Genomic DNA, 104,475 nt, shown 5'->3' on the forward strand with positions numbered 1-104,475 from the left:
AGAAGTTCATCTGGAGCATTTCTGAGAAAGAATGGTCTAGTGGGTTTTCCAGATAGAGTCCGTAGATTCGGCGAGCCAGGGCTTCGGCGAAGTACGTGGCAACCTTTCGCATCGCACCGGCCTGCGACGCCGCCAAGTACCCAATCTGCTTGACAAGAGCTTCGGCCAGATTGAGATTGTTCTCTTGAACGGCTTCGGCGCAGGCCAATAGAGCGTGGACGAGTCGAATTCCATTTTCTTGCGAGTCAACTAGGACTATAGGACGGGTTGACTCGGAAGGGACAGAATATGAACCCACAGAAGGTGTTTGAAGCATTTCCGAGCTGGACCCAGAAGAGGTTTTCAAGCGTTTGTGGTCTCTAGACGAAGATTCGAACTGAGTTTGTGCTTGTGTTTGAGTATAGATGGCCTTACCCGGAATTGCCTGAAGATCGTAATCAGAAGATGAAGACTCTTCAAACACTCGATTCTGCTGTTGTTGATGAATAGGAGGATCCGTAAAATCCATGGAAGTTATGGGCGAAGATTCAGCCGGAGCGAGAAAAGATACATCTAGAGAAGAAGAAGGGGGCAGTGGCGGCCGGGCGGCCATGACCGGATAAAAACTAGTCGGAGGGTTCAGCTCCGAGAGCATACTCTCAAGCCAAGTCGACAAATCCGCGGGATTATAGTGCACAGTATCCGTCGCCAGATGCGAAAGCCCATCTTCCTGAACAGTACCCATAGCTTCCTCAAGCTGTTCAAGCTTCTGCGCCACATCCGCCATGTCCGACGACCGTACCTTGTAACCCAAAACCGCCAACAGCTCATCCATACCAGCATCCTCCTCCCACATCTTGGCTTTACCGGAGCCGCCACACGAAGCAGCACCCGCAGAAGAAGGGTCGGCAAGTTGTGGATCCAGATTCTGATGCTCCCTTTTCATGGCTTCTTTCCTCTCTTATTTGGGGCTTCTGGGTTTGGATTGGGGATTGAGAAATTTAGGTTTCACTGCTCAAGAACCAAACAAGGCTGCAAATGGGTTAAGAAACCTGGAGACATTGGAGATTGGGGAGAGCTTTTTGCTTGGTTTTTCACTACTACTGCCACTTCCATGATCAGAGAAATCAAAAAATCAAATTATATTTTTTTGGGTAGAATAACAAATTCATCAGAAAAAGAGAAGTGGAGATGACATGATCGGAGAAATCAAAAAAGTAAATTATATTTAATTTGTGAAGAATATCAAATTCATCAGAGAAAGAGAAGGGAGAGAGAGAGTGAGGCTTCTTCTGACGGGCACAAGGTCCAAGGAATCACTCCAGGCTTGGCCTTAAACAACAACCTACAGCTCAAAGCGTCAAACAGATAAAGATGAAACATTTTCTTTTTTATTTTTTCTCTTGACATTGGAGAAGGCTATCACCTCACCACTTGCTTTTCCTAGTTATGGTAATGTGTCATTTTGAGGATTTTACTTATTTGATTTCATCATTTTCATGGGACACTTTCATTATTTTCTTTTTGGCAAAGATTGTATTCATAAATAATACTGCTAAATAAACATGGTAATCTAATTCCAGAATTGATGGAAAACATAGGGTTAGGTTATTAATGGTGGGCATTGAATAAATTCTGTTTAATAAATGCAACACAATACTGTATTACTCACTTAAACTTTTCTTGGTTTTTTTTTTTTTTTGAAGACTTGAAGATTAACCGTCTATATTAGGTAGTGAGTTTGGAACATTATAATTTGAAACCAAAAGCCATAATTTCAATATTTATTGGGATTTTTTTATGATTGGTAATTTTATTGCATTTCAATATATATATAACAAATTAACTACCATTCCTATGTTTTTTTAAAATTGGAAAAAAAATAAAAAAAAATATCTAAACCTAGAAAAAAAATTCAATCTTGCATTCTTGGTCCCTACCCTATTGTATTATTAAATACTACAATTTGACCACACGAGGAAGATTAATAAGCTGATCCTATTGCTCAACATAATCAAAGGTCGTCTACATTTAATGCAACCAATTTAGATTGTTTGAAAAAAAAATTAAGTTATTAAATTTTGCGTGTTAAATAAATATTGAGTTCGAAATTACCATAATAACCTCAAAGAAGGGTCACAAACCTATTTGTGTTGTGTAGGACAGTAGGTGTTGGAAAAGTGCCCCTATTAAGGGCGTGAAGAAGGAACATACCCTTAGCAGCCCCTCACTGATTAAGATCAACCATCAGGTCTGCCCTACACCAGGGACCAAATGACTAACAAAACGGCTCCGCCGTGAATGTCTAAACCTCCTCCTCCTCCTCCGTATAAATTAAACGGCGTCAGTAACGGCCTCCCTCTCATCTCATAAAGCCTGCTTTGCTGCTTCTGGTTTTTTTTTTTTTTTGGTCAGAATTTCAAAAAAAAATTGATGACGTGACAAATAAGAGAGAGGGGGCAGGAACCCCTGGAAAATAGGGGCAAAATGGGCAAGTTCCGAAACTGAACTGACCCACCACCCACCGGGTCTTCACGTGATTCTTACACGTGTAAGCTTCTCAGGCTCTCTATACGTACTGGACCTGCTGCTGTTAATATGTCCTACTCACCATGTGATTCTTATACGTGTCCTAAGATTCCATCTGATGCGGGGCCCATTTGTCCCCACCTTGAAAGTCCTTTTGTTTGATCCCTGTTATTTATTATTTGATCAAGATCAATGGCTGTCCTTTCCTCCACAATGGTTTTGATATAAAATCTCAAGTGAGCCCATGCACACATTAAAAAAGTCCACTTTTTTTTTTTGTATTTGTAAAAAAAAATAACACTAGAACCTATATAGTCAAATTTGATTCAAAAATATATTTATTAAAATCAAGCATTACCCTATTTAAATTTAATTTCAAATAACTTTTTCAGGTTTAATACTTATGTGTTTTAATTTAATCAACAATTAATTACAATCAAATGAAGCTTAATTGAAATATTTAATAAATATAAATGAATTAATAAGCATTTTTCCCTCTTAAAAGGAGTGCAAGGAATCTTCTCACATGTTGTTTCATTTGATTTTAAGTTTCATGATTTTAGTAAACCCTTCTTCTTATTGTTTTTAAGCAAAATGATTGAATAAGAACGACTAAGAAATTATTGAAAAAGTCAATTACATCAACAATGCCAGCTTTTAATTCTTCCATCAAATTAATTATATTGTTCCATTTGGTTTTTAGTCTCATGATTTTAGTTAATAACATTTCTTTATTGTTTGGACTAATTAAGCTCTTATTATTGTTGTTGTTAAGCAAAATGATTGAACGGAAACAGCTAAACATATAGAAAAGTCTATTCCATCAACATGACCACTTTTAAATACCTCAAACATACCTCATGAAATTTCAAAACATAATATATTTTCTCGTCTCGGAGAAAGTCCCTCACTATGGCTACATACAAATCAAACGCTTATCAAGCAGTTCAGGCTACAACTCGCTTGAGCTGACTCGAGTTTGAGTTTAAACAAGTTCAAATAGAATGTGAGTTTTCAGTTAAGTTCGATTAGCCTTCAATCTTGAACTTCAATGCATTAAATATTCGGATGGACAGCTTGCACACCGAGTTTCGATTACATTTTCGTTCACTTATATATTAGCATATTTAGCTAATTTAACTCGTAATATTTTCATTTATTTGGTGTAAGTACAACCCTCATGCGTGAATGGTGTTAATTTAGCTGAACTAAAACTTGATTGTGATATACTTTTTCTTTTGATCAAGTATCAAATATTTCAATATCATATTTGCTTGCAATATATATTATACTATTACTTCAACGTCAAATGATGTATTTTAAAATTTGTATTACCAATCTGGTTCATGAATGGTCACATATATGGACCAATATTAAAATAATTGTCATGTATAATAATTAATATATTTACTTTCCAAGACCAGCTGCGCCGGCATAAAGATGCGATCATTTCATGAAAATGAAAGCAATTAAAAAAAATTAATCATATTAACAAATACTATGATGTTAGCTTAACTACAAACATTGATGTATACATATTAATAATTTAATTGTTAACCGAACTATTTATTAATTAATTAGCATTATTTATCTTTCACGTTAAATATATAAGCTGTTAGTTAACAATAATTCAGTTTGTTCAATCATTATAGTGGTTTATAATAGAATAATGAAAGGGTAAAAGAAAAATTCAAAGATATATGAACAAATGGTTGGAGCCAAATATAAATTCCTAAAATTGATTAAATCAACTCAAATCGTCCGAATGATTGGCCTGACGAATGTCTTTTTGCACTCTGAATTACAGTATGCCTTTTCATTTTCTTTAAAAATAATCTCAGGATAAATGTAATTAATTTAATTTGCCATTGTAAAGACAGTCATTCTAAAGATGAAAAAAAATATTTATTTATTTTTTTTAATAAATTAACTGAAAAAACATTAAAGAGTCAAAGAAAAAAAATTAATTCGAACTATTCTCAATTATAAATTTTCCAAAATAAATAAGAATCTTGATAACGAGTATCCTAATGACAATGATCAAGGATTTATCAAAGTATATATGAACACTCTTTTAACTAATTTATCTACTACTCTAAGAGCATTGAATAGAATTTCCCGATAAATAAACCACGGTTTGAATGGTTATTTTTAATTCATTTTTGATATTTAGGATGAATTTTTTTTAGCCTTTTTCTATTTATCAAACCAAAAAAAAAAAGGTAAACCAGCCAAAAATCAATGCTAGCTTACTCATTTTGTCCTATTTGGCAGTCTCTCTTTTTTATAGCAAAACCCCCTGGTAAAAATGAAAAATCATCCACTATAAATTAATTAATGTCGGCCAGTACAAACACCAAGTACAATCACAGCCAAGGACATGACATGACATGACATAGAGATATAAATATATATGCACTATATAACACTTAAGTGTTTTTTCTTTTCTTCTTTCATTATTGGCCTTGCCATTCATTGCCGATTGATTGTTTATCCTTATCGTCTATGATATTATTAGTGGTGGAGGAATAAGGATGTCGATGTTGGCAAATTAAAGTGCAAGCCAACAATACTCATGACTTCATAATTTCTCCTCCCACAACATGCATGTTATTTCTTATATATATATATATATGTTTGGGATTCGAGTTTAAACTCATATATATCAAAAATTATAAATGGAGAATTTTATATAATATCGTTTTCGATTCAAAAAAGTGTGAGTTTTCTTACATCTCTTGTATAATTCATATGATATAGATTAAGAAAAATATGTAGTTTGTAAGAGGAAAATGAAAAGCTGGCTTAGCTTGCACATGAAACTTAATTAGATTGGACAACATTAAGAAGATCAAAACAATTACATGCCACCAAACCTGATTGATAGAGATGAAATTAATCCTTATCCATTTGGACGGTGTGATTAAAGTATAATCCTTCTTCTTTATGTTACATCATAACTTTTAGGATGAAATTAATTATTACTTGACTAATCATGATTCGGATAACAATTAATGACCTCTTCATGATTTTTTTTTTATTTTTTCATTGAAGAGCTAATGTGGGTCAAAATGAATGACTACAGGTTCAAATAATTCTTAAAAAAATCTATTTATATTTTCATTGTTTTTATAAGTATTTTTTTCCTAAAAAAAATTCAAATTCATTGCAAAAAAATGAACTTAAAATGTTCTCTGTCTTTTTCATGATGAATTTGATTTATGTTTCGGGAAAAAAAATTATATCATTGAATTTGTGAGACTAAATACTACACACTTATTATTTATTTTTTTTTTAAAAATAAGCCTAAAATTGAGCTACAATGGAAACTATAGTAGCTCCGGGCACCCCTAAATTAGTCGGATTATATATTTTTTTCATTGGAGTGCACTTGAACTTTGCTCTTAGTAACTAGTGCGAACCCTACTACCAAACTTAGGTTTAATATAATAGGATATTAATGTAGAAAATCAAACTTAGATCTTTGATGATTATACTTTGCTTTTAAAGTGGTGTCTTGAGTTTTGCAATCCAAACATTTTAGAATATTGAATATTTTTTTTGAGAAGGGAAATTCATTAAATATTGTGTACTTAATTTTTACATTTTCCATATTATTAAATCATTTGTTTTGTGTTCTCAACAAGAATAATTACCTTTAATTAAAACTTTATCCAAAAGGTTTTGACTGAACATTATTAAAAAAAGCATAAAGAGGTAATTAATTTTGGCGTGAATATTACAAATTACAAAGTCCCCACGTGCAAATACCTTGGATTGAGGTCCATTCCATTCCATGTGTCTCTCTCTCATGGACATATTATAGCTCATCGCTGCCCTTCCCACTTGTTTTCTGTTTCAATTTGCACGTGAGCTTCGACCCCCCACCCACGTGCATGTTGTTCCCGATTGGATCATGCCCTTATTTTATATCATACACCGCCTCCCTTCTCTGGTGCTTATTAGGGACCCCGTGCCATGTTCATTTGGGTTGCACCGACTAATCTTTTAGACACTTACAATTATTTTTTGTCTTAGACTCACGTGATTCTTAACGTCTTATCTCACTTCGAATTGACATAATCCAATTAGGTCACATATCAACGAAAGTTCTATATCTCTCACACAACCAGCATATTTTCTTGAGCCTAAGAATCAATTATCAGAAATTCAAACCCACTCAAATCAACAAATATTATTCAATTTAGGATTTATTGGTTCACTATAGATACATTGGTCCCGTACGACTTTGTTTCTCTGAACTATCTCACTTAATAGTAATTGAGCCCACAAAGATCTTTTGTTGATTGATTTAAGTCTAAAATCAATGACGACGACCTTAGAAGAATAAAGCCTACGGATCTTTGACCCAATGCGGACAATATTAATTCATAGTGTTTGAATTGAATTTTCAAACAAGATATATCGAAGAGGGACTGTAATTCTTGTTGTAAATACTAAATAATATTTCACAAAGAGATTTAAGAGATAACTTTTAACCATTAAATTGAGATGTTACAAGTTTATGACCAACATTCAAATATTTCTTAATGGTTATTCAGTGGCTCAATGGTTACGTTTGTTATAAAAGTGTCATTTATGCTCTTACTAAATTGAATTTAAAAACAATGTTAAAAGTTAAAACCTTCTTTTTTTACTCGCCATAAAGGGTGATACATTTGATATTTTTTAAAGTGTCAAATAGCTAAAGCTTTTTAACATTTTCTCTCAACCATTCTTATTTACATATTTTATTTAGTTTGGTCTAAATAAAGATAGAATTCAGTTGATTTTTGTCTCCCTATAAAAATAGGAATAGTCCGTTAAATATCGGAGAATAGTCGATTATGCCGGAATTATTATTGAGGATAGTGCTTAAATGTCTTGTGCTATCATCTATTGTTCATTATTTTCCAACACATCTGTGTACGTACAAGTTAGCATACACTTCTGTTATTATTTTTTTACTTATATTATTATTATTATTTTTTTATGTTTTGTGTTGAATAAGGATTTTGTAGGGTTTTTGTTCTCCGACTCTAGATCTTATTCATTCATCGCGGATTTTTGATCGTCGACGTTTTTGATATGATCTGAAGACATATACTTGTTTTATAGTGATGAGATTTCCGGATCTGAGAGAGATCAACTTGTCTTGTTGAAGGAAAAACCAAGATCCTTGATGTAAATCCAAAGTGTAATCTGTTTATGTATCTCATCGAACTTCCTGATGCATTGATCTAGTCATCAAAATTTTTATCTATCAAGAAAAGGTAAGCCATTACTCCTTTTCACCTAAGAAAATTTACTTAATTGACTCTTACTATGAGCACTATAGTAAAAAATGCAAAGGTCATTGATTAAAAAGGTAATAAAATCTTGAGAAGCACGAGTAGCTCATATGACATTTATGTATTTCATAAAGGTCTCGAGTTCGAGCCTCCCCTCCCCACTCCCCTGTATTCAAAAAGGATAATAAAATCCTAAAGAAAAAAGTAGAAAATAAAATGAGTCTTTAATATAATAAATTTGCCCATAACATAATTTTTTGAAGTTAGTTTGATCTCTCCCCCTCCTTTATAGTTTTTGAAAATGTGAGAATTAATGAATCCAGCGGCCCAAATTATTCAACAAGGAAGCAATGCCAAGAAAGGCCCAATAAGGCCCAAGAAACCTCCACAACAAAACAAAGCAGACATTACGGGCTTTTCCTTCCTAATGTTTATTCGAAACAAAGCCCACTTACTTTTCTCTTGTTCCCAGTTGATAAACCTAGAGCCCTTTTTATATATTTTATTTTAAAAAGTACATACTTGTTATATTTAATCAATTATTTTTTAAAAATGAAAAAATGACATGTAATCTAGCAGTTTGGTAACCCACGAGAGCCCAACAAGTTTATTCAATTGATTTAATCAATGGAATATCTTTATTCCACTCTTTTATCTCATAATTCATTATCCAAAATTTATTGTTTTAATATAAATTCCATTGTTTTTTAAAACACAGTCTAAAATTCATTATTTTAGTTCTGAATCCATTGTTTTTGAAATTTCATTGAAAAAAATAATGGAATTAAGATCTACCCGATATCGACAATGGATCTTGTTAATAAAAAAGAGTTTTATGCGCTGATTTTGAATATGTAATTTAAAAAAAAAAAAATCTACCATGTATTTTGAGAGCTAAAACATTTTAAAATTTTGTTTAAGAGATTTGAACTCCCATAGGCTATCACTATATGAGTTACCTAATACTACTATTTTTTAAATGTGTAAAACTTGACAAGTGTGCATTTTTGGGTATTATATGATTTAAATGTATCAATGAATTAAAAAATAATTGATTAAATATAACAAGTTAGATTTATGAAAAGAGTTAGAATGCCAATATAATTGAAGTATAATTATTAATACTCAGAATATATAAACAATTTATTTTTTTATTATTGTGTTTTTTTCTCTTTTGAAAAATAAAAAATTGTAAATTTAGTATATGAAACTAGAATCCCAATTTAAATGAAATATAAAGTTTAAAATACATATTCTAAACCAATCGGTTCTAATTCGTATTGATATTCTTCAAGTATTCATTTATTTTTTCATGTACCTAGCTATATATCATAAAAATAATATAAAATGTTAACACTAGATATATAATTAGAGAAATTTTGTGTATTTTAAATAAAATCATATTTAAAATATCTTTTTAAAGGATGTACAAAAAAAATAAAATTAATAGTTTGTAAATATATTTTTTAAAGGCTATTAATTTGTTATAACCAATTATAAATTTATTCATAAATACATGATGTATTGGTTAATTGTTTTTAAAAATTTAACAAATAGTAAAACCCAAAATTAATAATAAAAAATTTTGAAATGTGCTGTGAGGTGTTTGGTGAACTAAAAATTGATGTTAGTGAAAATGTTATTGAATTAAAGTATTATAATATTAGATTTTATAATTTTTATATTAAATTTAATCTAATAAATATAATTTTTATTAAAATTTATTTTAAGCATAATTATTTTTATTAATAAAACTCATAAAATAATATTTTATTAAACATAATGATTTTATAATGATTTTTTATTTTTATTAACCTTACATTTAGTTTAATAAATAAAATTTACTAATAAAATTAATGTTAAGTATATTTTATTTGTATTTTTAAATTTTAATTATTTCATTTCATTATTAAATTTACTGTTATAATAATTATAAATGCATAAATATAATTAATTTATAATTTTATTAAAATATAATTATATTTAAATAATAATACTTTGGATCACATTAAAAAAATTTTAAAAAATAAAAACTGCAGACTGCTGCATTAGGGAGCTTCTGTTCCTCTAACGGATCCGATTGTTCTGCTACACCGTTTGGTGTAGGCAGTAAATATGATCACTTACAAATTTACATACGGCATTATATCAGTCATTATCTTAAATAGAATTAAAAAAAAAATTACCTTAACAGTTAAATTTAAATCAAAATACACACACATACAACAACCCGTACAACACTAGTTTTATATAGTTAAGTGACTTTTGGAGGCCGGTACACTAGATTATACTTAATTGTAAAAAAGTGCAATCACTAAAACATCCTTTTAAAAAAGTACACTGGGGATTATCTTTTACCAAAATAACCTCAATTTTGATTTTCTCTCTCCACGAATTGTGATACAATAGTGATACTTTTAAATAGAAGATCCAATTTAGTGTTCAATTTATATTTTTGGCTCATAAAATGATGATATAAATGTTAGAATGTAAATTTGATAGCATTACATGTCTTTCTGGTTCAATTATGTCATTTTAGTGGATTTTTGATGTTCGTGATACTATAGTGATACATCTCTGCACTTGTAAATGTTTTTTCAAAACGAACAAGAGAGGTAACCAAGAAAAGAAAATCAAGAAAGGAAAAGTAGTTAGGAAGATGAAGTATGCATACTAGTTTCATCATTTTAGTGGTTTTTTGGTATTGGTGATACTATAGTGATACTATAGCGATACATCTCTGCAAAAAACGAACCAGAGTCCAGATCTGTAAAAAAACAAAGCACAACCCAGATTGAACAACGAAGCATAGTCCAGATCTGTCAAAAACGAAGCAGAGCAACTCGACGCAGTCTAGATTGAGCAACGACGAAGAAGGAGATGAAGAGAGGAGAAACTCGGCCAAAAACGGAGAAGAAGACAACGAAGAACCAGATCAGAACCAGAAGAAGAAGAAGAAGAAGAAGAAGAAGAAGAAGAAGGAGAGAAAGAAGGAGATAACTTTTAGTAGAGAAGAATGAGAGAAAGAGAGGACGCACTAGAGTTGGATAGTTGGAGGGAGAAGAAGAAGAAGAAGAAGAAGAAAGAGGAGGGTATTATAGGTATAAAGTAAAAAATATCTTAAGTCAGATGACCAAATTACCCTTAAATTGCACTTTTTTACAATTTTAAAAATGTCCATGACCTTTTTACAATTAAGTTGTCTAAAGTGCTCTTACTGCCAATTGTCCGTATAGTTAATGGCCATAAAGGCCCATCTAAATCTACACACTTGCAGCCACCTGCACAACACACACAAATAAGCATGTCACGAATTGAATCCTACCGGCTGAGCTAGGCTCTGAGTGTTTTTTTATATGGAAAAAACTCTTGTACTTCCATAAAAAATCTAAACAACTATTTATATAATTTTTCGGGATAAACAAGACAATTTACTTTATCTTTTCGGCCTCTTAGTCATTATAACACATTCATGTTAGAATTCGTTGATGTGGCAAAAAAAAAAAATTACATAACTTTTATTTTAAGAAAATACAAATGATTATAAAAACCGTAGCATATATCAAAAATCACTAAAATCAAAGCTCATTCAAAATGCAAAGAGGGGTAAAAGCTTTTATTTTTCTCCTCTCCGCTTCTTCTCTTCTTTCAGCCGCACCCAATCTATCCTCTACTTTAGCAACCCTAGTTCTTCCTCTCGCGCCTACCCCCCTCTTCCAAACTAGCAAGCTCAAGGTATGACTTTTACGTCTTTCGTTAGGGAACACCAATGAATTCTTTTGTCCAAACTTAATTATTATTGCAATTTATTTGTCAATTTTCTAAGTTCAAGTCCATTCCGAATGCATTTTAGCAAGTTAAGGAAATTGATCAACTTATAACTCGCTGATTAGAAGTTGTACGTGATTTTGTTTGGACTTCTTAGAAATTTACATAATTTTTTCAATACTCATCCTTAAAAATAAAATAAAATCTAGGGTTGTTGGAGCTTTGACTGAAAAACACATATTTAAAACAATTACGGATAGCGATGGATCTGACACTCTCTGTACGACCATAACCAAATCACTTAGCTGCTTTTTATTGACTCTTAAGATTTCCTGTTCACCGCAGACAGCACACTCAATAATGCCAATGGTATCCCATTTTACTCTCGGGCTTTGTCTCTGGATCATACAATTACCAACTATCTATTACTTCTCTCTTTGCCTAAATCAAATGCTCCATGAAAAATAACTGATTTTAAAATCTGTTTTTTTTGTGTCCAACAAATAAATGGAAAAGAGGTGAACCATCAACGGAAGATGATTCGGTTTATAATTGATTAGATTAAATATATGTGTGCTTAAGATCCGTGGTTCGATTCAAATGAAAAATGTGTTTTTTAATGATATTTTTTTTAAAAAAAGGAAAATAATAGGTGAGAGAGACTGACAGAGTAGATATCTCAATTATCACCAATAATGCGGTTGTTGGCAATCCTGTAATTGCCCACTGATACAGAGGTCAATTTTCTCTACGTCAACGCTTTAAATTCCCCTTCCACCTCCTCTTTCCTTTCTTTCTTTCCTCTCCTCCTTCATTCTCCCCGATCTCTTATCAATACCAATGGCAGCCTTCGCAGAGCAGCCCGAGACGAACACCTCCGCCATAAGCAACACCGACCATGGCTGGCAGAAGGTCACCTACGCTAAGCGCCAACGAAAGACCAAGCAAAATGACTCCAGCAAGATCAATGGCGGCCCGATCCCTAACGGAAACAACGACAAAGCCAGCGTTTTCACCTCCCTCGAGCTGCACTCCGAGGATCGCCGTCGCCGGATCCTAGAGGCTCAGAGGGCGTCCACTGATGCTGTGCCGGTGAGATCCAAGGACAGGTCAGAATTCGACGATGATAGCGAAGGTTCTGACGCTGAGGAAGGTGAAAATGGGAAGGCCCTGGAGGTGAAGAAAGTCAAGCCGAAGAAGCCTAAGAAGCTCAAGGTTACCGTTGCCGAAGCCGCTGCCAAGATCGATCCCGCCAATCTCGCTGCGTTTCTTGCTGATATATCCGTGAGTGTTTTTTTCCGTATGATTTGGTTTTGACCTGGCTGTGGTTTTAAATTATTTGCTAACTGATGATTGTTGGGGTTAAGTAGGGATCTTACGAGGGACAGCAGGAGATACAGCTGATGCGGTTCGCGGATTATTTCGGGCGCGCTTTCTCGGCTGTTGGTGGGGCACAGTTTCCGTGGGTGAAGATGTTTCGAGAAACCACGGTGGCCAAGATGACCGATGTGAGTCCCTGCTATTGATATCTTCTTTGAATTATGACTTGAAATGGAACGTTAAAAATGCTTTAATTCTATTTGACCACATCTATTTAATTATTTATGAGATTGTGTTGGATGCGTCTGCATTATTGTGAACTATTGACAGGATTATCGAGTTTATTTGGGATTGATTGGAGAAGTTTTATACTTTTATTGCTGCATGGAGTAATGAGACACGATTAAAGTTTTAATGTGATTGAGCTTTAGTTAGATGTCTGAATTGGCCATGCTCTGTTTGGGTTTTCAAACATTATAGCATGGACATATCTATTGCATCCTGGGTTTGATTTCTGTTTCTGTGAAAGTAAGTGCCTCATTTATTCTTGTCGATCGAGGGTCTTCATCCTACCTCATATATTGGAGTCACACACCTTACACAAAGCTCCATTAGTGCTGGGGGGGGGGGGGGGGTTGGTCTGGGAGGGTAGTTGTGTGTTGTCTTATCCTGCAATGTGGATGTGATATTTGACAATTTAGAATTTATTTCTTCAAGTGTATAAGTATTTCATTGATTGGCGGTGATGAAACTTTTATGTTACAAAGTTGATTTACCATTGAGAACATATTGCCATTTTTATTTTGCATCAGTTATCGGTGCTTAAAAATCTCGTTATAGAATGCCATTAGCTTGAGTGGACAATACTTAGGTAAATTGGCTTTGGCATTGCATGGACAAATTCAACAATTGTATGTTTACAATGTGTTCTCTCAAAGCTGTCATACTTACGGGTTTAAGGCAAATGCAACATCGAATCCTGTTATGTTACTTCGAATGCAATCGTAGCTACATCACTTTCTTTAGGTTCATGTTATCTGGACACTTCTGGAATTAACAGATAAACAGGATTTTTGAGAAGCTTGTGAGGCTTTTATTAGCACATACACTTAACCAGAAAAAGAGTGGCAAGGTAGGGATTGGGAACTATCAGACCAGCCATAAACTTGGTGGACTTGAGATCAGTAGTTTTTTGTTTTCTCAATTGTTCTCTCTATGTTCTCTTATTCTTTGGGTTGCACTTTCTTGATGCCTCTTGGTTTAAATGAGAGTGTTGCAAGTGATTTGCACTATTCAATCTTTACTTTGTAGGGGTTGGACTTGGCGTTCTCAAAAGAATGAGAAATTATCTAAATTAATGGCTTCATCTTCATAGGTTTTGGCCAAGTCTTACGGTAGCTGCCAGTTTTCCAAAAACTTGATTGTTTACCCCAAGTCCCAACTTAGGACTGACTGGGCTACTAGGCATAGTGCTTTGGCCGTGGATGAAATGAATATGTGCATCTTAGTTCTGATGCAACCGAAAATTGTATTGGATGTGTGGTAAAACAATAAATGATAGGATAATGAATATAACTTTCTGAACTAGGATGAGGGTAGCACATATCAAAGATAAGTTGGTTTGGACTTTTACAATGTAGACATAGTGGTGCGCTGGTGGAAAGAGTTGTGAAAATTAGAGTAGAAGATGGTACTAGAAAGAGAAGTGGGAGACAAGAAAAATATGGATGACACTTAGAAGGGATATACATGGTTATGAGCTCCATAGGATTAGTGGCGAGTCTGGCTCTAAATAGGAGGAGCAGATGATGAAAGATAATCCATGTAGTCATTTCAATTGATTTCTCTTAGCTGAGCCTAACTATTGGGACAAGGCATTGAGGACAATGATGAATCTGTATTAGTGGATCCCTAAAGTCTCTAGGGATAGCATTGCCCCCATAGGAGTTGGGTAGATCACTGCTATGACTGATTAAGTTGCCTGACTGGGATGAACATAGTGGTAGAAAGTGGAAGATATCAAATATATAGTGTTAATATCAAGATAGTTTTGAACTTGTCTTTTAAACTAAAGTTAACTATTTCAAATGATCATTATTATTGATTGTAATAATCTCTGTTTTTCTTGGTTTCTCTTATCAGCTGTGTGTAGCTGTAATGACACCATAATTTTTGACTTATTTGTCCATAAACTTTACTCCAATCTTTTTTTTTGCTGAGTACCACTGTGTCTATTATTAGTCGTTATGCTGTCGGCATCTTATTTTTGTTATTGGATATCTATATAGTTTTACCTTTTTCCGGCTCTTGGATTCGGGAGAGTTGGTAAAGTCTTTTTTTTCCTTAGTTTTATAGACCTAATCAGTTTTTATTCTCCAACAGATTCCTCTTTCTCATATATCTGATGCTGTTTATAAGACATCCATTGACTGGATCAACCAACGTTCTCCCGAGGCACTTGCTTCCTTTGTATTGTGGGCCTTGGAGAGCATCCTAACTGACCTAGCAAGCCAGCAAACTAGTTCTAAGGGCTCTAAGAAGGGTGTGCAACATGCATCTTCAAAGTCTCAGGTAACTTCTTGTTCAAAAGTTTGTGTGATTATGTGGGGATGCCTCTATTCTGAATCTTATATTCTGTACATCATCTGTCTATGACCATTTTTATGCATTTGATTTTTTGATCTCTCGCTTTTCATTTTTTTCTGCTGAAGCATTTCCAATAATATTCTAGCATGTGCGAGAATTCGAACCTTCAACATGTTCCCATAATATGCATAAATTAATTATTCTATTTTTTCCTTTAGTAACCCCTAAACAAAATGGCAGGTTGCAATATTTCTGGTTTTGGCAATGGTACTACGGCGAAAACCTGATGTTTTAATTGCTGTATTGCCAACGCTGAGGGAAAGTTCAAAGTATCAGGGACAAGATAAACTCCCTGTTATTGTATGGATGATGGCTCAGGTAATATGTAACACCATCAACATCAATGTTCTGGAGAAAATTTTCTAGTGTGCATTTCTCTTTGTAGATAAGCTTGTTATGCCAGCAAACAAAATTTTGTGTAGGCCTCTCAGGGAGATCTTGCCGTGGGCTTGTACTCATGGGCACATAACCTTTTGCCTATGGTGAGTGGAAAGGGTTCCAATCCACAGTCCAGGGATTTGATTTTGCAGCTAGTTGAGAGGTACAGAAACTTCATAGGCCCTATTGTTATCGGCTTATTGTCTCTTTCAAAATTATTCAATCCTAAAAAACCTTGTCTTTTTTTTTTTGTTTTGGTTGAAGAATTTTATCTGCACCAAAGGCTCGACCAATTTTGGTAAATGGTGCTGTCAGAAAGGGGGAACGTTTGATGCCACCTTCTGCTCTGGAGATCGCTTTGCGGGCTACATTTCCTATGTCTGCAGCAAGAGTGAAGGTTGGTATTATTAGGAGGCATATACAGTATTTGTAACTGAATATTTGATAGGTGAATTGCTCTTAGTTCTCCTTCGTTGTGGCATGCAGGCTACTGAGAGGTTTGAGATTATATATCCCACTCTCAAAGAGGTGGCTCTTGCTGGTTCCCCTGGAAGCAAAGCAATGAAACAAGTTGCTCAGCAGGTTATGAGTCTTGCACTGAAAGCAGCTGGAGAAAGTAAGCAAGCCCTTGAATTTATTTCACCTTTCTGGATCTTTTCATGTATTGGAGAATTCAGGTTTCATAGTTGAGATATGACTGTTTTTTTCTCAGGCATTCCTGAGTTATCCAAAGAAGCAGCTGGCATTTTCATCTGGAGTTTGGGTCAAAATGCTGACTGTTACAAGCACTGGGTAAGCCACTCTAATTTATTATTGTTCACTTTAGTGCTCATCAAATCATTACGTGTCATTTTTATTTTCCTTGAGTTACTATTTTAGTTATCTTGCTATGCTCTCTGGATGTAAACAGGATAAGGTGTACGAGGACAATCTTGAAGCTAGTGTTGCTGTTCTGAAGAAGCTTTCTGACGAGTGGAAGGAGCTGTCTGTAAAACTGTTTCCTTTAGATCCTCTCAGGGAAACTCTCAAGAATTTTTCACACAAGGTTCTTCCCTTCTATTTTCAGTTTGCCTTATGCAGTTATGCATATTCTTATTTCTTGTTGACATGCTTTATGGTTAGAATATGAATCCAAACAGGCATGTTGCAATTGAATTAAGTATCATGCCAAATGAAATAATGTAGGTAATTGAACTTTTGCCTAATTCTGGACATTTGCATGTAGAATGAGAATGCTATGTCTGGTAGACCAGAGGCTACTCGCCTAGCGCTCGTCAAGGAATCCGACAAGTGCTGTAAGGTATTACTGGGAAAACTGTCTCGTGGTCATGGGTGCATGAAAAGCATGGCGTTTGCGGTGATTGCATTGGCTGTAGGAGCTGCCTTCTTGTCCCCAAATATGGAGAATTGGGATATGCAGAAACTATCAGTAATTTTCAGCCCGCAGTGATCTTTCTGAAGAGGAGGTTTCATGCGGAATGGCAACAGTTGGTGCAAGGCACGACTTTGTTCTCCCAATACTAGTCTTTTTCCGATTTTGTAATGTTGATTCTGACCGAGAGGAATTGTGTAGAATTATTTTGTACGTTTTAAAACATGGGAGTGGATCAGTGGAGTTTTAACTTTTATAAACAGCCCAGTAACAGCAACATTGACCATTGGATTCTTTGAAAAGGAATATGAAATAGCTGTTGGCGAATAAAGATTAGTCTTTCCTTCACAGAGAGTATCGTTGGATTATCAATTTCAATTTTTCAACATTGACGAATTGGATACTATTATGATACAAAGCAAAGCATAAAACTTGTGCTATTTCACGGGATCATTGGGATATCAACTATTGAGTTGGACACACAGGGCACGAGTGAATTTATGGGATTCAGCAGATGAGAGATACAAATGAGACTCGACAGTTGAGATAATTGAGTTTTCAACGGATGGGATCATAATCTTCAGGTTCTGCGAAGGGGTACTTATAAAATGTATTCTCAACTTTAGAAGGATCTTGAGGAGTAGACCAGGGATACTTGAGTGATGGATCTCTAGGGAACTTCCTGAAGTTGAGAAATGGTGCCCAAAGCATCACACTGCAAATGAAACACACAAGATCCCAAATTTTTGATCAATCTTTCTTTGGCTTCATGACATTACAAAAGAAGATAAGAATGAAGAGTGGTGTTTCAGTCAGAGCTTACCCAGGAAAGAACAAGAAGACACACATGAACTGCAAATACATTTCCAATAGTTTTCTTCTGTACCACCTTATCCTAAGCCAGTTCATAATGATTGGCTGCAATTCAAACCCAAAAAACAGTTCTAACAAAACAAAAATTTCCATAATTTCATAGAACAATCATAGGGACTGAACATAGTTAAGAAAATTGATTTTACTCACTGGCATAATGAGGAAGTACCAGACAGCAACAATTCCCCCTTGAATCAAAATTGTTATCAAATCTTCCTGGTCATTTACTCCGGTAACCGCTAAAGCCGGTTGCTCAGCCTGATGAAGCCATTGTATTGACATTCATTACAAAAAGAAAATTGGTTAAAAGTAATAGAACATGTAATTCAAACCCAAAACAAAGTTTGTTCAGCATCTCACAATGGCCAAAAATGCCCCAAACTGAATACCCAATCTGGAAATCCTCTTCACAACATCAGAGCAGTCATCAGTTTGATTTTGGCTGGAACCTGTGAGTTTCTGCCATGGAAGAGAAGTGAATTATCAATAACAATACTCGAATATTAAAAATACTAGGATTCTTGATAAGATGTACCATGTAAATACTAGGATTCTTGACTGCTTTGAGTCTTGATTTGGATTGGTGATGGAGAGAAGGGGAGGAGGGTTTGGGAAAGAAGAGTTGTAAGCTGAAAGAGCAGCTCATCTTTAGGATCTCCTTAGCTTTGTGCTCTTTCTATCCTTGTTATGTGCTTACCACATAGGATTAGGATGATGCATGAGAATCCCAGAAATGAAAGGCCTCACAAATAATAAGAAACAAAAATGAAAAAATATATATATATATATATATTTGTAAGTTAATCCAAACATTTTGGGTGCATGCCACGTGTCAATTGAGAATAATATCTGGTGTATAGAATAGAAATATCCCTAATCTTTGCTGTATTCATCTTTAAACTAAAAAAAAAAATTCTTAATTGCTTATAAGGAAAAAAAAAACCCTCCTTGTTTTGTTATGTTTTTGTAAATTCTATTCACCTTTTTTTTCTCTCCATTTACCAAACACTGGGACTAAAAAATGTTTTGAAAAATTTAATCTTAATTGCTGTAACAATTGGCTTTTATAAATGACAGCATTTTCTTTAAATATCCAACCATATGTACTTTTTAAAAAATGCAAAAAATTGTAGCATTTTTTGCTCAATTAAAAAGTTATGCTTTTTTATTATAAAAATTTTATTTATATGTTAATAAAATTTCAGAAAAAAACTTTCTGATTTCATTTTGTGCATCAAAACTATTTTATGCTTTATTTTTCTGCTAATATTCCAGCAAATTCACGCCCCAAATACTCTGGAGTCTGGACTTCCTCTGAAGGAGGAGGAAGATAATACTCGAAACCCTCGAAAGACTTCATTCTCTGGGTTGATATTTTTCATTGGTAGAAAAATGCTAAACCTCAAAGCTTAGACCGCTTAAATCTCTCTTTTTCGAAAAAACCCAGAATTCTCAGCCTTGAATTTCCTCTTTTGAATTCTTTTTTGCACATTGACGACCAGTGATGGGTTCGACAACAATACTCCCTATTCATTTTAATCACAAGCTCTTATTTCTACAGCACACAGCGGAACCGAAAACCCACTTCAAGTTTATCAATTGTAAACCCTCAAAACTACCCAGAAGAAGAAAACCACCGGCAACAGCACTGTGTTCGTACTCTTCAAAATACCACCATAGCTATTTTTCTAATGGAACTTTCTTCAAACTTGAATCACCCACTTTGCGTGGTACAGCACTCACAAGAGTCAGTGGTGGTGATAGTGGTGCCGCCCCACAACAGTCTGTAGGTTCTGTAAGTATTAAAGCCGCTCCCTTTTCTAGTTAATTGCTATGATATGTAGGTTTGGGTTAGAGGATTTTGGTTCTTTTGCATTGACAATGTTGTCTTCTGTATTTAAACTAAGTTATGAATTTGTGAAAAAAAACCAATGTGATGCGGTAAGCAGAGATATAGTGCTTGGATGGTTTTTCTTTTGGTGAAACGTGCTTAAAATTGACATTCTTTTGATTTTCCAGATGGGTGATTATGAGATTAGATTGGGGGTTTGGCATGCTAATGATGGATGAATCATGAATGCATATGCATAAGTGCTAGTGATTCTGAATTATCGAGATACTTCCACTGAATTTAGGGCTGATATTAATGTAGAGAAATATAGCCAGAAGCTATTCTGAATGGCAAACGGCTAAAAAGAGTATGAATTCGGAGTGGCCATGCATGAAGTATGGCGAATCCATGGTTTTTCAAGAATTTGCAATTCTTCTGTTTCTTTCTCAGATTTTTGTGCTTCTTACAATGTTGAGGTATTTATGTATTATTTGAATTATTGTGTTTCATGTTTCTTTTACGAGGGCACTAAAACTCGTCAGTTTTAATGCCTTAAGCTAATAAGCTTTGTTCTGATGCATGATCACTTAAATCTCAGGATGTTGAGAAAGTGAACCAGAGTTCTTCAAGTTTGGGTGACAGTTATGTGCCCTTGTTCATTCGGATGCTCGGGCTAGACCATGATCCTCTTGACAGAGAGCAGGCAGTTGTGGCACTTTGGAAATATTCACTTGGAGGAAAGCAGTGCATTGATAACATCATGCAGTTTAGTGGATGCATAAATCTCATTATAAACCTTCTAAAGTCAGAATCTAATTCTGCATGTGAAGCAGCTGCTGGCCTGCTACGATCAATATCTTCGGTCAACCTGTATAGAGAGGTGGTAGCTGAAAGTGGAGCCATAGAAGAGATTAATGGTTTGCTTCGTCGATCATCCTTGGCTTCTGAGGTACTGCACCATTGATATTCTCCTGCCTAATTCTTGGTAGTACTGTATGAAGGTCTGGTATGCATTGACTTCTGCAGGTAAAGGAACAAAGTATATGTACACTGTGGAATTTATCTGTGGATGAGAACCTTAGAGTTAAGATTGCCAACAGTGATCTCCTGTCATTACTAGTTATGTCCCTGGATGATGAGGATACAAATGTTCTGGAAGCAGCTGGGGGGGTTCTGGCAAATTTGGCATTGACCACCTCTACTCACAATATCATGGTTGAAGCCGCTGCTATTCCGAAATTGGTTAGAATTCCTGCCCACTAAATTTAAGAGGATTACATTTTAGAATTAAACTTACTAGAAAATGCCATTGTCATTTGACTTGTGGTTATTTATTTAGTAAAATCAAAATGAATTAATTTGTGGAAGAGTAAAAATAAAAAATTCACAAGAGCAGAAGTGTGGTGCGATCTTGGCACAGTTATTGATCATAGAGGATGGGTCTAATGTATTTTTTCACGTTGAAAGTTTCTGTCATATGTCTCGGCTTGAGGAACTTCTTTTCTTCCTTTTCTGGCATACCTCATTAAAGTTGTTAGTGTCTCACTTTACTGGTAAAGCAAATCTGTTGTAGGTTTTAGGGCCTAGGGAATTGGTAGCATTGTTCAATTTTACATGATTACCTATCTAAAGAGTCTCTAGTCTTTTTGAATATGTGTAGTGTGAATTGGCTACATGAGTTTTTTTGGTGCCAAAAGGTAGGAAAGTTTGAACATGAAATGCATCATCATGAAACTATGTGTGATTTCATCCCGAAACTGTCAAAGTAGAATTTGCTTGTATGACACTGTTTTATTCTCTCATATGAACGTTCTTTTAAGAATGTTTTATGCTTTTGTCACTGTAACTGATGTAGATAATTGTCCTCTCCTGTAGCATTATGCGTTATGATTTCCCATCTTTTTCCATCATTTGGATAATTTTCTAGAAAAGTTGACGAGAAACGGAAGTCGATCTGCTTAACCCAAAAGACGTCCTATGATGTCTTACTTTGGTGCTTGCGACATTCATGTTTTCTGACCAACTGCAATACTGGCCGCAGGCAAAGTTTTTGAAACCTGATTTTGAAGGATCCAAAGTCATTAGAAAGGTAGCAAGAAATGCGCTCTTGGAACTTGCTAAGGATGAGTATTACAGAATCCTTATCATAGAGGAAGGTCTAGTTCCAGTCCCCATGATTGGAACAGCTGCCTATAGGTCATTCAAACCAGGTTTGCATACATGGCCTAGCTTGCCTGATGGTTCAGAGATTGAACGGACTTCGAAGATTCCTTCAAAATTTGGTGCCTCTGAGGTGCTTCTTGGATTAAATATTGATGAGAAGAACACAAATTTAGAGGAAGCCAAGGTGAATGCAATTCTTGGACGAACACGTCAACAATTTCTTGCACGAATTGGAGCTATAGAATTGGAAGATGGAAAAAAACCCGAAAGTGAACCCCCTTCTGATCGCCAATTCACTCTTTTGCCATGGATGGATGGTGTGGCTCGACTGGTTTTAATTCTCGAACTTGAAGATGAGTCAGCAATATCAAGGGCTGCGGAGGCAATTGCTGATTCATCTATCAATGAGCATATGCGGATTTCATTTAAGGAAGCCGGTGCTATCAAGCATTTAATTCGGCTCTTACATCTCAACAATGACACCGTCAGATTGGCTGTAATTCATGCTTTGGACAGTTTATCTGTCAGGTGATATATTATTTTCCTTAGTGTATCTGCATCTCTACACATCCCAACTGTTTTGCAAGATTACTTCTTCCAATTTAGACAATATATTAAGACAGCAGTTCCTGCATTTTTTTCTGTCGCCCCATACAATTAAGGGTCATAGTTTGTAGTGCCTGGTCAGGTTAAAGCCTATCTGCATATTTATATGCTTGTAGCAATGCATGCAGGTATACATATACATATATGTTTAAAGCAAATGCATTTCGTAATATGCATAATGATGCTTATTTGTTTCACTTTTGTTTTGGTCCTTCATTTAGTTCACTATAAATTCTCAGTTTCAATGAAAATAAAATGGAGGGTAGCCATTCTGGTTGTACTGAACTTCTATTCTTCAGCAGTTCAATGAGAAGGCCGTTGAAAGAAGTTTGGAGGAGAGGAGTATATTGGACTAGGACAAGGACTGACAGGTTGATTCACCTAGTCGAGTCTGAGATTTTTTCTCATTGGTATTTCCACAACAATTCCTATAAAAACCTAAGAACATCAGAATGTTACTATGATGTGGCAGGAAGTGAATGAGATTGGATTTGGTAGTTGGTGCTTCTCACGTGATTTGTTGTCTCATAATAGGGAAGCTACCTTTTGTCTTCACTATGCTGGCTGGATATGTACCTTATATATTATTTTGATAATTATTGGTTAAGATTTCTTTAGCCATGCTTTTATTTCTAATTTTTAAATTTGTGACCTTTTTGAGGCATAGTGCATCCTCTTAAGACAAATGCATGCATCCTAAAGACTTTATTGTATTTTCTGTGGAAGATCGCCAGGCTACGCCACTGGCTTCATGAATATACTCTCATATAGGCAGTTGTGCACATGGATGACCTCTTTCCCCTTTCTTTTTACATTGGATGCCAATATCAGTGGTGATACTCTTGTCTTGTTGTCCCTCTCAAGTTTGTTTTGGGGTTGAATTCTGACCATGTTCCACTCAAGTTTGTTGTCCCAGTGTCTGTCATGAATCCTTGAACTACCTTCTTTTCTTTTTTAACTTCTAATTAAGCTTGTTTCCAATTTTTATATTATTGAAATAGCACATGCTAGGTGTTTACATCACAATATTACCTATTTCACATAGAAACATTTTAATTTTTATGTGCAGCAATGTTGTTTGCCACATAATCGAAGCTGAAGATGTTATGCATCCTTTGATTAACATTCTAAAGCAGTCAGAGGCCTCCGAAATTTTTATGGAAAAGGTCTGTGCTTTTATCTTGCTTCTGTTTTCATGCCAATCTTCTGAGTGGTGATTCTGATTTCGTATTTATTAAACCATGTTGGGTGGCAGACCTTGAATATTCTAAGTCGGATCTTAGACCCTGGTAAAGAAATGAAAGCGAAGGTTAGTAGTTGTTGTTTCTGGTAGAATATTGTCAATTTTTTTCTTGTTGTATGTGCTTACCAAGTGTGGTGATGCATTCCAGTTTTATGATGGTCCAGTTAATGGATCACAAAAGATGCTGGATGCAGCCGGAGGCTGGAATACTTCAATAGATTCAACTGATCGGATGGCAGAAAGGCAACTGGCTAGAACAAGTACCCGGTATTCTTTTATTTTATTCTATTTTCTTTTGCTCCTTTCTCCGATTGATATGTGGTTGTCAACTGAATTATTGTTTTTAATAATCAATTCACCTCTGATTACTCTCCATGAGAAACAAGTGAATTAACACTATATATATGCTGTTTGCTCCTTTTCTTCATCCATAGATTTCTTCATGTTGATTATACCATCCCTGGAAGTTATATAGTGAAGAGAGGCAAAAATGCAAGCTTGATTGCAAAGTTTATGAGACAGGATGACTTCTCCAGATACCCAGTACAAGTGATTTTGACTGGGCCTAATTATTACCTTAATGTTTCTCTTGCTTGCAAAGATAGCTGAGGGAAAATAAGGAAGATCTGGAATACTAGAACTTTTGTGTGCAACCCTATATGGTTGATAATAAATTATTTTTATTCTCACCATTGTCATGGCTTACAAATACACATTACAGACCCTTAGCATGTTCTTTGGTTTGTGTTCTTTTTTGACAGTCAATCAATTTTCTGCCAATTTCTAGCTTCCCAGTACCAGTATGCTTGGGATATTACATTGTTTTCTCAGAGCATGAGTGGTGGCATGACCTTTTATATGAATTAATCTAATTGATACTGCATGTTAAGATTCATTTTGATTATCACCGTTGTCATGATTTACATATAAACAATATTTAAGTATCTTAGGATGTTCTGCAGTCCATGGTCGTTATTGACGTAGTCTCTCAGTTTTCAGCCAATTTCCAGCTTCTCAGAGTGTTTGAGAAATTACTTAGTTTTCTCAGAGCATGAGGTGATGGCATGGGTTTTTAACTTTTTATAGGAATTAACCAACTGAGGCTGTCTGGCTTAGATCGTCTCCTCCATTCCTTTAATGTCATGCTGTCTTCTTCTTTTACTAATGGGGTGTCACACCTTCATTTGTTGAAAAGCTTGGACTAAATGGCATATGCCAAAATGGATAACATGGAAAATACTACTTCCCTTCCTCTTCTAACGAACTCAGCTATTGGTTTATGATTGCACAGATAGTTGAATAAAATTGTACACCTCACAATAAATCTTAAACATAGATAATTATTTAGCTTATTTGAGGATGGTTTAACATGGATAAACCATTTTATGTTTCTTTCTCGAATGCTCCACCATAAACTGTTTACTATGAATTCCATCTGGGTTTCTAGTTCCTATAAATGGAGGGCACATCTAAATCAATGTCTATGACAAACCAGTTTACTTGCAGACGTTGAATCCCTATCATGTAATTGGTAATAATAGCTTACTTTTATAGTTAATGTATTTTCTATGAAGCTTTTATTGACTTTTGTTGCTGTAATATGACTTCTTATGTTATGAAGATTTTCCGTGAAGCTAATGTGTACTAACATCGATCTTCAAATCTCGTAAACCAATTGTAGGGAAAAAGTGCTGGACTCGGGTGTTATTGCACGCCTTGTTGAGACACTGAAAGGGTCTTCCCCAAATTTACAAAGAAAAGCAGGTTCTATCCTTGAGTTTGTGACAATTATTGATCCAACCATGGAAACAATCATTTCAACGGACATTGGATCTGCTCTACATGCTGTTTTCCAACCGAAAATTTTGAATGGTATGAAAACATAAAAAAGATTTTTTTTTTTAAGACTTGAAAGCTGTAGAGTCTAAAAGGGAAAAAAAAAACACATTTTTTCTGTCGAACTTATTTGAAGGAACAGTTGTAAATACTAAAGTAAATTGAATCTTGAAACTATTTATTATGCTCCTCAATTTGGTAAGAATCAGGTCAACACATGTGAAAGATGAAGAAGATTGGAGATGACAAGTGACAACTGAAGTATCCTTCAACTTCCAGTTGTTGCCATAGTGACACATAAATAATGACATTCCAGCTATACTTGTTACCCTTACTGTTAGATGTTAGCTTTTTTTATTTATTTATTTTGCATATGTATTATATTTGGCAGATATGGAATTCGATGTTGAAGAGAAGCAACAAGAATTATATGTCCTGGAAGAAGCTGGTCTTGCAATTTCTGCTGCCTCCCGGTTACTGGCAAAGCTTCTTGATTCTGACAAGTTCCGCCGCACTATAGAATCCACCCATTTTACTAAGTCTCTCCGAAAAATCCTCAAGTCGAATATCCCTCTTCACAACAAAGATTGGGTTGCTGCCTGCCTAGTTAAACTCAGTTCTCTATCATGTCTTGGCCTAGATGTTGAAAATCCGATTAACATAGAAGTAACTCTTTATGAGACAATCCCACGGCTAATAGAGCAGATCAAATCCCCTCTTGATCCAGAAGCACAGGAAGCTGCAGTTGTTGAACTCAATAGAATAATTTCTGAGGATGTGGTAGATTCCACTCGAGCTGTTGCTTCTCAGGGCGGCATTTTTCCACTGGTGAAGCTGATAGAGGGAGGGAGGGAGAGAGCTGTCGAAGCAGGCTTGTCAATACTGTATAATCTGAGCATGGACATTGAGAATCATCCAGCAATTATAGCTGCAGGAGCAGTGCCGGCTTTGAGAAGAATCGTTCTGTCACAGAGGCCTCAGTGGACCCGAGCTCTTCGGTTGTTGAGAACTTTGCCCACTTGACGGTGAAAGATGTGAAATGCAGAAAATCATGCCATGACAGTGCATAAATGTGCCCATTTTCTACAATTTTGCTCTACTGTAAAACTACTTGCTGAGAATCATAAGCTTTTGATATATTCCAGTGATTATGTTTACTTTTATGCGAGGATTTCTTGGTCTTTTGATGGTGTGTGATGCACCTTGTTTTAATTTGTTTCTCTCATGATCCCTGAGGAGGAGATTCAGGCTTGGAGGAAATCATCAAAATAGAGAGGAGAGTTTCTTCAAGTGTCAAGGAACAATGACTGAGATTTAGTGAGTGTACCAAAAGATATATTTAATGGGTGGATGATCCTTTATATGCAACGTGATTATCGTTCAATCAACGAGTCACTTGCATAAAAGCAATATTGGTTTGTCCTTTTTCCTTTGTTGTTTTTGTTTTAGGCATCACATACATTTCAAAAATCAATTCAGTGAACTACATCAGCATGCCATGGACCTCCAGCATCACAGGCACCTCCATCAATAACTCAACATTGCCCAAGCAACGGAACATATGGAGGATTGATAAATTAAATGTTACCAGATGTTTTGCTCACACCACCATTATTTTTAATGCCAATTTATTTTGCCAACTCTCTCATTTCCTACAAAAATATGTTAAGGAGAAAACCAGTAGCAAGACCAGCACAATTACCAACAAATGTAGCTGCAAAGCAAGAACTCCAACAAAAGCTGCAAGAGCATCCCCACCAAAGCTACAAGCAATTAACAACAAATGTAGCTGCAAAGCAAGAACTCCAACAAAAGCTGCAAAAGCATCCCTACCAAAGCTACAAGAGAAGCACCATGTGCTATGTGGGTGTGATGAATACCTGCCATATGAGACAAACTCATCATCTTCCAATGTGAGATTCTCATCAACCCTCTCACTTAGGAGAATGCACATTCTCATGTATGGTTAACCAAACTCGACAAGGGATGGGCTCAAGCACATGCAACTCTCAATAAAAGCACTAACGATGACAAATGATGAATACTCATCACACTGGATGGGGCGCAAGTTTAACTTCACGAGTTTGGATTCACTCTCTATTGAAAACTCAGGTTGACAATAAGAAGTTTGTCATTCCTTATAAATTATACTCCAAACCCAACATTTTCCGATTTGAGATTGTCATCGGTAGAGGCTACTCCAGAAAGACTACACTAGCTACTCATCATTTTTCGTTATGAGATTCTCATCATCAAGGTGGGTGTGAGTACATCTTAATATTTATTAATTATTTAATTTCCATTTTGTCTTCTTTTAAATTCAGAAAAAAAAATTAAGGAAAAAAAAACACAAAGAATTGATATTTTGCGACGCCTTTTTTTGATCGAATCAAAACTCTCCATCTCTCCAGAGGGACTGAGAGAGAAGCCAGGACCGATCACCACGTAAGAGTAATCACCGAGAGAGAGAGAGAGGGCGATCTGAGCGGGTAGAGCGTACAAATGGGCACGCTTCAGACGTGGAGAAAGGCCTATGGCGCCCTCAAAGACTCGACCAAAGTTGGTCTCGCCCATGTCAACAGTGATTACGCGGTACTTCTTCGCACCATCTTTAATCTCTCTCCATCTCCGTGTCTTTCACAATTTGATTTGTTTGTTTTTTGTGCGTTTTGATTGGGTTATGCGATTAGGAGTTGGATGTTGCCATAGTCAAAGCAACGAATCATGTCGAGTGTCCGCCCAAGGAACGACACCTTCGAAGTCTGTTTTCTATTCCTTTTCTTTTTAGCGTTTGAATTTTTATGATAATCGAGGGATCCAATTTTGAATATGCGGATCTGTAATTGTTTGATTCTTCCGCAGAAATCTTGCTGGCAACATCGGCGGTTCGACCTCGAGCAGATGTTGCTTATTGTATTCATGCTCTTTCCCGTCGATTGGCCAAGACTCACAATTGGACGGTATGTTTAGAATTCTGCGTATATTTTATTGTGTTTGTGATGGTGATTTTTGTTTGAAATGGATTGGGATTTGGGATTATTATGTGTTCATAGACCTGCTTTTGATTATTATAGTGGTTCATTTTATTTAGTTCTGGATGTTTGAACTTTGAACTTTGTTGTACTCCCTTCTGATATATGTATGGATTGCTGAATGCAATCACAATTTTTTAGTATTCATTGGTGTAAATTTATCATGCTTTCCTGCTTAACTAATAACTAGATCTTTGTTGTGATCGAAGACTCAGAATGGTTATTCTTGAAGACTAATTTTAGTATTGCTTGCAACACCCTTCTTGAACAAGGGAAAATGTTGGCGCAGGTTGCTTCAATGCAACCTAGACATAACAAGTTTAAACCACAGAAACAACCTCTATCACCATAGTGGGAGCCATTTGCTCGGGTCGTATTTCCTTTTTAACACCCTTTTGGACCACTACGGCATTAAAAGTTGCTTTAATCTTTTTTATCCTACTTCCAATTTTATAACATTGCTCCTAACTTCGCATTGGAATTTTTCGGTTAGTAGCCCATGGCCAATTCTGAAATAGAATGTGTCCAAGAAAATCACATTTAATTTGCATTAAGATATTAGATATTAGATGAGTTAATAAACGTAAGAAAGGACTTGTAGAATTATTGTTACTGCAGCATGCATTTTTGATTTATTCTTTATGAAATTTCCTTTGTTGAAAGTTTCTTTCGATATGATGTAATCCCCTAAGGAATGTCTCATGATATCATCTTAAAGTTGTAAACTCTACCTAAGACTATGCATATAGAGTGTTGTGTTGTGCCATTGAACAGAGCTTGTGCCAGTTGATGTGCAATTATAATATCCTCTAATTGAGCCTTTGGTAGTGTGCCTGTTTATTTGTTGACTCTGATGGTACCAGCTCACATGAACTCACTAGGGAGACTCTGAATAAAGAAAAAGGGAATTTCTATCAGTGCTTGACTGTGATCACAACAATGAATACAAAGGGAAGCCATTCAAACTACTAAATTAGCTTTAGATATAAGGAGAACGCAACTGGACTATGAATCGTTACAACAGCAATAAGTCCTAGTGTTATAATATGTTATAGGGTTATTGGCCTGAATGCTTAGCAAGATTACTTGGATCCACCCTCTAAATGCTCATGCACCCTCCATCACATCTAATTATACTTTCTTAATTAATTTAATAATTTATCACAACGTTATCCTTTCTTATTACTTTCATCCATGTCTTTTATTTTTGGGGCATAGCTCCCGTCATTTAAAATCTTCTACTTGAATTTCTGACCTTTTCCGAACTATGGTATTCGCATCCTTACATTATGCACCTATATCATCTTGGGCAATTTTTTCTCTTGTGCTATCTTCACTCGGAGCTTTTTATAGCTTAGGTCAAATATCTTTTCCTTTTGTTTTCAAGCATCGACGTCAACATTCAGCTTTCAATAAATTAATTTTAAGCATGGTCTGTCTTGACAATATAGTATTTCTTTTAGAGCATAAGCATAGGTAGGTATTTAACTAGCCTAGGAAAGAAAAAATATTTAGTTTCAAGTATACACTTTGGTTGATCAAAAGCCAGTTGTACTTTTTCATTTTGCCCAATAAACCTTAACTCAATGAGGTATAACATATCAACTCATTGTTATTTTGATGAATTCAATTAATGTGAATAATCGACCTAACTTAAATAGCCTATAACATCATCTCTTGTCCTACCATTTCATAATTTATAGTTTATTTCTTTTGCAGTCCTCCTTAGTCTCACAACATGTAGCTTCTGGGTGTATCTTTATGTCGCATAGATTTTGGCAAATTGGCTTTCAACATACTACCGCCTTACTACTTTATCCATCCTTGGGACCATATAATGCAGTAAAAATGGTTGATATAAAGTTATTATGTGTTACTATTCTAACCCTACAAGTTAACTTGTTGGGTTGGGGCACTTCACATCATTTATACATATTCTAACACTCCCCCTCACGTGTGGGCTATGCAAACCGACTGCCCAACATGTGCACAACAAACAAGGCCCAATATTAGAGCTACTCTCACACAAGGCCCTCACTAGGGGCAACAACATGCACACACAAAGGCCTGCACTTGGGGCAACAACAAATCTCCCGCCACCCAAAAAGTTGACTTATTTTGTCGAATGTCAGCGGAACTAATCTTAACATGGCATTGGAGCTAAGGTTTGAACCAAAGACCTCTTGCTCCGATACCATGTTAAGATTAGTTACTTTGCCATTCAACCTGATAAGTTAACTTGTTTGGTTGGGGTATTTCATATCATTTATACATATTCTAACATTATGTATCATTGATAGTATAGATTAAGAGTTGATGTTTCCATCGTTGCATTTTGTGCATTACATCCTCAATTTTCTGTCAGGGGAGTGTTGAAGTAAGCTGTAGTTGTACATGGTGTGCTTTATATAAATATGCAATTGATACTTTTAATGAGGATACGCGGTTTTCTATTGTGTGTGTGGCAGGTGGCATTAAAAACACTCATTGCAATCCATAGATTGTTAAGGGAGGGTGATCCTACTTTTAGAGAGGAGCTACTTAATTTCTCCCAGCGAGGACGCATTCTCCAACTTTCTAATTTCAAGGATGATTCTAGCCCTATAGGTCTCACTCCCTCTCCCTCTCCCTCTCCCTCTCCCTCTCCCTTTTATCACCCTTTTCCTTGTAGTTGAGATAATTGTATCATTGTGTGAGCTTTTTGCATTTAAAAGAGGAGGGAACTTTCTGCGATCCTGAACATCTATTTTGTGTGCTTTTGCCTTCCAGCATGGGATTGCTCTTGCTGGGTACGTACATATGCATTGTTCTTGGAGGAAAGACTTGAGTGCTTCAAGATCTTGAAGTATGACATTGAATCGGAACGACTTCCGAGACCTGCTCAAGGACAGGATAAGGTAGTTTACAAAATTGTGGACTCTACATTTACTTTGATTTAAAAGAAAATGAAGAGATGTGATACTAAAGAGAACAGGTTCTAAGAATGGTTAAATATATCCCTAGATTATGAAACTTGTAAAGAAAAACTACAAAGATGATTTTTTTTTCGGTTTTCTGGGTTTAGTTTTGGAACCAGTTTATATTTCGGAGTTGCAGCTTCCAAAGTTGTTTTTTGAAATAATTGCTTATTCTTTCTAAAAAGACAGAAGCAAGAAAACCAAATAATTATGATGTCAAAGTTAGATCTGTTTGCTGGCAGTTCCGGAGTAGCAGATTCTGTGCTTATCTTCTATATATAATGCTCATGTAATTGATAAATTTGTATTTTTCATTCCGAGAGCTTAGAATCTTTGATCTGTTTTCTTACTTTTCAAGAATATACTCGGTTGTTCTGACGTTAGAGTTTGTGTGAATTTATTTTATTATCTTTTTGGGTACAGCGCGCCAATGTCATATGGAGACTTTATAAATGATGTTGGATTTGGATTATTGATTTTTGTGGTTTCCCAGCACTATTATTGTCAGGAACTCCTCGACTTGTTTGGTTCATTCAGTTGGCTGGGCTAGGGTTATCGCCTCTTGAACTTGTATGGAATGTGATGGGAGTAAAATGATTTTTCCTTTCTGCTTCTCTCCTTGTATCAGCCTGTAAACTTGGTTAAGGAAGCCTTTTTATTTGTGAATTCTTTCTATTTATGTCGTTGGTGCTATAATTTTTTCGGAATCATGGGACTGTATATTTTATTGTAAATCTAGTTGTTTTCATTATTTCTTAGCAGCAAATAAATGAAAAGGCATATGATCATAGTGGCTATGATATATGCTTCAGATTATATGATTGAAGGGTCACACCACTAGGTGAAGGCTTTACCCTTCTTACCTGGAACTTTGCAACTTACTTTGTTTCCACAAAAATTTTGACGGCCACTGACCAGGGTCTCGAGTCTTTATAATCTCGCAATGGTTTATATTTAACAGTTCAGCCTTTCTGAAAACTGAGGAGTCCTGTGACTGCTAATGTTGGGAAGATGCTTATCATAGTCTTTTAACTCGTCTTAAGAAGTGCAAGAGCTATTTAGAATGCGGAGGTTGGGACTTGGGATTTGTTATGTTAGGTATCATGTCTTTGACGGTTGCAACTCATGAATTTGAAGTGTTGGCAAGTGTCCTCTTTTAACTTAGAAAACAAAGTTGCAAATGTTCTTCCTTGTATCTTTTAGTTATCTGAATGGTTATTGTAATGTGAGGATTACTTATGCTCAAGTTCTGAGAATTATTTTAAGGCCTTCTCTTGAGCTTTTGAAATCTTATGGAGGTCTCCTATTGGTTTAGACTTTAGAGGACACTTTTCAACAATCAATGATTATCGTGTTCTTGGTTCAATAATTTTTATCAGGCTGAAATATTTCGTAGATATGATGCATTCTTTTGATGTGACAAATAGTATATGAATATTATTAGTACTTCGTTAGTTTAATGCCAATGATGTACTACTTGAAATATATTTTCCTTCTTATTTCTTCAGTTTCACTTGAAGGTGCCCTGGATAATTATTACTGGTTGTGTACACTAAAAGTTGCTATTAATATTGAAGATTGCATTGGGCACGATGAAGTTTTTGGTAATTTATTTATGTGATAGGTATTATTGATCATTGCTCGTTTTGAACTTGCAGGGCTACAGTAAAACACGAGAATTAGACAGTGAAGATCTGTTGGAGCAGTTGCCTGCTTTGCAGCAGTTGCTGTATCGTCTTATTAGTTGCCGGGTACTTTCCTTGTTACTTATAAGTTATAATAAAGCCTGACTTTAATGTGCACTCTTATTTTGTTCGACTCCTTTATTTGTTGTTAGTGCATGGAAATTTGGAAGAACCAAAGACATTGATACTTCTCTTTAACTTAACAGCCTGAAGGTGCAGCTGTTGCCAACTATGTTATACAGTATGCTCTGGCACTGGTATGTTCAGGATCTCTCCTGCACACATTGATGCACAATCTCTTTTCTTTTTTGTACTGAAATCTTTTTTTTTTCTATATTCTATTGAGGTTCTGTTTATTTCTTCTAACATTTAAATTATTCACCGTTTTTCTTTTATTGTTAAGAATTTGCAAGAATAGGCTGTAATTTATTAGTAAAGATTGGATCCAGTGGTGTTAGTAATGCAGATGTTATTGGCAAGAAGTTCAACAAAAATTCATTCGAGTGTTTTTTGATATTGGAGGCAGCAACAATCTACTAATATACTTCTCTTTGGTGTCATCTTAAAATATTCTTCTTGAACCTCTTGTTTCTTTTTGATTTATGTGTGTAGCAGCGATGCGATCGTCAACTGATTGAAGATAGGAAGTTATGAATAAAAAATTAATCTAACTTAGAAGACCACGTGCCATTATTGATTTAGTGATAAAATAACCAGTCTTTACATGAAATAATTAAGGTGGTTGTTGTCTGCTCTGTGCACTCTTATAACTTGCATCAGTAGAATAGGCTCTTAGTGGAAATGAAGCTATGTCCTCCTCTCTGTGGGCCAGGGGAAGGAGGTAATATTGGTTAATTACCTATAATTGAGTAGCCTATTGCTACATTGTTTCGATAAACTTCATCATGACTTCCTTGCTTTTAAATATTACCCATGCCTGCATGCAAATGTGTGGCTTGTGTCCATGGATGTCGCATTACTAAGTACTATATTTTATCAGAAGAGTTTATGCCATTGTTTTCCTCTGGTTCTCTTCCCTGTTTCCCCAAAGTGGTCAGACTTGCATGAGTTGTCGGGAAAATAGTAGCAGAAAATATTATTTCCATTCACCCACCTTCCGGTAAAGAAACATCAATTAAAATGCAAACTTTAAGATTTACACTGCTAGGTGCTTAGTAACACAGCTGGTCCTGAGCACGAACAAATGAGGGTAGTTGTGAGCTGGCAGACAGCATAAAACTTTGTCGAAATATATGAACATGAATCCGAAGTATGATGATGATGATTTCTGTTGACCTATTTTGAACCCTGCACTTGACAGGTACTGAAGGAGAGCTTTAAAATCTATTGTGCTATTAATGATGGAATAATCAATCTTGTTGATAAGGTGACTTGGCCTTTTAATTTTTGGTTTCTAGCCATGCTTAATTTTTGTTTCATTATTGAATAACTTGGTGTAATTGCAGTTTTTTGAGATGCCAAGACATGAAGCTATGAAAGCTCTTGATATCTACAAACGAGCTGGCCAGCAGGTGAATTGATTTATTTTGTTTTGTTTTTTTATGATGTGCAACCTCTTTGAGGTTGTGCCTCATTGAACCCATCGTGCACTTGGTAAACCACAGATATATCAACCCATCTACTGTCATAGCATATTTGAGTTTTGGTGTTCTATTGAGCAAATTTGGCTTTCTTGTCTAGGCTGGGAGCCTTTCTGATTTCTATGAGGTTTGCAGAGGATTGGAACTTGCAAGGAATTTCCAATTTCCTGTTCTGAGAGAGGTATTGACTGGGACTCTATGCTTCATTTATTTAAATGGTGTCCTTGTTGCAGTGATCTCATCTATGTTAACATTATGTTGACCTTTCTTCAGCCGCCGCAATCCTTTCTTACTACCATGGAAGAGTACATAAGGGAGGCCCCTCGCGTGGTTACTGTTCCAAGTGAGCCATTGGTCAGTAGTGTGCAAAATTATCTCTTTCAAGTTTCTTTCCTTTGCTATGCGGTGTTTATCTATTTATGAATTGATACAACCTACAAATTAGACCTGTGAAGAAAGATAAAGTGTCCAGGGGTTATAACTTATAAGACAACTTGGATGGTGTCAAACTGTGGACTCTGCTATGCTAGCGAGTAGAAAGAATGTAATTACTAATTAGCAAATTAATAAGAGATTCTCAAGAATTATACTTTTGAAGTACCTAAGCTTGATTTTGAAGAAGCCTTTTTATTGTGGTGACAACACAGTACACGCCAATTGTTTTGATTGCGGGTTTGATCTGTAATTGTCAACTTGTATCTTTTGAAATTGAACATTGTACTTGTAGATATTGTGATATGATTTAATTTTTTGTCATTTTGAACAGCTTCTGACATATAGGCCAGAAGAAGGTCCATCTGAAGACACAAAATCAGACACTGATGAACCTGAACCTCCACCTTCTGATGAGGTTGCTGTGTCTAATGTTGATGTCACTCCTGCTAACCCAACTCAGATTAACATGGAGACAGGAGATCTACTGGTAATCTGTCAGTTCTGAGTTTTGTCAAGTTGCTCAATGTTCATGGGGAACTTACGTTGTTTCTTCCTTTATTTTTTTTCTTTTGTTTCTCATTTTTTGGTGGTTCAGGGATTGGATTATGGTGCACCAAATGCATCCATGATTGAGGAACAAAATGCCTTGGCTTTGGCCATAGTACCTACAGAATCTGGTGAATCTCAGTTGTCCTTCTGACCTTACCTGGTTATGTTAGTTTACTATTTTCACTTACTTGGATGCTCACCTAAAGGATCTTATTTTGCAGATGATGGGCCAACATTTAACTCAAGCGCTACTCAGGCAAAAGATTATGATCCCACTGGTTGGGAACTTGCTCTGGTCACTGCCCCAAGTAGCAACTTATCCTCGGCCAATGAACGGCAACTGGTAAGCTATGCCTTTACTTTTTTGATCGTGTTCTTATTATTTAATTTTATTGATTTATATGTCATGTACAGCCATTCTAATGTGAGATTAGTAAACTGTTGAAGGTGCTGGCTGTTATTGCTTGCTTGAGCCATTGTAGAATCATAGTGTTGTATATTGAAGATATGCGAATAAGAAATACTTTGTCTATGCATGTTAATAAGATCCACGAAACTATTAAAAAATTAAGGTTAAAAAACAGGGATTATGGTTAAGACTGAAATGAGAGAAGCATGTAGTGGAATATTATGCTGGAGAAAGAGGGTTTCCACCAAACACATTTTTTTGGTAACCGAAAATTCCCCAGCCCAACATGCCCAATGGACAGCTGAGCTGACATTTCCTCCAAACACTCATGTCCGTAGGACTGATATCTGTTGTTTTCTGCAATTGTGTTCTGGTTTAGATTTATGTGCCCATAGATTAGTTAAGCCGTTATGCTCCTTGTACTTTAGATGTGTGGTTTTTGATGACCACCAAACAGAACAATAGGACCTAAACAGAAGAATAATAATTGGTAGTTAAGGCGTATTTTGTGGACTAATGGTGCAATGTTGTTGATGTAGTTTTTAAACTAATGATGTAAATTTTGTTTAGCATTGAATGATCCGGAAACTCTTAACCCCAAATTAATCCCAAAATCAAGAACCTTAGGACAGAAATTCACAATTCTTGGTTTTGATGACCACCAAACAGAACAATAGCACCTAAACAGAAGAATAATAATTGGTAGTTAAGGCGTATTTTGTGGACTAGCGGTGCAATGTTGCTGATGTAGTTTTTAAACTACTGATGTAAACTTTGTTTATCATTGAACGAACCAGAAACCCTAACCCCAAGTTAATCCCAAAATCAAGAACCTTAGGACAGAAATTCTCAATTCCTGGTTTTGATGACCACCAAACAGAACAATAGGACCTAAACAGAAGAATAATAATTGGCAGTTAAGGCGTATTTTGTGGACTAGCGGTGCAATGTTGCTGATGTAGTTTTTAAACTACTGATGTAAATTTTGTTTAGCATTGAAAGAACCAGACCCCTAACCCCAAATTAATCCCAAAATCAAGAACCTTAGGACAAAAATTCGCAATTCCTGGATTTCTAAAATTGAGATAAAGCATCCAGAAAACAAGAGTATAGTGGCTGAATCTTTAAATTAGAATAGTATTGCCCTAAATCTCTCAGGTAGGTAGGGTCGGATAGGCTCACCTTCCCCTCTCAGCCTCTCACTGAGCTTGTAAAGCAATCTCTCATATTGCAAATTATTGCTGTGCAAATTCAGTCTCTGATTACTGAGGCAAGCAAGCCTTTAAATATGCAACGAAAGACTAGCAATATTAGAAAACCTAGAAGCACGTAGGCTTCATGGGTTAAGGTGTAAGGCCTGCCTTTATTTGGAAAAGTAATTAAAAGGGAATCCTCCTGACCCTTGACTAAAATATTTTTTTAAAAAAAAACATAATACTGGCTGCTGCCCTGCAACAGTTGTTCATTGGTCAACACAAGTTCTTTTCGTAAGTGGAATCTATGGTTGCCTATGGCAACAATGATACAAAGTAAAAACCTGATCTTGGGGACTTTTTTTCTAAAAACCTGATGTTGACGACTTTTTTATTTCCTTCTCAAACTTGAGACCCTGGGACTTGATGATGGCACTTGAAAGTGAAACCCATAATATCTCATGAACATGTAGAAAAAATTGTGATAAACTCCTTAGGATTTCGAACACTTTGAAGATACGCTAAAAACAACTAATTAAAATCAATTTATTCATAATAAACAAAAGAAAGAAAAAAAAAACCTGTGATATTTTCTAGATGGTGAAACAACCAACAGCTTTTCTTATTTCAAAGGCAGGACTTGTATGGTGAAAGGGGGGAGGTGTACTTCCCTTTTGGTGGATTTAACTGATCTTGGTGTGTGTTGTCAATGAATTGTAGGCTGGTGGATTGGACTCGCTCACGCTCAATAGTCTGTATGATGAAGCAGCATATAGAGCTGTCCGGCAGCCAGCATATGGAGTAGCAGCTCCAAATCCGTTTGAGACACAGGATCCTTTTGCTGTGTCTAATAGCATTGCACCCCCGCCCACTGTTCAAATGGCCGCAATGGGTCAACAGCCGCCCAATCCCTTCACGCAATACCCGCCTACTTACCAGCAGCCATTTCAGCAGCAAAATGTGATGATGACCCCAACAAATCCTTTCGGTGACCCAGGCTTTGGGACATTTGCTGGAAATCCCGTTCCTCATCAACAAACTACCAATCCATTTGGGAGCTCAGGTCTTTTGTGATAATTTATGTGAATACTTGATAATGTAATCTAGGTTTTTCTTGCACACCATTCTGTTTTTGTTTGTTCGTCTGTCTTGTCAGGTTTGCGTTTATTTTTCCATCAAAGTTTAAATTGGTGCTTCTCAAAATTGATCAATTATTTGTGTAGCATAATACAAATTTTTTTGTAGTTGCTCTGATATGAGGCATCGCCATGTACTCGCGTACGGTACCGGAGACGATTGTTATGGTTGGTACCTTGTAAATGATTTGGTTCATTGTATTCACTTGGACTTGTATGTACTAATAAAGTTCGATTATTTCACAATCTACATCAATTATAGTATGGTCAATTTAGTTCAACTTTAATTAAGTGAGAGATGATGGAAAGTAAGAGAGGAAAAAAGAGAGTGGAGTGTTTGCTCAAGTGTGTCCATTGTGGGTGTATTGAAATGTAGTACTTGTTAAATTGATAGTTGCAGAAGAATTGATGTGTTTGGAGTGTGGGCACATTGTGGATGCTCTAATAACAACAATAAAGGAATAAGCTTCTACCCTATTTTTATAAGAGAGTGTCATCTCTAAAAGTTCGGGGTTCCATTTCTACTTTGAGCTCGTACATGAAAATTTCACATAATTTTAAAGGTATTTCGTTGACACAGTTTGTAAGTTATTGCTCATCCAGTACACACCTAAATATTACTATTTGTGAGACTTGCATAAAAGCTAAGGGTGTACATTAGGTATTGAAACCCGACCTGGTGATCCAGTCCGGCCCGGTTCTTATTGAACTGGTTCGAATAAAGATCCACAATGCTATCTTTATGGATTTTTGGGTTATTGGATCACCCGATAATCATGTTAATGGTTACCGGTAGGGTGAATTCCATCTTGTAAAACACTGGATCGGGTCGGACCCGATCGATAACTTAGGATCCGACCCGATGTATACCCCTTTGAAAACCATGGAGTAGTCCGTCAAAGAGCTCAAATGGTTTTCATGGCCGCTAAGCCCAAAAGACCAAGTCAATTGTTTTCCACTTTTAACCAGGTGACGCGCGCGCAGCTTGGCAGCCAAAGCCTTAAAAACTTCTCTTTCCCTTCAACGAAGGAGGATGATCTGTTTCGCCAATATGTGTTGAAGGAGTTGCCCATGACATGATGTTGGATTGTTCTTGGGAGAAAGGTGCAAAAGCTCTCCTATCTTGGCTTAATGGTTTGAAGGTTTTATAACCTATTTGCATCTTGGAGCAACTTTTACTCAATAATGACATAGATTTGCCATCTCTAGTTGTTTTGTTTTTTTGCATCCTCAAAGCAACAAAGATTCAGGTTTTACTTCGAACAAATAACTAAAACAACGATATAGTTACATAAAACTTGATATAAATCTTTTCCAACAATTTTTCACACAGAAACAGCAATCCATTTCATCATAGAACCAACAGAGCTAGTCTACCAACATCAAACAGCAAAAAGCTTGCTGAGTTTTTTGTTCTCTTTTAATACAAATCAAAAGCTGCTGACAAGCGATCGGACAGCGTTTTTTCCATATCTGGAATCCGCAAGATGATTCTGATATTGCTCCAGCTCCATTTCAAGTTTTCTGTGTAAGGGAGGCTCTGCAACCTGAAAATAAAATTTTCTCCTGTTGGCATATTTTCAAAGGAAAAAAAAAACAACAAACTTTCAAGAACATCAAAGTTCAAGGACTTACCTTTGTGACTTCTAATGCTGTTTGGATCACATATTTCCCATATTGATCTCCGGCAAGTTGTTGGAGATGACGGCCACTCTGAAGCAGATCCTTAACGACAAAATTCATAACCGGAGACGGCCTTAAACATTTTTCTACCACAAAGCTACCACCTTTCAGCATTGAGAGCCTCACATAGTGACCTTTAAGGTTCCTACATATCTTTGCAGTATAAACAGGGTGCTTCAAGTCTAAAACGCGCTGCACGGCATGGTTCCTGAGACAATTTCGATAAATTTCAGCGAGAAAAGAAGACAGAATAGGGTTTTGACAGCAATCTGTATCATATATATGTTGCTGAAATTAGGATAGGAAGTGAAACTTACCCGAAAGAGTCCTGTGACAGAGACACTGCATGATCAGACACTATATCTAAGAGTTTATCTTTATACGAGCCTTTCGTTTGCTCCATGAAAATCTGGAAGCTTTTACATCCATGCTGATGCGTGGTTAGTCGAAGACAGTTCTCTGTAGCAGCTATGAATAATAACTGAAATCAAAGAAAGAGAGAACAAACTTAATAAAAAGGTATAGAAGAAGAATACCCTATTACAGAAGAAAAGATTGTAAAAAGAAAAAAATTACCTTATTCTTCTTGGGGGTGAGGATCTCCAAACACTGGAATATAACACTAGCTCCATGTCTATTAGTCATTAAGTTAAAAAATCCGATGGACAGACCACGCACAATGATCGATATCAATGGTGATTTCTTATGCACTTGAATCAGCTTGTTCATTGAGATTGATCTGTTCAAAAGAATTAGTGTGTGTATTAGTCTTTTAGGTGATTGATTATCAGCATAAACAGAATAAACCCACATAACAAAAAGTTCTACATTACCCGTATTCGCCACATAATGCATCAAGAAACCATCGATAGTTCTTACTGATTCTGAGTACAATCTGCAACAACTGATCTTCTTCACAAGATTCAATCAGTTTCACAAACATTCTATGTCCATCTTGGTCAGTCATCAACATGAGGATTGTGTCGATAAGACTGTCGAACACCCCTGATATCAGTTTTCGGTCCTTCTTCTCCAAAGTCTTCAAAATATCCTCAAACAGTTTTCTGTTATAATCTATGTACCATTGATGGAAATAGTTGAAATCCCAATCACATTTGTAGCAACTCTCACCATTTATAAGACAACAAATTTCTTCGACGGGATCGTTAACCATTCTACGCTTATTTTCTGCAAAAAAATTTATCACAGGACTCACTTTGAAAGTTAAAAACAAAGACAGTGTACTAGTACCAGAACATGTAGAGATGAAGTAGCTAGGAGTAGGAGGATGACAAACCTTTGAGAATCGCCTTAACGCAACGCAGCATGTCATGAATCAATGAACCGAAGTCACCCATTGAAGGAAGTGAGCCAAGAATCAATTAAACAGTGAAGATTACAGTTATATACATAGAGGATCAATGGTGGTACTAATCAGGATTACTTGTTCTATTTAGAGTCGGATTAAAGAAGATTAAGAAGCTTAAGTTTTTTAATTGATTTTCAAAATTATAATGTCTTGGGCTTGGGCTTGGTCCTGGTCCTGGCCCTATGTGATCCATGTAAAAAGTCGGCTAACATTGGCCCAGTTACTCAATTATTCTCCACCGTCCAATTAAACCCTAACGAGACTTACTATTAAACCATTTTTCATCTTCGTTTCACCTCCTCCCCCAGTAGCAGCAGAGGCCAGAGTCTTCAAGTCGCAACCCTTTTGCGCTTCGCTGCTTGGTGAGCTTCACTCATGAACTGGGTCTCTCCTGTTTTTTTAGTTTCTTGAATGCTTCTCGAATTCTTCCGATTTCTATTCGTTCTTTGATGTGTTGTGTCGTCCTGTCTGTTTCATTCTCTGGATCAAATTTTCTTTTTTTTACTTTTTCTTTGCTATATGGGTTTAGCATTTGCGCATACGTATACAACCGTGAATTCTTAGACATGCTATTAGGATTGGGTAGATGCGTTTTATTGTTTTCGCTGGTTTTTGAATTATGTTACCGTTATTTTCTTCTCATTAGTTCATGATTTAAATGATTGACGTTGTTTGTGCTGAAATACTGTGAACATAGATGAATGAATATTCTCTAACCATTGGGTTTTCCGACTGCATGTCTGTGTTAGATGATTTCTCTTTGCAAGTACAGGACGAACAATTTATTGTGTCGATGATTTCTCTTTGCAAGCAGATTTGTCAAGATGTTTACCAGCCAGAAGAAAATCCAAAAAGACAAGGGCCTGGAACCCACTGAATTTGAGGTGACAGTTGCACAGGTTAGTTGCTTAAGCTGCTTTCTCATCTTTGTCCTTGCTTTTGGTCTCAAGCGAACTCAGAAGTTTTTTGTTCTTTTTTTTTATTTTTCCTCCTGTTTGAGTGAATACTTGATGTGTCTGCAGGCGCTCTTTGATTTGGAGAATACTAACCCGGAGCTAAAAAGTGACCTAAAAGATCTGTTCATCAACTCTGCTGTGTATGAATATTACTGGTTTCATCTGTTACTGTTAAAACTCCGCATGCTAATCGTTCCATTTTTACTAATCATAAGAAATCCTTGTTAATCTACAGACAGATGGACTTTGCTGGAAGTCGCAGAGCTCTTGTCGTTTATGTTCCCTACAGACTGAGGAAGGCGTATCGCAAGATTCATATCCGCCTTGTTAGAGAGCTAGAGAAAAAATTCAGTGGATCGGTAGAGATTGATCCTTATGATTTTTTAATATTGTAAAACTTGTTTCACAAGCTTGCAAAAAGTTTCATGAATCATGATGCATGTTTACTGGATTTTCTTTTCCATCATAAAGTTAATTATCATTTGGATAGAAAATAGTTACTGAACTTGAAAGCATATTATATTTATATTTCTTAGCAACAATTTCTTTAGATGGTATTTGGATGTTTCAAATTGAAAGGAATCATCATCAATTCATTATCATCATGCCTTTATCCCAAAAGTTTGGGGTCAGCTACATGGGTCTATGAGTTCTAGGAATGTTGATTTTTAGGTGGCTATTTTTGCAGGATGTCGTCCTCGTTGCTACCAGAAGGATTGTGCGGCCACCAAAAAAAGGCTCTGCTGTTCAGCGTCCCCGTTCCCGCACGCTAACATCTGTCCACGAGGCAATTCTTGAGGATGTAGTGTATCCTGCTGAAATTGTTGGGAAACGCATCAGATACAAGCTTGATGGATCCAAAATAATGAAGGTAGGAAAGAACTACAGAATATATAACCTTTGTTTTTTCTCAGTTTCAAACCCATTTCCTATATCAAAATTTTGTATTTTGTGTTGAACCTCTGTCAGATCTTCTTGGACCAAAAGGAGAAGAACAACACGGCATATAAGCTGGAGTCACTTTCTGGGGTTTACAGGAAGCTCACTGGGAAAGATGTAGTTTTTGAATATCCGGCGTCTGATGCACAAGTAGCTGCTTGAATGGGGTTTTGTTTTTTTGGCATTATTTAGTCTATCTGTTATTTTAGTTAGGTTACAGTTGAAACTCAGGAAGTTTTCCTCTAGACTTGATGTACGAATCCTTTAGCATAGGCTGGCACAATTTTTTAAGATAGAGGATCTTGTTTCTTTTTGTGTGATTTGAAAATCCTCAAAACTATTTTGAAAGAAAAATCTGTTTTTTGGTTGTTTGCTAATATCATTATCATATGCCACTGAATTGCTGATGGTGTTCCTACATTGGTCCTGAATTCAGAACTCAATTCATTGCTTGTCAATTCACTGTGAGCAGTGAATGTTATAAATGATGAAGCACTGCTTTATTCAGTAAAGATTTCATGTTACTCGTCTTCAATCTCTTGCATTGCAAGTGGAATTGCAGCAGTATGAATATTGGACTCAAGGAGCAATTCATGTGTGTTTCTTTGTGATTGCCTTTATCTGTTGGTTCAGATTACTAACTAAGCAGAATCTATCACCTTTTATCCGCTGTCTTGTAAACTAGGCCCCATATGGTTTAGACTTTAGATTACAAAAGATGCAAATTACCTTCATTGGCCTTGTGGCGTGATCAACTCTACAGAGAAACATTTAAAGCTGGTTAAATTCGAACAGTAGGTCCCTTTTTGACAGATAAATAAAGCTAATGTGGGCCAAGTGGATTCAATCCACCACCATTATACACCTATATAGAAAGCTGATAATTTAAGTGTGTTCAAGGGAAACATGAATCTAATTTATTTATTTTTTGCAAATAAAATTACAAAGAATGAGTACATTTTGGAAATGATAAAATTACTAATGCTATGCTCTTTTTACTCCATTGTGAGCTGCTCACTTAGGTGCAATTTTAGTAAATATTACATTCTTGTATAAAAAAAAGTGAAAGCAATAAATAATATATATATACTCTTCCGGTATGCTGCTGCTACATTCCGAGTCGCAATGTTTGATAGAACCTGCTATTCACTCCTGCTCTATACAGGTGCAGCTCTGAAGCAGTTGTTAAAGTAATCTCAACATTTGCAGGCAAAAATAAAATGTCTCCTTCACAGACTTCTTCTTTTGATGCTACTGCTAGCATTGTTCCTTCCCCTACTACGACCAAAATAATGGAAGGCCCAGGGATAGCAGGAAACACTGTGGATGCTCCCATGTGAAGAACACACCTATCAACCTCAAATTCATCGAAAGGTGGTAGGTATCTTGTTATGTATGGACTCAAAGGAAATCCTTTCAGTATCTCGGGGAAGCCCTGTAACAAGAAACGAATCAACTTTAAATTTGTCAAAATGCCATTCAGCGTTGCAACCATGAAATACTTATCATCATCAAGATCCTCAGATGCACACGAGAAGATGAATTTTTAATTTATAGACTGCTAATGGGACAAAAGATTGTAAACGCCTTAGTTGAGTTTTGCCAATATAATGTCTAGCAACACCATACCAGCATATGTATCAACAAACAATCAACTGTTCACAACAAAAAACCAACAAGGCAACAATCACTCACTCAGTGCGTTTCTCCAGTAAAGCACACAACCCCCACTTATGGAGAGGATGCATCGCACTCCTCTATAGACTTATCGTAAGGGTGTGAGAACATAGGATGATAAAGAGAAACAATGTTGACGGCGAAGAAAATTACAATGCTGGAACATGTTTACATATCTTTTAAACAACATTGTCATGAGCAGACACACATAAATATATGACGCATACACATGAGAAAGAATACCTAGAAGCAAATATTTAACTTCCATTAATTAATCAACTTAGGAAAACAACGAGCATGTCAAAGAGCGAATAATCATAGACATCAATAAATCTCCTATTTTTTCACTCAATAAGCAATTGCCCATGTGAACTGACTCTGCTTTAATGCATTCACCAACCAAAACTGCACCATCGTAATAAATATTATTCTTTGGCGTTACCTACAATAATAAGGCATCATCTGATGAAGTTGGTATTTTAAATTCTGAATTACTTTCGTGTACTTAAGATATGACAATCACCAAGAACCCAACGGAGTTCATTTAATGCCTCACTTAAAAATCTTAAAGGTTAATATAAAATCAAAAACTCAATCAGATATCTGAGTTCATTTCGTTTACCTGTTTATATGTAAGCATGGAACAAAGGGTTTGGATATCCCGCTGCTTGGGAGTGAGGCCAGCTCTCACTACATTGTCTGATGTTGCCATGCATTCAATACACTCTCCACGTATATAAGCATGCAGTTCGTTCGCCCCAAGATACAATGCTTCGCCAGGATTAAGCTTCACATAATTGAAAAAGAAGGCTGATATGACACCAATATCAGCAGGATACTGCTTTTCTAATTTCAGCACCAACTGTTCCTTATCAGTTAACTGCCTTAACTGAAGGGAGGAAAAAATGGGAAATCCACATGGGTAAGCCATTATATTCTAATCATGCTACGTTCTAACAGAAAATATAATTATTAAAAGATAGATAATGCGTAAAACAGTTCAGCTGACCTGATTTTCCCCGTGCAGACGAAGTTTCATCTTGGATATTGCTTTTGTTGTCATCTCTTTATTAGCTGACATGAGTTGGGTAAAAGCTGATCGCAAAACAGATTTAACTTTCTCAACATCTTGCTCATTCATATTCAAGAGTTGGGTAGCATCTGCACTACCAACCAACTCTACAATCTCAGGAACATTGCGAAGCACACCCTTAAGCTCCTGAAAGACAAATAACAATTTTCTCATATAAAGGAATATAAGTTTGACAAGAGTGCACCCTCATAATGAATAACTGTTAGAATACTTACACCAGAGGACCAAAAACCAAATCAACAATTATTTTCTCATTGCAACCAATCACAGTTGAAATCCAATGGAACCAAATTGAGCATGGAAAAATGGGACCCAAACCTAGGCAGAGAACTCTCTCATCCATTTTCTCTTGTGCTTAACATATTATTATATGGAATAAGTTCATAAAAATCAGATCTGCTTTGGTGCTCTGTCTTGAGGAATTCAAATGAGCGTCAAAAAAGGTTCATAAAAACCATACTGATATGCTTTAAAGAGCAATATACAATCATATATTCCATACTTTATCTGAGCTCTCTCATGTATTAGAAGATAAACTTATTCATTGTTTTAGAGCATTAAAATATTCAGACCCGGTTGCTCATTGACAGCCAGACCATCAATTTGACAAGTATCACAGTCATCCCATCCAAAATCATTCGCAGGGATCTAAACAAAGTATTCATGCCGAAAATAGAAAATAAATAGATGTGATATTAAATACCTCAAGACTTATGAAACCACAAAGGGCCTCAAACTCTGTTATTGCCAAAGCCATTTCTGGCTTGTGATTGTCATCCTTATAAACATTTGGCAGCAACTTGTGCAAAGTCTGTGCCGATTCCTTATCTGGGTGAGCCTGTATCGACAATGCTTTCTCCACTGAAAGAACCTAGCATGACACCAAATCAAACTCATTCAAACCTCCATAAACCAAATAAAACCGAATGTTTTGGTACTCCTTTGCACTTCAAAAGAAATTAATCTTTCAAATTGCGGCCAAAGTATCCCCATCCACATCTAACTAGACCTATTAACCTGTAGAGAATAGTCTATCAAACTCAAAATTCACCAACACTCGTGAAGCTTTGTCATACGTATGGAGGGTTTACATCTAAATATAAGTAGTTTTTAATAAGAATAATAACAACCAAAACAACACCACCACCAACAACTATTATCATCATCATCATCATTGTTACTATTATTATTAAACATCCCAAAAAAGACAGGGGATTAAATATGAATTCAATATACATGAATTTAACACGTGCATTCCCAGTTCGCAAAAGATTTACCAGAAATCAATCGCTGAGAAGCAATTTAAACTGTAAAATATAACACAAACTGAGCAATCAATTTCATATATAAATGCAGAGTTCATGGAGAAGAAAACTACCATACCTTGAACAAGAAAGGGAGATCGGACCCCCACTTGTCCAGAACTCTCGCACCAAGCACATTCGGATTCTTCAAAATCCAGGACTTGAGAGACACGCTCTCTCCACCGCCGTGCCGCGGCACGAGATAAGACGGCCCAGACTCGTGGGTCCCCATCCAAAGCTCCGCGTAAGGCTTATCCGGGTCAATCTCTGACCCAGAATTCCACGCGTACAGCCTGGCGACCTGCGAATCCTCGCCAATTTTTCCCCAATCGTAGTTCTGAACGGAACATCTGAGCCTCTGCACCCTCTTTTGCTTCAATGAGGACGACCCATCATCATTGTTGACAACCTCCATTGATAACCACTCCTTCGTCATGACGATTCCGACTCAAGCAAGCGAAAATGGGGAGAGAATATGCCGTGTGTATTGGGTTGGCATAGACTGGTCGAAGCGGTTATTTAAAGAGGGAAATAAGCCCAAGAGAGAAGAGGGAAGTTACTTAAAGAAGAGAAAAAGAGACAAAGAAGAGAAATGTGAGTGTCCCTGAAACCGATGAGATGGTGGGAAATGACGGAATTTGGAGAGAGAAAAAAAAAAAAAACGGACTCTTTGAGATGGTGAGGGGGGGGGGGGGGGGGAGAGAGTCCTTTCTTTCAAGAGTCAAGAAGGAACTCATATATAATGCATTTTAATTTTCTATAATTAGAACATTTTAATTTCTCTAGCCATCCTTCTCTCATTCAAGCCTGGCAAATTTATTTTAATTTTGGTAGTTTTACTCGATAATTTTTTATTTTTTTTAAATATTGTTAAAAAATCAATTTTCTCCTATTAGCATTAGATTTGATTTTCTCAGATATCATATATTCTGATTTTAAAGTCTTATATTTAATTATTTAAATTTTAAGAATATATATATGTATTTTTCTTTTTTTTCCAACTAAAAGGTTATTCAAAGACATTGAAATCCTAACTTAGTCAAAGAAATCCAATGACACCCCAACCCAACTTCCCCTAAAATTGGTTTTCCTTTTCTTTCGTGTACTTTCGATGAAAACTTGAGGGATGACGTGATGACGGAGGAAAGTCACGGCGTTTACAGTTGGAGACAGAGAGGGGAAGTTCCGGAAGGAGTGGTGGTCGGTCAGATGCTTCGTTTTACAGGTATTTTCCCATGCGGTTGTACGGGAACTTGTAACCGACGTTTCTGTTTCTGTTTATTTTTAGTGGGCCTTGGGCCTACCATTTTCTGTTTTTTTTTTTTTTTTCTGTCAACGATGATTTGAATTTTTTAAAATTTTACTAAATTTAGGAAAAGAAGAAATGTGTTTTTTTTCGTGTACTTTCGATGAAAGGAATTGATTGGAGATTAGGATTTAAAAACAAATAAACAGAAAAGGGAAATTGTTTTTTTATATGAATAAATAAAAATAACTAAATTGAGAGTCGAACCGACACTTTTAGCTACTTTTTTAAAAGAAAAGGGGCAGATGTAATTGTGAAAATCCCAAACTTTCTCTAAATAGGGTTTTGGGTTTTATTAGCATCTCCACTCCAAATCTATCTTAGCTTCATCAATAATGGCGGAATCTATTAGCAGAGCGCTTCGAGATGGCGCTCTAGAAGGCGGGTACGCGCCACCACCAACGGTTGAGGACTCCATTTCTTCGCCGTTTGCGTTCGATGTGTTCACTCACTTTCTCGCCCAACTATCCTCTAACATTTTGACGGGAAAGTCCCAGCCCCGGTCAGTTCACTGGCATCGGAACGCAGTTTGAGCGCAACTTTCGAAATGTAGAGTACTTCAATAATTTTATGTGAATCGTTGGCATTTTGCTTACAGAGGTATTGTGGCTGTTGCGTTTTATGTGGACCTGTTGAAGAGAAGAGGATCCGATCCTGCTTCGTCTAAAAAATGGTGAATGTTCTTTGCTGTATATGTGCATATGCTTTGGTCTGTAATTGTTTACTGAGAAAATGACTGAAAGAAACCACATGGTTGTAGAATGAAAGGGAACTTTTAGTTGATTAGCTTGGAAATTGAATTGTTCTTTGTCCCTACTTTTCTGGAAGATAAGGTCGTTTGACGGTGATTTGACCTTTTCCTTTATTTCTTGATTAGTGGGGGTTGATTGCTACAAGATTCGAATTTTGGATTGTTATGCTGATCCTCTGGGTTGGAAGGATTAGATAATGGATTCTGCAAATACTAGGGATATTTCCCAGGAAGTTTCATCAGAAGTGGCTTGTCTTTGTAAGGATTTGCGGGATTTGGATAAGTTGTACTCTTCAATTATTGAACAGGGGACAGGTAATGTTTTGTCTTTAAATCTGTAGGTCAGTTTTACACGCAAATAATTAATAGTGAAGATAAATTGTGTTCTGTCGAATATGTAATGGTTGGATTCTTGTTCCATTGTTATGTAAGATTTGGATTTTTCTTTACTTGCAGGATTAAGTGGACGTGGAAAAGAACATTTCTCTGTTGCCATAGATTCGGTAATCCTGCTTCCTGCAAATTGCAATCGTGACTATGTGGATAGTTTTGAATATATTCTCTTTTAATAGAAAATATCGAATTGATGTTTCTGTGAGTGCTCTTACAAGATCAATTGGGTGTGCTTGTATCTTGAAGAGTACAGTGTCCACATATTGCTTTGGTATCTTGTTAACCCTATTTATCTGATCTTTTTCCATTTTCTTTTCTGGGCAATATGCTCAAGAATTATGGTTGTAGTGTTGCCTTTTTGTGTGGAGAGTTTTCTGATGTGAATCATCTATGTGAAGAACCTTATCTTTTCCCTAGATTAGTGCATGCAAGTAAACTTCCTGCCTGGTGGCAATGACGTACCTGTAATTTTCATGGGTTTTAGGTTGAGCACAATAGAGTAAAGGCATTATTAGTGCTGGCATGCCTCTTGTAATTTTCAATCACAATTGTCTATGTGAAGAATATTATATTTTTTTCCTAGCTGGTTTATAGTAGGAAACTTCCTGCATAAGGGCCCTGATAGTACTGATCATTTTTATGGGTGAGCAGAAGGAAAAAATGGATTTATATAATTATGATCTTGTACTCAAGATTTGGCCAATTATAAGTTGTTACGAACTGATACAGTTTATTGTCTCATTTTGGACAAGGCGAGCTTCCTTTTCATAATCTTAAAATCCAAAAAACCAAATTCTTTGATATTGATTAGATCTCTTTCTAGGGAACTAAAATCTAATTCATCATTCAAATTGGTAGATTTAGTGGAATGAAAACATTATACTAGGATATGGGAATGAAGTTTGCTATCACTTCTAATGTGTTGTGCCTTCTATCAGTAGAAAAGTGCATACTTGTAAAACTGGTGGAATTATTTTCCATTTATTAAATTGGGAAAATGTAAAATACATATATCAAACCATTCAAATGGTCTATTTGACTTATTTAGGCCATTAACAATTGATGGTTGCACCACATGCGTATGAGTCGGTAATTATATGCTAATATGATCTAATTAATTATGGTTGCACCACATGTATGAGCCTTTTTCAAGTGAGGTTTCAGCCACAAGTTGGATTGGCAAGGATGGTCTATTTCCATCCTGACAACCGTGGTTCGAGTCCCTCCCTCCCCCGCCTTGTACATCCTGGGAACCATGGTTTGAGTATTGGTGATCTCCCTTCCTGTCTGCCTTACCTATCCCTTTGTCTCTCTGGATCGTTGATACTGATTATGAAGTGAACTGATAATATGTTTACTCCTGTCATTAGTGTGAAGAATTCCATATTGAAGTATTGAACAAGCAAGGATCAGCTTTAAATCTGTTTCATCTGGGGATAGAGTAGTTAATCAAAGCCTTGTGCCAAAGGTTGGTTGTGCAACTCCATTTTGGTTGGTGGAATCTACCATCCCCTACACAATTGGCATGCCTACATGAATGAGTAAAGTAGAACTTTAGGATGTACTTTTGTTCAGTATTACTTATCCAGTTATCCTGCATGGGATTGATTTTTTTTTAATAGATGCTAGTCAGTTTACAGCTGTCTGAGAAAGAGCGTATTGAGAGGGCAAATGTTGTACTTCCTTTTGGGAAATTACAAACAAGTGAGAACACTAGTGAGGGGGAGATAATATATTTTCGTGATTCAGATGATGAAATGCCAGAATTCAGACTAGGATCCAGATGTTGATGTGGATATATAGTTGCATTTGCCCCTATTTGTAGTTGCTGACTGAAAGTGCTGCAAATTGGTAATTTGTTGTTTCGATGTTTATTTAGCATCCATGAGCAGTTGTTTAAACACACACATTCCACTTAAAAATAGATTTCTATAGCCATGAAACATTCAATCTGAAATAAATAGTATCATTGAAATATGCTGGGCTTCTGAGTAACTGAGAGCAGAGTTTTAGGTGAAGATGAAATTTGGCTAGTGCTCAACATATTTCCTTCCTTCCACTTTTATGCTACATGTACTTTTTATTCTTCTCCCTTATAAACTTATGATATGATTTTCCTTGGATTATCTCATTTGCTTTTGTTGACACGATTCCATGGTTATGTAGCTTAATTGCAGCCATGGGATGAAATGCAATATGATCTGCTTGACGATGTTCCTACTGGATTTCAAACTATCTTAATATTTGCATCTCCTATGGTGTTCCAAAATTATTTTCACTGAATTTTGGTTGGGAGAAAGAAAAAGCTCTTTAACCATCATTTCTATCTTTTGAATGTGTCTGCAGATTTGTTGCGGAAGGCAGGCCGATTGCTCAATGTTTGGCTGAAATTTGACCATAAAGTTTCTGCAACTTGAACTTTACCTTACTGAAAGCCTGCTGAAAATGAGAGAATGGCCTGACAGGATTAAAGAGCAAGTTATGTAGTGTATATTTCGTGTATGGTCAGCATTTTGTACGATTGAAACAACGTGGTTAAAACATATAGGATTAGCATTTCCGCGATTGTTATGGAAGCAAATTAATCTCTCTGAGTTGTGTACAGCAATAGGTAAACTGTAAGTTGTAAATACTACTTAGATCATTGCTGGAAGAGTCAACAATTTTCCCCACCAAGTACTGCCGCACTAGTGCTTAAGAATAAACTATAGGATAGAAGGTGAATGTCCCCTTTGATTCCATGCTTCTGGCTATATGAATAGAAGGTGATTGTCCTTTGATTTCATCCTTTGAAACCACTACGCTTTGGGTGTGCACCAGATTAAGACATTGCAAATGGACCATTCATATAAATCAGCTGAACCCAACTAAAATTTAATTGAATCAGTGTACATTTCAAAATAGAGATCAAAGCACATTGGCGTCACATTTTTTTTACACCCTGATCATATAGAAATTTAAACCCAACCAAAAGGGGCTAAAAGAATGAAGTTGTGAACAATACAGTATTCTAATCTCTGGGTATCTGGCCAACTGACAATATTTTGGATCGGTGTGCACAAACCATCATCAGCAGAAAACGGGAAGCAAGTGTAAAATGAAGCGAGGAATATGAACCACCATCTCTCAACCTGAAAATATGGACAATGGGGGGTTGTTTAAGCAACTTCTAATACACACTTCAAGAAATTTCGCATCAACAATACTAAAAAAATTAGACTATCACATTTAATCACGGTGATTGAAGTGCATAACGATGATTTAAATCAACAATAAAGGAAAGTATTCACATAGGAAATTTCCCTATTACGTAATCTTTAAAATTTCAGACAGAATGAATACTCCATCTCCTGCAGCTTTGTCATCGTGTTACTTATCTTCTGCACAAAGGAACATCTATAACAAACAAAGTCTTTCCAAAAGCCAATACCAGATAACACTAATCGCCATCGTTTCCTCGTAAACCCGATAATAAACGGTCCTTCTTGTTTAGATATTTCAGGCAAGTATTACTCAAGTTTCCACGACAATAACTCCAAATCCGAACAATCAAATTACGAAGATGATTCAAAACAAAACACTTTCAATCAAATTGTCCTCTGTAGAAAATGTCCAAGCACTTGACTGACTCATGTGAAACCAGTACGTTAATAAATTTGAAAGAACTAATCATGGGTATTTCAGGTCTTGAGTGAATACTCCTAGTTAGACTGACTAGATTGCCATTAATTCCACCAGATTTCTAACCTTGAAATTCATTATCCCGAAAAATGACCATTTGGTCAAAGTTAGCAACACTACTACAAAAAGAGAAGAAAAAGAAGAAACTACATCTTGCTATTGGATAATTACATTTTAAAAATAAAAAATAAAAAAACACTTCATCATTCTTCTCCTCCTTTTTGTCTAAGGGAACTAAACATCTATCAGAAAACAAAATTCTGGGCTGAATTAGCATGCCTTGGCCGTCCAAATAGTCAAGCTGGTCTAAGATTGGGTACCAGACATTTGGTCGTTCTAACATAGCCCAGGCAGGACATTGCCTTCCAAACCCGATTACTTGTATTCCTATTGGCTCAACGACCTATCACACTTTGTGACCTTTTCAAATTACTGTAACCTAAATTATTCTGATGGCATCATAGGGGTCGATTGGTCGTTCAAGCATACTAAAGTTACTAAAACAACTATCTTCCCTAGAGAAATGATCAGAACGTCTTGTTTCTAAGGAATCAACAATATAACAATCATGCTTTTAAGTAATACAGTTGCGTTTTTGCTAAGAGCATTTCAAAACACTCTGCTTAGCAATTTCTGTAAGCAGTTCGCATTATGGATATTCAAACCTTAGATATGTCCCACATTTCTTCCAATCATCACGTTCTAAATAAAAAGGCTTATTACCCATATGCAAATGCAAGAATACCAAATAACACATTCCACTCAAAAAGATAATGCCATGAGAAACATCAAAATGCATTGGCAAACTACAAACTTACCTCAAGATAAGATAACAAGTCCAAGGTACACGGATCCACATAGACATAAAAACGATATCATTCCCCTGTAAGAAAAGGTCAAAACATTGAGCAAGAGGCACCAGAACTTAAGTTGAATCATAAGAGGGGAAAAAAAATCTACATCTGACAAAGCCAAAAAATTACACCCTTATATTGTAATTATGTGTGCACATCCAAGCAAAGAATGCTCACCAAATTACTCCCCATCCAACACCGGTACAACAAGGGCATATTTCAGCGAACTTCTCAGCGTCACTAGAGTTGACTCTTCGAGATATCAAATCATCATAGATATCTGCACCAATTAAATTTCAATCATGTAAATTTGACTATTTGCAATCATGAAAGAAGCAAAATGATTGTATTTGAAGGAAAGAGCACCAAAGAAGAGTGTGTTGTACCATATACAGAGAACAAACTGTTCATAACACCTGCAGTTTTGCCAGAGAAGACATAGTTAAACTTTATTTTCCATGTAACAGAAGTAAATGAAAATAGTTTTGGGACACAAATCATTTAGCAAAAAAGGAAGAAAAAAAAAAAAGAGGAAATCATATACCAATGAAGAGAATGACATATCGGAGAATTCGGACTGTAGTGGTTTCTTGAAGAACCCAAACTATAGCAAGGAATATGATGAATCCTGAGAGATTTATGGTGAACAAAGATTGAGAATAAAAGCCTAGGAATTTACAGTAAATAAAAAGATCATGGAAAGAACAAAAAATACTCACCGATACAAAGTCCTCGAAGTGTCCACTGTTTGAAGGCAATATAGGAAATAAGTTAATTATAATTGAAGCTCACTTCTAGAGAAATAGAAATAAAACAATTAACTGCAAAAATCTGAAGATGGTTACGTTAGATAAACAAGAAATCTATCTAACTATCTTACATTTTTAGCAATAAACAGAACAATAAATAGAGCCAGAACAAGACAGCCAGCAGCAACTCTGGCGGCAACAAGATCTGTGGATGCAAGTATCAAAGCCAATCCCCAGAACGATGAACCAAGATCTATGATACAAAAAGCAAACATACAGATGTCAATAACATAAGATTGAATAAAATGAAAGATCCTGAGTCAATAAAACAAGTTGAACTCGCACAAAAATTAGCCAACTCTTTATGGTTTGTTCAACCATGCTTTCAAGAATTTAAATAATGGCCTTAGAGCATGATAGCATCACCTTACAGAATAAAATTATATATTTTAAAATAACAAAAAGGGGATAGAGTGTGAGGTCATGGGTTCAATCACCCTTGCAGGCATAATGAAATCACCTAGCAAAAAAGTAAGAATGGCATTGTAAAGAATTACCTTCTTGGAAAACAAATTCATTGAGAAATGCTTGACAAATGCTTGACCGTGTCTATAGAACTGATTACATGATAAAATAGAATGACAAGAAATAGAGATGAGGATGCACTTAGGTAGCAATACAATAGACATAATAAGGTGCCTTTTTATTTATAATTTTCTGAAATTCTTACTCCCATGACACACCATATTAATGCCCTTTATCATGTTGTCAACATCGCATGAAACGACAATGCACTGTAATAAGAAGGTGGAATTTACAAGGAGAAAGGTGTATTACATCCTGCAGGCAAGATCAACCAATAGACACCACCACGTGTTTGTGTCACCCCACCTTCATTGGCATGAACCTGAATCCCCTCCACCTGCATATCAAAATATATAGAAAATCGTATGGGTGAGGATAACCCAGAACAATAGAACAACTAGCCTGTGGTGATACCATAAGCTTTAATGAGAATTTAGTCCAGAAAACAGGATGAATTAAGTATTATACCGCCGCCAGCATGGCCTGCTAGCAAAATATGACCTGTGGTTTACACTGTATGGCTTTTACATCCTACCATACGGTGAAGTGCTTTCCCTCAACATTAATGAAAATCACATGTGAGATGCACATGTGGATAAAATACTTTCTGTACCAAGTTTCAATTAATGAAAATCACATGTGAGATGCATACAAGGATAAAATACTAATATTCCAGAGATATTCTGTACAAAGTTTCGAGGCTTGATAGTGCTATCAGAAAGTAAAAATGCCACAACAAGTATTATTTTGATAACTACATGTATCTATATAATGCAATTTTCCATACAGTGAAATGCAACATAGCAACCCACGGTATACTGAACTACATTTTAAAAAACCAGTCTAGCAATGTACAAACCCGTCATATCCCAAGGATGAAAAGTGAAGTTTATAAAAGATTTAACATCTCTCACTAGAATTTAAGAAATATTCAGCAAGAGAAGGCACATATGTAAGGTTAAACTTAAATGTTCCTATTAAATTTTGAAATGAATCATTCTCAGAGAAATCTGGCAGTATCCGCAATGTAGATGAACAAACTATTGATCATAATATGCAGGCAGGTTGAATGATGAAGCAATTGGTGTCGTAAACCTCCAAAATTTAAATACAATGAGTTCTCAAATCAAGGAAGTGTATACATAAAATGGACATCAAGGAACAGACAGAAAAGCTTCTTACCTGACCACATGTTAGCTTACAAGCAATTGCATGACTTGCCTCATGCAAAAACACAGTGATGAGCTTAAATGGTGTCAGTAGCACTGTCCTCCATAGCTGGAGCAAAAACCAATAACATTTGGATCAAATATGACAAGTTAAGCAAACGTGCTAACATTTTGTATCATAAAATATGGGGGAAAAAGGGTCAGCTATAGATCACTAGGTTTTATTTTTCATTCAGTTGTTTTTACTGATTTGGAATCTAGGCCATCTAGCAAATCCTTGTTGGACTCTTCCCTGCAGGAAAAAACCTTATATGCTAACATCAGTCGCAAACCAACAGTACCACTTAAATCCAAGTTATTTACCATGCTAAACACCATCCATCCTAAAAGCTTTAGCTGTTATGTTGGGCGAATTATTTTCTTCTATATGTAGATTAAAATATTTCAAGTTTGGCAAAGCCCTTGGTTCCATTCCACAGAGTTCCAAAATTTTATGGAATTATAATGAAACAGTAATTGAATCTGCTGATAGTTGAATCAAGTTAATAAACATTTTGTCCATTTAAAGCCCCCAAACAAGTACCACAGTCACTTATTTCTCTACCTTAAATCTTGACATGAGCCTTTGCCTTTCCCTTACATAGTATGGCTTCCATATAAAGCATACCATTCGTGTTATCAGTAGAATCACCTCTCTCCCAAGCTGACATCTCGTAATTACATTCTTTATCATTACAATGTCATTAAATACTTCAAATGGTATGTGTAGGCGTGCATGAATAACAGTGGTTATGTTAGGAAGCTATCACCATCCTACTTAAGACTATGAACTCATGCATCTTTTGGTGCAGCAAAAATTTAATTTGCTCCTTTCTTGATAAATTGTGGGATTATATTGATAATTTTCAGCAAGAGGGGGAATCGGACCCTGCATTTAGTGCAAGATATAAGGAGCAGGCTGCCACTAGGTCGACTGTTGCTTATGAAAAATTTCATTTGTTGATCCCAAAAATTGCTTGTTTCTCTACTTCCCTAGCAATCTTTTCCATCTGATGAAATGCACAGCGTGATTCTTGAACACACAACTCGATAGAATCTTAACGGAACTGAAACACCTATAATGCTCAAAAGTTTTTTCAGTCCAAAATCTTGGAGTCCTGGATGGACTATATTGGACCTAATCTAATTGCTGTATAACTTATCCGTGCACAAATCTAAGAAAATTAGTGAAAATTAACTACCATATAACCATGGAACTCCCAATACGGTTCAAAGGGATCATTAGGACTAGGCTAATTCAACAACTCCAGAAGAAAACCCTCCAACAACTGTAAGTAGACATGTATGTATGTAAGTGAGTTTTCCCAAATTGATCTAGCATGGAACCTCCAACTCAACTCCATGAAGAAAACCCTTTGACTAAAATAACTAAAATATTCTCACCATTTTTCAAAGCAAAGCAACTTTTCTCTACCTCTGCTACGTTCTCAAGAAACAAAGAGGCTAACAGAGTTTGAGAGAAGGGTGTTCAACGTACCGCGAGAATAACGACGGTGAAGACACCAACTGTGACCAAGAACGTGACCTGGTCTCGGTTGCAGCAGTTATGCAGTTCCCAATTCGGCATTTAACCTCCTCTTATCTCTATCAAACAAAGCCAAGATCAAACGATTTCCAGAGTCGATTTCCCCGGAAACTGAGAAGAAATGAAAGGTAGTTCGGCTGTTTGAGAAATCGAGAGAGAATTAGAGCGAGAGCAAAAAGGCGGATTCCCGTTTAAGGAGAGAATTTTGAAACTTCTCTGCAGGTCTCGCCTTAGTAATTGACTGGGTAAATCTGTTAGGAACGACCGGACGAAGACCTGTGTGTGTCCTTTACAGCTGGAACCGCACAGTTCTTTGTTTATTGGTTTCTATACTGACCAATGGGGTTTTGCCACGCGGCAAGAACCGTTGCTTTCTTTGTTGACTCTCTCGTAAAGCCTAGCCGCTGCTGCTTGAGTTGTTGAGTTGCCACTGCTGGGTTGGTGATGATAACCACACCGACCCACAGCCACAGACCAACCCTCTTGTCAACCAAAGCCCAACCGATGTCTTTACGGGCCGATTGTAACCAAGGCCCATGGGTTGAATCCCATGAAAACCTTGGCTTGGCTGGTAGGTTGAGAAGACCCTGCGCTTATAAACTAGGTTTGGTCCTCCTATTTTAACGATATGGGATCTCATCAGTTGGTCACGACTCACGATCTTCCACATAAACTTGGGCTTTCAAATGTAGCGTGGATGGACCGACAGCTCAAAGGGCTTGGGCTTCTGAGAGTCCAAAAGTGAACATTCAAGTCCACTCACATGTTCTCTAGGCCCAACCACTATCCAAGTGTTTAATGCTAATCAATAGAAAGTGTAAACACAAGCTTTAATAAAATAAAATGAATTTAAATAAAATAAATTAACTTTTTTAGTTGACTCATGTTTCTTGTAATCAACTACAGGTGGCTCGGTTGGCAATCGACTGAATTAGGGGATATATGTGCTTAAGATTCGATTTTAATGAGAAACATATTTCTCAACGGTATTTCAAAAAAAAAAATGTTACTTGTGCATAATTATTTTTTAACAAATTGCTTTCAGCACATGAGCACAAGCAGTAACTCCAAATGGGATCTTTGTAATATCATGATTTTTGTGTTTTTTTTTTTTTTTGAAAAGTGTCATGGATATTCATTAACCCAAAAGATCAATAAGGCACTCCAAGTTGCCATTAAAGATGGAATTACAATCAATAAGACTAAAAAGAAATATAGAAAAACACAAATACAAAAATAGTTTTCGCTGGATATTTTCAAACGACACTATATTCTATCGAATATTGTCAAAAATCGAACGATACCTTATTACACCAAACTACTAGGATTGTTGTGTTTAAAATCAAGCAATGTTGGTGTTGTATTATTTTCTTGGTTAAAGGGATTCAAACACAAACAAAAGGGTCATGGGGCTCGACTCAAAATAAGGTTTAGATAGAAGAGAAACTAGACAACACTTTTAAGCCACTACACATCTTTCAATTCTCTTTTTAATCTTTATATATGCTTTTGTCTTCTTCTTTCTTTTTTTTGCATAACTCAATTGTCCGTTCATGGTTGCCCTAATTTAACTATGGAAAAGTTCAATGGTTAATCCTTATATTTTCTCACAATCTCTCATCATAGACTAACCATACTTCAACTTGCTTCGACAGTTGAAGTGAAGTTAAACAGGAATAATCTTTCTAGTTCAATATTTAAATTTAAGTTGTCAACATGTAGTACGAAAACGGTAGATTAGCCCAGTCTATTAGAAGTCCCACATCGGAAAAGATGTGGGACATTTCCTTCTTTATAAAACAAACTGACATATCAATTGAGCATTTTCCCTGGTTAAGTGAGTTGGGCATTGGTCCACTTGCTAGCTAGGGAGAAGCAAATTCATACGCCCGATGTATTAGCGAGAACCGGACAATCTAAAACGGACAATATAGTTAATATGAATAGGGGTGTGGATTTTCAACACAGTCAGGCTCGTTGCTAGAGTGGATTGGTGACCCAAGGTTTGGATCTGACCCAACTATCACAAAATGGCACGCTGAGCAGGAGATTCCCTTGGATGTAAAAAAAAAAAACTACTGCGTGATTTGTCAATGAACTATGTTTTTTATTGATTGGTTGATTATGTTTATCATTGAGTTGCAATCCAACAATCAACTTACAGATCTCGCTAACTGTGTAGCCAAATCCTATCTAAGTTGGTGTTGTTCCCCCTCAATCGCCGTTGACATAGCATCTAACCTACGAAACATCGTTATAGTTTCCTCTATCCTGATTGTTAATCATCACAATAGGTAAATGTTATTCTGATACCACATGATGCGGTGCATAAATAACATCGATTGACTAGTTCACAACTTCTTTTTTCCCTAAAATCTCTCCTCACATGCGATTTTCAATCACACATGATACACTCTCATTTGTTTCAAGTGTTCTTGCAATATGGTCTTTATTATTTGTTAATTATTAATTCTCAAAATTCATTGTATTTTATTAAAAAATATATATAACATATATTAAATTATCTGGTCATAAAGGACACAGCATATCCAACAACATCACCAGACAAAATAGAGCTGTTCATAGGAGCACTGCCACTATTGCAGCTTTTAATAAGTGTCACAAGATTCCTAAAAAAAATTATTTGACTTGTTTCTTCCTTCCTGTTTCCCTCACATGGGTAGTGGCCACAAAGATGGATTTTATTTACCTTATTCTTTTTAAAAAAAAAAATAAAAGCAAAAAAGTTAAAACTTATGCCATTCATTGGGCCATACTTTGTTGTTGGACCATCAGCCATCAAACCCACAATAAATTTTTAAAAAAAGCCTTTGAAAAAGGATAAAAATGTGGAGAGCATGGAAAGAGCATAGAAAGAGGTGGGAAAAAGAAGCATGTATACATGTTCTTGGGGGCCCATTATTTAATGTATTAAGTTTCATAAGTCATATTAATGCATACTTAACTTATTTAATCATTTAAGAAAAAAGGAGCAAATCTTTGAAAATAATCAAAGTTTCCTATTCCATGAACCTATTATTATGGCAAAAGTTCTACTATATGTTTCATATAATCATGATTTTTTTTTATAATAAAAGTGTTTAAGGTTTTTTCAAGACCGTTTCCTTGAACACGTGTAATCCTCCTATCTCATACGCACCGAACAATTTAAGTGACCAATAATAGATTGATCTATTTTCTACTTTCATTTTTGGTTATAAAATTTAGTGTTTTTTTAATTTTTATTCAAATTAGAGCAAAATCCAATCGATTTTCAATTGAAAACTCAATATCTATTATCAAATTTGTCTAATCAAGTAATCATGGGTTTGTATCCCACATAATATAATAAAAAAAACAAAAGTGGGTACAATAATCCAAAACTTAAAAAAAAAAACAGCTTTTCAAATTAGATGGATGGGGAGATAAGATTTAGATATAGAGAAACAATTAACACAAATGCACAATCATGAGAAAAAAAAAAGGCATAAAAAATCACATCTTCATAATTCTAATTGCATGATTCGTGTAGGGCAAAAATGTTAAAATGGCATCCCCATAATTGTAATTTGATTGAAAGTGCCTTAGTGGTGTCACCTCTTTCCAATCATAGATTATGATTCTAACCATGCCCCCCACACAAGATGGGAGGGACTCCAACTCTTTTTTCTCTAATTTTGGCTCCAATTCTTTATCAAAAATCATGTTAAATCATGTTTTTTTTTTAAATGACATAATAGAGTTTAGGAGTTCAGAATTAGTGACTAGGGTTTAGGGATTTAGGATTTAAGATTAGGCCTTAATTTTTAGTATTTAAGATTTAGGGTTTATGGTTTAAAATTTAGTATTTTGATTTTTTTTTCAAAATCTATTATATTCTAACATTATGAAAACCAAAAATACACAATCACACATTTTAATTTATGATTTAATATAGTTTTGATACATAATTAAAGCTAAAATTGGAGCTCTCCTAGCCCTCACACACTACTACATACATTTTTGAATCTTCATAATCTTAAACTAAAATTTAATTTGACTAACAATACCTTTTTTATAATTCTACAATACGAAAACTTAATTATATTGACTTGCATGTCAAAGCTAATTAAATTAAATTAATCTTTTGAAAAATCTTGTATGATTAAGATATAATTTATTTAATTCATTTATATACATTTATGCACAATATTTTCCAATATTACCCTTAAGACTTGAATTGCCATTAGTCTATATAGTCTCCTATGTGGCTTTTTCTCAAGGAAGTTGCAACAGAAAATGGCCATGGAGCTCTTCTCAGAAAGCCCAAGAATCTCATTCTCTCATGACCTCTCGCAATTCGAAATCGTCCCCATCGAACAACGCCACCCATATCGATCAAACTCACCATCAAACAGTATTGACTTCGATTTCCGCGTTCGAAGAAGCTCTGACCATGAATACAGTTCCTCCTCCGCAGATGAACTTTTCTCGGAAGGGAAAATACTCCCCACCCAAATCAAGAAAAAGAACAAAAATTTTCCTCCAAACCAAAAAAACCCATCTCCATCTCCTCCTGGTACTGATTCTCAAATTAAAATCGAAAACTCAGATAAGCTCGACAATGGCGAAGAAGCAGAACAGAACAAGGCAAGCAATTCGAAGTCATTTTGGAAATTCAAGAAGAGCAGAAGTGTGAACTGTGGAAGTGGCTATGGAAGGGGTTTCTGTCCACTGCCACTTCTATCGAGAAGCAATTCAACTGGGTCTGCACCGAATTCCGTGAAGAGACCTCCATTGATCTCCAAAGATGCCCAAAAACAGAGCACACAAAGAAATTCTTCATCTTCTTTTTCTTCTCCAATTATTTCATCACAGAAACCACCATTGAGGAAGAGTAGTTATGTTAGTTCTTATGGAAATAACGGTGTTCGTGTTAATCCAGTTCTGAATGTTTCTTCGGGGAATCTGTTTGGGTTAGGTTCAATGTTCTTCCATGGAAGCAAAGAGAAGAGCAAGAAGAAGTGATTCGTGTGTGTTTGGAGTAGACAAGATGACAATTGACAGGTTAGCTATTGCTTCCATGGCTGTCACATTCTGTCTTCTTTTGGGACAACAGATGCTACTTACAGTGTTTTGATCTCTAAATTGTTATATTAATCTCTACTATTGCTGAGAGTTGTTTATTGGTTTTTGTCGTTCTGTTTCGTGGATTTATTGTGCTGAAAAATAATATTTAGTTTAACGAACTTTTTTAAAAATAATATGCTGAAATGAAATTTATTTGCTTTAAAGGTACATTGAATTATTGGTTTATGAAAATTGACTACTGATAAATACTTCTTTTTTTTTTAAAAGAGAGCGATAGACAAATTGTCTTCATTTACTTAGGAATCTGAGGCTCATAGACACTCGAACCACCATAAAGATGAAATACGTTTGAGAACTTCAAATAAAGACCTGACTATACTGACAAAACACTGGATTATAAACGTACTGGGATATACCCGAGTAGACTAAACATACAAACAAGAAAAACAACTAGAGCTCATCGGACTTTGCCGGATGAAACAAAAAAAAAAAAGCAACTTGAGCGAAGCAGATATAGCCATTTGAGCAATCCACCAAACATATCTAAAAGTATATCTAGATCTAAATCCATATCCATCGAAAGCATGCCTATCGATACTTGAACTTGAAATCCAGAACGTGTTAATGATTATCCGATCATAAACCGTTCTTGAAACTAAGCTATCTCTCAAACGAAAGTCCAGTCAAGGGGAAAATCTCACCATGTGCTTTTATTATTGAAACAAACAATTAAAGAAAAGCATTAAAAAAGTGTAGGGGGAGAGAAGGAGTCGGTGAAAGAAAGCATTGTCTCCTCCTCTCCAAACTCGAAAGAAGAGACTGCGGGTGATTGTAGATAGGGGCGGATGCAGTGTTAGCCCAGACTGGGCTCAAGCCCACCCTCAAATTTGGAAAAAAAAAAAATACTAGTATACCATAAAAGACCCATATCTAAATATAAGACCATTTATTTTTAATACAACATAATGTTTAATTGGCCCAACTCTTCCCTTTTCTTTGGTAAGTGGCCCAACTTTTTCTCCCAAATCAGTAAACCTCATACGAAATATATGATTGTTTCATTTGTTTGTGTGATTTTAGGGTTTTTTTTTCTTTTCTTTGGGATCTCAGGGAGTTTAAATGGTCTGGTTTGTTTATGATAAAAGATGTAAATATATTTACCGAGTTTGATGTTTGTATGTTTTTTGAGATAATTCTTAAATATTCAAAGCTCATAAGGTTCTCATTTGTGAAGGAATTTCAGTTAAAAACGCTTATTTGTTTGAGTTTGTTGAACTTTTTATCTTTCTAAATAATTAAAAGGGTAAGATAAGCTCATATGTAGGGCATTGTCTATTTTTAATTTTATTTTTTTAAATATGTGATTTTTTTGACTACTTTTTGCTGTCATATCAATAATTAACCCTAAAAAATTTTCGGGGACATTGCCCCCGAACCCCTGCCAATTTTTTTACCTCCCTCTTATAATTTCATGGCTCTATCACTAAGCAAAGCTGTCTCCAATCATTTTCTAGATCCGCCCCTAATTGAAGAGATAAGGGAGAGAGAAAAGTTAGAGAGGTCTACTGATAAATCCTTCAAATTAGAGGATTCAAGTTTAACTCATTCCAAATATTCAAAATTTATGCCGTTGCCCCTTTACAAGAATTAAAGAAAGAAAATGAAGAAAAATGAGAGCAGTAGTGGTTAGACTATTAAATAGACGAATATCTGCAATATACTACTACTTTAATTACCATCGAATTTTATCCTCCAGTGATAAATGGGAGCATCTGACAAAATACCTATTATAGTAATAAAATGAATTGAAGGGTACAAGAGGTTTAGCCCCATACATGATGAAATGCCCCAACCAAGTAAACATAAGTAAGTTTACATCGGGTTTGGGGGTTCCGTAATTTTTACAATTCACATTTAATTATAGAAAAAAGAAAGTCAATTAAGTTTTAGAAAATAAAAAAAAAAAAAAGTTGTATGATGTGACACACTCTTAAACCATTGGATTGAAATTATAGAGCTTATAATTTTAACGAATTACAAAGCTCTTGATCCGTTTACACCAAGAGAAGAGAAGCAGAAAGTACCAAATACAAAACTTCAAAATAAACTATAATAGGTATTCGACCGGAGGAGGAGGAGCTGAAGATGATTACTGCCTCCTCCTCCCCGAATCTTGAAAAATGGTGTGGAAGAAGAGTAAGTTTATGTTTATGTTTCTGTTTTCTCAGACAAAGGTGTTGGGCCCTTTATTTTTCTGTTTTTTTGCCGATCCAGCCCATACCTACTTTAGGTTTTAAAATTTAACTGGGCCTTGTAGGAATAAACAGCCCAAAGAGTTTGAACTAAGGACCCTTGCCCTATCTCTATTATTCTACAAATTTCAATATAATATTTGGATAGGAGTCCAAGATTGGAGGGTTGGAGCCTATCACATGTCAAACTCTGTTTGACAACTTGACCTGACATGGCTTTGTTCTGCAAAATGAGACAAGACAAGGCAAGGAAATGCAGTGGGAATAGTCCATACTGCCAAGACATACGTGTTTCTCCATGTTCTTATTATATTTTTATTTTAGTTCAACTCTTTCATTTGTACTTTGTGAAAGTTCCAAGCGTTACCCATTTTGATTGTTTTGTCAAAATCTTCTGGGTTTCTACATTTTGTTATTGCCCATTGCCTTGCCTACCTTTTTGGCTGCTACTCCATTTAAGTGCTAGGGCTACTCCATTTTTGAATTGAATTTAAAAAAAAAATCCATTTAAAGGCAACAAATGTGGGTTTTTAAGGACATAAAATTACCCAATTTATCCCTAACAAATTATGCCATCAGTTTCTAATATAATTTTAGGAGAAAATATTGGTCCTAATATGTCATTTCATATGTTTATGTGGTGTACTAAGAGTTTAAGACTAATAGGATCACGACAATTCATGAGTTGTAATGTAAAATCACGGGGGGATTGATGATGAAAATAGTTATTTTATAATTCAATTTCAAATCGTTCTTATTCACCCAATAGTTGATGCTAAACGATTATAAAAATGTCCCTATGTTATTGATCATGATACACCACATCAGTGATGGCATGATAATACTAGGGCCACTTAATATTTCCTCCAATTTTAGAATTTCTCCCTTTCATTTAGTGCGTATAAAGGAAGTTTTTTGTTGTTAATTGACGATGAAAGAAGCTAAATACAAGATGTACATAACTCCTATGTAAGTATTGAAGTATCTTTCCCAAGAAAAAAACACTTTAGGGAGACTAACTCCATAGCCTACGTTTGTTCATTTTTTTAATCTAAAGATCACCACCAACCGCAACGGAATTCGCCTTATTTGAATCCATCTAAGATGTTAATAAGTTAAGCCAGATTTGTACGTCATCATAATCATTTTAAAATAATCACTCAACTGAGTTATATATAAGTAAAAGTCCAACTCGTCTCACACTATTGACGTGTTTTCAGAGACTAAATACTTCGGAGACGATCCAGAAGAATAAATCCGTGAGAGTCTTTAGCGCAAAACATATAATATTATTTTGATGCAGTTTGGGCTAACTAGATCTTCTAACATTGGTCAAAGATCAAAAGTCGCAAGAGTCCATGCAATTTGAGCATATAAAATGTTGGAAAAAGAAAAGAAAAGAAAAGATAGGGAAAATGGGTTGTAAATGTAATGTGAAAATGAATCATAAATCAAAGTCGTACTCCAATACATAATGGTACGTACCCCACTTCCCAAGAACAAGAAGAAGAAGCCGCTCCACGTCAGTCGTCCTCATCAAAAGAGACAACCATTTTAATTTGCATCGGTTTATTACCAACTTTGCTGGTCCATGCATGCAAACTCACGTGTCCACTTATGTCATACATTTATTGCTCTATTGGTAGCCGGCAGGCATACAACTACGGGTGTAAACGAGCCGAGTCGAGTCGAGTCGAGCCGAACATTGGCATGCTCAGGCTCGGCTCGACATGTAATGGTACAAGCTCGAGACGAGCTCAAAATTGTGTTCGAGCTCGGCTCGAGTCTTGTTTTACGAGCTCTAGCTCGGCTCGTTCAATTCGAAAATTTGAACGAACTCACGAGTTCGAATTCGAGCTCGAACAAGAATGATGTTATTTCAAGCATTTAACCATCCCATAAACCCTAATCAAACATAATATCACAAAAATTACATTAGAATGCTGATTTCTTGGGAATCAACAAACAAAAATATTTTATTAATATTTTAGATATATAATTAATTGATATTTAATGTATATATCTTTTAAAAATTTTAATTAATTATTATCGAGCTTCTTATGGAGCTTTCGAGCCGAACACTTGAAAACTCGAGTGCGAGCTCGAATATTAAACGAGCCTTTACCTTTGTTCGATCTCGGCTCGAGCTCGAACTTAAACGAACTCGAGCCGACCCTAATGAGCTCGAACCCGAACAGTTCGTTAAAAACTTGACTCGTTTACACCCCTACATACAACAGTATCCCAATCCCTCATCACTCTATTTTTATTACAAATATGAAGATTTAATACTCTCACGACTCACGAGGTTAATTTTGTTCTACTTATGGGAATGGTTTAGTTTGACTTTTTTTTAGATTTGAGTTCTTGATTTGGCTTAAATTAGTACTTTTCACAAAGCGGGTTTAATTAATTGAGGGGTTAATACCATTTTTGGTCACCCAAAGATTTTGGATTTTCCAATTTAGTCACCCAAAGATCAAATGTGTCATATTGGTAACCTAAAGTTTCTATTTGTTCCAATATAGTCTCTCGGGCAGAATTCTACCATTTTGGGCAGTCAACATGCCACGTGGCACATTGACCGTCACAACACCGTTATATTTTGACGATTTTGTTAGACGGTAAGTGGAGTGGATTTAGGTCAATGACGTGGCAATATTTTGCGCGGGAGTGTGGTTATCTAATACTCACAAATATCTAATAATCAAACCCTAAAATCTGAAAAAAGCTCAAAGATTTTCTCCCCACTTATCGTCTCTGGGTTCCCAAGCATCGATTCGTCTCTCGAGTTAATCAGTGTCGTCGACATCGCAGAAGAAAGTAGATTTGTTTCACAACTGCCTCTTGCATCGTCATAGTCGCATAGTCACAGGTAATGATCTTCGTTGTCTATAATTGTGACCATTGCATGGTGATCTTTTGTGATTATTTATGCCCGATCTTGTTTCTAGGTTCATTGTATAGGTATGATGTCATGGGTTGACCATATTAGGGTTAAATATATTAGGATTTATAGTACAATACACGTTGCTGTCAATTTTAGGGGGGATTTGGGTGTTTTGTTCTAATCATGTCTTGTATATTGCTTTATTTTTGTGCAATAAATGAAATCTGCACCCAGGAGAACACAAGCCCCTAATGTCCCACTCACTACTGTGAGTCAGGAGACTCAATCAATTGTTGTGAATACTGGTGGTGATGGTCTTGATGATGATTCTGATGAGGTATTAGATGCATTCATGGAGAGTTTACAACAAAATGATGTTGGCATAGATGGTGTTGATGTTATAGATGGGGTAGGGGAAGAGTTAGATGCAGAAGGCAGTGATAAGGGTGAAGGAGAAGGGGATGGATCATCTGATGATGATTCAGACTTCAAGGTGGTTTATGAATCAGATAATGAGGATATTTTGTTGTATGAGTCTGATAGTGATAATGAGGTTAGGATGCGTACGGCTGGAAATGCTAGGTATGATCCTAAGGTAGTTGCTGAGCAGTATATATTTGAGCTTGGGATGGAGTTTAAAACAATTTTCGAGTTTAAAAATGCTGTGAGGAGTTATGCTGTTGATGGAGGTTATCAAATTCATTTTGTTAGGAATGAGAAAAATAGGTGTCAAGCCAAGTGTGTTGTTGGATGTCCTTGGAATATTTGGTGCTCCAAAATAAGGGGTCAAGAGACTTTTCAGATCAAAACATACGTGAGGAGACATAAGTGTAATAGGAGGTTGCCAAATAAACAAGCCAATAGTTCATGGCTTTCTCTCAGGTTGGTGGACAAGGTCAGAGGTGATCCTAAGATTAGTGCTAGTGCATTGGTGACCTATGTGAAAGAAAAAATGTCTCTGTCCATTTCAAGAACACATGCTTATAGGAGTAAGACCAAGGCATTGGAAATTATCGATGGCAAGCACAAGGAACAATATGGAAAATTGAGAAGCTACATGGCTGAGATATTAAGGACTAACAGTGGCAGTACTTGCAACATAATTGTAGACAGGGAGAGGCCAGAAGATCCTACAGTGTTCAAGAGAGCATATATGTGTTTGGCCCCATTGAGGGATGGATTCCTTGCAGGTTGTAGACCTTTGATTGGCCTAGATGGTTGTTTTTTGAAGACAGCTTATGGTGGACAACTACTGACAGCTGTTGCACATGATGGATGTAATGGAATTTTTCCAATAGCTTGGGCTGTAGTTGAAAACGAAAATGGAGATTCTTGGGATTGGTTTCTTAGAAAGTTGTTGGTTGATATTGGAGGAATTGAAAGTAGGAGATGGTGCTTCATCTCTGATAGACAGAAGGTATATTTATATTCTTTCAAACATATATTATTACTTGCCTTCTTGTTTTTAATGTTCATATTTATGACTTGGCTTCTTGTTTTTAATAGGGCTTAGTGCAAGCCATTGAAGGTCTAGGGAGAGGTATAGAACACAGGTTCTGCGTTCGACATATCTATGCCAATTTCAGTAAGCGATGGCCAGGAGCCCATTATAGGAAGCTAGTTTTTGATTGTGCAAAGGCCACTACAATGCAAGTGTTTCATGCATAAATGGATAAAATCAAAGGACTCGATGAAGCAGCATGGAAGTACTTGAATGATATTCCTCCGTATTTATGGACAAGGGCTGCATTCTCAACATATTCCAAGAATGATACCATAGTCAATAACATGTTTGAAAGCTTCAATTCCAAGATACTACCAGTAAGGGATAGACCAATCATCACAATGCTTGAAGAGTTAAGAGGAGAGGCAATGGAAAGACATGCTAAGCTGAGGACACAGATGGAGAGAAAACATGGTAGGTTGGTCCCAGAGGTACATGACAGATTGGACAAAGAGTTCATTAAAAGCAGATCATGGACAGCAAAATGGATAGGGGACAATCAAAAGGCTATTTTCCAGGTATATTGTTAACATGCTATCTTATTATCCTTTTGAATTTGATGAAACTAATTCAAGTATATCATGTGTCAGGTGACTAAAAAGCCACACCAATATGTTGTCAATGTAGATGAAGCATCTTGCACTTGTAGGGGGTGGGACCTCTCTAGAATTCCTTGTACACATGCAGTTGCTGCGATTTGTTGGCTTCATAGGGATCCAGCAGAATTTGTGCATCAAGCATACACAAAGAAGACTTATTTAAAGGTATATGAGCACAATGTGCAGCCCACAAATGGTGAGAACTTGTGGGTTGCTGTTGGAGGTGATGCCATAGAAGCTCCCCCAATGAAGAAAGTTGTTGGAAGACCAACTAAAAAACGAAGAAGGGAGCATGATGAGGCGGCATCAAGGAGTAGGCTGAGAAGAAGGTATCCAAAAATTAGGTGCACAAAATGTGGTGGAGAGGGACACAATAGAAGAGGTTGCAAAAATCCACCAATGCCTGAGGTAAAGAATCTATCATTATACTATTAACTGTCTATTGGATAATAATATAACTCTAATTATTTTACTATTTTATACAGCAAACTATTGATAATATGAGAGGTGGTAGGAGAGGTGGTGGTAGGAGGGGGGGAACTGGGAGAGGTGTTGGTGGTAGGGGAATTGTTGCTACTATTCCAACAAATGCTACAACTAAGCTACCTGTGAGAAGATCTTGGTTGACAGAAGGTGTTGCAGGCTCTGGGAGAAGTGAACCAGGAGGTTCTAGCTTAGCAACTACAAATATAAGCCCAGGTAGAAGGACCAAATCTAGTGCCAAGAGGTTGCCAAACGTATTTTCATCCATCCAAGGTGCAACATCCAGCTCTAGGTATATGGCAATGCTAAATGCAACACAGGAGTCTGTCAACAATGCAACCAATCATGCCTAAGGTTATAGGTTCTTTTGCTATATGGATATTAATCTAGTTCTTAATTTGTGGTATTATGAAGTAAATATTTTGTGATGATATATGTTGGGATGGATGTTTTGATAAATTTAGGACAATGTTTTGTTGGCTAACATCTGCCTATTTTGGACAATGAAGAAGTATGTAAAAACTGTTAATTATGTCTATTTTGGAACACTAATATGAAATCGGTGACTATTTTGATACATTTTGTTTTTATGACTTTGGACGAATTATAACAGCTACTACAGATGTTTTCTTTAAATTTTGCCATATGTTTTTTTTTAATTTAAAAAATTAAAGTCCACGTGGCAAAATGTCAGGCCACACAAGCAAAAATAGTTGGAGATAACGGTGTTGTGACGGTCAATGTGCCACGTGGCATGTTGACTGCCCAAAATGGTAGAATTCTGCCCGAGAGACTATATTGGAACAAATAGAAACTTTCGGTGACCAATATGACACATTTAATATTTGGGTGACTAAATTGGAAAATCCAAAATCTTTGGGTGATCAAAAGTGGTATTAACCCATTAATTGAGCAAGGAAACAAATGTATTTAAGGTTTTGTCTCCATTAATCATTTTAGGCATATGAATTTTTTTTTTCCCTTTTATATGTTCAAACAAGAGTTCGTAAAATTCCTTAATAACAAACTAGGTGTACCACATAAACACATAAATTTCATTAAGAATCGAATCCACAACTTTCATTGAAAAGTTGTAGCAAAGTGAAGTGTTTAATAAGATTAGACAATCCTAAAAATGGTAAGTCTATTTTCCAAAGGTTATTTATGCCCATGACACAAAGAGGACATACCCTCTTCTAAACCCAACGGTAGAAACTGATTCTTTAGGGTTTAATTGTTCAAACCTTAAATTTAGACATTTTTTTAATGAGACATGATGAGCTTAAAATAATTAAATTATAACATTTGAGGACTAAATAAAATAGAATTTTTTGGAAGTTCAAATAAACAGAACTACATATTTTATACAGATACAAACACCATTCTTGGGACAGGCTTCGCTGCGCAATGAGATGTTTTGTCCCTCTCCCTCTCCCTCTCCCTCTCCCTCTCCCTCTCCTGTAACAGACCCTGCACAGTCTCTTCTTTCTTTGGAGCCGAAGAAAGACGGACCATCCTTTCCTGGGACTTCGCACCAAACCCGCCAAATCTACCCATCTCCATTTGCTTTACATTGATTTGATCATCATTTCATTCCCAATCACTTACTCTATTGCGTCTAGTCATGTAGATACTCACTGCACGTATACAAAAAGCCCAGTCTTTAGTTTTTCTAGTCTTCTCTTTTTGCAGGTTCTTGTACAGTGGAATCGTCGTTTTGCTACTCTGTACTGTCGTTTTCCCCCTTTCACCGAATCATACTACATTATTGCACGGTCTTTTGCGTTATAGAGATTATCTTTTTGTGTTTTTTCGTGTTTGGCCCATTTGGGTTCTCTTCTTTTAGCTTTAGGACCATTCTTTGCTGTGTTGTGGTTTTAGCTTGTTCGCTCGACAAAGTCCATGGCTTTCTGGTTCTTCTTTGGTGGGTTTTACGGAGATTTTAGGGGTTTTTCAATTTGATTGTTGTGCTTGAGGGGATTTTATGCTTGGGGTGACCTGGGTGGTTGAATTTCTCGTTGTTGGTTGGGGAGATGAGCGAAGCGAATGGGAAGACGACAGGGTCGTCTTTGGCCATCATTGAGAAGAGAACTCATCGACCTGGTGGTTGTGTTGGTATTCTCTTCCATCTATTCGATTGGAACCGTAGGTTTGTCAAGAAGAAGCTCTTCTCCCGGAGACTACTTCCTCCAGGTAAGTCATTCTATCCGCGTCTCTCTGTTTCTTGCCTTCTATCTGGTTGATAAAATGACGCAAAGAACCTGATTTTTGTTAGTTCGTGCGAAACAAGTTTCAAAGAAGTTTGCAGATGAGAAGATGCCCCAGGCAAAGCTTAAACTGGTGAGCCTTTCTTTGCAACTGTGGATTTTATTTCTAATTTCTCCCTTTTTTTGTGCTTCTCATAATTTATGGTTACTTTTTCTAATATGTAAAGGATATCTCTTTGTGAATTGATAGATTACTGACGAGAATAGTGGGGGTTTTCCACATCTAAAGATAAATGGGAATCATAGTGTTTCTGATACGGGGCAAACCCATGAAATGCGCGATCCAGGTTTGGTTGCTAGGCTTATGGGTCTTGAATCTATCCCAGATATGAAAGGAGATAGACCCAAAAATGTTTCAGAAGCGGGGGGAGAGAAATTTGTTAATAGTCCTGTTGGGTGTGAAAGGGGGGATTTAAGTTTAGACAAGGTAAATGCAAAGCTTGATTTCAGACCTCAAAAGCTTCAGAAAACTGGGCAGTGCCAGAGACAAGCTGTAACTAGATTTGGCGCTGATGCATTGAATATTAAGAGCATTTTGTCACGAAGTAGAAAGCATCATCACCCCAAGCTTGCTCCCCCAGTGAAAAGTCCGAGAACCTCCTCTGCGAGGAATTCATGTAGGGCATCTCGGTTGATTGATGCTGCTACAAGAATTCTGGAACCTGGTTTGCAAGCTACAAATAGAGCAAAATGCACTCTTACTTATTCAAGTTCCATGCATTATCAAGTGAAAGATGATGATGTTTTGATTGAGGAAGCAAGAACTCCGTCACCAGAAATAGCAATCCAATCCAATTGTAATGCGAATGTGGGAACAGGTTTGATGGGTCAGACTTCTTGCAAAAAATGTGGCAATATGCTTGATGTTGTCAATTCAAGATTAAATTTGGAGCATCATCCACTTATTTATCCGCCTCCTGCTCTTAATATAGTCAATGCCTCCTCACTAGAAGTAGGAAGAAGTAAGGCAAGGGTACCTGTGTCCTCTCTTGAGCAGGAAAGAGAAGCAATGTCTCAGAGACCTCGAGACCATCCCATATCACTTGGTGGTCTCAAAAAAAGCAGCATTCAAGCTCAAGATGATCCCACAGAGGAGACGAAGCCACGATGTCAAGAAGGTCAACCTCATTGGAATTTGGCAAGCCATCAGTGCAAGGTTCCAAGAGATGAATCATCTTTTTGTGCCTCCAAGGTCAGGAGTCAAACATTGAATCGGATGCCCTTAGCTAGAGAGAGAATGCCACCAAGGGCTAAATCAAGTAATTTAGGAAGCAGGAGAACGTCAGTGGCTGCCAATGCTGTGACTGAAGCCAAAGATTTTATTTCTTTGAACAGAAGCTTAAGTGGTCGAACCCCACTAAGGATAACCCCTAAGGTGGATACTTCTATGTTTGATGCCAATAAACAATTTAGCAATGTGCAGGATAAATCCTTATCAAATTTGAGAGCCCCAGTGCGGAAAAGGAGGGCGATAAGTGTCAATAGGCAAACTGAAAGTCCTTGTGGCAATTCTGCATTTGGAAAGAAAAGAAACGCCAGGTGTGGTGGTGTGACTGGGAAAGAGATGGGGGTTGATGCTGCCTCCCAGAGTATTACAAGAAGATCAGCTGGTCATTGTGAGCTTGATAGACCCAGTGCCCATAAGGAAAATGATGTTGTGTCTTTTACCTTTAATTCCCCACTGAAATATAAGGCTGGAATTTCCTCTCAACTGAAGCTGAAAAGAGAAGATGAAATTGACATAATTAGGAAGATTACTTGTGAACAGCACAAGGAAATAGTGGATGAAAGTGCGAAACATGTGTCTTTGCAGAAGCAATTGCCATTGAAAGGGGATGCTTTAGGTGCTCTTCTGGAACGGAAGTTGAAGGAATTGACTTGTCAAGAAGAGGAGGAAGTGGTAACTGGGGGTAACCCAGCAAAGAGATCCGCTGCAAGTATTCTTCAGGAGCTAATATATTCTTTAACTGTCGAGCCGCCTATGTCTGAAGATGGTCATATTTTCGATGTTGAAAATGCTTTCCAGGTTGGTCTTCTTTTCCAATTATCTCTCATTTCTTGTCTTAATAACTGGTTCTGCAATTCCTGTGATGTATACTTGAGTATTTGTATGCAATTATGCATATGTGCATAAATTAGTCTGTTTTGTGACTATAATACATCATCTCCAACTTTTCTAAATCAATTTTTTTTGAGTGGAAAAAAATGATTTAGAAAAGTTGGAGATTCTGAATCATTTTAAGTTAGCATGTGTTGACAACAGTGATTCTGATGTTTCCTTCCTTGCCTGCATTTTTCAATTGATATTATATTTTTTTCAGTGATTAATATGTTTGGTTTTGCACAATTTTGTGATTCAACAATAAGTATGGGCTATTGGGTGTAATATTTGCAACAATTTCCATGATGAAAAGCATCCCAATTGACTATTTCCATTGTACTATATGAGCTTATGGCCAGAATTTAGAATATACTTTTTTGATTGCCATGGATTTATAATTATGTATATATATTTTCTTCCACAAGCGAACATGTGGCCAGTGGTAAAGTTGCAAGGGTGCAACCTAGAGGTCACAAGTTCAATTCTTGGAAACCCTTTCCATATATTATGGGGGTAAGGTCTGCATATATCTTGCCTATGCTCGCTCCCGCCCACTGCGAGAGCCTTGTGCAAGGGTGTTGTTTATCCTTTATATTATATCATGGTGGGAATGTTTCAAGTCACATGCTAATCAATATGGTGATCAAGTTGAAGTCTTAACTGAAGTTTCACAGGGGCAAGAAGACAATTTTCTTATAAATAAAGCGGGGATGGAGATTGTGTGTTGTTGGAGTAGATTCTCCAATCAACTTTCAGGTCAAATTTAAATTACGACTCTTATCAGGCCACTCTATGCTGATAGTATGAACTCTTAATTTGTCAATGATATATGAGAGCTGTCATGGGAATTGAGAAATATGTTACGGTACCTGCTAGTGTCAAGGAAGTATGCATTAAGTCCACAAACTTTCGCTTCCAGTGGGAGTTGATTGGCTATGAAGATACTTTCACAGGAAAGAGGGAGGATTGGACTGTCAAGTACCTGGTGAAAAGTGGCAGAATTTCATATTGTTAGAATATTATGTAAATGATGTGAAATGACCCAAACCAATAAGTTAACTTATTGAATGGCAAAGTAATTAATCTTAACATGGTATAGGAGCAAGAGGTCTTGGGTTCAAACCTTATCTTCCGCAATTTAAACCCTCAATTTATTGTTGTCCTAAGTGTGGGTCTTTGTGTGTGTGAGGGAGAGTCCTTAAAATATGATATAAATGATGTGAAATGCCCCAAACCAACAAATTGACTTATTGGGTTGAATGGCAAAGTAACTAATCTTAACGCATATAAACGATGGAATATAAATATGGAACAGAGTAGCAACAGATAATTGGATTGTCTTGGTTGAAGAGGTTTATTAACCTAGTATCAAAGCTTAGATGCTGATGTCATGGTTGTGGACATTGTCTCTAATTCTGCAAGGACATGTTTTGAATTGATTGTCTTTTTTTTAATATATTTACGCTTTTATGCTCATTCTGCGCTCGTTGCAAAATTGGTTTGGAAGTCAAATGTCTTCGTATAGTCTTTTTCTGCAGCTAGGTACCATATGATTATTTATTTTCTTTTAATTCCTTACATGAGTTGTTCTTGAGTAAAGCATACCTCCTTTTAAAATGTCCATTCCTTATGAGAGTAGTTTGTACAGAGCAAAGCAAAGAAAGGAGGGACTTGTATTGGATTTTCAAGTGATGCTGTTCATCTTAGTCCTGGATCTGTTCTAGGAGTTTCATTCTCAACTGACAGCTGCGCTTCCAGCTGCTTAGATAATATCTCAGGTGGGCAGTTTGATTTTTACCCTATTGTACAGGATGCAGAATGGAAGATGTATGTGTGCGCAGATGTGCATGACATGTATCTTTGACTGGATCATTTCATTTGTCTACTGCTTTATGCATTGTGTCCTCCTGTGTTATTCCCTTTTCAACTAACAGTTCTCTTGTCGTTTGAAAACCTCCTCTACTGATCTCAGGACATAGGCTGAACTTTGACTCCATTGACTACCATGAACAGTTGCAACCAACAGAACCTGATCCCGATCTCCTTGATTCAGCAACGTTCTTTAATGAAAGGGCAATTGAAGGACATATGGGTTCCAATATTGCAAATCATGTTTCTGAGATACTAAATAGCATCAATCTCGGGGTTGGATTGACTGGAAAGCAACTTAGTCATGCTAAGGGAGTTATCTTGAATGCTGAACTGTTATTCAGAACTGCAACTCAGCAACACACAAATGGAATAAGAGATTCTTTCTTCGACCCCTTTCTACTTGATGAACTAGAATCTCTCGCTCGTGAGATGTGGACGAACATCAACTGTCTTGTTGGTTTTATAGAGACCAAAGAAGGAAATAATATATTTAGGGGATTCCTTTTCGACTGTGTAATAGAACTATTAGATTCAAAATATTGCAGATACTGTAACTCTGGAGTCGAGGCATTTGCAAGATTGCCATCATATATGAATGCAGAAAAGCTTGTTCAAGATGTTGGAGAAGAGATTCAAAGGTGGGAAAGTCTTGCTGGGATGATTCCAGATAAACTACTAGATTGGGATATGAGTCACTCCTTAGGCAAATGGGTAGATTTTGATATTGAAGCATTTGAAAATGGCGTGGACATAGACCGGGACATACTTCAAATTCTGGTCGAAGAAATTGTGGTAGACTTGTGGGAGTGTAGGGTGACTTCTTTTCAGTGACATATCGACTTCCACACCTTTCTTTCTTTCTTATGTTAGTTGATGCTACATGCTCGAACTTGCTCTGTATGACTATTTGCTGAAATATAATGTTGTACAAATTGATGGGGGGGTGAAGGGTGGAATTTTTTTTTTAAGGATTTTTGGCGGATGTAGTCATGGTTGTACATGATTTTCTTGGATATTTCTTTGTTTCTAAATAGCCAAGGCAGCTTTATATAGGTTTCTGGGTGAAAGTAAGCAGAGGTTTCTGGGTGAAAGTAGGCAGCTATGTGATCGACTAATGGCTTTGTACCAAGATTAATTATTGGCTTGTTAGTTTTTACCTTGAAGTTCTAGTGAAAATATCCTTTTAAACTTGGTTTGTATTTTGATCTATATTTTTACCTTGCGAGAGAGAATTCTGATTGGATCGTCAAGTAATATATATATAAAATTTTTTTTTGGGTTAAACGGAGTTCTTTTTGTAAGAAATAACATTATATAGCAGTATTAACACCCACTTGCAATTCGTGCATCGTATCTCTGATTTCTAAATGCAGATGATGTAGTCTGTAGGGATTGAGAAATGTACCAAGCTACCTGCAGGAAAATAATGGTGAGATAGCAGTAAAATAGATATTTGGAAGCGAAAATGAACTATTTCATGTGGGGAAGACATGACACATTCAAAACAACTATCTGTACAAGACACAATGCTCGAGCACTGATGTTTTCAACCGATATGTGTGAAAGAGTCAAATTGTAGATGGTATCTTTGGGCAATGTTAAAAGGTATCTTTGGGCAATGTTAAAAGATAAATTGCAATTGTGAATAATAGATACATGCGATAAATGCATACTTTAATCTTGCCAATAAAAATTGATAAGATACATGTCTGAGGAGCATATGATAAATGCCAAAACACCCTCTACTCAACAATGCACATGTGGCGGTCAAAAACAACACCGGACTTACTTCGAAGGAATACCTCAGATATAGTTGGACACCTTGAAACATCACCTCGGTATATTACCCACAAAGCTTACTTCGATCAGACCCGAGAAGAAGAGTACTTCACTGTCATACCTCGGTAACATCTAGATACCTTGAAATATTCAGAGCTAACTCGGATAAACTAGAAAGGTCATACATAGTTCAAAAAGGAATAAAACTCTCAAGGAGTAATCCTTCTCCAATTCGAAAACCAAGGGAGGTTGTTTTCTAGTAAAACTAAAACTTTCTCATGTTTTGACTTTTAAGTGTCGGAATGTCTTTCCCGAGTAACACATCTCGGGACCTCTTACCTTATGTTTGCTCTCACTTGCAAAAAAAGCGAAGTCCATCACCAATAGCATCCGAAGGACCTATTTCGACCATTCTGATACGTCAACAAACCAAGCAAGATTTGCCCATCATTAGGTAGGAAGAAATGATGTAGGTGCTTAAAAAGACTATTCGTTTACCCAATATTTTTTTACCTCTAAGGTTCTTATTCAGGTGGGTCCTGATCTGCATTGGATTCCATTTCCATACCAACCTTTTGATATGATTTTGATTCAGTCATGCGTAATGCTTTCTTGATTGGATTCTAGTTGATGGCTTCTAGGTGGGTTTCCCAGAAAAAGGACTTTTGTTGTGGTTTTGACGAAAGTGGTTTGCACCAAGACGTCCTTTTGACGGGTCTACATTTGGAAGTAAATTAGGCTCCTACTTGTGTCACCAATATAAACGTCCTTGAATTTGTCATATGAGTAGTGCACCTTGTCGCCTTTCTCATGCTTTCTTTGTTGTATCATATATACCAATATTTACCTAAGCAAAAGAGACATGCAATATCACCACGTGTAGTAGTCACTCTTCCTCTCAGAAAAAAAGTTAAAATCATTAACAATCATGGTAACAATCGGAGCAGAATTTTATGAAATGGCTTTCAACAGCAATTCATTACACCTGCAGAAGGACAACCTCTCCCTCAGAGATTTTACAATGTCGAATTGAAGACCTGCGTGAAAATATAAAATACAAGAGGCATAACATAGAGGGAGCAAGGGGATACACATACAACGCCTTGAAGTTTCAAGCTCATAGTGATTCCATAATCCATGTATACTCTGTACTTCTTCAAGTATCGGGTTTAAAGGATGTTTCTTTTTCTCCTTGTCTTTAGGCTGAAACATGGGCTCCCGAGTAAGTGAGCATTTGATCCTCAGACAACAATGCATATACTACACTCATCAGAAAGAAATCACACTTTGTGATATTTGTACTTTTGTCCCAGATTGAATCTATTAATTTTTTGATCAAAACCATTGAGAATGAGGGTCCTCACAGCTTCAACCCCTTGTACCAGTGCTCCATCAATCTGTGTCAAGTATCCAACATTACTCAAAGAGTGAAAATTTTTAACATGCAAATGAAAAGAAAATACATTCAAGGGAAGTACAACACAACAAAGCTTGTCTAATGTTAGGCAGGTCATATTCTCAGAAAAGTAAAAAAGAAAGAAAATTGCTAATATGGCAGGCAAGCAAGATGGTGCGAATAAAATTTGGGTGAAAAGCTGTAATGGTTTAATCAGTGATTAAATATGGCAATCAAACAGCTACCTGAACAGCAGTGCATAATGCTAGAGCTCAACTGTCAATGTTTAGAATAAGTACTTTATAAATGCCAGATAAAATTAGTTAGACGCATTTCCCGATAAACATGAGTGAATAATCAACCAGTTACATTAAACAAGATGCACCAAAATAGATATTAATAGAGGAGGTTGAAACAAATTACCTGTTCTCTCTCTACAGAACTAAATTTCTGTAGAAGAAATGCTTTCATGTCCATGGTGCCTGGTGGATTTCCGATACCTGTAAGAAAATGAGGAGAGAATAGCTCTTTTCAGTCAAAAAGCTGAGAAATATTATTCCTAGATTTTTATGAAATACCAACCTATGCACAACCTAGGAAATGCACGCTGACCATCCAAATGGCCCATAACACTCTTTACTCTGTCACAAGAAATCACAGAGCATTTATAAGTATTTGTAAGTTGGTAAACCTTGAATTAGACAAGAATGTGCTGCTCAGGCACAAAAAAATTCCTATGCTCTATCATATCATATCCAGGATTTATGTACGAAAACTTCGATATAATGATCAATAATGTGAACGTGAAACAAAAGAAACTGATAAAGCGCTTGCAAAACGAGATTCATTTGGCACTTATAGCTGAGACAAAAACAAACATAAGTTCAGCAATCACTGTGACAACCAGGAGTAATGTTACGCAGCAACTTGAGCTTAAAATCAGCTATATAAATCAACTATGCTGCTTATATGCCAGGTACATTGTGTCTGAGAAGAATAAATCAAGTGTTGTTCCTGAAGAAGCAATTCCAGGAAGAAATGAGTGGTAAGATTACCCATTGTGATGCCCGTGTCCACCTTTAGGCTGAAGCCTCAAGACACCATTTGGCAAGCTCATTTCATCGTAAATCTAGTAATACAAGTAGAGTCGATGCAGTTAACACTGAATTAATTGTGAGAATGCATTTAAGGTCTAGTTCAAAAGTAGAGGTCTATAAGCACATACCAGCAAAATGTGACGTAGAGGTATTTGATAATGCGCTGCGAGTGGTCCAACCTGATTTCAGCAATCAACCCATCTTAAAAGAACAAGACATTTCACTTTATGAACAAAGAGAAAATTGTAAAGAACAAGCAAATTTTTACTTCATTGACGCACGAGAAGAATCAACGCAGTTTTTGATTGATATATGTTAGACTATATTATTGTAATTTAGTTTCCTAGTTTGTGTGGATTTAGGTTCTTATGGAGTTTCCTTAACTTCTAAGTTTCCTACATCTCTAGGTTTAAATTTTCCTCTATTCCCTTATATAAGGCTCTCTATGTACTATGCAATATATTGAATCGATATTATCAATCTTTTATTTTAACACGGTATCGAGCTAGGCTAGGGTTTGTGTCCTTAGTTTAGAAAAAAATGTTTTTTTGTTGCGCAGCCACTGCCCTTGATGACTTTTAAGGGCGGTGGAAGCACCATCAATACTTTTGTTTCATCCTTTTTGATATGATTATTATGGATCGTGAAAATCTCTCTCAGCCACCTCTCTTGTTTCAAAAGAGTTTGCTACTTATTCGTCTCAGCTGCTGATATGACTCTCGTATGATTGTGATACTGCAGTTCTTGCATGTCATCATATTGTGTCACCTTTCTCAAAGTGAGAAACCCTAACTTTCTAATGACTATCCCCCATATTGCAATCACTTGGCCACTTTCCATTACATTTCACATTAAAGATGACAGCTGCCATCACAAGAAGTGGAAATGCCAGGGGGAGGGGGACTTATGCGAGGGCCCAAATCAGTATGGGTGTTTTTTTTTTTTAAAAAAAAAAAATCTCCGGGTGAAAAGTAAAAATGCTTATGGTACAACAAAAAGAAAGCCAACAACTATGAAAGAATTTGAGAACTAACCGATTCCCCACTGTAATTCATGTATGCCTGAGGTTTCGCCAGTACAATTGGTACCACCCCAATGCAACCTGTACTGATCATATGAAGAATCCATGTAGACGTTAAAAGCAGACAATGAAAGTGAAAGCATAAGAAAGCAGCTTAGTGATAAGTAACCTATTCCAAGTAAAGCCTTTGACTGTATTGTGTTAAGCACTATCCCCTCTGCTTGAGATATTTTATCGATCATTTCAAAACCAACCTAACACATAATATATAGGCAAATTAGTAACTTTTAAATTAAAACAATAACAAAAAAAAGTTTATGCCAGAGATTCCACATATAAAATTATAAGTATGATTACATTGTGCCTGGTTTGGTGGTACTTATTGCCAGGGTTACCCAACCCAACAATCAGCCAAGGAGTGTACTCTACTTCAACTCCATTAGCATCCTTGTTATTAGCCGGTGGCCGTACACAAAGCCTTGGAGAAACAAATTTCCTTCGGTAAAAGTAGGGCCTTCCAGGGCAGGAAATGGAAATGCTAGGGGCAGAGACTGCATAAAACATTGACCTACACACAAAGAACAGGCTATCAATATCTCTTGTCATCAGCTTAAGCGGTAAACCATAATGATTCGTTGGGATGCAGAGGAACTGCGAATGAAAATAAATTTCCCGAAAAATGAATCAAATTCAAATCAACCAAGCTACATAGTTGTATTAGGTACGCCTTGAGAATAATATCTACCGCATAGTGGCCTACCTGATGGAATTAAGGATTCAAAACTCCTTTTACCATCAAAGTTTTCTAAGCAACAACGGAGGCCACAGAGGCAAAAATTTTTGACACACTCCATAAAAATTTCTTCACTAACTTACACAAACAAATTAAAAGAGAATTTGAAACTAAAAAGCTGAGAATGGAAAAAAAAAATTGGGACCACCGCTCTGTTATTGGAGCACTTCAAGGATGAAAGCACTAGAGCATAAGGTAGACACACATAGACGCATTTCACAGAGTAAGAGATAACCCAAAAATATACGTGCAATACAAAGAATTGAAGTATCATTAGTTTGAACAGAGCACAGAAATCATATCATTCGCAGACAGAAAATGGGAGTATAAAAAGGTGAAGAAGGAGTGACCTTTCTGCTTGTTAGGTGATTCAATCCGAAGATGGGAAGCGGAGTTGCAGAGGGAGAGAGATTTAAGAGAGACGAAGGAGCAGAGGTGAGTTTTGATAATCGAACCAGATATTACTCAGAGAGTCAAGGGGATTATGACTGGGCTTTTTGTAAAGGCCTTGGGCTGAATCATCACCTTTACTGTTTGGGCCTAAGATCCAGACTTATCGATCCAATGGACCAACTTTGATTTGAACGATGAATATGAGTCACATGTTGAAACCAATGACCGATCGGTTTTCGTAACAATGAGGTTATAACCGACCATTCCATTTTGGTCGATTTTTCGGTTATTATATCAATTTAGAAAGAAATTTAGAATAAGTAGATCCATAAAAAATCCGCAATCAAGACCTGAATCAGACTATTGAAATTGCAACATTCTATTAAATATCACATTCCCGTATTAATATCAAATAATTAATGGTCCAAATTGCAGAGTTATGTATCTAATTATATATATACACATATATAATATTAATATATACTTATTATCTAAATATATTAATATAAATCTCAAAGTTCGTGTCTATTAAGTCATAAGTAGTAAACTAAATACTAATGACTAATCATTATATACTATAAAGAAATTTTCTTATGCGCACCTAAATTGCGCACTTAAAATACACATCACTTTTTAACGGTATGGATGAGTGAAATGTAAGTGGGGCCCATTGCTTTGGATCCCGCATGTTTCAAATCAATGGTGAAAACATGGATACGTATTTTAAGTGCGCATACTATATATTGTATATAAATATATATAAATGAAAAACTAATGACTAATCATTATATACTATATAGTATATATAAATATATATTATAATATTTATTATGACTGTCGGTCGATTTTAACCGATCGATTTTATAAAAATATTCAAAATCGATCAATTATTTCGGTTTTTTATTTAAAAAAACCAATCGATCGGTTTTTAAAAAAGAAAAATAGTTAAACCGACTACGGTCGATTGGGTTTTCTCAAGTTTTTTTGACAACCCTAGTCACATGTGAAAGAAATTGTGTTAAGGAGGAAATCATAGAGTGATGGTGTAAATATTTGTCCATATTTTTGCATAGATGATAACTTTTACATTCACAATTCTCTTTATACAATATACATTCATCAAAGTCTTTTTTATACAGGAGTCTTACAAATCCCACTATTTTTTGTCTCATCGATCTCAAATTTTAAAATGTACGCACACTATTTCATATGGATCATATGGAGCATGCGAGACCCACAATTTTCATATGAATCATGTACGTCTATCTCAACATTTGAGATGACTAGAAGTCTAGAACAAATATTGAGATTATAAAACCTCATTTGAAACCCTATGCAGAATTGGAAAAATGCACACAAGACCCAATGGGCCAATAAGCCTAAAAATATTCACATAGTAGGCCCAAGACTAAGATGCAGATTTAAGCCCAATTCGTCAAGTCCATGTCCTCCATCACCATCTCCCATGCTTGTATTCATTTCCGAATCCGAAGCAGCATATACACGCCTGACGGGCCCAGAGGACGGCCCATAAGGATACGAAACGTAAACCCACGAAGGAGACTGAGGCGGATGCTGCGGCAGCGGAACCACCGGCAGAGAGAGAAGGTGCGGTGGCCGGGAGAACGCCGAATGAACGTGTGAAGTTAACAACCCACGATTGGCTTGCATTTGAGCGGCCCGCTTCAGAATCAACCGCTCCTTCTTGTGCGCGTTCTGGTGGCCACCAAGTGCTTGTGAATTTGCGAACTCGCGGCAGCAGTACTGGCACTCGTATTTCCGGCCATCACCGGATTGAAAACCATTAATCCCCGAAAACCCAGAAGAAGATTTCTCTGTATGTCCATTGTTGCCTTCTGAAATGTTGAATCCAAAGAGCTTTAGAGCAGGACTACTGGTTGTCGTGGAGTTGGGCTTTGTTTGGCAACCTATATCTGCCATGATTGAAGACAATCTAGAGCGAGAATAGTTTGAGAGTTGGAGGTGAGCCTGAATGGAGAGTACGTGAGGTATATATATATATGAGAAGTATAGGTTGCATTATTGGAGAGAGTAAGAACTAGAGAGGGAGTTGGTTGTGGAAAATTGGAAGGTGGAGAGACTATGAAGTATCAAGAAAAGCTTAAGAGGAAGAAAGGTTTGGGATCATATACTTTTTAGTAGAAAACATTCTCGGTAGTGCTACAATCTAGTACATGTATACCTACAATGCTAGCTAGGAGAGACAAGTTTGCGTGATTGACGATGAAATCAAATGCTTTAATTATTTATAGGTTAAAAGATGTCTTGAAGATCTTACTAACTACCAGGATTCGGTTCCAATAGAGTGTTTCTTTCTCTATCAATCTATTCAATTGATTGAAAAAAGCTTAATTATTGGAAGAGTTAACTAGATTAAAATATGAGTAATCATTTTTAGTACTGTTTCAACTCCCAAACCAAATAAATTTAGTGGCAAGTTATTACAAAAGAAAATTGACTAGTAGGATTGAAATTCTATGTTGTTAGAACTGTGCAAAATTTGACCGAGAGACTCGTTTCGACATGTTTGACAAGACTAGTGGCTTTGTCACTAAGCCCATCCTATTTTTGCCAAATATTTAGGGTCTCAAATGGATGTTTTAATGTTTTATGAGGGATATTTTTGTTTTTTTTTTTAGTTTTTCATTAATTTAGGATTGTACCTGACACTAATTATCATTATCTTTAATTTTAAAGAAATATATTGAAAGCCTGAGAGTTTCTCTCAAATATGAAGGATTCCAGTGTTCATTTTCTTGATTAAATATTGATTTAATCTTTGTTCTTTTTTTTTTCCCGCCTACGTCAAATATAGAGCCCTGAGATCGCCCTGATTGGTTAAGCACATCCTATTCATGTTTTCCCATCAAGACTCAATCTTCTGTAGATGCAAGCTAGCCTATACACAAGATATTCTAAATATTTGCCTCAAATGTGTGATTTGTGAGTTAATACGTAGAACCAACGATTTTATACAGTGAAAAGATAATAGTTTGTAAATCTCCAATACAAAAGAAACACATGTATATATATATATATATATATATATATATATATAATGTTCTTCTAGAAACAGTACATGTAAACTAAGAGTTATATATAAAGTTGTTGGGAACAGGTTCAAAGAGTCGCACCTTACTCATCATCAGCTGGAACTTGTCATACCTTCAAAGAGCTCTACATCAAGTAGGACCCATATCCAAACTAGATTTGGACTATAAGCTTATAAGCATGATTAAGGTCACAAGTTTAAAAAAAACATTAGGTTAACTGGTTAAGGAATTATTGACTGGTAATAAAAAAAAAAATGTATATATATTTTTTTCCTTCTTTTTTTTATAATAAATTAGAAACTTCAAGTATGTACAATATGAATTTAATATATGGGAACACATGGATTTATTAATTTCTACATACATGTACCTAAGAAGACACAACATGTTCAATTTTTCTCGCAACATTTGTCTCCTAACAAGTGGAAAACATGCACTAGCTAGTGGAGACAACCTTGTATTAGACACTATGCATATAAATGTCAAATTTCTAAGATGTCCATGTCACCAACCATGACCCATCATGAACAAGTTTTTGTTTGTGTTGAAGGCTTTGTACTATTTATACGTTTTTGCTGTATATATACATACATACATGTCATCTGAATGATGCAATATAGTTATAGTGTTTCTTTTAATAGAAAATCTCTTTCGGTCGCATTCTTTGAATCGGCTAAGTGGCTTTGTTGTGCTCAAATGTATACCAATGAATTGAATTGGCATCGTCCATTAAGACTTAATTACTGGATACAATTAGAGAGAGAGAGTAAATTTGTATTGGACCATTTAATATAATTTAAGGGTTGTTTAGCCCATACGTGTAGGACTAGGATTTAGTCCCTATATCTATATGTGAGTTCTTAAGAATTGAAACTCCCTCACCTAATAATGAAATACTGGTCCATATGCAGGGTACAGTTAATGCATGCATGTATGAGTTCCAATTGATTCAAGTTCTAACCTACTTCATTTAGTTGGTAATGTTTGGGTGGTGGGTTTGGACTTTTAATGTACTTGTGGGATGACTAATTACAATTTTTTTTTACCCTATATGTAACTAAAAAATGACCGTGACTGAGAGAGAACCGCATTGTTCTCGACCGACCCAAAAACACCAAAGGCAACAAACTAGTTTCGTTTCACTTTCACATTATCACATCACCAATTTTCCAAAAGAAAAGGGACACATCACATGTTTTTTTTTTTTAAAGGTCATGGACCGGATTGTATTCATTTACCCAAATGATAAGAGAATTTGAGGCCTAAGACACTCTTGTCATGGATTACAGGAGAACTAGAAAAAAAAAAAGCAACAATCATTGCCAAACACTCCCGGATAATATCGTATTACACTAGACATCTCCAGATAACCACCGAACGACACCGCACTTCACCAGACTACATTGGGTTACATAGGCTGAAAAAAAAATATCAAACAAACAACACCGTAATTCTAGATCAAGGATTTTGGCTTCCCCCTTAACAAGAGATGTTGATCTTCCTCAGATTTGGGAGTCTCATCACTATGAACCAAACATATGTCACCTAAACACATAAGAAACGCTGATGAGACTCCCAAATCTGAGGAAGATCTAGAGCTGGAGAGAAGAAATCTTGAAACAAACCCTTATTCGAACGTAAAACATTAAAAAAAATTGCATAAGAAAGGAGAACCAAAATAGTAGCAAGGGAGGAGGAAATGGAGAAGAAGAAGCTCCACCTCCTCCCAATATGAACAGATGGAAACAAAACTCATGAATCTTTTATATATACTACAAATAGTGGAAGTTGCGGACATTAATGGTTGGTGTGAAAGATTGAAGGTGGAGCAGCAATGGCGGTGTGGAAGGGCTCCCATTGATGTGGAAATTAGGGGCTTGAAGAGGAGAATATTCTTTGGTAGATTCAAAGACATGAAAGAGTGACCAAATTGTGAAGGAAAAAATGCGTGTGAAACGAATTTTTGGTAATGGGTCTCAATCTTGTCATACGTTGAAGGTTTGAAATTGTGGTGGTTTTGAAGGTTGAAGATTTGAATTAGTGTGGAAGGATTGAAAATTAGCAGAGAAGACCCGGCCCCATCCAATCTGATGTCAAAAATTATCTTCAGGTCTTTCGACTATTTTTCTAGCTAGGACAGTTGCAAAATATTATGCAAAGAATATATATATGATAATGAGACATTGAATCCTAATTTCTAGGTTTTATGGCCCACGAGAAGAATAAATATCTCTCACTCTCTACCATTGCATGCATGGCATCAGAAAACGCGTTCACATATTCAAAAAATCCCATTACTTTCCAGAGTACTTGAGAAACTGAGAGAGACAGAAGAGATGTGGAAGAACCGCATAGTTACAGCAGAGTGGCTCGTTTGCTTGGTCGTCGAACAACAAAGCCAAAGAAGAAAGACTATCATGGGTCTGAGTCTAACGTAATCCTCAAATCTTATCCACCAATAACTCTTGATTCAGTATGAGATGGGCCAAAACACATATGTTTTAAAAGATTGATCAATTCAATTAAATTTCCACTCTAATAGACATGCGCGCCTGAGATGTGGTTGGTTTTAAGCTAAATTGTTTATGTTTACTTAGAATTTGTTTATCGATAGTATTATTTCAAATAATTGTAAGTTATTGTGAATAGCTCTCAAATTGTTTATGTTTATTTAGGAGTTGTTTATCGATAATATTATTTCGAGGCCCCCACAAAATCTTTTTGATAGATCCAAGTGATATTGTTTTAATGTTAGTCCACTCCAATATTATGTTCTGGCTCCGGCTCTAATGGCTACGCATATGATGGTAATGGGGAATGCATGGTTATGTATGTCATTGTCTGGTCTATATGGCTGGAGAGAATTAATGATGTAAATTTAGGGGCAAAACAGTAGATTGGAACAATTCATACACCTTATTTTTGTGAGAGTAAATTCCCAAGTATTTAACTCTAGCGTTTCCCTTCAAGGATCAAAGTGATGATGGAGATCAAAACTCAATATGCATAACAGATTACGTTTGACTCCCTTCTTTAGCAAGTATATCAGCAACCTCATTGCCCTCCCTTAGTACATGCTGCATAATCAAGCCTTGGAGCTAGGACTTAAAATTCTGAATTGGCGAATCGCATTGCTTGCAGTCTTGCTCCATCTGCCATGGAATTGAAGTTGGATATGTCAACTCACAGCCTTAGAGTGTGTTTGGATTGAAGGATTTGGAGAGGAGAACAGAAAGGAAAAGGTAGGGGAGAGAGGGAAAGAGAAAAGAATGAATAATATTTTTCCCTCTCATGTTTGGATAGATAATAAAGTAATGAAATAAAATTGGTTTAATTTATTAATTTCCTTTAAATACATCCCCTTAATTTTTTTTCTAAACTATCCAAACAATGAGATTGGAAGGAAACTTCATTTTCCTTTCCCCAAATCTCTCAATCCGAACACACTCTTAAGGGTTTGCTTCTTGTTGTTGAGGCGTTTGACCACCGCTTTATGCACGAAGATGCTGGGTATAAATTGTTGCTGTTGTTGGGGAAGCTTGGTATACAATTGCTATCATCTAGTATCTTAGGTGCATTTGGTATATAGTATAGTTGACAGAGCATACGCTATTGATTTATGCTAGAGTATGTATCATAAAATATGCTATTTAGGTGTTTGGTGAAAGTAAATCTAAACATAAAAGTATATTTTATCAATTTACCAATAAGGACATTATATTGTTTCCATATAATTCTTATTACATATTTAATTGATTATATTGTTTACATTACATTATATTCTATTAAAAATTGAAAATTGGGCCAAAGGCCCAAAACTGGCCGAAAACAATAGAGATTTTTTTTTCCCCTAAAAGAACAAATAAAATACAGAAAATTTTGATGTTTTGTGATGCTGATGAGTATCCCACATTGAAAAAATAGGGCTACCAACTCTAGTTTAAAAGGATCCAAGGCACCCTCACCTGGTAAGCCGGTTTTCTGGGTTGTAATTCTATCTTGGGCCTTATGGGCCGGTTTGGGTATTCATCATTGGTGCTTTCATTGAGAGAGTCGCGTTTGCGGAAAGGGCTGCCGTCCGGGAAAGGGCTACCGTCTGAAGGGCGAGTGGAGCCGCCAGACGAGCGTAGCCGCCGTGGACGTCAGCTGTCCAAGGGGGGTGGTGATGTAAACATCGTTCGTGAATCCCACATCGGTGGATTCAGGTTCCAAGTTGCAGTATATAAGTGGGCCAAACCTAACATTGGATAACCGGTTTTCTAGTGGCTAGTTAGGGTCGCTTGTTGCTGGGCTTGGGCCTGGATTTACATCAGTTGGTATCGAAGCAAGGTTCGTTCAGTGCTGCGCAATGCCACCACGAAAACGTACTGGAAAGGAAGCAGATGTGGAGGAGATCCTCAGTCAAGAGAATGTCACACGCCTTAGTGAATAGGTGGCTATATTAACTCAACAAATGGCAGGCATTACTAATGTGTTGCAGGATATGAGGTTGGCGCAACACTCATCTGGTATAGAAGAGGTATTGTCGGATGATTCTGAAGAGGAGCTCAGTAACCCATTCGCGACTGCAAGACAGGAGGGAACCCACAGAGAACAACATCGTGGGGTGACTGGTGGCAGATGGGAGGCAGGGTTACGTGTGGACATACCAGAATTTGCAGGGGGACTGGGAGCGGAGGAATTTCTGGACTGGGTGTATGCGGTGGAAGAAGTCCTTGAGTTCAAGGAAGTACCCTCACATAAGCGGGTCTCACTGGTTGCTACTAGACTTCGGGGCCGAGCGATGGCATGGTGGCAGCAATTCAAATTGAACCGGACTCGGCAAGGTAAAACAAAGGTGGATTCATGGGATAAAATGAAGATGTATATGAAAGTCGCGTTCTTACCACATAACTACGTTCGTACGTTGTATCAACAACTACAGAACTTGCGAATGGGTGCGCGTAGTGTGGACGATTACACAACGGAGTTCTACCAACTAGTCGCGAGGAATGATCTGTCAGAGACAGAGGATCAGTTGGCGTCCCGTTATATTGGGGGACTGCGCGTGCAATATCAAGACGTTTTGAATATGTTCGATTTGTTCACGGTAGCTGAAGCCCATCAGCGAGCAAAGCATTTAGAGAGTCGACTGAATCGAAAGGGGGTGGATACTTTTTGGAGTGGCGGTAATGTCGGGCGAAGCATAGGAAATGGTTCTGCTAGTAAACCTGAAACAGACATGTCATTGAAACCTTCCATATTTCCTCCCCTGAGTCGAGTGCCTAGTGCTGGTATGAAATGTTTTAAATGTGGGGAACAAGGGCATAAAGCAGTGGACTGTCGCAAAGGAGATCGCGGTGGAAAGGCATTATTAGTTGAGATTGAGGATGACTACCAGAATGAGTTCGAAAAAAATGATGAAAATGAATCTGAGGAGGGCGTTGTTCTAACTGAGGAGTTTGTGCAGGGTGATCAAGGGCCATCTCTGGTCGTTAGAAGGTCATGCTACACTCCACGAGCATCTACTGAGGAGTCCTGGTTACGTAGTGCCGTTTTCCAGTCCACTTGCACCATCGGTGGTCGTGTTTGTCGTTTTATTATCGACTCGGGCAGCTGCGAAAATGTGGTCGCTACGGAAGTTATAACGAAACTTAAATTGACAACAGAAGAGCATCCTAAACCTTATAAACTAGCTTGGATTAAAAGAGGGGTTGAGGTCCGGGTGTCAAGACGTTGTTTGGTTTCTTTCTCGGTGGGGTTGCGGTATCGTGATCAAATTTGGTGTGATGTAGTTGAGATGGACGCTTGTCATTTATTGTTGGGACGGCCTTGGCAATTCGATCGGCATGTGATACACGATGGCCAGCGCAACACCTATAGTTTTATCTTTGAATCTACAAAAATTGTCCTGTTACCTAGTCCTGAGCACAGTCCCAAGGATGCTAGTCCAACGGGAAGTCCTAAGTTGCTCTCTGTGAGCTGTTTTGAAGAAGCAATGGTTGAGTCTGATGTTGTTTATATGCTAGTGGTTAAAGAGGCTACCATGAACTCCTACATACCAGAAAAGGTCCGCAATTTATTAAGGGAGTTTGAGGATGTTTTCCCTGAACATTTACCTGCGGGTCTACCTCCGTTACGTGACATTCAGCATCGCATTGACTTGGTCCCTGGGAGTGTACTTCTCAATCGTCCCCACTATCGAATGAGTCCTAAAGAACACGAAGAGCTTCGGCGACAAGTGGAAAACCTCTTAGCTAAGGGTTATATTCGGGAAAACCTTAGCCCGTGCTCAGTGCCAGCGTTGTTGACGCCCAAGAAGGATTGTTCTTGGCGTATGTGTGTTGATAGTCGGGCGATCAACAAGATTACGACCCGGCATCGCTTCCCCATTCCTCGGTTAGATGATCTATTGGATCAACTCACGGGTGCCGCGGTCTTCAGTAAGTTGGACCTCAAAAGCGGTTATCATCAGATTCGCATTCACCCCGGTGACGAGTGGAAGACTGCCTTTAAAACTCGTGAAGGACTTTATGAATGGCTTGTCATGCCATTTGGCTTGTCGAATGCCCCGAGTACCTTTATGAGGTTCATGAATCAAATCCTCCGTCCTTTTATTGGCAAGTTTGTCGTCGTTTATTTCGATGATATCCTCATTTATAGTGCGGATGCTCATGCTCATCTTCATCACCTTAGAGATGTTCTACTGGTTTTGCGCCGAGAGAGATTATTTGGTGGTATTCAAAAGTGCTCTTTTATGGAAGCAAAGATATTGTTCTTGGGGTATAATATATCTGTTGATGGTATTGCAGTGGATGAGACAAAGGTGGAGGCCATCCGAGAGTGGCCCGTGCCCCGGACTTTGTCGGAGGTACGTAGTTTTCATGGTCCGGCTTCTTTTTATCGTCGGTTTATTGCCAATTTCAGTTCTATTATGGCTCCTATTACTGACTGTATTAAAGGCCAACGCTTCTTATGGACTGCTGCTGCGACCTTAGCTTTCAAAAGAATTAAACGTGTTCTTACCAGTGCACCTCTTCTCGCCTTGCCGAACTTTTCTCAACCCTTTGAACTCCATTGTGATGCATCCAAGATAGGGATAGGAGCTGTGTTGAGCCAGCATGGTAAGCCGGTTGCCTTTTTCAGTGAAAAGTTGTCCGGCGCCAAGTTCAACTATAGTGTTTATGACATTGAGTTTTATTCCATCGTTCGTGCCTTACGCCACTGGTATTGCTACCTTATACATGATGAATTTGTGTTGTATTCGGATCATGAGGCTCTCAAACACATCAACAGCCAGTCCAAACTCTCCTCTCGTCATGCCACGTGGGCTACATATCTCCAACGGTTCACTTTCACAGTTAAACATAAGGCTGGTTGTTTAAACAGAGCAGCGGATGCACTGAGCCACCGTGCTTCTTTTCTGTCCGTTATGCAGACCCAAGTGGTGGGTTTTGGTTATATCATATCTTTGTATCCTACTGATCCCTACTTTGGTCCTATCTTGGATATCATTTCAGCGAGGGAGCCATCTGAATTTCACCTCCATGATAGCTATCTATTCCGTGGAACTCAACTGTGCGGTAGCTCTCTTATTTTTGGCCCACTATGCGGCGTGAAATTTACCGCTTTGTTGATGGTTGCCATATTTGTCAAATCTCCAAGGGTACGTCTACTAATTCGGGCTTGTATATGCCTCTCCCCATTCCTTCTCAGCCATGGACGGATGTTAGTATGGATTTTGTTTTGGGCCTCCCGCGCACCCAACGCGGCTTTGATGCTATTTATGTGGTCGTTGACCGTTTTTCGAAGATGGCCCATTTTATTCCGTGTAAGAAAACTACAGATGCTAGTCGTGTCGCTGACTTATATTTTCACGATGTGTATTGCCTCCATGGTCTTCCTCTATCTATTGTTTCTGATCGGGACACTCGGTTTTTATCTCATTTTTGGCGGAGCTTATGGAAGCTTACCCACACCGAGCTTAAATTCAGCAGTGCCTACCACCCTCAAACGGATGGGCAGACTGAAGTCATCAATCGCTCTCTGGGAAATTTATTGCGCAGTTTTGTGGGTGATCACCTCAAGTCATGGGACCACTGTTTGTGCCAAGCTGAATTTGCTTTGAATTCTACTGTTAGCCGCAGCACTGGTTTTAGTCCCTTTCATATTGTCTATGGGCTCTTGCCACGCACTCCATTGGACCTTGCTCCTACTCCTGACCTGCAACGGATGCATGGTACGGCCACTGATTTTGTTCGCAACCTACAGTAGCTGCACCATACTGCCCAGCAGCGACTCATCGACTCAAATTCCAAATACAAGCATGCCGCGGACGCGAAACGTCGGCATCTTGAGTTTGATGTTGGAGATTTTGTGTGGGCTGTTCTTACGAAGGATCGTTTCTCCCTTGGCGACTATAATAAGCTCTCCTCCAGGAAGCTGGGACCCCTGGAAATCGTGGCCAAAATCAACCCCAACGCCTATCAATTGAAGCTCCCCAGTCATATCCGCACTAGTGATGTATTTAATGTCAAACACCTTATTCCTTATGTAGGTGACCTCTTAGATGATGAACTCAGTGATTCGAGGACGAATTTTTCCTCACGTGGCGGGAATGATGCAGATCATGTAGCTGTCCTGTTCATGGAGAAGCATGAGCGTTGGAAGATTTAAACTTATTCTTAGTTTGTCTTTAAGCTTTTGCCTTGGGCTTTTGTTGGTTGTTTATGTTTCTGTTTTGGACCTATCTTCAAGTTGGGCCTTTTCCCTTGTCTAAGCCCATTGTGTTAGGGTTTTCCTTTGTTGTTGTTCATGTTTGTTGGGGGGAAGGAATTGAAGAAGAGAAAGTATTCTCAGCCGTTTTTTCTCTCTAACCTTGGTATTCTTTCAGAATCAACAAGGCTTACATCTGTATTTACCTCACTAATCCGTGGTATTCAGCTTGAATCAACAGGGTTTAGGGTCGTATCTACATCAGTTGTAATGATGTAAACATCGTTCGTGAATCCCACATCGGTGGATTCAGGTTCCAAGTTGCAGTATATAAGTGGGCCAAACCTAACATTGGATAACTGGTTTTCTAGTGGCTAGTTAGGGTCGCTTGTTGCTGGGCTTGGGCCTGGATTTACATCAGAGCAGGTTTCAAAAACATGTGTCAGCCGGGGCCCAAAGAGGTAGCAGCAGCGTGTCGTAGAGGGTGTGAATGATGTAAACATCATTCGTGAATCCCACATCGGTGGATTCAGGTTCCAAGTTGCAGTATATAAGTGGGCCAAACCTAACATTGGATAACCGGTTTTCTAGTGGCTAGTTAGGGTCGATTGTTGCTGGGCTTGGGCCTGGATTTACATCAGGTGGTTTGATGAGTATCCCACATCGAAAAAATAGGGCTACCAACTCTAGTTTAAAAGGATCCAAAGCACCCTCACCTGGTAAGCCGGTTTTCTGGGTTGTAGTTCTACCTTGGGCCTTATGGGCCGGTTTGGGTATTCATCCGATGCCTATCGGATCTACGACCGACACCTTTCGAGAACTTTTTTCGATGAGTCAAGTTCTTATCTTTTCATTTGTGGTGGAGAGATGAAAATTCTGGGTGTTGTGGCTCTAAATTAAATGTCTTGTGGAAGACAGAGATGCGAAGGAATACTCTCAAAGGAGATCCGTTGAGTGCTACTAATTAATGGCAAGTATTTGAGCTTTGCTTTCGAATGAGGCTCGGGGGAAGCTACCGCTTATACGACAACTAGCTCTGCTAACAAGGAGGTAACTGGTCCATCAATTTCGCTAATGCCTACAACCTCAGGAGTACCAGTGCCATTATTCTTTTAATCTTATGGGGGAATCGACACTCGTGAAGATGGAAACTGGACTGCTCAAGTTGTCTACTGTCTTTGTTTTGTTTCAAATTTGCATATATTCTGTTGGACAATATGAGTATAAATAAAATAGTTCCTATATAAGATCAAGAACAACAACTAAAAACAACTAGAATTAAACTATATATATATACCCTGCATGGCAAGAGGTAGAGCGATTGAAGTAATTCTTATTTGGGTGATTAGGTCGTCAAGATCACACTAGTGTCCCTGTCCATCTGGCGGACTCTTAAGGGAGCACACAGAGGAAAATATGGTGCTTATTGTTCTATGTGGTTGTGTGGTCTATTTGGAAGGCAAGAAATGAGCTGATTTTTGAAGGAAAGGATGTCAATTGGCTGGATATATATCATTTAATTTTTGTTCGATTGAAATACTGGGCTACTTACATAGTGCCTCATTTCCCTTATCAAAGTTTTCAGCTGGCTCAGTCCCCGGAGTGTATAAAATTCTGGACAAATACAAGGTCTAAAAGACCATCCACAGCACTGATGTGGAATCCCCCAAGCCAGGGCTGGTTAAAATGGAATGTAGATGGATCCTCATTGGGTAAGCCGGGAAGGTCAGGGATTGGTGGTGTGCTGAGAAGTGAGTATGGCTCGATAATATGCTTTTTCTCTTGCCACATTGGAATTTGCGAATCAAATGAAGCAGAGTTGAGAGCTATTAGAAAAGCTCTGGAGTTATCTACATTGTCGGTTTTGCCCTCACATGTAGGGATCATTCTGGAAACAGACTCTCAAAATGCTTTCAAATGGGTCTCAAAAAATGGAGTCACACCTTGGCGACTTGAACAATCAATGAACGCAATCAGCATTGCAAAATTGCAGTTGAAAAATTTCCAGGTACATCATATTCGGCGAGAAAGAAATGCTATGGCTGATCTGCTAGCAAGAGAAGGAGTCAGGCGCTCATCTGATTATGTGAGATGGTTCTAAAAACACTGGGGATTGGGGGGGTGTGTGTTATCTCTTTCTCTGTGTGTTCTGATCAATACGTTGGGTGTATTTTGGGGTTACAAACACTGGGTGCGTGTGTTTTGTGGGTTAAACACTGTGTGTCTGGGGATATGTGTTGTTGGGTGAGTGTGTCTTCTGGTCTAAACACTGGGTATGTGTATTTGTGTTGTTCTAAACACTTTTTTTTTTTTTTTTTTTTGTGTCTTCCCCTTTTGGTTTCTTTTTTTTCTGTGTCTTTCTATGTGCTCTTGATGCTAGCACAGTTGGTCCTCTCTCATTTGTTTAGGATCACAACCAGGTGGTACCAGTACATGCTGTCATCAGATGGCAAGGTGATTATAAGCACAATCGCATGGACGCATCATACATCAGATACATGGCAAAGTCCCAGAACTAGACCACTGGGGCTGAAAATATAAATTGGAAGATATCTTGAGTTCATGTTTTCTGCTTTAAAATATTTATGGACATCAAGTGGATGCTTATCTAGTTTGTAATTTTTTGTTTTGGTTCTTGCATATTCTCAGGCCATCTGTTTTCGATGCCCTGTTTTATTTTCTTGTACTGTTTTAGTTGCTTGAATATATTGTTGCTTTATCAAAAAAAAAATAAAAATCTGGCGGACTCTTATGACCATCACCAACGCCAGTCATATTACGACGGTATTCGCCACCATCTTCTTCTTCTACTTCGGTCTCAACAACAATATTATTGCCTTCCTCCATAATCGGCTCAGAATTAACCATGGCAGATCTCAAGGCTCCATGCACGCTCACTGCTTTTTTTGGCTTTGCGAATCCATCGCGAGCGGATTCACAAATCGGTGACATGAATAATATTGACGCAGCAATAATAATGAGCAGGACAGATTGCTCCATGGTGGTAAGAAATTATATTAAGAGCTAAAACACACAAATTCTTTGATGTAAATACCTGCTTAATTCTTCTTTCCTTGTTTCGAACAATATGTGATCGCTAATGGTTAATCAAGGACATACATATATATACACATCTTTGTCCAGCAAAAAAGGGTTTAGTAGCTAGGATAAACTTGTTGACAATTAACCATTAATTAATTGAGCAGATTCTAGTCAAGATAAAAAAAAATTACAATAATAATAAAAAGAAAAGACTAGCCACGATGAATGTGACCTCCTTGGAATCTTGAATGCATGCTAAGAGACTAGTTGCAGGTATTGAAAAGTCGTAAGCGAAACTTTCAAGTTTGACTTGTACGGAGACTTGATACTACGGTTTATTTGGGTTGCCATATTGACGGGGATGCAACTTGAATGTTTTAATAAATTAGTGGTGAACTAAAACAATGAGCTCTTGGCCTAATGGTGTTCATTCAAATTAATAATTTAGAAGCAAAACTAAGCAAGCAAATTTGGTAATTTGAGTCAAGAGAGAAAATATTAGGGCATCTAATTTCATCATCACCAATCCTACTCTATTCCATTGGCGTACTAATTCCAATTATCATCCATGTTGACAGTCGATTTCCCTAACCTATTCAATACTCCATTCTTAATTATATCAAAAGTACTTTTATTAGGAATTCCTATTATTCCTAACATTTGAACTCGACTAGCGAAAATTCATTAAATTCTATGGACAATCATGTATCAACCACATAGACCATGCCCCTATCTTCCTATGGTTCATGCAACCTATGGTATCTATTGTCATAAGCATAAATCTAAACATCTCATCTTGGTCTTTGTTCAGAACATCAAATCGTTCAAATATTGATTAAGTATTTGAAAGCATAAACAAATGCACCAAGAGATACTCAAATATGAAATAATAATTATAAATTAGCATAATCAAATTTGTAGAGTATTCATGGCTAAGGCTACATTAGAGCCTAACAAGAGAGTTTAGCTGCTCATACTACAAGAACACAATAAAACTAAATAATAAGAATGCATGAAACTAAGTACACAAGAAAAGCTAGAGTCAATTCAATACCATTCCAATTCCTTCTCAATTCGTATTTCTCCACTTGGTCTCCTTCTTTCCTAAGAGTGTGTTTGGATTGAGGGATTTGAGGGGAGGGGAAGGGAAGGGAAGGGAAAGGGAAGAAAGAGAAGGAAAGAGAATGGAAGGGAAAATATATTTCCCTCTCTCATGTTTGGATAGATAAAAAAGAAAGGAAAGGAAAATAGTTTAATTTACTAGTTTATCCTTATTTTTTATGTTTAAGTATTATGTCCAAAGGTAAAATAGGTTTTAAACTTATAAGTAACTTAATTAGTAATCTCTTCCCTCCAAATGACTCCATTTTGGGAGGAAAGACTTTTGACAAAAATTTAATGAAGTCTTCATCCCAAATCTCCTCAAATCTCTCCCTTCAATTTTTTTATAATCTATCCAAACAAGATAATTGGAAGGAAACTCCCTTTCTCTTCTCTTCCCTCCCCTCCAAATCACTCAATCCAAACACACTCTAAAGGTGCCCACGTCTTCTCCTTGTTCAACTTTGATTTGCTTTATTTCTTTTCCTTGGCTTTTTACCTAATCAAAAAACAAAGAGTAAAACTTTCTCCACGTGAAACTCAATCTCTTGCTTCTAGTAATGCACTACTTGCTTTGTCTCATGGGCTTTATTTCCTTCCAAGTCTTATTCATTCCTTGTCTTGTAGCTCCCATTGCTTGCTCTTCATGTGTGAATGCTATTATGTCCTTTAATTGCTGCTCGTATTTTCTTCTTTCAATAAGTCTCAGCCGGGCCAACACAATTTTAAGCTTCAAATTAGCAAGTCATGCATGCCATACACATCAGTGTTCACATTCGTTCAAGGGCCCATGTCTTCTTTTGAGTGACTTTTACTCTATCTGAATTGGCATGTCTTTCATCATTTTTACCCAAATCCTGGTTGTGTAGCACCCGTTCCAGATGGAATTTACGGAGCTATTAAAATAACCCCAACAATAAAAATTTCATGCAAAATCCTCCAAAAAAAAGCATTTGTTTCAATGAATTTTTTTTTGAAATTATCCAGTAATTTAATAGATGGAATCAATATGTCTCTATGGATCAAAGCATGTGAAAGTCAAATAAATAAATCCTACGCTACTCATAAACCCATACTGATATCCATGATAAAACTAGATCAAACGAAAACACATGCGAAAAATGCAACTATAAATAAAAATATGAGGATACTTTACGATACTTCAAGTTACAATACGATTATACAAATATAATTTTTTTTCCACAACACAAATATATTATGATCCCTTTAATCAAACTTTTTATACATCCAAGTAGTCACCGTAAGAAAGAGTTCTTCGCCATTTTTATTTTTTTTTTCCTTCTCATTGTTTGTTAATTCCAACGACAGTGTCAGTTTACATTATATTGTAAAACAATTCTTGTCTAACTCCCTAATGGGCTGGGCTGGCCCGGGTTATAAGCACTAGCACTAGCAATGCAACTCTTTTACGTAGAAAGTACGTTTATCTGTTGTTTATGGCCATAGCTTCTAAAGTTACTAATGGTGGGCTGGACTTGTTTGGGCCACGACAAGTATTATTGTGGGTGAAGCCCGTCGCCTCTAGGGGTTCCATAAACCCACTATAATATTATCATTATGAAACCCTAGTGTGTGAGAATGAATCCTTGTATTAGGATAGAGTTTATCAATAAGAATTATCATCACCGTCCATGGACGTAAGAAAGATGGTCGGAACCATGCACAAAAAAATCATTTGTCTCTTGTGTGATTGATCTTAATTTTCAATTTTTTTTTCACATAAATTATTTGCTAATCGTGTTGATTGTAAATGTATTTGGTTGTTTCCTCGCAACAAATTGGTATCAAAAGCTGAGGGTTAGAGTTTATGATTGGAGATGACATCTAAGTCTGCGAAAGCTTCGAATGCTCGATTTTATTATTGAGAAGTTTGTTAGAAAGATCAATTTCACTTTATGCCAGGTCCAAATTCGGGATATCCTGATCCAACAAGGGTTGCACAGTGTTAAAAGGATTTAAGGGTAAACCAGCCAGCGGACATGTCCAATAATGATTGAGAGGTGTACGATATCCATGCGTGTAAATCAATTTGCATGTGTCTAACGAAGGAGATAACATAAAACGTGATGGGGATACCTCAATGACATTATATTGGCGAAACTCGAGTGCTTGTACATGATGAAATGTCGAAGATAAACAAGGGGGTAATTGGTCCATCATTTTCGCCAACGCCTGTAAACTCAGGACTACAAGTGTCATTGTTCTTCATCTTATGGGGGAATCGACACTGAATTAGGCAACTGTATATATATGGCTCAACCTGGACTGCTCAAGTTGTCTACTGTCTTTGTTTTGTTTCAAATTTGCATCTCATGTAGACTTCATATTCTGTTGGACAATATGAGTATAAATAAAATACTTCTTATATATATATATATATATAAGTAGAAACTCTCTATATATATAAAGACCCTGCGCATGCAAGAGGTAGAAGTTTTTATTTGGGTCGTCAATATCACAATCACTGCATGTTTTAGGGCCTATCAGTTTCATGTTGATTGTTCTGTCCATCATGCCCACTATGACTACCACCAACGAAAGTCTCAGTTGCAAAATGCTCTCCCATATTACGACGGTATTCATCACCATCATCTTTTTCTTCTTCTTCTTCATCATCTTCTACATCATTCTCAACAACAATATTATTGTCTACCTTCATCATCGGCTCGGAATCAACCACGGCAGATGTTAAGGCTCCGTGCATGCTCACGCTTACGCTCGCCGCATGTTTTGGGTTCGTGAATCCATCGCGAGCGGATTCACTAATGGATGATATGAATAATATTGACGGAGCAGCAACAACAATAATAACCAGGAGAAATTGCTTCATGTCATGGTACTACAAAATCAAAGAAATGTTATATTAACAGCTAAAAACACAATTTCTTTTTCTTTTTTGTTTTTTATAAAGCACTTACCTGCTGCTTCTTTCCTTGTTTCCAACAATATGTGATCGGTAATAGTTAATCAAGGACACATATATATATACATATATATTTGGTCAGGAGAAAAAAGGGGTTTTGTAGGATAAACTTGTTGGCAAAACTTTCAAGTTTGGCTTGTATGGATCGTATCCTGCGGTTTTTTGGAATTCTAATAGGTTGAAACTCGAATCATACTACACTTTAACAAATATCTAAAAATTTTAAAAGTGATATTTGTTCATAAAAAAATTAATAAACTAGTCATCTACTTGTGTAATGTATTAGATTTTATAATTCAAAACTGCTTATTATTCTTAAATAAAGTGAACAACATCTACCAATTAAATTAGTGAATTTTAAATTTCTAAATCTTTATTTGAATTTTCCCTTATTATTTATTTATTTTATTTTTGTCACTATTTTTTATTTATTTTGGACAGTTCATTTTAAGGGACTAAACTAATAAATATTACAATTAAACGACTTGTACATTAAACAATTTTTTTCAAATACGGCACATTAGTATGAATATGAATAACGTATATCCGAGGACAAACGGCCATGTCATTTTTCTTTGTGGCAATTTATTATTAATTTAATAAGCATTCGGAAGCACTACACATCCATAAACTTACATAAACATATGACATGCCTATATGGCTTCTTTAATAAAGTTTGTTTTTTTTTTAATCTATGTGGCATGTCTATCTGGCTTGCCACCTAGATTATGTAAGTTTGTGGATGTAAAAATTATGTATATATATCATTTTGGATAAGCATTAGTTTTTTTAACGGAATCACTACATGTCCATAATTTTGGTGTCAATAATTATCCATAATCTAGGTGGCATGAGGAGAAGTTCATAATTTTGGTATCCATAATTATCCATAATCTAGGTGGCATGAGGAGAAGTGTATTAAATGGTCCCCCACACTTCTACTCATGCCACTTAGATTATAGGCAATTATGAACATATATCATTTTGATTTTTTTAAAGGGGAGGAATGTATTTTATTAATGGAAAATCTGTCATTACAACCTCTTTGAGCCAATCAGGTTCGTCAGATCCATTCCATTCGCAAGGCATTGAAGTCCTTAAAGCTAATTGAGCAAAGACTATATATGAGCAATTTTGTTAGAACTCTTTGGTCTAAACATAAAGTTAAGTGAAGAGA

General features: G+C 36.7%; 15 protein-coding genes and 1 long non-coding RNA gene across 20 annotated transcripts in view; 9 read left to right on the forward strand and 7 right to left on the reverse strand.

Moving 5' to 3' along the window:
- The window catches only part of LOC119991897 (DELLA protein GAIP-B-like), a 2,615-nt gene extending 1,205 nt beyond the window's left edge, over positions 1-1,410 (reverse strand). The window contains exon 1 of the mRNA XM_038838436.1: positions 1-1,410. This exon is cut by the window's left edge and continues 1,205 nt beyond it. Coding sequence (XP_038694364.1) covers positions 1-925 — 925 coding nt within the window. The 5' untranslated portion in view covers positions 926-1,410.
- Positions 1,411-12,345: 10,935 nt separating this feature from the next.
- LOC119995335 lies at positions 12,346-17,631 on the forward strand. Its single transcript, XM_038841805.1, has 10 exons — positions 12,346-12,851; positions 12,938-13,075; positions 15,270-15,458; positions 15,714-15,851; positions 15,956-16,074; positions 16,176-16,308; positions 16,398-16,527; positions 16,624-16,703; positions 16,822-16,956; positions 17,137-17,631. Exons 1-10 carry the CDS (start codon positions 12,408-12,410, stop codon positions 17,359-17,361), a joined length of 1,731 nt encoding a protein of 576 aa, XP_038697733.1. The 5' UTR covers positions 12,346-12,407; the 3' UTR covers positions 17,362-17,631.
- LOC119995337 (NAD(P)H-quinone oxidoreductase subunit L, chloroplastic) lies at positions 17,495-18,893 on the reverse strand. The gene is made up of 5 exons (XM_038841806.1): positions 18,692-18,893; positions 18,517-18,615; positions 18,307-18,414; positions 18,107-18,201; positions 17,495-17,998 (listed from the first exon to the last, which is right to left on the reverse strand). Exons 1-5 carry the CDS (start codon positions 18,800-18,802, stop codon positions 17,842-17,844), a joined length of 570 nt encoding a protein of 189 aa, XP_038697734.1. The 5' UTR covers positions 18,803-18,893; the 3' UTR covers positions 17,495-17,841.
- A 515-nt stretch (positions 18,894-19,408) lies between these two features.
- LOC119995301 lies at positions 19,409-27,245 on the forward strand. 2 transcript variants are annotated; one of them, XM_038841771.1, is made up of 9 exons: positions 19,409-19,951; positions 20,586-20,936; positions 21,014-21,229; positions 22,029-22,678; positions 23,826-23,922; positions 24,012-24,065; positions 24,148-24,266; positions 25,681-25,871; positions 26,227-27,245. In XM_038841771.1, the coding sequence occupies exons 1-9, from the start codon at positions 19,661-19,663 to the stop codon at positions 26,856-26,858; spliced, it is 2,601 nt and encodes an 866-aa protein (XP_038697699.1). In that variant the 5' UTR covers positions 19,409-19,660; the 3' UTR covers positions 26,859-27,245. The 2 variants fall into 2 exon arrangements, with proteins under 2 accessions (XP_038697699.1, XP_038697700.1); XM_038841772.1 differs by lacking the exon at positions 19,409-19,951 and adding an exon at positions 20,329-20,463.
- A 938-nt stretch (positions 27,246-28,183) lies between these two features.
- LOC119995135 (putative clathrin assembly protein At2g01600) lies at positions 28,184-39,082 on the forward strand. Of its 2 annotated transcripts, none has more exons than XM_038841533.1 (15): positions 28,184-28,427; positions 28,526-28,595; positions 28,698-28,795; positions 31,336-31,474; positions 31,637-31,764; positions 33,483-33,575; positions 33,716-33,766; positions 34,831-34,896; positions 34,976-35,041; positions 35,211-35,291; positions 35,384-35,464; positions 35,877-36,032; positions 36,141-36,222; positions 36,301-36,437; positions 38,417-39,082. In XM_038841533.1, exons 1-15 carry the CDS (start codon positions 28,338-28,340, stop codon positions 38,768-38,770), a joined length of 1,692 nt encoding a protein of 563 aa, XP_038697461.1. In that variant the 5' UTR covers positions 28,184-28,337; the 3' UTR covers positions 38,771-39,082. The 2 variants fall into 2 exon arrangements, with proteins under 2 accessions (XP_038697461.1, XP_038697462.1); XM_038841534.1 differs by having other exon boundaries at positions 28,185-28,427; positions 36,316-36,437.
- Positions 39,083-39,832: 750 nt separating this feature from the next.
- Positions 39,833-41,848, reverse strand: LOC119995601 (pumilio homolog 12-like). Its single transcript, XM_038842112.1, has 7 exons — positions 41,349-41,848; positions 41,092-41,254; positions 40,833-40,996; positions 40,468-40,723; positions 40,278-40,379; positions 40,090-40,102; positions 39,833-39,984 (listed from the first exon to the last, which is right to left on the reverse strand). The coding sequence occupies exons 1-7, from the start codon at positions 41,846-41,848 to the stop codon at positions 39,833-39,835; spliced, it is 1,350 nt and encodes a 449-aa protein (XP_038698040.1).
- Positions 41,849-42,141: 293 nt separating this feature from the next.
- LOC119995054 (40S ribosomal protein S7-like) lies at positions 42,142-44,107 on the forward strand. 2 transcript variants are annotated; one of them, XM_038841416.1, is made up of 6 exons: positions 42,142-42,246; positions 42,699-42,783; positions 42,907-42,980; positions 43,076-43,199; positions 43,529-43,711; positions 43,810-44,107. In XM_038841416.1, the coding sequence occupies exons 2-6, from the start codon at positions 42,709-42,711 to the stop codon at positions 43,939-43,941; spliced, it is 588 nt and encodes a 195-aa protein (XP_038697344.1). In that variant the 5' UTR covers positions 42,142-42,246; positions 42,699-42,708; the 3' UTR covers positions 43,942-44,107. The 2 variants fall into 2 exon arrangements, with proteins under 2 accessions (XP_038697344.1, XP_038697346.1); XM_038841418.1 differs by having other exon boundaries at positions 42,163-42,246; positions 42,634-42,783.
- Positions 44,108-44,673: 566 nt separating this feature from the next.
- On the reverse strand, positions 44,674-48,537 carry LOC119987451 (mannose-6-phosphate isomerase 1-like). Its single transcript, XM_038832375.1, has 5 exons — positions 47,933-48,537; positions 47,253-47,420; positions 46,466-46,675; positions 46,079-46,345; positions 44,674-45,214 (listed from the first exon to the last, which is right to left on the reverse strand). Exons 1-5 carry the CDS (start codon positions 48,287-48,289, stop codon positions 44,888-44,890), a joined length of 1,329 nt encoding a protein of 442 aa, XP_038688303.1. The 5' UTR covers positions 48,290-48,537; the 3' UTR covers positions 44,674-44,887.
- Positions 48,538-48,856: 319 nt separating this feature from the next.
- On the forward strand, positions 48,857-52,761 carry LOC119995282. The gene is made up of 4 exons (XR_005467649.1): positions 48,857-49,078; positions 50,037-50,225; positions 50,367-50,413; positions 52,650-52,761. It is a non-coding gene; the product is annotated as an uncharacterized LOC119995282 (long non-coding RNA).
- Positions 52,762-53,132: 371 nt separating this feature from the next.
- Positions 53,133-59,183, reverse strand: LOC119995281. Its single transcript, XM_038841738.1, has 10 exons — positions 58,879-59,183; positions 57,355-57,450; positions 56,425-56,509; positions 55,719-55,840; positions 55,558-55,582; positions 55,383-55,466; positions 55,225-55,254; positions 55,016-55,118; positions 54,803-54,867; positions 53,133-53,434 (listed from the first exon to the last, which is right to left on the reverse strand). Exons 1-9 carry the CDS (start codon positions 58,966-58,968, stop codon positions 54,804-54,806), a joined length of 699 nt encoding a protein of 232 aa, XP_038697666.1. The 5' UTR covers positions 58,969-59,183; the 3' UTR covers positions 53,133-53,434; position 54,803.
- A 4,021-nt stretch (positions 59,184-63,204) lies between these two features.
- On the forward strand, positions 63,205-63,933 carry LOC119995602. The gene is made up of 2 exons (XM_038842113.1): positions 63,205-63,370; positions 63,518-63,933. The coding sequence occupies exons 1-2, from the start codon at positions 63,205-63,207 to the stop codon at positions 63,931-63,933; spliced, it is 582 nt and encodes a 193-aa protein (XP_038698041.1).
- Positions 63,934-67,983: 4,050 nt separating this feature from the next.
- LOC119995603 lies at positions 67,984-70,904 on the forward strand. The gene is made up of 5 exons (XM_038842114.1): positions 67,984-68,121; positions 69,066-69,123; positions 69,203-69,215; positions 69,373-70,555; positions 70,645-70,904. The coding sequence occupies exons 1-5, from the start codon at positions 67,984-67,986 to the stop codon at positions 70,804-70,806; spliced, it is 1,554 nt and encodes a 517-aa protein (XP_038698042.1). The 3' UTR covers positions 70,807-70,904.
- A 113-nt stretch (positions 70,905-71,017) lies between these two features.
- LOC119995386 lies at positions 71,018-72,281 on the forward strand. The gene is made up of 3 exons (XM_038841865.1): positions 71,018-71,160; positions 71,233-71,649; positions 71,727-72,281. Exons 1-3 carry the CDS (start codon positions 71,041-71,043, stop codon positions 72,075-72,077), a joined length of 888 nt encoding a protein of 295 aa, XP_038697793.1. The 5' UTR covers positions 71,018-71,040; the 3' UTR covers positions 72,078-72,281.
- Positions 72,282-73,162: 881 nt separating this feature from the next.
- On the forward strand, positions 73,163-78,907 carry LOC119984735. 2 transcript variants are annotated; one of them, XM_038828825.1, is made up of 5 exons: positions 73,163-73,917; positions 74,000-74,064; positions 74,182-76,017; positions 77,732-77,870; positions 78,065-78,907. In XM_038828825.1, exons 1-5 carry the CDS (start codon positions 73,758-73,760, stop codon positions 78,793-78,795), a joined length of 2,931 nt encoding a protein of 976 aa, XP_038684753.1. In that variant the 5' UTR covers positions 73,163-73,757; the 3' UTR covers positions 78,796-78,907. The 2 variants fall into 2 exon arrangements, with proteins under 2 accessions (XP_038684753.1, XP_038684759.1); XM_038828831.1 differs by having other exon boundaries at positions 77,741-77,870.
- Positions 78,908-80,672: 1,765 nt separating this feature from the next.
- Positions 80,673-84,505, reverse strand: LOC119988629 (chloroplastic group IIB intron splicing facilitator CRS2-B, chloroplastic). Its single transcript, XM_038833738.1, has 9 exons — positions 84,401-84,505; positions 83,615-83,825; positions 83,427-83,511; positions 83,271-83,338; positions 82,365-82,415; positions 82,195-82,268; positions 81,722-81,780; positions 81,563-81,639; positions 80,673-81,140 (listed from the first exon to the last, which is right to left on the reverse strand). Exons 2-9 carry the CDS (start codon positions 83,819-83,821, stop codon positions 81,024-81,026), a joined length of 738 nt encoding a protein of 245 aa, XP_038689666.1. The 5' UTR covers positions 83,822-83,825; positions 84,401-84,505; the 3' UTR covers positions 80,673-81,023.
- A 1,053-nt stretch (positions 84,506-85,558) lies between these two features.
- LOC119988636 (zinc finger protein 6-like) lies at positions 85,559-86,626 on the reverse strand. The gene has a single exon (XM_038833751.1). The coding sequence runs from the start codon at positions 86,382-86,384 to the stop codon at positions 85,833-85,835; it is 552 nt and encodes a 183-aa protein (XP_038689679.1). The 5' UTR covers positions 86,385-86,626; the 3' UTR covers positions 85,559-85,832.
- Positions 86,627-104,475: the final 17,849 nt, after the last annotated feature.

Source organism: Tripterygium wilfordii, chromosome 3 (genome assembly GCF_013401445.1).
Source record: "Tripterygium wilfordii isolate XIE 37 chromosome 3, ASM1340144v1, whole genome shotgun sequence".
Classification (NCBI taxonomy): domain Eukaryota; kingdom Viridiplantae; phylum Streptophyta; class Magnoliopsida; order Celastrales; family Celastraceae; genus Tripterygium; species Tripterygium wilfordii.

Excerpts from the sequence above, each read along its gene's own strand:
- LOC119995335 (XM_038841805.1), top strand. The coding sequence starts at position 12,408 with ATGGCAGCCTTCGCAGAGCAGCCCGAGACGAACACCTCCGCCATAAGC. Across the intron at positions 13,076-15,269 it reads CGGTGGCCAAGATGACCGAT|ATTCCTCTTTCTCATATATC; the intron begins GTGAGTCCCTGC and ends ATTCTCCAACAG. Across the intron at positions 16,309-16,397 it reads TGTCTGCAGCAAGAGTGAAG|GCTACTGAGAGGTTTGAGAT; the intron begins GTTGGTATTATT and ends TGTGGCATGCAG.
- LOC119995337 (XM_038841806.1), bottom strand. The coding sequence starts at position 18,802 with ATGAGCTGCTCTTTCAGCTTACAACTCTTCTTTCCCAAACCCTCCTCC. Across the intron at positions 18,202-18,306 it reads GGTACTTCCTCATTATGCCA|CCAATCATTATGAACTGGCT; the intron begins GTGAGTAAAATC and ends TTTGAATTGCAG. Across the intron at positions 17,999-18,106 it reads GTCTTCTTGTTCTTTCCTGG|TGTGATGCTTTGGGCACCAT; the intron begins GTAAGCTCTGAC and ends TTTCATTTGCAG.
- LOC119995301 (XM_038841771.1), top strand. The coding sequence starts at position 19,661 with ATGGGTTCGACAACAATACTCCCTATTCATTTTAATCACAAGCTCTTA. Across the intron at positions 21,230-22,028 it reads CCGCTGCTATTCCGAAATTG|GCAAAGTTTTTGAAACCTGA; the intron begins GTTAGAATTCCT and ends TACTGGCCGCAG. Across the intron at positions 25,872-26,226 it reads CCAACCGAAAATTTTGAATG|ATATGGAATTCGATGTTGAA; the intron begins GTATGAAAACAT and ends TATATTTGGCAG.
- LOC119995135 (XM_038841533.1), top strand. The coding sequence starts at position 28,338 with ATGGGCACGCTTCAGACGTGGAGAAAGGCCTATGGCGCCCTCAAAGAC. Across the intron at positions 31,475-31,636 it reads GGATGATTCTAGCCCTATAG|CATGGGATTGCTCTTGCTGG; the intron begins GTCTCACTCCCT and ends TTTGCCTTCCAG. Across the intron at positions 35,292-35,383 it reads AATTTCCTGTTCTGAGAGAG|CCGCCGCAATCCTTTCTTAC; the intron begins GTATTGACTGGG and ends ACCTTTCTTCAG.
- LOC119995601 (XM_038842112.1), bottom strand. The coding sequence starts at position 41,848 with ATGACATGCTGCGTTGCGTTAAGGCGATTCTCAAAGGTTTGTCATCCT. Across the intron at positions 40,997-41,091 it reads TCACCCCCAAGAAGAATAAG|TTATTATTCATAGCTGCTAC; the intron begins GTAATTTTTTTC and ends CTTTGATTTCAG. Across the intron at positions 40,724-40,832 it reads CTGTCACAGGACTCTTTCGG|GAACCATGCCGTGCAGCGCG; the intron begins GTAAGTTTCACT and ends AAATTGTCTCAG.
- LOC119995054 (XM_038841416.1), top strand. The coding sequence starts at position 42,709 with ATGTTTACCAGCCAGAAGAAAATCCAAAAAGACAAGGGCCTGGAACCC. Across the intron at positions 42,981-43,075 it reads CTGTTCATCAACTCTGCTGT|ACAGATGGACTTTGCTGGAA; the intron begins GTATGAATATTA and ends GTTAATCTACAG. Across the intron at positions 43,200-43,528 it reads AGAAAAAATTCAGTGGATCG|GATGTCGTCCTCGTTGCTAC; the intron begins GTAGAGATTGAT and ends CTATTTTTGCAG.
- LOC119987451 (XM_038832375.1), bottom strand. The coding sequence starts at position 48,289 with ATGACGAAGGAGTGGTTATCAATGGAGGTTGTCAACAATGATGATGGG. Across the intron at positions 46,346-46,465 it reads GTCTGCACGGGGAAAATCAG|TTAAGGCAGTTAACTGATAA; the intron begins GTCAGCTGAACT and ends TCCTCCCTTCAG. Across the intron at positions 45,215-46,078 it reads CCATGCTTACATATAAACAG|GGCTTCCCCGAGATACTGAA; the intron begins GTAAACGAAATG and ends TTCTTGTTACAG.
- LOC119995281 (XM_038841738.1), bottom strand. The coding sequence starts at position 58,968 with ATGCCGAATTGGGAACTGCATAACTGCTGCAACCGAGACCAGGTCACG. Across the intron at positions 56,510-57,354 it reads GTAAGCTAACATGTGGTCAG|GTGGAGGGGATTCAGGTTCA; the intron begins GTAAGAAGCTTT and ends TTTGATATGCAG. Across the intron at positions 55,255-55,382 it reads ATATGTCATTCTCTTCATTG|GTGTTATGAACAGTTTGTTC; the intron begins GTATATGATTTC and ends GCAAAACTGCAG.
- LOC119995602 (XM_038842113.1), top strand. The coding sequence starts at position 63,205 with ATGGCCATGGAGCTCTTCTCAGAAAGCCCAAGAATCTCATTCTCTCAT. Across the intron at positions 63,371-63,517 it reads AAGCTCTGACCATGAATACA|ATAAGCTCGACAATGGCGAA; the intron begins GTTCCTCCTCCG and ends TCGAAAACTCAG.
- LOC119995603 (XM_038842114.1), top strand. The coding sequence starts at position 67,984 with ATGGTACAAGCTCGAGACGAGCTCAAAATTGTGTTCGAGCTCGGCTCG. Across the intron at positions 68,122-69,065 it reads CGAGCTCGAACAAGAATGAT|AAGAAAGTAGATTTGTTTCA; the intron begins GTTATTTCAAGC and ends TCGACATCGCAG. Across the intron at positions 70,556-70,644 it reads TCATCTCTGATAGACAGAAG|GGCTTAGTGCAAGCCATTGA; the intron begins GTATATTTATAT and ends TGTTTTTAATAG.
- LOC119995386 (XM_038841865.1), top strand. The coding sequence starts at position 71,041 with ATGGAGAGAAAACATGGTAGGTTGGTCCCAGAGGTACATGACAGATTG. Across the intron at positions 71,161-71,232 it reads ATCAAAAGGCTATTTTCCAG|GTGACTAAAAAGCCACACCA; the intron begins GTATATTGTTAA and ends ATCATGTGTCAG. Across the intron at positions 71,650-71,726 it reads AAAATCCACCAATGCCTGAG|CAAACTATTGATAATATGAG; the intron begins GTAAAGAATCTA and ends TATTTTATACAG.
- LOC119984735 (XM_038828825.1), top strand. The coding sequence starts at position 73,758 with ATGAGCGAAGCGAATGGGAAGACGACAGGGTCGTCTTTGGCCATCATT. Across the intron at positions 76,018-77,731 it reads ATGTTGAAAATGCTTTCCAG|TTTGTACAGAGCAAAGCAAA; the intron begins GTTGGTCTTCTT and ends TTATGAGAGTAG. Across the intron at positions 77,871-78,064 it reads CTGCTTAGATAATATCTCAG|GACATAGGCTGAACTTTGAC; the intron begins GTGGGCAGTTTG and ends TACTGATCTCAG.
- LOC119988629 (XM_038833738.1), bottom strand. The coding sequence starts at position 83,821 with ATGTTTTATGCAGTCTCTGCCCCTAGCATTTCCATTTCCTGCCCTGGA. Across the intron at positions 83,512-83,614 it reads ACCACCAAACCAGGCACAAT|GTTGGTTTTGAAATGATCGA; the intron begins GTAATCATACTT and ends ATTATGTGTTAG. Across the intron at positions 81,141-81,562 it reads GTTCTGTAGAGAGAGAACAG|ATTGATGGAGCACTGGTACA; the intron begins GTAATTTGTTTC and ends TACTTGACACAG.
- LOC119988636 (XM_038833751.1), bottom strand. The coding sequence starts at position 86,384 with ATGGCAGATATAGGTTGCCAAACAAAGCCCAACTCCACGACAACCAGT.